This window comes from Sitophilus oryzae, unplaced genomic scaffold, assembly GCF_002938485.1.
Source record: "Sitophilus oryzae breed Bouriz unplaced genomic scaffold, Soryzae_2.0 scaffold_1802_pilon_pilon, whole genome shotgun sequence".
Classification (NCBI taxonomy): Eukaryota; Metazoa; Arthropoda; class Insecta; order Coleoptera; family Curculionidae; genus Sitophilus; species Sitophilus oryzae.
Genome location: NW_022146505.1, coordinates 539,826 through 684,004, shown reverse-complemented (window position 1 = coordinate 684,004; position 144,179 = coordinate 539,826). Strand labels below are relative to the sequence as shown.

General features: G+C 33.0%; 1 protein-coding gene across 1 annotated transcript; it reads left to right on the top strand.

Annotated features, from left to right (window-relative positions):
- The first annotated feature begins 77,133 nt into the window (after positions 1–77,133).
- Positions 77,134–143,671, top strand: LOC115883054 (cGMP-dependent protein kinase 1-like). The gene is made up of 3 exons (XM_030901329.1): positions 77,134–77,394; positions 125,441–125,941; positions 143,497–143,671. Exons 2-3 carry the CDS (start codon positions 125,499–125,501, stop codon positions 143,669–143,671), a joined length of 618 nt encoding a protein of 205 aa, XP_030757189.1. The 5' UTR covers positions 77,134–77,394; positions 125,441–125,498.
- Positions 143,672–144,179: the final 508 nt, after the last annotated feature.

Sequence of the window (144,179 nt, the reverse complement as noted above, 5' to 3'; positions counted from 1 at the left end):
GCACCTTACAAGAATATGGCAGAGCAGAATAATAACAACCCACACAAAAAAGAATTTGCTGCATACAAGTTTGATACAAGTGTCTTCTCAATATTTCTTTATGGAGTGGAGTCCTGGACCATCAAATCATCGGACAGGCGCATGATAAACAATTTTGAAATGTGGTGCTACAGACATATGCTGAGACTACCTTGGACAGCTAGAAGAACGAATCTGTCAATAATAAATGAGCCTAACATAAACACCCGACTCTCGGCTATCTGTCTGAAATGCATCCTTGAGTACTTTGGACACGTTGCTCGAAGACCTGCCGACAACATGGAAAAAATTATTATAACTGGTGATGTCCAAGGAAAAAGATGTAGAGATCGGTTCCCAACAAGTTGGATCGACCAAGTCAGACAAACAACGAGTCTACCCCTTATCAAACAAAAAGTATTCTCAAAAAATTCACGACCCTCAGCTATGAGGAACGATTGAAGAGAGAGAGCCTATTTTAGTGGAACTGATGGTATATTCACTGATATACTTGAGTGGTAGATATCTGTAGAAACACTTTAGAGGTTTAGTTGTTTATCGGGACTTACATCCATCTATAACTTCTGAAATAAACTGGCTCATGAAAGTCTAGAGAAACTGCTATTGCGTTAATGATAGTGGAAGTAATAAGTAACGAAGGACCTTTTGTGGGAATAGTTGGCACATATAAGCTGGGGCTTCTGTCATCTTGAAATTTCATGCCCAGTGATACAAAGGATGGAGAGGATATTGCGGTCATGAGGTGGCCAATAGGTCAGTCTCTCAGAGAAGATCTAAGCAGGTCAAAGTTCAGGCAGACTGTACTTTGATCAGCGATAGAGTATAACATGATTGCTGTAATGGAAATTGGAATTTCAGTTTAAAATTTAAAAGAAAAATGTTCCTTTCTGTCAATTTTTAACAATTTTTCTATCTGTTATAAATGGAATTGTTTCTTCTTCATAACACTTTAGTCTAAACGACCGAATGTTACAACTATATGGCTCTGGTTGATTTGTTTCTTAATTAATGGTTGAGTGTTGAGACTCGGTAAAAGATTTATTGACTTCTTCTAAATACTTCGATGCATTTATGAGTATTTTGGTTCTGGTAACCTTATCTTCCAATCACCAGATGTTATTCGCGCGACAAATCAATATCATTAATATTATTTCAATTACTATTGCAATATTATGGTTGAAACCGGTGTAGTCTAAATTTAAAACCGCATCGTGACCCCAATCCGAAAATTCTAAGCCTTCCTTACCATACTAATTTACAGCGAGAGCCAAAAAAATGAGCAGCCGCGACCGACTCTCGACTGCCGCCGCTGGAAACAAACAAGTCCGAGATAAACGACCCTAATATTTTTATCTGCCATTTTACAATGAACTTTATATAAATAAATCGCATGCGTTCCGGAGGTGTTTTGGTCTAATAGTTGCTAAGTCGAAAGTTTGAACGTTCAAGGTCGCGCCACCGCGGCATATTTCCGCGAATAAATTTAAATATATTTGTTGTCCGTTTGTAATTTTAACGGCAAATAACCGCGGGTCTTTTGTGTTTGGCTATGCTTTAATAGAAATATGATGTTGTCGTGATTTTCGATCAGACGCTGGGATGGTTCTGTTGGATCTAATTTATTGAATTGTTTTTTTGACCTGGGTAAATTTATCCGGTATTATTTTAAAAATTAATCAAAAATCAAATTTAATCAAAACTTCGTTTTTTGCAATAAATTCAAATCACTCTGTGGAAAAAATGGGACGAGCATTTTGGATAAAAAACTGTAATCTTAGATGCATTCCAACATATCCTTTTTTGAATTATCCTATTATCTCTATTCTTTCATGAGCTACACATTTTTAAATAAAGTACTGATATTTTTACCATTTTGAATTTATTGAAAATGGATCTCTCAATGCCTACCGTTATATTGAGGATGTCCTCCAAAAAGTTTAGTTCCATTTACTCCTTTCATTGGAAATCATATTATACTGATGCATGATAATGCCAGGTTTCACGTTGCGCGAGGTAACGAGTTAGGAGTACGAGTAGTTAACGAGTACCTGGATGAGGTTGGACTAATGAGGTCCAATCGAACATTTGTGCGATGAACTTAAAAGAGCTGTTCGTTGTCGTCCTATTCTACCACAAACTTTACAAGAGCTATGGCTAGCGTTAACGGAGATTCATCCGTTAATGCTAGCCTTAGCTCTTGTAAAGGGTTTTCTTGATCTATAGCTTGATATTCATCAATCTATAGAAGAACACTCTGTATAGCTATTACAGATCGCTGTTGTACAAAGATGTAAATGAAGAAAGTTTTTCCTCTAATTCTTTTAGACTTTTTTATCTATTCTTTTAAACTTTTTTTATCCATTCTAAAATTACTAAAAGTAGAATCTTTCGGCATTTGGCAAATGCAAATAAATCTGATAAAAAAAATCAATATTTCTCTATCCAAGCTTTTTCTCTATATTTAGGCTACAATTATTTTGTTACATTGAGAACTGAGCGAATTCTAAAACTACAAATATGTAACTGGTATATTTTTCATCAAATGGTATATTTAACACCACCATAATAAGAATACTAATATTGATCTAAATGCTTCTGTAAATTTTACAGTTGACACTATTGAGATTTATTATTATTAACGATAGGTTTTTCAATTATTTCATATGTGATTATTTATTTTTTCAATTGCTATAAAGTAGAAAAAGCTTTGTAGTATATAAAGAAGGTCAGTTTTAGTCTTATTAATGATTTTTTTGGGGGTATAAATTTCTCTTATAACTTCAAGCGGCATAGATCTATTATGAAACCATTATGTATTGAACTTATTTGAAGACATGGATGGTTCCTTGTACACCTACTGGCACTACAACCATGCAGGCTAAGTATATTGCATCTAATTTCTTCATATTTTTGGCGGAATAGTCATTAAATTGTTCAATAACCGAAATTTTCGGTATAAAAATGCTCGTGATCATACATACATGTTCGTACGACGACGTGTGTATCTCTACTCCATGAAATCAACAGAAGAATTAAGTTAGCATAGAGTACTTATGGAAGAAACTCAATCATATTCAAATCTAGAGTCCCACTTTATCTACAGAAACAAAACATTCGACCAATGTGTACTACCAGTCATGACCTATGCATGCGAAACCTGGACACTTAAAACAAACATTGCAAGAAAACTGCAGGTTGCACAATGCTTAATGGAACGAAATATGCTGGGAATAACGAAGAGACACCGTAAAAGAATATAGTGGATACGACAAAAGACCCATGAAATAGATGTCATCCACAGAATCAAATCCCTCAAGTGGTAATTAGCAGGACACCTAGCAAAAAGGAAGGACAACAGATGGGCCACAAAAAGTACAACATGGTACTCACGAGGAATTAAAATACCTAGAATAAGACCAAACCTGAGATGGGAAATTAGCAGGGATAACTTGGGCCTGCATAGCTAAAAATAGACAACAATGGGCACAACCAAGAACGGTAAACTAAAAGGATTGCTCATCCTCATAAGACGTACGTTCGCCTCTTCCCGCGCTTCAGCTGACAGTTGTGACGTCATTGTAGTTCTTGTCAAAGCCTTGTCACGGCCTTGTCATGATAGGGTGTATTATTAGTTGCCTATGGTACACTTATAAAAATATCAGCTGAGAAATTTTGAGTTAATTATTTTGTCAATTTTAAATGTGAAAAAGGTCCTTTAAAGTTTTTAGAGCTATAGAGTGTATAAATATGTTCATTGTGTGTTGTGGATTGTGACAAAGTGCTTACTAAGTGCCCACGATTTTGTTTATTAATTATTTTAAAGCAAAATATGGAAGTACTCTAAAAAGAATGCTTGCAAAAGGTGATGCTGGGAACTGCTGTTCTTAAAAATGCATTATCCGAGTATTTAATACGATTTATACAGTTAATTTTCTATACTGTATACATACATATAAGGTGTTTAAATAATTAAACTAAATAATGAACGTTTTGCATCCGGCAACTAATAATGCACGTGTGTGTATTATTGGTTGCCGGACAAGGACTAATAACCATGACAAGGACTACAATTACGTCACAAAGCGAGTAGTTTTCGCATGCACCTGGCGGACACTTTTGGCTGAATGAGCAGTCCTATTAGGTTAACTGTTCTTGGGGCCCAACTACAGAGAGAATATCTAAATATGTAAGAGGGAGTACACTACACCATAATAACGGTATCTCTCTACCTATATAAATTTAAATACATTTTTTACATGTCCAATTAGAAAAGCTTTATGACGAAAAACTAATATTTATTAAAATTCAAAATTAATAGGATTTCCAAATACATACATAACTCATTATTCAATCTAATTTTGTCATCTAATTGTTGGTTGGTAATATATGCAAACAACCAACCGTCTCTATAAATGTCGTTTTATTATAAAGTTTTTCAATTAATATTTAAAAATAGAAACAAACCGCTTTTAACTTTATTTAACGAACTATATTTAAACCTACTTAGTTTTTTATGGTAACCACTACCATTAAACTCTAACCAAGGTTATTCAAACTATTACTTTTTTCAGCTATTTGTAATTCCATTATTAATCAGTTAAATACCTTTTATATTTAACAGTATTTTTTTTGGATATATAGTATCATAAATTAGTTAACTAATGTAATGTAATTATTACTATTTATTTTTTGTCGCTGTGTTTGTTATTTTAGCATGTTCGGGAAAACACAAAACTAGGATAATAATTTTGTTGTTTTCCTCTATAATTTAGGGATAATTCAGAAAAATCCGTAATGCAGAAAATTACTACTGAAACCAATATTAGCCCATAATTAAATATCTATGGATTACTAATCTAAATGTAATCCGATTTAATCTGTCAAACCTATATTAAACAAAATTGATTACTTGCGATTTAAAACTATAGCTCCCATTTTGTTTTATAGAGATATTTTGGACAAGCTGAATTTACATAGTAGTATCTTTAATATTTTTCATAACATTTTAATGAAATTTTTATTTTTTGCTGATTTTTTAATCTTTGATTCAACCAACTTTCAATATCCATGTCTTCATCCTAATCCTGCACTTTCTTCAAAGAACATGTCTTAATCAGGTTTAACCAGTTTTAGCCATTTTCGTTTACACTTGTTTTGTTGTTGCTATAGGATACTTGAGTAAACATTTCTTCAATCCCTAGAGCTGTCCAATATTTGACTAGCTATATTTAAAAATACTCTGCCAATTCTGCCAATTTTCGCAATTTTTAGTTAAGATATTAATAAAAGCAAAAAAATGGTAGATACAGTCATTCATCTAAATAAATAATCGGTATTCATTAAGAAGAAGAGATTCTCCTTACTGACGATACGAAAAATATTTTGTACTAACTGTATCTACAGAGCAGTGTCCTTAATCTTCATCTTAATATTTCAAATAGAATTTTTGGCTCTTCATTGCGGATTTAACTCAAATCTTCTTCATCTTCAAGGAACGTCATTTTAGTTTTACACCTTTGTGTTTCATTCGCTGCTTTTACATATAACAACTCGATAGGATAAATTACAGAAATATTCATAATTCATGGCTTTAGGATTACAAATCTTTAAACTTTTAGTGGTCCATCTGGTGTCTGTCCTTCTTGCCGGTTGTCCTGTCCATTGCCACTTGAGTGATTTGATTCTGTGGATGACATCTATTACCTGGGTTTTCGTCGTATCCATTCTATTTTTTTACGATCTCTCTTGGTTATTTCCAGTATATTTAGTTCCACTGAGCGTTGAACGACCTGCAGTTTCCTTATAATGCCCGTTTTAAGTGTCCAGGTCATGACTGGTAGTACACCATCAGTTTATAATGGCATCAAAATTTGAATAAATCAAAAACTTATATAATTTGTCAAACATACAAAACATATTAGAGGTTCTAGTTTTTGTCACAAGATACAGAGATGTTAAATTTTTCACTTTGTTAGCGTTACGTGTAAAAAATCTAAAACAAATATATTTTAGATGAATTTCCTTTGTGAATATAATTGTAACTTTCCCCGAAAAACACCGTCATCTATTATTCGGTTACATCACAGGGTTCGATTTCACGATTTATCTGATATACTGCTAATTAAATATTAGCATTGCAAATATTGTAACAATGCTAGTTTGGAGTGGGTAGCACCCACCGTTTTATGTATGATTAAGCTGTTGAGAGATATACTGTTTTGTATGTGGTAAACATTATTGTACAGAAATCATGATTGGTTTATAGGAATTTTGTTACAAATAACTAGAGGGTAGTCTGGATTTTATACAATGCATTTTTAACAATTATTGCAAATATTTGCAATATTTTTTATTCTCTCGAATGGTTTAAGTCGTATCTGAGCAACAGAAGTCAACTTGTGAGGGTGGATACTCCGTTGTCTTCTAGCAAGCCAATAGAATAGGGAGTACCACAGGGCTCAGTTCTAGGCCCTATTTTGTTTCTTCTTTTTATTAACGACATTGCTAATATAAACATCAGTGGTAAAATATGTCTTTTTGCGGACGACACTAGCTTCACTTGGAGCAACAAGGACGTCACAGCACTTCATAGGATTATATCAAATGACTTAATCACTATTAAGTCTTCGTGCGACTCAAACCTCCAAGTCTCAACATTTCTAAAACTAAAGCTTTGTCGTATAAAAACTCGCTGCAGCCTTTTGTACTTAACAACACCACACACGTCGTAAAATCTGTAAAATTTTTAGGGCTTGTTGTAGACAATTCTCTAAAATGGGACGCTTTGTCGAAAAAATTGAGCTCTGCCTATTTTGCATTAAGATCTGTTTCTAAGGAGCTTAACTTGTCAGTGGCTAGAACTGTTTTGAGTCGCACCTCAGGTATGCCCTTCCACTCTGGGGTACGTGTTGTGCGACTCAATTTGACCGTATTTTCAAGCTCCAGAAGAGAGCTGTTCGATATTCACTGGGACTAAACAGCAGAACTCATTGCCAGTACTTTTTTAAAAAAATAAAAATATTAACCCTTTCTTCTTTATTTATATTTCAATCCGTTTGCCTAATACGTAAGCATGTATCAGCTTCTCAAGAAAGGCAATCTCACACTTATCCACTCAGGAACGCGGAGCAAGATCTTTATCTGCCTACCCCACGCTACCCACGCTCAGAGTTAGTTAGGTTAATTTGGTTAGGTTGTATAATATTGAACTTTTACAATATCATACAACTCAAAAAAAATGCACGATCACCTGCCATTTGAAATCAAATCCATAACATTATTTTCTTCATTTCGCAAAGCATTGAAATCTTATTTAATAGACAAGGTTTTCTAACTAACTATTTACTAGATAAGACTGACTGTAATTTGAATGTAATTTGTATACTTGTTTTGTATTTTCTTTTGTTTGTTTACTTGTTTTGTTAATTTGCTGCTTTGTTTGTATTTTATATACTTTACCTTTGTCTAGAAATTGTAAAATTTTTTGATAATAAAGGCATTTATTTATATCTTTTGGTCATGTTAGCCACTAAATCATACGGTGATGGTTGATTTACACGAGTTTGGCTATACCCGATTTTTTGTGTCTCTAAATTCTTCTGGCATTTTATAAGTATAATGACCATGGGTCTTTTTGTTCCTCCAATATACAAAGAGCTACCCCAGGAAATACAGATTGTGTTTGAATGAAATATTTCTTGAAAATAGTTTGCAAATGGAGGGGAAAAAGAGGTTTATTTTTGTAAACACCACTACGTTGAATCCAAACGGAAAACAGCTTCTCAGTGTTTTTTACTAGTAAAACAAATTTGGCTAAATGAAAAGAATGCTTAACGTTTCAGGAGGTATCTCCTCCAGTCGTCAGAAGTAAAAAATTGAAAAGAAAAAAGAAAAAACTATTTAAAAGATCTAAATACTACCCAAGAAGACTATTTCAGTTTTTAGTAGATACGTTTATTATAAACTTTTGACGTTCTGTTAAATTGACTTTACATGAAGTCAGTGTAACTATGGACTTCAAAAACCAAACTAGGAAGATTCAAACTATTTGACTGCCGATTTGAAAATGATATTATAACCTATTGATATTGTAATCTTATTCGATCTTCCTGATCTTCTGTGATCCACATTTTATTTGTACTAGAGAATTCTCTCTCATGTTGTGTTGTATTATTAATCAAATTGTTCTTGTATCTGTTCTAAAGAACATCAGGGTTTACAGAATATATATTTTATAAATTTTGTTCATTGAAGAAAGTTATTCATATTCAAATCAAAAATACCACTTTATCTAAAGAAGAAAACATTCAACCAATGTATACTACCAGTCCTGAGCTATGCATACGCAACCTGGACACTTAAAATGGACTTTATAAGGAAACTGCAGATCGCACAACGCTCAATGGAACGAAATATGCTAGGAATAACCAAAAAAAGATTGTAAAAGAATAGAGTGGATACCAGGTAAGACAACAGATGGACCACAAAAATTACAGCATAGTACCTACGAGGAATGAAGAGATCTAGAGGAAGATCAAACATGAGATGGGATCATGATAATAGGAAATTAGCAGGGATAACTTGGGCCCGCATAGCCAACAATAGACAACAATGGACCCAACTACAAAGAGAGTATCTAAATATGTGAGGGAGGCTATACCATAGTTGGAAATGGTTGAATAAGCTGAAAATGAAGATGATGATGTTGAAACTTTGGCAAGACCTTTCTTGATATTGGTCCTTTCTTCACCTGGTCTGTTGTATATCAGTGACTTGTTACAAACAAAGATATAGAAGTGGCCTAGTTAAAGATATAAACTAAAAAACTAAACCGTTGCTAATCTCCAGAATCATCCACTGCTTCCAATATTTTTTTTTAATTTTATTTTATTACTGAAGTTAATTTTGTTAAAATCAATCCATCCTATAACTAACACATCTAAATATTATTACGTGTTAGTAATCCAATAACATAACTCTGCTGTAAACCAATTTTCATCAAATTTGAAAAACAAAATTGTTTGTTCCCACCTAGATAAATTGATTACATCTAATCGCGGTAGTACATCGATTAGATTTACCAGAAAACAAAATATACACTCTAGTGTCGATAAACACAAAGTTTTAGTATGAAGCCGATAAATAATGGCAGCTAAATACATAATTGATAGTTATAAGCTGTTGTATTTACCCTATTACAGAATTATTTATTAATTGATTTATGTAAAGTAGATCGTTTATTTTGCATTGCGGCTTAGTTTAACGAGAGACGAAATTGCTAAACTATGCAGAACAGGAACTTATTATTTAAACAAACTTGTTTGGTAGGATATCAGTTGCTGTTTTGATGAATATAATTTTAATATGGAATCTGTTTTTGCAGAGTGAATAATACATCGATTCATTAATTTCACGTTGTGTAAGTTAGTAAGGTTTGTGTGTTTTAAATAAAAAATTCTAATATACCTACACAAATTGTACTTATAAATAAATTTACTGCAGAAAGCACTGAATTAAATACCTACGAAGGACAATTTTTGCATGTAGGTATATACAGAAAATAGACTCAGTAACACCTACATGTATTCATGCATATTTTGCTAATAATGTAAATTTTAAATGAATATGTTGTATTTATTCAAAAGCCATTTTTTATTACCACAACTATGAAAATATACATAGTTCTATTTGTTTTAAATAACTCTGTATTGCAATTCTCTAGAATAATCATTACCATCTCATACTTCCGTTCCACATATAGTTTATATTATTTATGTATAGCAACTGACGCTAAAATTAGAAATAATGCACTTTGTTTAAACTTGTTGAACATAAACATAGGATAATAATAAGTTGAATAGCACGCACAAAATAGTCGATTTTACATTTCTGATTTTATAATATTTACTATTTTTCAACCAACTATTATGTTAGAATAATTTTATATATAGTCAAGTTTAAGATTTTTTTTTGTTAGAGAAGAGGGAAAGCGATTTACCGCCGAAGTATGGGGTTCGCATAATACCCACTAAACCCCTCTCCTATGCTAGGTGTATGTCGATCGATGTGAGGCATATGGATGCATCCACTCCTACCTTTACTCGTCACTCCGTCGACACTGAATCGCTCTAGTTCTTAAACTTACCTTAATCTTGATTATCACAGAATCGATTATCACAGACCCCCATGCAGGACAATTTACATAGATCTATTACGTCTTGCGGCCACTACCTCGTCCACTTCAATAAGAATGTCGAGACACAGCTGGTCAACAGCCTTCCAGCAATGTTCATCACGCAGCATAACCGTGATGAGGCTTCCCTCAGTCAGAGGTCCTGTGATGGCTTCCGTCTCAGTTATCAGTGCCGCATGTCGGTGGCATTCCAATACGTACCCGGCATCCTCTACATGGCCACAAGCTCCGCAGTGGACAGAGGCACCTTTTCCGATGCGATGCCTGTAGGCAGCAAACGTACCATGTCCACTCAGAAACTGCACCAAGCGGTAGGTCAGTCTCCGATGGTCTCTCCCTAGCCATGGTTTCAGGTCTGGTATCCAGCGCCGAGTCCAGCCGCCCCGATCGCTGCTTTGCCATCTTCTATTCTACAGCTCCAGGAATTTTTCTATTTTGTCTTGATAGCACCTTTTTATAGCCCGTAAGATTCACTCCTGTATCTAGCTTGTAGGTCTAGAAGCATTATCCCAGCGCGCACTATGTAGTGCTTCTGTGGACACTGTCCTGTTTGCCCTGCTTACAGCACTGTCCTCTGTGCCCGGTTTAGAGCGTCAACATTATTTGTCAGCTTTAGAGCTGTTCCGGCCCATACGGGTGCAGCCTCTTGCATAACAGCCTCCACTGTAGAGCATCCCTTGCGAAACCCGTACTGTTCTGAGTTCAGTTCTTCATTATTGGCTGTCATATTTTTCTCCAGTCTGGTATGGATTAAACGCTCAAGTAATTTGCCCATCGCGCTGATTAAACAGATTGGTCGTAGACCTCCAAGCTCTCCTGGATCTTTTCCCAGCTTGGGAATCAAAACGACTCGTGACCTTTTTCACTGATCAGGAGAACGTCCCTCGCGCAGTAACTTTGTCATGGCCTCTGCCAGCTCTTCGGGATCTGCCAAAATTTTTACCGCCTTTGCAGGAATGTTGTCAAGTCCTGGAGTCTTGTGGGTTTTCAGGGTGGCTGCCGCGATTTTTATCTCCATTCGGTCGATGAGGGGGATAGTATTATTAATGACCCCCATTCCCATTTAAGAATGTAAGGGTGACATCTACCTATAAGATTATATTTTTGGATTAAACCTTTTAAATGCTTTGTAGTTTTAATAAACATAATTATATAAGATTTTAAATAATAATCAATCCATCTCATATATTTAAGCCTAGGACAGCACTCAACCAATTTTGTTTTGTTTCAGATTTCAGCTTCCTCCAACTTATCAACCACTAGCCGCCACACGTAAAATTTATCACTCCAACGATAACTACGTCGATAGCATCTCAAGTAGTGCTAATCGTTTTTCGTGTTACAACGACGAATTTATCGGGAACAATAATAGGACACATCAGTTGTTTACAAACTACCGCATCGATCACAGTGTTGTTGTGGGTGTCCTAGTATCAATACGCCAATCAAAGGTGTTTCTGTTTGTGTGTCCGATATTAGATCAGTTCGTGCAGCGTCGCGCGTGAACGACTTGAAAACAAACAAACTAGTGGCGGGCTCGCGTCCAACAAAGTACACACTTGGTGCACCGGCTAGGTACGTGGTGGTGTTAGTGTCGTAATCGGCGGTCTAGCTTTCGATCTAGCCGGCGAAGAAGCCTTGTATATGCGCGTGTGTTTCGGTACCCTCTGCTTCTCGTCGCGTCTGAACACGGCGGTCGACGAGGAAGCTCCCCAGGTGGTGGCCGCGTACACGGGCAACGGGCTCATTGTGAACGGCACCGGTACCATGGCGGAGGGATTTAACAGTTTCGATCACCAGGAGCTCGTCAGGTACGCTATTCTTCTTAGGTTAAGTATAGGAAAGATACCGATTATTAATTTAATCGATGGCACATTTACAATGCCTCCTATGTGACACCGATTGCTCGTTTCTACCAGTTAGGAATTGCACTGCAGCAAAATGCAATCCAATCCCTCTTCGGGCAAAGCTGGGTACATATTCGTACAGTGCAAAAGTTGTTTCTGTTTCTGTTTGTCATTCTAGAAATTTTTCTAAATGTAGGCAAGCAAAAAAACTTCTTGAGGAAGTGTACCATTTTCATTTATTGATAAAATATTGTAAAATATAGCAGGATTTGAAAAGTATTCGGCAATTGGAAATCGTAAACAGACGAGTTTTAGCTTACAGCGTGTTGTGATTGCTTCGATTAGGTATGTTTTGGTTCGGTTTGGTTTGTTGGTTCATTTTTGCACATTTTTCGTCCTGCCCAATGAGGGATTGGAGTGCACTTTGATGCAGTGCAATTCCTAACTGGTAGAAACGAACAATCGGTGTCACATAGGAGGTATTGTAAATGTGCTAACCGATGTAGTGACTTGGTCCATGGGACCCAACCCACCAAGTATGGTTTAATTTTTCTTAACCCTTCAATACTCAAACGGGGTATTTTAATACCCCACACAAAATTTTACATAGATATCTTGATGAGGCAATGTCAAAATTCCATACCACCCTGTGTATTTTTTAACAGTAGTGTGTAGGTGTGTGTGCTAGAAGATAATCGCAATCACGTCACCAGCGTTTAAGAAATACTTTATAGAACATATTATTTGGATGTTCAGGAACCATCAAAATTTACCAAATTAGGTGCTCTTGAATTTTACATGTGCAAAAAATGTCCAAAAATTGCAAAGAATGGTGTCGTCATCATCATTTTCATTCTGTTCAGCTTATTCAACCATTTCCAATTATGATGTAGCCTTCCTCACCATATTTAGATACTCCCTTTGTAGTTGGGCCCAGTTTGTCTATTATTGTTGGCTATGCGGGCCCAAGTTATCCCTTCTAATTTCCTAATACCATTGTCCCATCTCTGGTTCAGTCTTCTTCTGGTACCATGCTGTAATTTTCGTGGTCCATCTGTTGTCCGTTCTTCTTGCCAGGTGTCCTGCCCATTGCCATTTGAGGGATTTGACTCTGTGGATGAAGTATATTTACCTGGATCTTTTGTCGTAACCACTCTATTCTTTTACTGTCTTTCTTGGTATATATGTTGGAGGCAGATGCCGAAAATTAGACATATGGCGATTATAATTAAATATACCTACCTATATCCACAAGTTACGCGGAAGAGTTTAAATTGCATTGGTTTCAACTTCTATGCGGAGGGTGTTAATCTTTTGTTGTTATATTATACCAAAAAAAAGATTATCCCCCTGGCAAGTTTAGTATAGACAAATCGCCATATGTCTAATTATTTTGGACATTGGCCGAAATTCGGCATCTGCCTCCAACATATATACAGCAATAATAATATACAGCCCGGGCATATAAAGTCATTTTTACGCCGAATAGAACATGCTAGTTTTTTTTTCAAACGCTACAAATAAGTCTTTAAAGAATTTCAAACGTTTCAAATAATATAAAAAAAATTAAAAGTCATACCTTGTATGATATTATATATCGAGAAACTATGGTTACGCTCGTTGAATTTGACACTTAATGTCAGTTTAACAATATATTTTCGTATTTTTATGCTTAGCCATAAAAGTGCCTCACTTTTATGCCTAGACTTTAAAATGACTTTTTTATATTGTCAATCACGTCGCAAATATTAATATTTTTGTCACGTTTTGAAAAAAAAAATATGTTTCTTTTATCGAGATCTACCAGCCCTGAAAATATTTGCACTTATTTAAGACTCACCCTTTATATTAGATTTATTTGAAAGGTTTAAAAAAAATTTAAAAAACAATCAGCACTATAACTAATACGGTAAGATTTGGTATGTTTTGACAAAAAAAATCTTTAATGCGAATACGGCTCATTGTTAACGGCTACCATAGGATTTCTTTTTTAGTAAATTATAGATGGAAGGGTACGTAAATAGTAATTTTCATACTTTTTTTAATTCTTTTCTATAAAAATGAGATGTAAGTAAATAAAAATCAACGTCAAAAGAAATGCAAGACTGAAACGGTCTTGCATGCTTGGTTTTGGTATTGCTCTAACTGGTAGGTCTGGATCTTCCTTTTCATGCAGGACCAAGACCAAGACCAACACCAGTACCAGTCTTGCTAATCACTACAATATTTTTGTATTAAAAATGTAAAAGTTGGGGTGCTTACCATCTAAGGGGTGAGACAAGGTGATTAAAAAATACCTAAATTGTTTACCTTTCAAACGCCCGTATATATTTGAGATCTGTGGATAATAGTATCCACTCCAGGGTAAAAACATGATAAACGCCAATTTCTTAATTTTAGGGTTTTATAGTAGGTCTAACTGGTGGCCTACAAAATACATAAACTCTGCAGGGCAATAAGCTGTTAAATCCTATGATATAGGTATGCTTTGTAAAAATATACATACAGGGAAAAAACCTGATAACCACCAGCCGTCCAGAAAAATAACTTGCTAAGTCCATTTAATTGCGTCATTTTTTTCAAGTTGAGTCCTCTATCCTGTGTATTATACCTGTGTGTTAATATAACTGTAAGTTGCCAAAAGTACCCTTGAAGATCTACACTGCCTCATATCTGAGTGTAGGCGTTTACATTTTCATTAATTTTTTTCTGATTTTCAAAGTTTAGTATTTATTTCATTTCCTGTTACTGTAATTAGTAAATCTACAAAACATATATAATTTTTACAGGTATAGTAGTTGTCACATTAGTAAAATTAGTAAAATGGCACTTATCATGGTTTTCCCCTGGACCCTTCATATAAGTACCTACTGTATAGTGTATACTAAACTTAAATTATCTTTTAGAATTGATTATATTTATTTCTAAAAATTTTTAGATATCGGTAATTATTCGTATCAGAAATGTTAATCACGTTGTCGCCGCCATGTGGGACCTATAGCATTATTATCGTTTTTATTGTCTACATTAAAATATATCAACTACGTGATTTACCTGTCAACCACTTGTAGCCGCCGCAAAGGAAAATTAAATGTTGCAAAATAACACATTTATTTGTTAACTGGATATTACGAGCCCTAACAACTATATGTTGGGACAAGGTCTTTTTTTGCAATAAAAATAGTAATTTGTTAAAACGACTCAATTTATTTTGTTTATTATTCTAAATTCAAACATTACAATATGATCTAGACAATTATTTTACTATATTTTTATAACTTTGCCAACAAATCACTTTAGATAATAGCTTATTTTGCCAAAATCAAGCCAAATTTGTTGACAACTATAAATTGGGACAGCACAACAAGAAATTTGTTTAATACGGAGTTACATCACCTTTCGCCTTAACAACTGCCTGAACTCTTAATGGCATTGTATTTACCAAAGATTGGCACATTTGAGGAGAAAAATTATCCCAAATTTTCTGCAGTTTTGTCCGCAAATCAAAAATTGTTCGTTGAGGGTGGTTTCTTAAATATTGCTTCATTTTTTGCCACACAGTTTCTATAACATTGAGGTCCGGACTACTTGCAGGATGGGATAGAACTTTTATATTATTATTACCGAACCAATTTTTAGTTGATTTTGCTGAATGGCACGATGCTCCATCTTGTTGGAAAATATAGTCTTCGTTTGGAAACAACTCTTGAGCACTAGACAAAAGTGAGGTCTCAAGTATATGTTGATATTTTTGGGCGTTAACAGTGCCATCTATAAAATTTAATTTGCCCAAACCTCTTGCTGACATGCAACCCCAAACCATAATCCCCTTAGGAAATTTAACAACCCTCTTTAAGCAATCTTTATGAAAGGCTTGTGCTTTATTTCGTATAATTCGTTTTCGATGATCTCCAACGCAAACATCAAATTTAGACTCATCGCTAAATATGACCTTATTCCAATCATTTTGTGTCCACGATAATTTAGATTTTGCCCAATTGTAGCGATTTTTCTTTTGAATTCCTGTCAGTAGCGGTTTTTCTTTGGCCTAAATAAGAATTTGTATCAATAATCTTCAGGTAATTGATTATTCACACAAAATAAAGAGTTTACCTTGTAAAACCCCAGACCGCATTTATGGATATATTTTCGGCAACATTCTCTCGATATATTTAAACCAGTTACAGTATTCCATTTACTTCGCGAAGAGTACTTCTTCTCGCAGACTAACAAATTTTTACTAAATTTCGTAAATCTCTCTGAGATACAATTTTTGGCCTTCCCGAACTTTTACCTCTAACGTCTACATTAGCAGATTCGTCGTTTTTTTTTATTATATTAAAGACCGTGGTTTTTGGAATACTTAAATCATCAGAAATTTTTCGAATTGTTTTTCCCGTACTGTATTGACGAATGATAATTTCGCGTAGTTTTTGATTTGTAGCTTTCCACGGACCATTACTTTGAATTAAATTAACAAAATTGAAAACTTACATCAATTATCTAATTTAAGTGCCAGACCAATTTTTCAATAACAATTTACTACCTATGACCCCTGATATTTACTACACTAAAAAAAGTAACAAGTTAATTTAATTTAGTCATGTTTTATAAGTTACAATGAAAACTAGCGCTATTTCCAAAATTAAAATTACTTACAGTAAATTTCACTACTCAAAGTATCGAGTCACTTAAAAGCTGTCAATGCTGAAGTAAACAGTTTGCGACATTTGTGACGTTTATAGCAAAGATGATGTTTATAGCTATGATGATATTAATTATTTAAAAATACTTGTCCCAACATTTAGTTGTCAGCAAATTTGTCCTTTTATGAACAAAATCCGCTACTGTAAATATGGATTGATTTACAAATTCATAAAAATATTGTCAAGTTGTTTAGGATATATGACTATGTTTATATTTAAAAAATTAAACATATATTTTTCAGTTATTTTGAAAAATAAGGGCAATAATTCCAAAATATGACCTTGTCCCAACATATAGTTGTTAGGGCTCGTAAAATACAAAATTGTAAAAATAAACTAAGCTAATTCTCGAATACATTCAAATTAAGTTTGCTTATTTAAAATAATTATCATAATTAATTATTTCATTTGGGTATAAATTGAGAAACGATTAATTGTGTTAAGAGAGCTCGAATGATCTGATATTTTTAAGTTGTAAGATTATAAATATAACTTTGTTATAAATATGTAACCTAGAGATCCGGAGCAATTACATCAATTATCTAATTTAAGTGCCAGACCAATTTTTCAATAACAATTTACTACCTATGACCCCTGATATTTACTACACTAAAAAAAGTAACAAGTTAATTTAATTTAGTCATGTTTTATAAGTTACAATGAAAACTAGCGCTATTTCCATTTATTTTATTTGACAATAAATAATGTTTATTGTCTAACTTAAACATGAAAAGCTATTGTTAATTTTGAACTTGAGATCTATTGCATGTGTTTTAATTTAACAGACTTTTAAAAACAAGGGTAACAGTAGTTCAAAGTTAATGTTTTATGATGAAATATAGGATTAGTATACCAATGTTCACAAATTCACAAAAAATATTTTTGTTTTTATAGTTTTGAAGATTCGCAAAAAATAACAAATTTTGACATTTTTACTATATGCTTTCATTTTCAAAATAAAAATATACCATAATATTTTGTTAAAGGTGTGGTAGTAAATAAAATAGTATACAAACTCGGTGGAAAGTTTACATTACTGTCTCGTAATTGTTGTTTTAATCTCTAGATAGTAATGAAATATTTTCTACTCAGTATGAAATATACTATTTGCTATTATAATTTTATTCAAATAATATATCTAATATCGTTTTAACACAAATTAGTTTAAAGTATGTATATTTTATATACTTTTTTCCATAGCAACTGTTAAAATTGCCTTATATATATCAAAAATAGTAGATAAAATAGTACTTTAACCGCAAGGGTAGATTAAATGATACTGTTACGGATTCCGTGGGTCCACTATTTAAACTCACGATAAAATACTTAACGAATTTATTTGTCTCACTCTGTACACACAACTTATACCTATTTACAACACAATTTATGCAACTACTATTACTCTAACGGTATTTCGCAGTATTATCAAACTTCAGACTTCAGACTATCTTCAGACTGGTCCAACTGTCAAAGAGCGGGCCTTATATACCTCCTGGCGATTGTTTCTGGAATTTTCTAAAGAATTCTGTAATTTTCTTTTACTTTCTGGCGAATTCGCCAGGTTCCTCAATGCATGTTGCGATTATGTAGCAGTAATGCAGTTATGCAACCAGTAATACACCTTGACAATACTTTAACAGCGAGGATAGGTTAAAAAATTTATTTCTTCTCGCACGTTTTTTAATTGCTTCCATTTTTGAAAATTTTTGTATTCCTTTTCATAAGTTATTCGGGATTTAAATGGAAGTAGTTTGGATATGACGTTTGTCGCCTCAGCCTGAATATCTGTTGGTTATTTACTTATTTTGTTTTGAGCCATGGCTCCAATTCAATCAGCAATCGACACGAAAGAGAATTAAAAAATATTGACTCAAAACTGACAACTAAAGAGACAGCTTTATTTATTTGTCAAATTACAGAGAAACCAACGCCAACCCAGCACAGTATTTTTTCTACTCGTAATAAATTCCTTGAAATGATAATTTCTGAATATTTTTTAAAACGTAACTCGCTATGGAAAAAAATATTGTTTTATACACGACGATAAAATTGCATTTTCGTCTCCCGAAAAATCGAAATCTTTTCGGTCTCAAGCGTTTTCTGTTTGGTAATAAAATGGTATTGGTAATAAAATGGTATTTTATCGTCTTGTATAAAAAATAATTATTTTTGTATATTAAAAGAAATGTCATTGGCAATGTAATGGTAATGACTAATGATTATTGTTTTATTTAATTGTAATGCCGTTATATTTTGTAGTCATTTTTACAGGTTAGTCATAAACCAATTTTTCATTCTGTCTACTATTTGAAAATATGTCTGTATTAATGGGAACGTACAAATTGTTATTTGTGCCAAAAACCATTCACCCTTTTAGAAAAATCGATTGTGCTGTTCTAAATATAACATTTTGTTTTACTTACTATAATAACAGTATCATAAATTTTTAATCGTGTTTATAAATAGGAGAATATATTAACCTACCTACTAAGTTAATTAAAATATAAATTATTATATTTAATTTTATTCTGTTACTAGTCAGGAATAATTATTATATTATTAGATAAAACTGTATCATTAGATTTTATCTGTTCATTTATTTATATCTTTTCTTTTAAATTATGTTCCACCTTATCTTTTTACTTTAAAACAAAACTACCAATACCAGAACAAATCAAATCTGCCATGGAAATAGTTCACCTTGGTTTTTAATTTTAGAAATCGCTTGTAATGACAGAACACACATTAAGAAAACTATTTAAGAAAAACATAGATCATTGTGTTTTGCAATCGAGTTTTATGAATATCGTTATTTGAGTTTTACAAAATCTAGTTGTCACAGTATACAGGTTGGTAGATGTCGATATAAGAAACATATTTTCCCTAATACCGTTTTTCAAATAAGTCCAAAATAACCGAGTTATTCAAGTTTGAAAATTAAAAAAAATAATTTTGTTTAAATTTTGAAAACCACTGGATCTTTTCTGCGTTTTCTTTCTTGTAAATTTAATCTACTACCTATGTTGCCATGTTATCAAGAAATTATGTTTTTTAACTGAAAACTAAAAAAAAAATCCAAAAAGTTCCAAATTTTAAAAAAAAAATTTCGCGAAAAAACCTCATAATCGTGTTCTGGGCTCTATACTACACAGAAAAATATTTGCACTTATTTAAGACTCACCCTCTATATTAAGTAGTCTTTAGTTGAAGTGAAGTGATATTTTAGGATTTATCATGTTAACTATTATATATAGTCGAACAAAAAAACAATATTATAATATGTATAGCTTTTCTGAAATCAGTTGGAATAAATTGGGACTTAATATCGGCACTGTCTTTGTCGCCATCAGCTGGACAAAGGTCTTAAGACTCTCACTACTTCCAATTGACTTCGGAAATACTATAACATTCTAATTCTTTATTTGATGCCTTTTACGCAGCATAAATCACATTTCTTATATGGATTGTAGATATTAAAAATGATAGATATTAAAAATGACATTAAAAGAGATAATCTATTTAAGCAGTCCACTTCCACTTACTAAGAGGAATGACGAATGGAGTTTTCGTCAACAGCATCACTAGTATTTGTGTTTTGGTTGTATGGTTAACATCTTGACAAGCATCTAAATCAGCATGTTGTTCAACATGCTTCGTAGGGAATTGCTTGCTTAACACAGCGTTGCTTTTTAATTGACTATACAGGGCATACTATATAATATACAGGGTAATTCTTAAGTAAGCGCAAATATTTTCAGGGCTAATTGATTTTGAAAAAAGAAACATATTTTCTCTTTGCCGTTTTTCAAATAACTTTAAAATAACCGAGTTATTTAACTTTGAAAATTAAAAAAAAATTATTGCTTAAATTTTGAGAATCACTGGACCTTTTCTGGGTTTTCTTTCTTATAAATTTAATCAACTATCTACGTTGTCATATTATCAAGAAATTATGTTTTTAACTAAAAACTAAAACAGCCTTCGAAAGATTTCTAAAAAAAATTCAAATTTTCAAAGTATTTTTAGACATCATACACGTGTTTCTGTGGTCGAAATATACAATCCCTAAAAATATTTGCACTTATTTAAGACTCATCCTATATGGATGTAGAGTGTGAAATGTATGGGATGTGGTAATCACCGCGATCTTACAGCTCTGTTATCTGTCCCCCTTTCTTGAGTTTTAACGAGTTATAATTCATCACACACTCTAAGGGCTTTGACAAAAGCCACTATCCGAACTGGTTTTACAGAGGTTAGTTTCTCCATTTCCGATATTAGTCGTACCAAATATCATGACACAAATGGTTGTCGTCTCGGCACACTCAACGATGAGATGTTTTGGTGTTTCCCCATTTTCCCCAAACAATCTGCATTCGTCGTTGTTTCTTAGCTTCAATCTATTGAGGAGAAAGTGTCCTGTCAAAAACCCCGTGATAATCCGATGATTGCCTTTACTTGTATCAAGGAAAATATAGTAGTATAGGACTATTTAGATACAGGGGTTTCATTGTTACTCAGATAATTTTGTTGTTTTGTAATTATATAATTCAAAACCATATTATTTGCATACATTTATTTTTTATAACATTTTATTACCAGTTTCAATGCCTTAATATTTTTTTCTTTTCTCCTCTTACAGGCAACTGATCGAGAAAGATGAGATCATCAGAGACCTGCGAGCGATCCTGGCCAATCGCGACCGCGAAATTGCCGAACTACGGTCCCAATTGGACAAGTTTCAGTCCGTGTTGGCCGTGGCTCATCCTGCCAGTCCCAAAGGATTGGGCAGCCAACTCAGAACAAGAAAACAAAGAGCCGGTATCTCGGCCGAACCGCAGAACGAAAAATCCATTTTGGAATTGAGCAGTACGACGTTTCCTACGATCTACAAGGACGAAAGGTAAGAATGATTATTTTATATAATTAGTTTAGTCTTTAGTACCAATTGAAGGGTTGGCTTCAATAGCCAGGGTTCTCCATTTTAACAAATTGTGCTAGCCAAACTACCAAACCAGACAACTCTAGGAACTATCCGGTTCTTGATGCAAACCGAAAGCAAAGTAGCTTTAATAACGTTGTCTTATGCCGGGTCCAGACTAAGCAGACAAAACAGTGACAAGGCAGAAATATTCATGTTTTACGACAAAGTTGGTACAGTTGGGGGTTGGAACCTTTAGTTAGAACCTTACCATTTTAGCATCATCAACAGATGATCAAGACTAATCTAAAATGTACAATCACAAAATTGAGTGTTTATAAACCTAGTCGCTCAGTGGGTACCGAGTGGGCGTGGCAAGATCTAGCCAACCGAGTCAGAGCCCACCGAGCGTAACAGTTAAATTTCTTTTGCGTCTAGCCCCAACAAGGCAACTATTAAGCTGTGGTTAGCGTGGTTATTTGGAGGGTGTTAATTCATTGGTTAGTTGGTTATTTGGTGGGGTTGGTTGGTTTTTACTAATTTATATTTGTTTTTTAGATATTCATTGATTTTCTTTATTTGTTTGTAATAAATTATATAGTGCGCCACAGCTGTTCTGCATCCGCTTTTGTCAAAAACTCTAACGTGATTAGTCAAGCTTAATAGTTGCCTTGCTGGGGTTAGACACAAGTTAAATTTCCGCCACTAGAGTAGTAGGAACAAAGACCTTGAAGGAATTGGACCGTTGTCTCTGTTCATACTATCTTTACATTTATTAATTTTGCTTTCATATGCATCTAATTGCCTGTAATTTGAGACTTGTTTAATTAACTCTGGACCCGGCATTATACAGGGTGAGTTTTCTACGATGTTCTCTATAGGTTTCTCGGAAACCACTGGAGATAGAGAGTCGGTTAAATGGGGAAAGAACTGCAGTTTTGTAGGGTCATAAATATGCGCTTTTCAGATTTTTGAAAAAGTTCATGGCTTACTAGATATTTTGAAAAAAAAAATTTTGGCTATTTTAAAAATTGTTTCTAATTCGATTATAATCTATTTTAGACAAAAAGATTTCAGATAAAAGTTGTAGATTATGACATCCTTAGTAAGATTGTGTCCCCCGTTTTTTTCTAAATCCTGTCATTTTTGACATATTATGACACAAACATATATTTTTTATAATTAAGGCCATGACTTCATAAAAAGCGCTATTTTTTAAGCTTTTCAACGATATATGCTATAAAATTTTTTTCGAGTTATAGTCAATTCTTGTCATTTTTAAACAATTTCACTTAGTTAGCCATGGAAACAAGTTCAATCGTCGTTGCTCTCAGAAATGTAAAACTGTCACATCCAAACTTTGTTAATTAAAATAAACAAAAATTGTTGTAAATATGAATTTTTCAAATGAAGAAAAGCGTGTAGGATTATTGGTTCAACTTTTCTTGGCCATACATTTTCGAGGATACGTTGACCGATAAACGTTACTTAAATTTTTTAGAGAATTTTCTGTTCTTTTTTTCGTCTTTTTCGTATTTAATTAATCGTAATTTCCATTTAAAGACTCTCAATCTCCGGTGGTGTTTGAGATACCCATAAAGAACATCGTAGAAAACTCACCCTATATGTATCTACTGTTATATGGAGACATCTGATTATTGCAGCGTACGGTGGGCCTTCTATTATCTAGAATTTTTATTTACTGCTGAATTGTTTATACGTTTAAAATACATTAATAGATTCGGAAATCTATTGAAGTCATCAACCGAAATGCACAGTGAAACTGGTTTAAAATATCTAGTGATAATATTAATATGTTTAGCGGAATTTTTATCGAAAATGTTATGAATTTTGATACCAATTAAATACCTATTTTGCTATATTGTGATTATAGTGTGTATATTTTCTTTTAAATAATAGTTTACTAAAAAGCGAAATGTAAATATATCACTAGAATATAATTCTTTGTATTATACTACTATTTTTTCATAATCTGTAAACAAAACAAATTCTCTTGCATGTCATATAGATACGATTTTTCTGTATATCATTTCCAGAAATTTAATTTTTTATATTCTTGTATTGATTAATTTCTAAATCAAGTTGATTTAAATCATTGCACCCTGATGAGAATAAGCTACCACGAGGCCTACCATGTGTCATGTCGAAATCCATTTAAAAATCATGAAAAAATGGTTGTCCCAAGCATCAATCAATCAGTAACTACTTAAATTTTCTTTTTCCACCTTTTCAAGATGTTTATCATAGCAGTTGATAATATGCTAATGGAAGTTTTTATCAATTAAAATAAGTTTACCATTTTTAAACTGATTGATTACAAACATTTCTACAATTCCATTTTGCCGATACGGAAGAGTTGCCAAAAATGCTCTCCCGTGCCAAAACATTAATCCTATGATACTTAATGTCAGATTTTCGAAATTTTCCCTTGTAAACAATACTAGTACAAAATAAGTATTTGTTACGATGGAATTATTATCAATAAATGTGTTACTTATCAAATGTTTATAATAAATAACTATATCGTAACTTCGGATAAGAATTGTTTTTATATAAAACAGATTAGAACAATCTCAATGTAGTACCATATTAAAAGGTCAAGTGGATAGCCGTTAATCGCCATATAAAAACAGAACTACCCACTGGATGAAAGTAAACTCTTATTGTAACATTATGGTGATTTTATGAGTAGCAGAAAAATATTAATTGAATTAAACGTGGTATTAAAAGAATTTTATATTAAAATAATGTTATTGAGGACTTGAAGCTAGAGAAAAATTAAGTTTAGGACACATTATATAGTAAAATATGATTGATATAGAAAACTATGCAGCATAAAAAATTATTAAAATTATTAATAACTAGATAAACATATTTTTGTGGACATATAATATGTAGAACAAATAGTAAGATAGAAAAGTTTTTGTGCAATCCATAGAGAAACATTACTATATCAATTTTCCATTGTTATTTTCTATTCCTATGCCCTGCACTAATTTGTGCATGTCCTTAGATTTAAGCATAATTCCCCCGGTTCTACAGCTTTTCTTTTTGATATAGTACGTGCCCTGTTATTTCAGACTCTTTATCACAGAGTCTCTAGCAAATATTTCCTTGATACAAGCTAAGCTTGTCCACGTAGCACTTGGTAACCATATAATGTCCTGGCAGGAGACCTGTTATAATCCTTTCTTTTTTTTCTTGCTGACTAATATTGTGGTTTTACAAATAGGTCCTTAGATAAAGGTCTTGCTATGCCTGGGCATCTGTCTGCTTCTCCAGTGGATGATCTGCTTTTGGGTTATTCCGAGTAGCAATGCCCAAGCAGCATTTGGACGTCGGGACAACGTTGTGTCACGCGACCAAACGTCGGGGCGCAACGTCGGCACAACCTCGTGCCAACCCTAGACTGCACTAGTTTGGAGAATAATTTTTGGGTCGAAACGACGTTGGATACCGACGTTGGCTAGAAGCCTAATTTAGTACAAACTGCAATGTTGTTTAAAATCCTAATTCACAGAAATACAAAACTAATATGGCGTCTAAGTCGCGTTTTATCCTAAATTGGGATAATTATAGTAAAAATATTATTTTTATGATTTAGTTAGAGACATATGTCAGATGGCAGTGAAGGAAAACAAAACAAAAGTATTTAAGTGTGGAGGATGTTTGAAGATCATAATTATTGAAACGCTTTAACCGACTCTGTAACTCGTTACCCAAGGCAAAAGATTTAAGCGCAAACAACTTTATTTTCTTTCCGCGTGTTTTTAGGGTCAAATATTTCAAGTTAATGTATTCAAAAAGCAGGAATTGCTATTTTAGGAAACGAAACATTTTCTATTTAACAACATGGCGGCTTTCACTTTGTTGTTTTTGAGATTAAGATGATATAGTTCGAGTAGTCGCATACTGGACTAATAAAGTCGCAGTTCGGCCTTAACAGGTAGTATACTAGTCGCAAGATTGCCTAATTTAGTCATCCTAGAGTATAGCTTGTGCCGCCCTCTATAATATAAATAAACGAGGGACTGGATAAACTATCGTTATATATGTCGATGTATATTTAAACTTACTTTTATATGTACCTTTCTTATGTCCCATTTTAATTAAGTTTTTTATAAAAACAAAACAGCACTGAACTGTCTGACTGAACAGAACAATGAAGTGAAAATTTAAAATTTAAGGTTATGGTTCAACAACAAGTTTGCAAAAGGTAGTGACTCGACGTCCTACCAACGTAAGAATAAGGAAATCTAAACAACGTGGAATTAGTAAAACAGACGACGTTTGCATAACGTTGGAATAAGTCCTGAAACTGACGTCAGAAAACTCTATATTGTCCAACGATCTACAAACCACGTTGTCCGAATCACCTAAAGATCACTTAAGCAAAAAAGGTATTAATACAACGTTTATTCGACGTCGTGAAGAAGCTTCTACTTTGCTGTAGTACTAGTCATACGTCGGCACAACGTTATAAAAACGTTTAAATTTATTTTAATACCCAAGGTAGGGAGCTAACTATTTTTTGTAACTAATCCAACGTTGTGTTTAGTAAACATGTGGTCGCAAGTCGTGAAAATGCTACTTGGGTGTTTTTAGATGACGCACGTAATCCCATACTGCAAAAACTGACCTTTATCGATTTAGCTGCTTTTAGGTTGCTTGGTTATCTCGTGAAAATAGCAACTGAGGTATAGGTATATTAAATCAAAATTTCAAGTAATTTCTTTTTATTCTATTTCGACTTGACTGCTGAAGATGGTGGGTCTATTAGTGCAGAATATGGCTTGGAACTCAACAAGGGGAAAACTAGGACGATGATTGTTGACCGCCTCCGCAATAACCGTAGCTGGATACGAGGTTGTGAGCCAGTTCAACTATTTAGGCTCCATGATAGCAAACTCTGGAGGATGCGAGGCTGAAATCAGGCGCAGAGTGGCAATGGCGAGGAATGCAACAACAAAGCTGACTAAGATATGGAAGACTTCAGCAATCACACGAAGAACTAAACTGCGCATTGCGAACTCCCTCATATTCCCCATAGCTATGTATGGCTCCGAAACATGGACACTAAAGGAAAGTGATAAGCAAAGAATAAATGCCTTGGAGATGTGGGTATATCGACGGCTGTTGCGAATACCATGGACGGCTCATCGAACAAACATTTCCATTATAGAGGAACTAAAAATTGAGACACGGCTGGTTACCAGATTAAATCAGTCAATTCTCCGATATTTTGGCCATATTGCCAGGAATGGCACCTCAATTGAGAGACTGATGGTGGAGGGGAAGGTAGAGGGAAGACGATCACGTGGAAGGTCACCTAAGAGGTGGGTAGACCAAGTCAAAACCCTAGTGGGCCACAGCCTCCCCGCAGCTTCACATACGTCCGAGGAAGTGAGGAGAATCAATACATGATGTCTCCATACTGTCACGTAGAGTGAAGGACTGAAGAGAGAACTGAAGATGATTACAAGAGTATATCATATATGAGTTATTTAAAATAGTTTTTTTTTCAAAATATTAATCAATATATCAATTTAGCTTATTTATCTATTCTGGATAAATTAACAATACACATTTGTCTATACAAATTAACTATATCTATAAATATCATTGCCATAAATAAAATATGAGCTATTTTTGCAAGGTATATGACAGACACTCGTAAAAATATGCACTTAAACCAAACGATAAAATTGTTTTTCGTTATCAAAGTGTCCCGTTGTTACAACTTTGAACGACCACTTTACTGCATGTTGTTCTTAATAAATTTAACTCTACGCATTCAAATAACAAGGCGGTTTTATGCCTTGGTTTGTTTATCATAAGTGGAATTTATGATATGGAGAGAATAACTTTATGAGGTAGAAAGGACACAAATAAGACACCAAAACAAGATTCCTCTGTAATTACTCTGCAGTATATGTCATTGTGATGTCTTGTCTAAAATACTGTCTTGGACATTGCTCATCCAAGTACCATACGTAACCTATATTTTCTCTCGGTTTAACTGGGTTTAACTGACCTTTTACACGTTGCATTAAAATGTATAAAGTGTAATAAAAAAGTTTTATGATAACCAGATTTTTAATGGTAACACGGTAAATATTTTGAAGCAAATTAAATATTATTTAATTGTTAACGTCCAGAGTCATCTTGATTATAAAATATATTCGTCACACAGTTTCAACATAAAAAAATATTATATGAATTAATTTCATGCTGTAAAGAAATGAAAATGAATTAAGTTAAATTAATGCGACACATAATTTTTGAAGGGTTTTTGAAACTAGGTACTTGTATTAGAATAGTGTGATGTGTTGGTTTTTATTATTTTTGTTTAAATAGAAATGAAGTTAGTGTTTTTTATTAACTTTTTGGTTTTGATGACTGACCAAACAATCTGTAACGATAATAGATAAATGAAACAAGTTTAGATTGGAAAGTGCTCATAAGGACAATGTAAACACTATTTGGCGCTATTCTGGCAATGGTCGCGACTCAAAGCTTTTGAAAATTTCGGAGCGGTTCGGCTTTTTCCGGAATTATATCGCCAAAAATATTATTTATTCATATTTATTATTTTTTCTTAATTTTATAAATAAAATACAGTGTGTTGCATACAAGAAACTTTATTTTATATAAGGACATATGTATGAAATACCTATGAAACATTGGAAACCGACGTTATGCCACGATCCACGATGGTTTTTGCAGTTCACAGCACAGCTTTTTAGGTTTTGAATGCCACTTTTTCATAATTATCACGGGTTTGAGTAAATAAAACTTAAATTAAATTGACAAGATAGCAATAATTAATTTGAAAATGGACGCTTTAAACACTTTTCGGTATTTTTTCAATGAGAGCGGTTCATAGATAAGATACTATATAATATAAAATAGATAGGAAACTCAATACATTTTGTTCGGACCGAGCGGTGGCGCCATCTCGTGGGTCTAGTAACGAAATAAAACATAAATTTAAAACGGATGGTTTCTATTTTTCCAGATTTTTCCATTTATTCAAGTAAATTGATTCAAGAAAGCACCAATTTACTCGAGTAAATGGATTTAAGTTAAAATAACAAAGGGGATATATCAAAAACACAAAAAAACTTTAAGAAACCATCTTTATTGAACTGAATATAATAACACAAACAATACAAAACAATATAATAATAAAATCTATCTAGATCTATATATAGCAATTAGGGCAACCTATTTTATATTAATTAACAATCTTAAAGGAAGGGAAACTATCTTGGTTGCGATTTGGGCATTTGGGCATCTTTTTGGTAATTCTTACAGCCAATAACACAACACTTAAAAACCATTGTCAACAGTTAAAAAATATGAAAAAATACAAGAACAGAGCCGTATAAAAATCAAAAACAAATTTAAAACACGATTTACGGATAAAGGACAAAATAAAATATAAATTGACAACTGTTGACAGGTTAAATTTTACATTTGACGGTAAAAGCCAAGTAAAAACAGGTAAAAATTTAAATTTTGTAATTTTTTTTCCTAATTCCCCCCCCTCGTGCGTCTAGTACTGGACTATCGGCTACATTCTGTCACTTTCATAAGAGTTTCCTAGGCATGGAGCGGTTTAGATTTTGAAAGATTTAATAATTTTTGAAAATTCTGACTTTGACAAGAGATATGGACAAGAGAAAATTATTTCTTTTTTTGTTTGGCGGTTGTTCTTAGCAACCACTATAGCAGCGCCAGATCGCGTACAACGGTCGCGACCCAAAACAATTTCGCGATCTAAAGTTTTGACGGGCATTCCAATCTACTATGGTAACGATTGAGACAAATCAATTTGACAGTTGTCATTTGTGGTCTATATTTTGTTTACATTTCGATTCAGGTATTTCAGTACCTTTATATGCTTTTATCCCATTATTTTCACTGATTTGCAGGTGGGCCTCAATTATTACAAATAAGCTATAAGCGTGTGTGACGCGAGCTGTCAATTGAGAAAGATGGCGGAGTTCGATCAAACTAAATCTAAATTATTTAAAAAATAATTGCCTGTATAATATTTTTCGTGAATTTTTTCGATATTATTTTTTCGTTGTTCTGCTATTCGGGCCCGAGACAAAACCCACAAATCAGAAATCACTAAAATGATCCAGCCGTTCTTACTTATAAAAGATTTATATATCATTTAAATTTATATGCGACATATGGGAATATGTGATACTTAAAAAAATATATCTCTTTCTGGTTCAATTACATGTAAAGAAAAAAATCTTTTGATATTTCTTCGTATTAATAATGTTTAGTCAAAAATTTATCTTTTGGTGGGGTTACTCAGATAAAAATACTGCCGTTGACATAAGTATCTACCATATTTCTTTTGGGTACATAATGTATTAAACATTTACTGTTTAGATATATTTCGTAATGAATTTATTTACATTACTCTGATGAAACAATTTATTATGACATGTTTTCATGTTAAATTCGTTTGTTAGACTTGAATTTTTTTTTCTCTAAAAGTGATTGTCCTCGAAACGTTCTATCCTTTTTTAATATTTCTAAAATTGCTATTAATTTTGACATTTCAAATTAATTGAATTTTAAATATAGATATTTAATGCTTTAATATATCTAAAAATTGAATCAAAAGAAAACACATCCTTGACCTAGGGCTATCTGTTGTATCAAATTTGTAGAGATGTTGAATAATACATTGCCAGTTATTGGACACATATAAATAGAGTCCTTGTACCAAGCAAAACTTTTTTTCTATATTTAGATCGCTTCGATTGCTATTTTTTTGTGGTTACTCGGTACTTGTACATGTATTTGTCAAGGCTTGTAGCCTCAGTCGACTTATTTTGACCTAGGTCTGCAACTAAATGCGGTTGACACTTTTTTTGCGTAACCAACTTTATTATACAATTTAAGTGAAATAATACCCGTATATAAAAATGCTTTGTTTGCAAATTACGAACAAGTACATCATTGAAAGGTAAAATCGTTTTGTCAAAGGTAAAAAAAGGTTTTGTCAGGAAAACTGCACTTGAGTGCAATACACACTTGGCCAAAAATTATTGCATATAACGATATTTTTATTTTATTTTGGACCTAATATGATTCTTTTTATATTTTTGGACATATTGTTTTACTACACGACTAACTAATATAAAATTAAAAATCTAAGTGCAACTAGGCTGTTATTATAATTTTATTTCATAATGAGTGAAAATCAACAAAAACAAATTTGATTTTAAACAGAAAATGTTGAAAACAATTTTAATTATTTCTTATAACTAATAGTCTGTATTGCCTCCTCGGGCCTCAATGCAAGCTGTGAGACGACGTGGCATGCTCTCAATTAAATTGTCCAGAAGATGTTGAGGAATGGCTTCCCATGTTTCGCGCGCAGCAATTTTCAATTCATTTAAGGTACGGGGGGATCATTCCTTTTGGCAATATGACGTTTTAGCATGTTCCAAGCATGTTCGATCACATCCATATCTGGAGACATCGGTGGCCACCACAGTTTTCTTATACCCTCTTCCTTACAAAATTCGCGAACCGGTAAAGTACGATGGGGAGGAGCATTATCGTCCATGTAAACAAATTCATCCCCCACTGTCCCTCGAAATGGACGCACAATAGGCTCTAAAACGTCTCTAAGATATGAGGCACCTGTCATTGTGCCATCAATAAAAACAAGAAGAGTTCGAGCTCCGTGTATTATACCTGCCCATACCATAATGCTTCCCCCTTGAAACGGGACACGGGGTTGAGCTGCATTCAAGCGTGCTCGTCTTCCAGATGATCTCCAGACCAAAATTCGTCGCGAGTCTAGGCCTATTTTTGTTTCATCACTAAACATGACGAAAATAAATCCAATTAAGTCTATTTATCTCCTCAGCCCATTGTAGTCGCGTAATTTTGTGCTGTAAATTAAGCTTCGGAACACGTAGAGGCCTTCTTAAATGTAAGCCTCTGTCATGGAGTCTTCTTGCTATGGTCTTTCTTGAAACATTTACTCCTTCAAGGCGAGCTAATATATTTTTAATAGCAGTACTAGAAAGCAGGGGATTGCGTCGTGCAATTAGGGATATTTGACGATCTTGCACAGCAGTAGTAACTCTCTTTCTACCTTTTCCAGGCCGGTCTGTAACCTCGTTTGTCTCCCAGATTTTTTTTAATATTCGCTAAACATCGCTTTGGTTCACTCCTACAATTTCAGCTATTGCAACTTGCCGGTAGCCCTGTTGAGACAGTGTTACTATTCTGACTCTAATAAACTGTGAAATAATGTTCTTCTGAAACCCAAGAGACCACAAATCGAAATGTGGAAGAATTTGTAATAATATTGGATCTGAACGATAAACATTGTTCCAACCGTATCCATTTTAACAAAAAAAAATGTTTATTACAGATTATCAAACTATGTATAAAAAAAGATTCTTTAAATTCCTTTGAGTATGTTTTTAAACGATATAGGATGCAATAATATGCAATAACTTTTTTTTATTAATATGCAATAACCTATGCAATAATTTTGGCCATATGTTTAGATGTCATTGTTTTTAGAATTAACTCACTGTACGTACTATAAGCCAGTTAAAAATATACTTTATTTGTATAGGAACGAGTAACATTAGCGATAAACGCTATATGTTTTCATTAAGAAGTGAAGATAAAGTCTCTGGATAAGGATTCCGTATCGTTTTAAGAACGTTCATTAAGGTCAGACATAACGATTTCCGAGCGAACATCTTAATTAGTTGTTGCCGATTGGGTGTAGAGGCGTGGCCAATTAATGATAGGAATCAGACTTTGATAAATTAGTAATTTTGGCCAGCTTTAAGGTCGCTACTTATTTATAAATCATTTTTTTATCGTAGAATGGGTATTTTTAATAATAATACCATTGGTTTGATTAAATATTCTTTTTGCCGCATGGAAAAAATACCAATATAGCTCAAAAAATTTTTCTTTGTGTAATGACAGATCCAAAATTCTTATGGAAACCTTAGAATATATTTTATTTATTTGAAGTCTTGATTTATTCCAATGCGACCTTTAAATATACAGGGCGGTCCGAACTGCATTCCGGAAACTTCGGCAGCATATACTGCAGATAAAAATAATTAAAAAAGTTCGTATAAATCTATGTCCTAAAATGCTTAGTTTCGGAGATACAGGGTGTAGACATTTCATTTTTTTTTATCGATTTTATCCAAATAATTTCGGAAGTAACGTCAATATTTGGTAAAAATTGGTGTCTGGGAGTTTTTTGACATGAGAAATTTGATTTTGATATCAATATGATTCTTATTTGTAGGGGACGCCACCTACATGTGTTTTAACTGTTTTGAAGAGTCATAACTTTTCGTCCGTACCTGTATAAAACTACAGAATAAAAAAATATACATTTCCGTGATTTTCTACGTAAAAAATGTCTCTTGGTAAAAATAGCTAAGAGCAACTGTTTTCAAGAAGGATGGAAATAGTCAATACATGTTATTATTCCCAAAAAATAAACACGTTGAGTAGATATTTATTTGACTGAAATTTTTATTTTTTAAATTAATCTTAAATTTTTCTGCGAAAAAATGATGATAAAACAGTTTCTGTTGAACTTTTGGCACAAAAATATTTGTGTGTGTGAGGTTCAAGTTAACGTCTCCTTTCTGCTGCAATGGCTAAACTGGACGGGACCTACTTGTTTACGCGGAATCCGAACCGCGGTCCTCGGCCATATCATGGTCAATGGCCTACCGACTTAGGTAGTGTCTAAATTAACTCTTACTCACGAGATATCCGATCTCATCCGGCCTTGAACCGGCGTGAATGAGCAGTGTGTATCAATAGATTTTACACTTTTCCCTTTTGGACAACAGCACGATGCAAAGTTTCGAACCGGTCACCCGTCCATCCACTAGCATCGCCTTATGTCGCTTAACTTTGGTGTTCTAATGGGAACCGGTGTTTCGACGTAACTGGGCCGTTGCCACAAAAATATTTCAAATTTATGATTTCAGTCTAATAACTATTTAGTCAACATGTTTAATTTATGTCAATGATGACGGAAATATTGATAATTTCGATTCGAAATATCTGGAGATCTATTACTGGTAGTGATTTTTACCAAAGGACCTTTCTTACGTAAAAAACCTTGTAAATATATATTTTTTTACTCAATAGTTTTATACAGGTACGAACGAAAAGTTATTATTCTTCAAACCAGTTAAAAATATGTAGGTGGCGCCTTCTACAAGTAGGAGTCATATGGACATCAAAATGAAATTTCTCATGTCAAAAAACTCCCAGACGCCAATTTTCATCCAAATATTAACGTTACTTCATAAATTATTTGGAAAAATTTGAAATAAAAATGAAACTTCTACACCCTGTACACATCTCCGAAACTAAGCATTTTAGGACATACATTTATACGAACTTTTTTACTTATTTTTATCTACAGAATATGCTGCCGAAGTTTCCGGAATACAGTTCGGACCACCCTGTATATAGTGTTCTTTTTTGAGTTCTAGATTATACTCTTCAACGGTATACAGTTCAAAATATTTATTAACCATTGATTAACCTTCCATATAACTTTCTTCAACAGCTTCTAGCTACACAGTTGCCAGATTATCGAACTGTTCTAATGTTGCTTCTTTACCATTTTTCATTGACAAAATCTTGACATGGCTTTGTTCCCCAATCTCATCAGTTCTAATCTAAATGCCTATTGAGCGGATGTTTGCAATATTTTTTTATTATAAACTGTTTCGCTGGTGAACATTAACTACTAACTGTTTTATGGTCATTTTTGTAAATCCTTTACAGCACCATGGATACGTTTTGAACCTACGAAAAGCAATTGAGCATTGTTTGGCCATTTCATGTGGCTTTTTGCTGCTCTTGTTAGCCTCCTGCTCCAGTAACATAACAATATGAACTTTATATACCTACGTATAGTAATCACTGTTGTCAGTAATCACTGTTGCATGCGAAACCAGGACACTTAAAATTGACATCATATTATAACTGCAGGTTGCACAATGCTCAATGGAACGAAATATGCTTGAATAACAAAGAAAGACCGTAAAAGAATATAGTGGATACGACAAAAGACCCAGGTAATAGGTAAGTAGTAGTCATCCAGAGAGTCAAATCCGAGGGGTGTCTCACTCGGGTAAAAAATGTACACGTACTGCCAAAATATCCTTCCACTGCTAAGCGACTGCCAATGACTATGAAGAAGACTGCCTATGACTGCCATGTAATTATTATAGGCGACTGCCATAAGTCTGCCAATGACTGCCAGCGACTGCCAAGAAAATGTACAGGTAATTCCAATAGTGAGACACCCCTCGGTCAAATCCCTCAAACGGCAATGGGCAGGACACCTGGCAAGAAGAACAGATGGACCATAAAAGTTACAGTACGGTACCTACGAAGAATTAAGAGACCTATAAGAAACCCGAACCTGAGATGGGACCATGATATTAAGAAATTAGCAGGGATAACTTGGGCCCGCATAGCCAACAATAGGCTTACAACTACAAAGAGATTATGTGAGGGGGCTACAATGGTAGAATAAAAATGATGATAAATCCAATGTTGCAAACATTTTGTTTTTTCCAACGCGTTATGACATTTTTTCTATTGAATATCCTTGCAAAGCAATTGATATTTACAGTTGTAAAGTATAAATGTTATATTTTTATCCTTTCGTACTCTATTTATAACTATTTATCAACGATTGTCTGAGCATTCCAATTAGCAGGCGTCTAACTAAAGAATTTTTATCAATATTTGAAATAACGATGAATGTTTAAATACCTTTTTAATACTTTTTTGATAAAGTTATATCTCTATCAGCTGAAGTGTTAAAAAAGGAACAGGTTTGCGATAGCGTCAAATAGAAGCAGCAAGTCGTTGAACTTCATCCAAACAGCGGTATTTTGTCGTTAAAACTGAAATGATTAAATAAAGAATATCTGACGGGATATATTACTAGTTTGAGGTCATTTGAGTCAACAGACATTACATAAAAAGATTTAGAATATTTGGAATTAGTAGTTTATTCTTACCTACATGGTTTTTAATGATGATATATAAATACATGTTAATCATTTAATGCCCAAAAATATAGTATGTCTTTATTTTGAAGAAATATTGGATGCAGAATAAATGTTCATAGAGAAATACAAGAAATGTTTATTCTTCCCTAAACGACACTAAACCACATAGAGGTATTTTCAAGTAAAGTAAAGCATTGGAGAAACCTAGACCACTAAATCTTTGAGTATATAGACTGTCAATCTGAAGTTCTGGGTAATAGATAATGATAGGCCATTGCCAGAGAGCTACATGGAGGGTTCAATCTCCGAGTTGCTAGACTTTGTGGAAAGGAGAGGGCTGGACAATGTAACCTAGGAATCAGAAGATGAAGACGACCACAATAGATCTGGAAAGGTCGCAGTGGATCAGGCCTATAGGGTGCCTATAGCCACCTCGAAGAATCTATCTATATTTCCAGTCTAAAGTTCAAAATATAAAATTTGGTACTTCTTTATAGAGTTATTTACATTTTGTGATTTTCCCTTAATGTCCACTACTTATTTAACGATTTTACTATTAAATTACTAAACCATGTTCAAGTTTACGGAATATTGTATTATTTGCACGAGTAGAAATAAACAATCGGCGATTACTTATAGATATCTAAGGCGTTACTTTGTACAAGTGCCTATTCAATTCAGCCCAGTCAGTCATGTCTCGCCATTTTTCATTCGTGTCAAATTACAAATTCTAACGCTATTATTATCGAGCCTCTTACATAACTTGATATATACGGCGTTCTGTGTGTAATTGTTTCAACACATTCTCTTTTACTTAAAGCGGCAATAGGAATGTAAATTATGTTCTCATTCTATTTATAAATATTAAATTATTGGACTTGTTCGATACGTTCATCCTTCCCTCATTATTTTATAATCGATTTCATTAACTGACATGGAATAGCATTAAGCATTAAGTTTACAGCCTCGTGATGGGTTCATTGTAATTTTAATTTGTTTGAACTATCGTCACTAAAACAAATGTTAATGAATTAAAATATATGTTGTTAAAAACTACTTTTCAATAACAAGGGGCCGTCCTCTGTCGGGAACACTGCGATCTGTAAAGCATGTTGTGTTTGTTCCCTTTCTATATCTGCACTCATTCTCCTGTCGCTATACACCCTGCACCAACTTATGCAGGTTCTTGATAGGATGGGAGCATAATTCCTCCAGTTCTAGCCTAGCTTTCCCGAATAAAAAGTGTCGCTTGCGATCCAGAGCCTCGCAGAGACATTATTATTTGCTCCGCTGTTTCAGGATCTTTATAGCAGAGTCTGCAGTAAAGACTTACTTGATAGAGCTTGTTCAGGTAACACTTGACAGCCATGTGTCCTGTCAAGAGGCCTGTTGTAATCCGCACTTTATTATATATATCATGCTAAACATTAGCAGTTCTTTTGTGATTTTAGAGCTAGGTCCTTGGATAAAGGCATTGCTGTGCCTGTGCCCCGCCTGTTTCTCCAGTGGACCGTCTACTTTTCTCTGATCCAGAGTTTTAGTGCACTACGGCCCATACCTTTGGGTATTCCCAGTACTGGCTCTGGACCAAGATAGGATGCCGATGATCCTTGCCTATATGATCATAATTTTTTATATTATACTAGCGTGTACCCGCGACTTCGTTTGCGTCGAATTAATCATTTGTAATGGTGATGATAAAGCAAAGAAATAATTTTCCGAAATAATAGTTAATTAGCATACAAACGAAAGAAAATAGTTAATTAACATACAAACTGGATAAAATTTTCCCACATTTACATATGTCAGCATAAGAAAAAACAATATGGCGATATTATTATATAACTTGGTAATATTTGAGGGGTAGATTTATCTCGTTGGAATTTTACTTTCGGAAAATCCGTTTGCCAAAAATAAGCTTTTTACGTCAAGCATTTGAAGCAGAATCGTGATTAATCAATTACCCAACTTTTCGGAACACCTTGTATGATTTTTTAAAAAATTTCAAAATATGTAAAAAAAAAACAAAATAAATTATGCGTATCCAAGCATTTTCTCGAAAGACTAACGGTTTTTAAATAACAAATATTGTAATATTTTAGGGGCGTTTTTAGGGGCGTTTTAGGGGCCTCTTGGAATTTGAGATTCGAGAAACCCCTCCTTATCGAACCTCTACACCCCGCAGTCAATCCGTTTGCCAAAAATCAGCTTTAAACGTCAAGCAGTTTTTCAATCGTGATTACTCAATGGTCATATTTTATGAAACACCCTGTATAAATTTTTAAAAAATCTTAAAATATGTAGAACAACAAAATAAAATACGTAAACAACAAAATAAATACGTGTATAAGAGTTTTTTTCCGAAAAACTCACCGGTTTTTAAATAAAAAATATTCTAATATTTGAGGGGTTGTTTCACCCCCTTAGAATTCGTGTTTCGAAAAATCCCTTCTTATCGAACCTCTTCACCCTAAAGTCAATCCGTTTTCGAAAAATCAGCTTTTTACATCAAGCACTATACGCAGGATCGTGATTAATCAATGACCAGATTTTTCGAGACACCTTGTATACATTTTTAAAAAATCTTAAAATATGTAAAACAACAAAATAAAATATACGTGTTTAAGAGTTTTTCCGAAAAACTCACCGGTTTTTAAATAAAAAATATTCTAATATTTGAGGGGTGGTTTCACTCCCTTGGAACTGGACTTTCGAAAAATCCCTTCTTATCGAACCTACACCCTAGAATCAACCTGTATGCCAAAATTGAGCTTCTTACGTTGAACCACAGAAACCTTTTATTATTTTGTTTTTATTTTATAAATTGTAGGGGTGAAAGGGTTCTTAATTCTTTTAATTTTTAATGAGATAAAAAACGTGAAAAAATGCAAGACCTCAAAACTTGTTGTCTTGAAGTCTTGGTCTTGCGTAAGCTTTATACTGGGCGGTCTTGGTCTTGTTCCTGCAGTCTTTTTGGTCTCCTTCATCACTAAAAAAATCAAATTTAAACAAAAAATAACTTTTTTATTTATTGTATAATGTTTTAATTTTAGATACTAATAGAAGAATAATTTTAGACTTTCCTATACCTTATTTTTTTGTAGATGGATGTAGTTCAACATTTCTATTACTAATTATAACATCTACTATTTGTTAAAGTACCTACAAGAGTTATTCACAGACCCATGTACCGCATGAAATAAATATGATTTTTTCCCAGTTGTTAAAAAAACCTAGACGTTTTATTTAAACTTCAAACTATAAGGTATTTAAAGTAAATTGTATTATTTAATTATTATTATGATATGCAGAAAAATAGGTGCGTTCAAACAATCCGTAAACTGTATAAAAATTACTTTTACGTTACGTTTGTATTCTCGTGGGTATTAGCAAGTATTAGGTACAAACTCTGATTGAGATGTTTGCTTAAGCTGTTATTATTGATAAAGGTATTTAACAACTCGCTATAATTCAAGGTTACGCGTTGCGCGAAAATGTTTCTTGACAAAATGATGAAGGCGCTTAAATTTAAAATTTTTAAATTAAAAATAATCATTATTAACAGAATTAATGATGCTTAAGATGTAAATATTTTTTTGGTCGTCATATTTGTTAAACTGTATAAAAAATAATTTAGTATGCTCATTAAGAGTTTAATTTTTTTTAATTATATATTTTTTTTTATAAATCGACAAGACTATTTTTACAAAATATAAAAACATATACATGATACATGGATCAATTCATCAGGTCAATTTTTCGAGTCAAATTATTTTTTAAAAATGTTCTTGATTAATTCGTTCTTTGTTTTTTTTTTTGCTTTTTAACGAATTTGTCCGTTGGGCAAATTTATTTTATCACAAAAATGCCGCTGACAAAGTCTCCTATAGATCAACCCAGAAGTCTATTTTGAAGAAATACATCTTTATATTATCGAAATATAAAGAGTTATAAATAAATCAACTAAAATCCAGTTTATTTTTTAGTTCTTTCTTTCACAAAAGGTTTTTAACAATAATAATACATAATATATAATCAAAATATGAATGCATGTTTTTATTCGAAAATTAAGAATGTATTCTTCTTAAATAAAAGACCACATTGCATTTATTTTTATCTTTTTCTAATTACACAGTATTTTCTTTCATTGTCTGGTTAATCATCGTAATAAATCTGCTAACCGGACAATAAGACCGTGATTCTTTTTTCGAAGACTCTTCGGCAGATTTAAGATCGTTCCTCAGCCTTGTCAAGCAGCGAAACATTAACTTTAATGGGAACGTAAAAATTACAAAACTACAGGGTTCGTAAATTACGGTGGTAATTACCCGATTTTTATTACTTTATTCATAGCAATTTTGACGGCTTGTTTGAGTCCTGTTTTGACAGTAATACTCCAATTTTTTATCACATAAAACTTGTGTTTCGATCATGGACATTTTTTTATTAATACGCTAAATTCCAAGAGTAATAAAACTTGATAATCAAAAAGCAAGTTTAATCAAATCTATAGATTTCTTTAAACTTAACAGTAACGTGAATTAACACCAGGAGGCTCCGTTAAAATGGTAGTATCATTATTTTAGCAGATTAATAAAAATGGTTTGAATGTGTAAATTTATAAATTAAAAGTTTTATTATATTTTAAGAATGATAAATTCTATCAGAAAATTATGTTTCATTTGCAGTGATGTATTTTTCAGCTTGTGTCTTTGTCTGAAATGGGTGATTATTATTATATAGTATGATCCTGGATTGTTCTTACAAGAGGAAAAACTTTTTTATTATTGGCATTATGAGAAAATGCACTCTTCATAAAAATTTTTGCTTGTTCTAAAATGGTTAATCCCGTTTATACTTTTCCAAATTTCCATACCGTTTTAGAAAAAAATTAAGAAAAACATGAAAATATGGTTGAATTTTTTCCAAGTCCTCAAAATCTAAAGGTATTTCTATGGTAATCTCAATTCTATTTCATTCTTTGATAGATGGTTATTATTAATTTTGGTTAATTTCATCTTCTTTGGTGTTGTTAAAGTATTATAGCCTAGTTTCCGATAAATATCATCATCCTTTCCGTAGCATTGATCTAAATAAATTTTGTGCTTCTTTAATATTTTAAAACAACAAAAAATATTGCGTTAATTAAAATTCTATAAATAACAATCTATCAAAGAATGAAAATGAAGATATATTACCATAGAAACGCGTTTTGATTTTTAGGGCTTAGGACTTTAAACTCGTGTTTATTTTACACAGTTTGCTTTTAAACGCTGTTGAATCCGAGTCAAAATTTTAGTTATTTGTGTTAATTAATACATAATTAGTAATTAGTGATATTTATAAATAGTAATGGATGAGCGAAAACAGAAAAAAATGGTCCAAGGCCATGAGAAGAGATGAAAAGAAAAACGTTAAATTATCCTCTATTTTTACGATTTGTTGTTGTGAAGATCATTTTGATGTAAGTTCATATATTTATGTATATTGTCTTACATAGGTATATGAAATTTGAATGTACAGGGTTATTCATTATATTTTGACACCCACATACAGCCTTAACTGCAAGTTTTAGAAGAAAACATTAAATAAAAAAGTTGCATGGTTTGTCATATACTCTCTTTTAAAATTAATTCTAGTTATACAGGGTGTCTCAAAAAAGGTGATGCAGAAAATTGTAGGTATTTTTCGCTTTTCAACTGTCAATATTTCGTAAACATTTGAAGATAGGATATTATAGGTATAGGATATTATACATGAAATATATCTAGAATATCTAGAAATTTCCGAAGAATCCAAAAATATATAGGGTGTTTCAATTAAAAAAGTAACCTAATTTTGGCGTTTGCTTAATGAACACCTTGTATAATATTTTCATTACTGATAAACAATTTATTTCCTATAATTTCGTAAAAAAATAATCTTTAAAAATAACAAGGGTAAGGGGGTGTTAATGTATAAAAAAAACTTTCTTTTTCACGCTATGCTCTGGAGTTATTTTTCCACGTACTAAACAAATATTTTTGTCTCTTTTCAATTCTACATAACCTATAGCATTATCTCCATATGTCTCCCTACTTGATCTGAAAAATAAGTTTATAACATTAATTTATAAGTATATAAAAGTTCGTAACAGTAGGTACCTACTTATACTTAAATATGCCTCAGTACTACAAAGAATAAATGTTACATACCTCTCTGTTTTTTTCCTCGTAATTCAGCACCAATAAATTGAGAATTTGTATTTATTAAAGCAGCCAACATAAAAGCATCGGCTTTTGGCTTATTATCTGATTGTGCTTTTACAAACCCGGAATCTGCCATTACTTAAAAAATTCTCAGAACATACAAATAATAACTGCACAAAAAAGCATAAAAAGCTCCTTCAATCAACGCTAAAAGCAACAAAAATGTCTTAGTACGCCACCTAAATACGTACATAAACGGAACACGTCTGGCTGCTGCTGGCCATCGCGCGTCGACAAGAACGGCGGGTGACGTCAGACCAATAGAATATCGTTTCAATTCGCGAGGCGTCGTTTGCGTTATCCACAGTATTTTAATGGCCCGTTTTATAAAATTGTGGTACTGCTTTGAAGAAAAAAGTTTTTTTTTGCATTTACACATATTTATTCTAATAAATTGAACAATTTCTGGCGAAAAATAAAATATATGCATCTTCCTCATTTTGATTAATTTCATTTTTGGTGTTGTTAAAGTATTATATTTTCCGATAACTATCATCATCCGTAGCATTGAACTAAATAAATTTTGTGCTTCTTTAATATTTTAAAACAACAAAAAATATTGCGTTAATTAAAATTCTATAAATAACAATCTATCAAAGAATGAAAATGAAGATATATTACCATAGAAACGCGTTTTGATTTTTAGGGCTTAGGACTTTAAAATATTCAACAATAATTTCATATTTTTCTTATTTTTCTTTAAAACGGTATGGAAATTTGGAAAAAAATAAACGGGATTATCCCTTTTAAAAGTAAAAAAATGATGAAGAATTCATTTTTCTCAAAAAGTCTGTAAAAAAGTGTTTCCTCTTGTAAGGACATTCCGGGGATATACTGTATACAGCGGGCGATCCTACAGCCTCTACCGCATCCCGCATTTCGATCGCTATTTTTCTGTTATGGCTTATCTCTGGGCAAGAATAATCAATCCTTGCCGTTGCAAAATACCAAAACATATATATGATATCTTGGTCCAGAGCCAGTACTGGAAATACCCAAATGTAGCGTAACCTGCAGTGCGGTAAAACTCTAGATCAGGAAAACACAGAATGTCCACTGGAAAAACAGAGGCACAGGCATGGAAGAACTGGAGGAATTATACTCCCATCCTATCAAGGACCTGCACAAGTTGGTTCAGGGTACAGGGATATGCAAGTGGGTGCATAGAAAGAGGACAAACACAGTAGGCCTCTCAGGTCACCTCTCTTGTATTATTGAAAAAAAAATATTTTTCTTATAAATTATTATTTATTTATTATTTATAATTCATTATTCTTCGAATTCCTTCTTCCCATGTTATTAATGGTCTTATTAGAGCTCCCATCTCATGTCGATAAGAGACAAGTTGTCCTGTTTCTTTATTGTATGTGGTTGTGTAGTCTATATGGTTGTGTTGTCTATAGTTAATATTTTTCCTTTCCTTTGAAAAACAGGGTTGCGAAGCAATGATTGAGCATTTACATCTCCACGGTACTATGGTCGGTTTATATCAGTAATATGCAAAAAAAATAGTTTTGACATGCCATACCACTAAAGGAGATACTCAATATACTGCCATTACTCGCTGACGAGTATTTGACACGCATCAGAAGATGGTCACGCAAGGCGTTTTCTTTCATAAGCCTTTCTGTGACTGAAAAGCCCAATACGTGATGTTATCTGTCTACCGCACTCCGGACATTCAAAAATCTCATTGCTTTGTTGCCTCTTAACTTTTTGGTTCTCGCTGTTAACTGAGTTTACAATTCTTCTCCATTGAGTTCTATTGTGAGCTGCTACTTCCCACTCATTCGGCACATTAATCCTAACTAAAGGAGATGAACGTTAACTAAAGGTTTTTCAATATCAAAAAGGAATAATAGATAGAAGAAAATAGAACAATAGATAGAAGGCGATCACTTTGATATTTTGAAGGTTGCCCTATGCCTATAGGAATGTCATCAACCACTCGTGAAGGCCTGCCGTAGTAACACAGTTACAATGGGCTGTGTCAATGGACATGCCCGATGTAGTGCGTGATAAAAAGCTGACAGATTGGCTATAAGAAAACAACCAACTTAAATATTGTTGGACCAGTCCCTTAGATTTCCAACACAGCAATGTCAGATAAAAGTCATAGAAAATTTCAAGATATACTGGAATGCAAACACTGTCCCTATAAGGTATTAATAATGACATTTTTAGCCATCTTCTATTCCAATTTTTTTGTTGGTTTGATGGTTCCTAAGTGCTGCAGATTTTTTGGATTGTTTGTCCCCGATATTATAAATAGCCTCTTTTTCAAAACTCTTCAAAATATCACTGTTACAATTATTATTTTCTCGAGGAATTTCTGTACAAAGAATATAATTTTGTAGTTCCGATAGAAATTATAGGCAGCTGAATATAAATGGAATATTGAGTTGACAGACTGACGACCATCCAGAACGGTGCGAAATGCGTCACATATTGTTTGATCTATGATGGCTACCAGAGGTGAGAGTAGCGTAAGAAAAGAAAAAGGCGTAATGGTAATTACAGATAATAATTAGGTCTATAGAACTAAGATCGAGTTTCATGAGCGTGTTGACAGAAAAATATTGTTTAGTAATTGGTCTAAACTCGTCTGTCGATACTTTATTAACATGTTTTATAGAAAAATTTGCCTCATCATTAATGTACATATTATTCGTTTGTTTTAAAATTGAAAGCAAATTTGTGAAGATGACTTTGGACTTTGTAATAATAGATTGATTGCACCTTCATTGCTCTCAATTTTGATTGGGTAGTATAACTTACAAAGCTGCTAGGAAAAAAGCATAATAAAAAAATCGCTTTGGGCTACACTCAAATCTTAATTGAAAATAAAATTTTAAAAAAGTAACAGGTAAAAATTATTAATCTTAAAGGATAAAATGGTCTTTTCCCTGGAAAAACGATTGACTACCTCTTCGATATCGATATTTATTTCTCTATGTACGCTTAATAGAGCAAGTCCTGTCAATCGCTCCTGACCTGTAGAGTTACGTAGGAAGTCCTTCAATCGTCTTATGCCGCAACCGCACATGCGGCATTTAGCGAACTCCTAGCGCTCGTCAACTACCGAACGCTCGGATCGGACTTCGCCTTTCCATCCACACATGCGGGCTCTGATAGCAACAACATAGAGACAAGCGCTCGTTCTCGTCGCCGATCGAGTCGCCGAACTCCGACTTCCTCATCCACACACATAGGAAATCGGCGAAGCCCCGATCGGAGATCGCCGAATACCGCATGTGCGGTTGCGGCATTAGGGTTGAAAAAGACCTTTCTGGTGTAGCTGTTGACACTGGTAGAGTTGCTAGGATCATTAATAAAATGTATATATTTGGAAATATACACTGGTTACACTCCGATTATCGTTTCGATTGCGTTTTTAGGTCGGTCGACTGCAGGTAGCTGCTTCCATTTTTGCCGCCACAAGTCTAGTTCTGCCGCTAAAGTGTCATAGTCCCAGAACTCTTTGTCTAATAGCAGAACAATAACAAACGTTAATCACGTTAATGACCAGCAAAACACACAACATTCAAAATCTTGTCCTTGTAAAACTTTTGCTGTTTTAAACACTTGAATGTTGAAAGTCGAAAATCGAAAATAACATTTGCTTTCAAAGTGGAAAAGTGAGGTTAGGGTGTATAATGTATATTCATCAACTGGACAAATCCCAAGTCATTTAGGCCTATTAGTCTCACATCGTTCATACTAAAAACGCTGGAGAAAGTAGTTGACAACTATATTGGAGAAAATCATCTAAAGGTTAAACCACTGCATGATAGTCAGCATGCATATAGAACGGGCAGATCCACAGAAACTGCTCTGTACCAATTAACGGAGCTATTTGGATATTGCGGGGGCGTTTGACAATATACCACATTAGGTGGTCAGGCGATCTCTAGAAACAAGAGGGGTGAACTGAACTATTATTCGCTGGTTTTGGGAAATGCTGTCAACACGAACAGCAGAGGCTCAGATGGGCACCAAAACTGTAGCTGTTAAAACAACGCAAGGAACTCCACAAGGTGGAGTAACCTCCCCTTTGCTGTGGAGCTTGGTGGTGGATGAACTACTAGATGAATTAACTCTAGCGGGAATACACTGCATTTGGTATGCAGATGACATAGTCATGATCGCTCGGGGGAAACATGAAGGCACCTTGTGTGATATTATCCAAAGAGGACTCCGTATCACTGAGAGATGGTGTAGGACTGTCGGGCTGAGTATCAACTCAGACAAAACCGCGATAGTGCCATTCACCAGAAGGCGAAGTCTGAAAAACCTGAAAAGAATCCAACTAGATGGAAAGGAAATACTGCCAACACAGGAAGTTAAATACCTGGGAATAACCCTGGACAGTAAACTCTTGTGGAACAGGCATATTAAGAACACTACCAGCAAAGCCATAAAGGCTCTCATGATATGCAGAAGACTGGCCGGAAATAGATGGGGCTGCTCCCCTAACATTTTGCGCTGGATGTATACCATGATAGTAAGACCCATGATTACTTATGGAGCAGTTGCCTGGTACACAAAACTAGAGCAACGGACGGCAAGGCTAAACCTATGCAAAGTCCAGAGACTAGCATGTGTTTGCATCACAGGAGCCATGAGAACCTGTCCAGCAGCAGCAATGGAGGTCATTCTAGATCTAACACCACTGCACATTGTCATTGGTAGATATGCCAATGCGACAATGATTAGAATGGTCACTAACGGAATTAGTACTGGGAGAATTGTCAGATCAGGGGCTTGGAACACCCTCAAAAGGAAATACCACTCCTGCAACTCCCAGTGGACGATATGCCAAGAAAGTACAACTTTGACAAACATGTCAATGTAGTATTGAGCAATAAGAAGGATTGGAAGAGCGAAACGCTTGCCCAGCAGTTAAAAGACCATACCATAACTTGGTATACTGATGCTTCCAAAACCAATACGGGAACAGGGATCGGAGTGTTTGGGCCGAGAGCTAATTACTCCGAACCAATGGGCACTTACCCTAGTATCCTACAGGCCAGGGAAATCTACGCTATCGAGAGATGCGTACAACTTATCTTAGATAGGAACTATCGGAAACAAGAAATAGCCATCTTATCTGATAGTCAAGCAGCGTTAAAGGCGATCAACTCAGTATCAATCAATTCGAAATTGGTCAAAGAATGCATAGAGAAGCTGAATAAATTAGGCAAAGAAAACAAAGTCCTCCTACACTGGGTGCCTGCTCACCAAGGGATAGAAGGCAATGAAAAAGCAAATAATCTAGCTAGGAAAGGTGCGAACATTCCACTAACTGGACCAGAACCGTTCTGCTTTCCAAGTGGTAACCAACTCAAGGCGGAACTCAAGAACTTGGAAGATTCCATCCGCAACCTGGAATGGAAATCTTGCAATGGTCTAAGACACTCGAAGAAGTTTCTGAGGGCTTATGATCAAGAAAAATCACAGATCTTTCTGAGTAAGAACAATCTTCGGATTGTCACGGGGTTTTTAACAGGACACTGTCTCCTCAATGGACACCTCAGTAGATTGAAACTAAGAAGAAACGGCGAATGCAGATTCTGTGGGAAAGATGGGGAAACACCAGTACACCTCATCACTGAGTGCGCCGAGACGACAACCATTCGTGCCATGAATTTTGGTACGACTGATATTGGAGATGGAGAACTACCCTCTATAAAACCGTCCCAGATACTGGCTTTTGTCAAAGCCCTGGGACTGTATGATGAGTTATGATTCAAGAAAGGGGGACACAATGGATCTGTAAGGTCGAAGTGATTAACCCCCCCTCCCACTCATTCTAAATTCTAAATTCTACATATCAAGTACATATAATATCAGAAAAATAATTATCGAATTCAAAAAAAACGCTAAAAAGGTGTAGGGGACTGTTTATTTCCCTATAAAACGTAACTTCTGGCTCTTTCTTATCATTGCGCCTTTTACACTTGAAAGCTGAACAAATTACCATTGTAATAAAGTTTATACAAAGTTCACTACACACAACCAACTATTAAAAATCGCTAAAATTGTCGCTGATGACCAGCTGATGATTCATTCGTTATGTCTAAAAAGTTGGCGTCTAAGGTCACAAATTCTGCTGCAGCCCGTATATGGGCGTTACATGTCCTTGTATTCTTTAGTCATTGATATTCATCCATCTGCTTCTTCTTCTTTTTTGTTTCGTTCTTACTTACTTAATGATCATTACTTTTTAAAAATTTTCGGCCAGAATTTCGGGGGGGGGGGGCTTGAACCCCCAAAACACCCCCCCAGATACGGCCCTGGCCATTACCTATTTTATATTGGGAGTTCTACTAGTTCTATACATGCTTTCTTTTTTTCTGAAGTCAACTTCGATGAATTTTATCGAGCTAAATGATGGTCACTTTTGCTCCAAGTATTCGAAATTTTTGAGGCTAAAGTTAATGTTAGGTACTTATTTAGTCTTATACCCAGCTTTCCAGCTTATTTTGGAAAGTCTACGACTATTTTCTACTCGTGCCAGTAGTTAGAACTTGTGATGAGCAAATTCAAGACCAAGACCACTCATACATTAGGATTGATTGACGTATTCAATTGTTTTGGCCACTTCCTGTTTCACCGGAAATTACTATAACTTTTGGTATTTAATCTAACCTTACATATAAGATATTCAAAATTTGTGAAATTCGAAACTTCAGTTTTTGTTAATAAATTATTATTTACTGACTTTAGTATTTATAAAGATTACACCGCAGAAAATATATGCAATAAGATCGTCGTTCATGATCATTTAGATTATTTTTTATCAGTCTGTTCTGATTTTTATACACCATATAACTAATTGGTATTAAACCAAAAACCAGATATTTACTTCCTTTATAAGTAATCATTTGCATAAATTAAGTTAATCGCAGAGTGTGGCCACGTTGATCAACCATAGCTATAATGTATTCTTGGCAACTTATCATTACATTAAATTATAGTTTCGTATTTTTTTACAGGGATATAATTTAAAGCTCTCAAAAATGTGTACCAAGATTTAAATATTGGCCATATTTTATTTATTTGTCAATATTTACATATGAATACTTTAACTTTTCTAATAAAAATAGGGGCATGTTATACAATTAATTTGACATTGTAAAGAATCTTTGGTTTCTTGGTTTTCCTCACAAGTTTGTTGATATTTTAATGTCGAAAAAAAAATTATTTAGAACTGTTTTCCTGGCCTTCATCTTAATAATTACTTCTTCCGATTTATGCAAAAGATTAAGTGCAGCAATTGATTTTTAATGAACAATTTCATGCAATATAATAAGGTGAGATCCTTGGAACTGAAGAAAACAATGCAACTCCGGTTCAGGATGGTTTAAATAGAATAATGAATGCATTTTTTGCTTTTTTATGCACTACTCTGAAGGTTGAAATTGAAATAGACAACTAAAGGACTATCGGGTTCACAACAACTGCAGTATATTGTTTTTACTGATTTCTTAAGCAATCTTTTACAATTAACAATGATCTGATTACAATTATCTGGTCTGAATTTTGGTTTCTAAATTAAGATAATCAGGTAAATTCGGGAAAGTATCAAAAACGCTGTACAGGAAAACCAATTCAAACATAGACTAAATTATGTAAACAAAGTATTCGAACAAAAAGAAGAAAAACATATCCTAAAAAATGGAAGAACAATACGTAATGTAAAAAATTGTACTAACGGGGGGAGGGGGCTGATATTATAAGTACCCACAAAAAGGCGTGGTCATGCACGCTGTTATCTCAAATGTCATGCCGCAAATTAAGAGAAAAGTATCGGTTTTCCCACTTTCAACCTTGACATCTTTTTTTATGCAAAATATCTTTGGTACGACCACTAAATGCAGCGAACTGCAATGGCTACAGAACCGGATTTGGTGGGCGGTATTATCAAATTAAAATTACTAAAATTCTATAAAGATGAAGTAGTAAGTATATAAGGCTGATTAAAATCAAGTTAAGTCTCTATGAATTACTTTAAATTCTTAGATTAAATCAATTTTAGAAAATTCTAGATTTATATTCATGGATTTTTGCAATTTATTCTATTGGTTTCAATATAATCTAGCCATGTTCTAATTCTATTAAAACAGGCACTTAGAAGGCTTCAGATATTGACTACTTTATTGATTGTTCTTATTTTCAAATAATGTACCTACTACTAGCATAATGTTATTTTGATGGAAATTCATGTGTTGTTGCGTTTCAAATTAACATTTTCCATCGATTTGCCACTCCCCGTTTAACCTGTAATTTTTTCCGAATAAATGTTTGTTTTTTAAGGTCCTCTATTTGTCAATGACTATTACGCAATTATGCAGAAAAAAGTGCGTATACCAATTTGTAATTTGGAATTGAATAGTTTTATATAAATCGTTTTGATAGAGGTAGGTAAGAAAGTTATGTATAAAAGAGAGTCAAAAACCGTTATACCTACCTTGATTTGTTTTGACTCATCATATACAATCTAAATTATAATAAAAATATTTTTAACTGTATTCCATCCAAGAGAAATAATATAAAGAAAGGATTCCTGACGGTTTTGAGTACTTGCAGAAGCAAATTGGCAACATTCTTTAAACCGATAATTCCCGGTCAAAGAAAAAGGCACCTGTGGAATGCCATATGATTATATTTCGGCAGCCACTTTATAAGCGTCTTCGTCAATGCACAATGTCCTGGTCCTGAGCCTGAGATAATAATCCAACCTTTTTTATAAAGTAATCTGCGAGGAACGTTGCGATTTACCGAGTTCTTTTTTTGTTTTAATTAAGCTCTTATTCTTAATCTCTGTAGTTTGTCGAGCTCTCTGACATTTTGCACGAGTTAAGAAATATAAGGGCACCCTTGTCTTCCATGGTGTATATCCCACCATGGCAAGAAAATAAAGTCCTCCTACTCTGGGTACCAGCACACCTAGGGATAGAAGGCAAACGATCTAGCTACAAAAATAGGCGAGCACTCCATTACCTGGATCGTTCTGCTTCTCAAGTGGAATCCAACTTAAGAACCTGGAAGACTCCACAAGTAACCTGGAATGGGAATCCTCCAACGGTCTAGACACTCAGAGATCTTGATTTAAGTAAAAATGTGGAGGACAAGCTTCAGATTGTCATGGGTTTTTTAAAAGGACACTGTCTCCTCAATGAATACCTCAGTTGATTGAAGCTAAGAAACAACGGCGAATGCAGATTCTGTGGGAAAATGGGGAAACGCCAGTACACCTGATCACTGGGCGCGCAGAGACGACAACCATTCGTACCATAAACTTTAGTACAACTGATATCTGAGAAGGAGAACTATCAAATTGTGTCAGATACAGACTTTTGCCAAAGCCCCCGACTGTGTGATGAGTTATAACTCAAGAAATGGGGACACAATAGATATACATTCAACATTCTACTCCCATTGCATACTGGTGTAAAGAAATATCGAAGTAAGTGATATAAATATTAATATAAATAAACTAGTTTTAATAAATGCTTTCTATTAATAATACTTTCCAAATAAAATTTATGTGAGCTGCGTGTACAGGGTGGTTCGAATTCGACGCAAATCATTGGGATTGCGGAAACCGTAAGAGATACAGGATCGGTTAAATGGAGGCAAAGTTGCGCAATTTATTTTTTTTTGCATATAATATTCTGGTGATGGCATTTTCAGTTCGAAACGTCGGCAAATATCAAAGTGACTATACATATATAGTGTTTTAAGAATGATGAAAGGATTTAATTAAATTAAAAAAAAAATCAGATCTTTATTTAAAAAAATTAAGTTGATGATGGTGAGAAAAAGAGAAAAGTGGCCAAAAAAAAAATGAAAATGTGTTTTTCATTTTAAGTTATCTTAATAAATAAAGCCAGGAAACAATAGAAGACAAAATTGAAAATTTTGTCTTCTATTGTTTCTATTTTTTCGAATATATTGGGAAGTATTCGGAATTTTTCAAAATGCAATACGGCATTTTATTGAGCATCAAATTGCGCAACTTTGCCTCCATTTAACCGATCCTGTATATCTCTTACGGTTTCCGAAATCCCAATGATGAGCGTCGAATTCGAGCCATCCTGTACATAAAAACAGCGTTAAACAATTGATTAAACACATTTTATAAATAACTTTAAACAATACATGTTAATTATTTAAGATAGATTGAAAAAATATTGTCATTTGCACATGATTTCGTGTCAATATTGACTCTTTTACTTCATGTTGACGTCTATCTTCGATTCTAGCTCAAGAACTCCAGTTATTTTTGTGTCGGTTTTGTGGTATTTTTAGCACTCAAGAATATTATTTGACTTTGACCCATTTTTTTTGTCTCACTATGCCTATAAGCACTTTTAGATTATATTCTTGTTGAATCCGTGTAAAAAATAAATCAATACTATCGCGCCTAATAAATATAAATTAATTCAACAGGTGGCGGCAATTATTAAAAGCCTTTAATTTTAATAAAACGAGCGATTGTAGAATTAATTAAAAACGGTTTTGTTAGTATATTATTATATAAATTATATATTGTAACCATCATCGTTACCTGTTAACAAGTAATTTCTATAATATATTGGCTAAAGAGTAAATACAAAAGACGTTTTCAAACTTTTTATAGTAGGTATAGAAAAAAACATTCTTTTTTAAACTTTGGTATAGAAAAACTTTCGTTTTTCTTTTTAAATGTTCAGTTGCATTTATTTATATAGTCTGTAGTGTCACATTAGGAACAATTATTATTACAAATAAGATGTAAGCATGCGTGATGTGAGCTGTGAATTGCAGAAAACGACGGACTTTCATACCTAATTTCTATCCAACAAATTAAAGATCGTTAAAATTGGACAAAGATCATTAACTAAAAGTACAATTTAACATAACTACAGTAGAAAAAAAAACAAATTAGAAAAGATACAAGTATATTTTCGGGATAATATCAAATGAAGACACGAAAAAATATCATAGAAAATTGATATCAATCTCATATAATTGCCTTGTTAGCGAAGTAAAAAAAATTAAACTACTGAAGCCCCATACTCCCACTTCGCTACTTCACTTCGTTCCTGCCTCGCGTCCCTTCGTCCAAAAATCATATATTTACTATGGGAAAATGTCGATTTTATGCGACTGTGTGTTCCTTCCTCCTTCGTCAAAACGCTACTTCGTCCGTTTACTTCCTCGAAACGCTCCTTCCACGTATTGTCGGTTTTTGGACGAAGTAGCAAAGGAATTATTACGAACACAAAAAAATATTAAAATATATAAAATATATAAATCGATCATTCGTAGTTCATTTCTTGATTTGGCAGTAGGTCTGTACAGGGTGTCCCATTTTCGTGTGTTTTGCAGGGTTTCTCGTTTATGAGTCGAAATACAAAGATGCGGTTTTCACATTACGCTGTTACTTTTTTATGAAACTAAAGATGCTACATACAGATATGTCCTAGCTCCCTTACTTCCTAAAATACAGGGCGAATCTGAAATTATTGCATTTTTCGATCCCCTTTGTATCATAACTTATCGAAAAGGTGAAAACGGTCTCCCGTACAGTTTTTCACGTAGAATGCAGTGACGTAACTATTTCTTCGTTGGAATCTGTCTTTTTTAAATTGACTAAAACTTATATGTTTTTTTAAATACGATATTTTGTATATTATTTTATTTTCCTTGTTAGGAGCTTTCTAAAATACTTATTTTCATAAACGGGGTAAAAATGCATTATTTAACTTTATTACATAATCGGCCGGTTTAAATTAGGTAATCAAAACAATCAACTAATTTATTCGACGTAAAATGTTGGTTATTGGCATGTTATTTAAAAGCAGCACAAGTTCAGTTTCCGTGTAGTTTATCAAAATATCGCGATGCAAAGCAAAATTATCTGGTAAAATTAAGTTAAATAAAATAAGAGCCGTTTAGCAGTTTAGCAGTACCTAAATAAATAAATATAGAATACCTATATTATAATTTTCGAAAGCTCATAACAAGGCAAATAAAATAAAAAATAATATATAGAGTGTCCTGTTTAAAAAAAAGAACATAAGTTTGAGTCATTTTTCGAAATAGACAGCTCCCAACGAAGAATTGCTTTCGTCACTGCCATTCTACCTGAAAAACGAGACACGGGCGGTGGGTAAGTACTCAATAGGTAGAACAAAACAAAAAATCAGGGTATCCGGTATAAACCTGTACATTTAGATGAACAGTCTAATTTTATAAAAGGTATTTCCAACGACCGCATAGTAAATACCCGATATAATACCAGTAATGTCAGGAATATGAGTATATCTACAATATTTCTTATATATATTGTAGATATTATATATTGGTATATTTCTATTCCCGGTATTATACCGGGTATTTACAATGCGGTCGTCGGAAACTCCTTTTATTAAAATTAGGATGTTCATCTAAATCATAAGATAATCGAGATACAAAGGTTATCGAAAAATGCAAAAATTTCTACTAATTAAAAAATAAAAAGTAAAAGAAAGAAATAAGAAATAACTTTGAACTAAGAAGGGTAGGATAAATACATATTTATCCTAGCCTTCTTAGTTCAAAGTTATTTCTTATTTCTTATGTAGCATATTTAGTTTCATAATAAGTAGAACAATGATGTCAAAACAGCATCTTTATATCTCTACTCATAAACCAGAAACCCCATAAAACACACACAAATGGGGACATCCTGTACATCTAGCAATCGCAAGTCGATATAAAAATAATTCACACACAGTAGTCTAAAAAATGGAAGAAAAAAACAATATTATCTTCATATTTGTGAAAAAATGCATGTCCATATTTATGTAATCGTAGCGACAAAAATAAAAAAATAGAAATAATGTGCATGATGCCTTTACAAAAATATCTGAAGAAATGGGGATTGACATCATTAACGTTTAATCAGTATGTCATATTTCATGGTTTCGATATAAATTACATAATAAACTTTACTCTATTGTTGAGTCGCCTTGTATATTCATACTGATATACCTTGTACACGATACTGAAATATTCGGATTTATTAAAAAAAATATATATTATTATAATTCAATTTTTATTTTTGACACGACAAAGAATTGCAGTTTTATAAAATAAAAATTATGCGCCTTTAAGATTTTTTAAAAATTTTAGAGGTTACTAGATATTTCGTATTAAACATGGAGCTGCTATATTAAAAATATTTTGTGGTGTGTTGTTGCATAACTGACTAATTTCCAAGCATCGAATGGACGAAGGAAGGAAGCGAAGGGACGAAGGAACGCGAGGAAGTAACGCGAGGAAGTAAGGCGAGGAAGGAGCGAAGTGTGAGTATGGGGCCTTAATGACAAATTATTCGTAATGCACATAATTATTAGCCGACCATACCAATCTAGTAGTATAGTAGTATACCCAGGTATGGTAGGCTATTAAGATCGACAAAATTTTTTTTTTTAATTTCACTCAAAATGAGTTATTTGGGTCATAAATGACCTAAATACAAAATATTTTTATGGTGTCTGTCTGTCCGCCTGTCCGTCTGTCTGTAACAAGATAACTCAAAAACCGCTAAACCAAAAAAAATTGTGGCACCCGAGAATTTGGCTATTAGTTTTTGGTGGTGGTGGGGGTTGGTAAGGGAGTAAAGGAGTAAAATTACAGTAACTAGCGAAACTCGGTTTTCAATAATATTTGCAACAAAATTTGTAATAACATCAAAATCAGTCAAATCGCAGAAAAAGTCATCGCAGTTTTTGAGATAAAAAAATATTAAATATTGTTTAAAAAATTATAACTCAGAAACAAAACAACTAGCAAACCGTGGTGTCACCTTTATGTACGGAAATATATTTTAAACAAAAAAAAAATATAAAAAATCTCAAAAAGAATATATAAAACTTATTTAAAAAAAAACAAAAAAAAGAAAATCCGGGTGGAGAACTCCACACTCCCATCGGACGCGACTCCAGGTGGCGGATAGGGGAAATAACCGCGCACCAAAATTGGAAAAATTCCTTTGCTTTGAAACTAAAAGAACTGCCTACCAACTTTTTATTAACATATTTTAGTATGGGCGGCTATACGTGCCTCCCGGCGCCATTTTTTTAAATATTCTTCATATTTATTTTATGATATCTATCAGATTAATCCAATATTTATTATTGATTCGCTCATTGGATTTAATGATAATATTTTAAGTCTTTTTTTAATTTATTTCAAATAACTTGCAAAAAGCAAAAGACTAGCGATTTATCTGCAAGACCAAGACCGATTTATCTGTTAGACTAAGACTCAGCATGCAAGACTCGTTTTTTATTTATATCTCATTTTTCATAGATAATAATATAAGAAAAATATTTAAATATTTACTAAGAAGACAAAGACTAGACCCTGTAAGACCAAGACCAATAGCAAGAAGGTCTTGCATATTTTAAAATATTATAGGTTTTCCTGTAAAATAAATATTCTTCATATTTATTTTTTGGTTTACTCGATAAATTTAATAAGCACACGAAAAAATTAAATTAAGAATATTTGACTCAATTAAAGTAGATAATTATAATATTAGAAATTCAACTGAAAAAATCTCACAACACAGAAATTAGAGCGATATTATCTTTTTCAACGCATACGCATTTAATAGTAATTAATAGATTAATTATTTATTAAAATTCAATATATATTCAAACAAAAAATCAGCAAATCCTTGGTCCATTTTCACATGACCACGAGTGAAATATAAATTAAATTTTTATGATATTTCGAATTTGTTTCGCTGTGGTATCTTTTTTCATGTCGATTCTCATAAATTCAATTAACGTTGGTGTCAATATTATTGCTATATTATTTTATAAACGGCGATAACCATCGGTAGATTTTCCTAGATAGATTTACAGCTAAATAAAATATGTTCCTTTCGCACAGGCAAATATGTCAAATTTAATTGGATATATTACTTATAAGGAAAATCAGAACATTTTATTAAACTGCTTCTTGTATTTCTTTCATTAAATGAACCTATAAAGTAATAGAGAAGATTTTTTTATTGAATCACCCGCAGTTTAACCACAAAACGTTTGGGGTAAACCGTAGAAAAAAAATGACACCAACCATGCCCAAACTAGGGTAACTTTTATCTCAATAGAGTTGTTAAAATTAGCGATGGGAACTATCGAATGAATTAGACTATCGAATGGTTAATGAATGAATGATTTCAACTATCGAATGGTTTTATTCGAATAAAATCATTCATTCATTTGTATACTAAAGCATATGTGACAACCTCGCCGTGCGACCAAATGGTTATCGTTGAGCCACGACTATCGAATGCTTTTGATAAATGAAATTTAGTATTCGTTTGATTTTTGTATGCGTCAGTGCATTATTAGTTCTTCCAAATTTTTATAACTTCGCCGTATAAATACTGTGCTATTTTTGCGTTTATTAAAATAGTTAAAATACTAAAATAGTAGTTATTTTTTAATTTTATTTATTGACGATTGTGTGCATGTGCAGGTGGTCAACATTTTTCCGAAAATTTGTGTGGTTTTCCGTAGTCCGATCTTTCAATTATTTAATTTTATATGGTATATGGTCTATTTTTTAATGGGAAATTTTGAGAAGTAGCAATTTTTAAGAGAGATGAGATGAACTTCTTACAATTAATTTTAAAAATACATATTTGTATTTTAGATGTTTTAATAATATGAATTAGTTGAACTATAATCATATTTAAGTAATGTGGTTAAGTAAATGGTTATCGAACTCAAACTATGGGGTGAGAAAATTAAAATGAAACTTTTACACGTGCCAATTTAAAAAAAAAAGTTAACAATGTTTGTATTTTGTTTATGCTAATTCTCTTACATGTAGTTTTTTGCGAAGAAATATTTCATTTATTTTTTAAAGTAAATGCCAGTAAAAGTAATATAATTAATTAATATAATTTTTAAATAGAGATATAAAGCACCTAATATAAATAATTTTGATTTCTAATTTTTTATTTATATTTTCGTTCCATTACACTGCATGCTTAGAAAATTAATAAATGTTTATATTTCATGATTTTAAAATTTGTTGTTAATATAACAAATTAGTTCTGTAATTATTATTATTTAACAAACCAACGTTGCCAAAAAATTTAAAGACTATATTATTTTTAAATAGGATCTAATATAAATAATTTTGACATCTAATTTGTTGTTTATATTTTGCTACTACTTAAAAAAATATTGATATTAAATCATTTTAAATTTTGTTGTTAATAGGTATAACAAATTATTACTGTTATTATTATTTATTAAACCAGTCTTTGCTTAAAAACATTAAAAATCACTTTCATGTTCTTACATCCAAAATAACAAGTATTATTGCAGTGTAACAACAGAATATTAATAAAAAAAAATGCAGAATATATAGACATACTATCCCTAACTAACTAAAGCCAAACAATAATATTCTTTGCTAATATCAACTAATGCCAAAATATGGCAACAGCGCCCTTCATAATGTATTTTCTGTGTAAATACTAGCACCTCAATAAAAAAAATAATGTGTCCTTATCTATATCTGACTCCGCAAAAAATCAAAGATGCCGGCTTCTTTCATAGCATTGCCACCGACTGCTGTCGGGTTTCTCGGAAAGAAACCTACGTCGCCGGGCGACAACTAAAATTCAGTTAATATTTTATTATAATCGATCCTGACGAATAAATGAATTTCATAAATGAATGAATTTTATAAATGAATGGTTTTTGCTGCCGAATTACTAGAATACAATATTTCAAGGCAGATGACGGATCTATTCGATAATTTTTATTCGAATAGTTTTCAACGAATGTTTTCTTACTAACTATCGAATGTTTCGATAGTATTCATTCGATAGTTCCCACTACTAGTTAAAATGCTGAGCTACTGAATTAAATTATTCTTTAATTGACAGTGTTTTTTTCTAGAGTACCTATCTTAGTAAGGTAGTATGGAGTTTATGTTGTCATGTTGTCGGTTTCAATACTTTGCTGGTTATTTACAATGTTGCATATTAAATTGTGACAAATTAAGAGTTACTATTTGTTAGCACGTATTGTTTAATCTATATTTTAGTATGTTTTATTGCGTTATGTTATGTCAAGTGAACAAATATTGTTAAACCATGGTGTACCTACTCAACAACACAGCTGTCTCTACATTTCTTGGCGTTTGCATTGCTTTACTTATGTATACTAAGGGCTGGCAAAGGTTAGTCTTGGGTCGAGATTTCCGTATGTAAGACGAGTACAATGCGTTTATAATGTACTGAACAAAGAGAGGACAGTAAACACGTTGCCAAACGTATGAAATAAACCGAGAAACTGTGCACATCGCTAAGAGACGTGGAAGGAGATATAGCAGATTTGTCGCAGTTGACCGGTCGACCCAATCAATAGCTTTGTTCGGGTTCTTGTTATTACCGATTCTGAACCATCCTAGAACTGTGATGCGTATGCGCAGAAGGAAATATGAAGACATTATTTCATTTGCACATGCGCTGCAGAGTTCTAGGATGGTTCAGAATCGGTAATAACAAGAACCCGAAAAAAGCTAATATCTCTGTCAGTACTTAAAGTTCTAGGGAAAGGTGTACGTCAGGCGTTCAGCTTCACGATTTAATTACGTCTCGTGATACTTGATTTGTTTATTTATTAACGAGTCGTTGTAATTTTCCCTATAACTTGAATTTTTTTTAAGTGCAAGCTAGAAACACTGGCATTTTTGGTAAAAATAAGTGGAATTCAGTGGGTATTCGATAGTGGTCGCGCTATTAGAACTCTGAATTCAAAAATCGATATCTCGAAATCTATTAGAAATAATAGATTGCAGTTTTTTCAAGAACTTTGTTAATATTTCTGCTGTATTTTCCTTGTAGACAGTATGTGAAAATCTTTATCAATAAAAAAATTACGCGATTGCTGAAAATTGCTATGCTCTAAAAGTAAATGGATGGATTGTTTACAATTTTCGAATGGAAAAAACAACCTTATCGAATTTTTTTTAAGTAAACATATTGTAAAATATCCGATCTTGAATTTTTCAGGTTTTCTGTTATAAAAAAAATGACACTATCACAAAATAACGATATCCTTATAATTCCATTTCAGATGCTCAGAAACATATCTAATGATTTTATCTAGTTATCTTTTCGAAAAAAAATAGGGGAAAGGCGTATCGGCAACGCCGCAACAGCACACCGTCGCACGTCGCGTCGGTCGGTCGCATTCTCACTCCGACTTAATAAGATCCCTATGCGATTTACTTCCACACATGTAAATGCCGACCCAAAAGTAACAGTTGCCTGCATGGTATTATTAGGTAACTTAATTCTCATATCAAATCGCACAGTAGTCATTTTTTGTCAGCCTTAAGTAATCTTATATAGGGTGTTTCAAAAATGTGCCATCTCGCGTGGGGACATTCCTCACGTAAAAATAAGATTTTCATAGGTCCTATTCTGCTTTGTTTCGTAGCTACAAGGGGGTTAAAGAAAGTCTGCATTTTTTTAAGTTAAAAAAGTTATAAAAGTAAAACAAAAATAAAATTAATAAATTATTTATTTTATCTAATTTATTATTAAATATTATTACTACTAGTTATTATGACTATTGGTTCAACTTTCAGCAAATTCAAATAAAAAATAATGGACCTAATTTTAAGAATTTACCTATTAACTTTAATTTTGAAACTATGCATTTCCATACCCATATTTATAGGAACTTTTTTTTCATATTTTTTGATGGGGAATCAATGAGTATTTATTTAAAACTTTCGCAAGTTTGATATTACAATTTTTAAAGGTTACTATTAGACTTGGATCAAAGGGAAATTAATAAAATTGCGTTTATCTTATCTAGGAGGCCGAAATCGACAAAATATCGAGAGACAACTTTTTAATCAACATTAAAAAGAAAAAGCCAGTGGCGTACATGCTTTTTTAGAAAAATATTCCAGTGATAACCCATATGCACGTCCCTGGTGAATATGTCGACACTTGTCAAGTAACTTTTACCCTCAAAATTTGATTGGAATCGCTAAAAGTACTTGGAAGAAAGAAAATTATAATAAATCGAAAAAAATGGTTCTATCGGACTTTTTTCGACTATATAAATCTTTATTTTTGTAAACTTTAATGCATAAAATATTTTCAATCTAATAAATAATTTAATGATGTAAATAAGATTTCTCACATGGGTGGTCAAATTCTATAGTTTTCATTATATCAAACAGCCTATGAATGTTTTCTTCAGTGCAAAACTCATCAAAATTTAATATAAATAATTTTTCCATTTCAGTACATAAAATGAACAATTTTTTCACGTTTATGATCAAAGGCTTTTAAATGGGTAAATAATTTCGAGTTATCCAGAGATTCGGATTCTTTTGCAAATTTTAGACAAATATCACATTGATGCATTTGAAGACCCTTTTAATTGATGTAGTCAAACATAATTAAAGGCATTTTGAGTTGAAAACATTTCTCAGAGGCTGTTTGATATAATGAAAACTATAGAATTTGACCACCCATGTGAGAAATTTCCTCTTATTTACATCATTAAATGATTTATTAGATTGAAAATATTTGATGTATTAAAGTTTACAAATAAAGATGTATATAGTCGAAAAAAGTCCGATAGAAAAGAAAGGTACTATTTTGTCACATTTTTAATTAAATTTTGTTAAATAAATTAATTTTTTATACTATAAATATCGTTTTTTCCTTATAAATAAACACATTTGTATCCCATTTTTAATAAGATATAAAAATTACCAAAACTTAGAAATAACAATTCAAAAGTTCAACAAAAATCCTACACCCGTTTTTAAAAAGAAACATATAACCACGCACTATGTCATTCAGCATAGATTTCCGGACTAAACGACTGGTGTATTTACACCACTCAATAGGCGTGTGGGGTTTGCCGAGCGGTTTCCGATGCAATCGCTTTCTTTCGCATCTGTTATAGGTAATTTGTGACCTTGTAGCTATGAAACAAAGCAGAATCAGACCTATGTTGATATGAAAAATAAATCTTATTTTTACGTGAAGAATCTCCCCACAAGATATGGCACATGTTTTTTGAAACATCCTGTATAGGAATAGGTACCCATTACAAAAGTAAAGACTAAAAAATAGTAAAAAAGACAGAGATCTGTTGTTTCTATCAACAGTCCCGTACGTTTCGGTCCATATGTTAACTATAATATTATTATTAATAACCAAGTCTGGTCGTTATGAGAGAAAAATATTTGAATTAGGAAATTTTTTATGTTTGAAGATGCGTGTCACCAAAAATGAGAGGTCGAATCGTCATAGATTCGACATCACTGATCCATATATACGTCCAAGAAAAAGACAGAATGGCAATTTCAACTCGGGATGAGGATCAAACCGTTGATAAAATTGGTGAAAACCTATTATGAAAGAAATTCATCCGGAGGAAGAGGCTTACATTTCAAAAAATGTCACTTTTGAGGTCTTTCTGTTAAAATACCTAAAATATGTATATTTTAAGCATTTTAGCAGAGAGCCTATTAGAGATATTAATAAATACTTCATAAATTACAAATGAATAATCTCGTTAGAAATCTGGTTTTTATGTAAGATTACAATAAATGTTATAAAATGTGTAAAATAGATTCCTGAAAAAGTTGTTTTTTGAGATGTAACTTTATTCTTGATGAACGATATTTTACATTGCCTGCCCTATTGTCTACAAATATTTTACTTATACTGACATTCTCTAAAATCAAAAGCAATTAGATAATCTTATTATATTTAACTTATTTATAACTTATACGTTTTAAATGCATATATCTTAAAGGGTTTAAGGGCATTCACACTTGTTTGCACCTCTCCCGAACCTGTTTATATCAGAATTCCACTTTTAACACTCCATAATAATTACTGGGAACGTGATCTGGGTGGAATTTAAGGTGCATTAAAAGTTTTTTTAATCGAATTTTCGAAAAGCATCTTGGAGCAATTTGCAAGTCGTAAATTTCCAATTTTAAGAGTGTCGGAGAAGGTTTTTTATCGGGGCCATTGGCGCGTTTATTTCACTGCAAATTGCAGAACAATATGGTTACCTTTTAAAGCTAAAATTACGCTTTTTTATGTGTATTTTTGGGTTTATTATTGGACGTGCGTTATTTCAAGGTGCATTTTTGATAATTTAGATTTTTTTTTAATTAACGTGGTGTCCGATTATACAGGGTCAGTCTTAAGTAAGGGCAAATATTTTCAGGGCTGGTAAAAGATCTCGACAAAAGGAACACATTTTCTCTTTACTGTTTTTCAAAATCCAAAATAACCGAGATATTTTACTTTGAAAATATAAACAAATATTTTTACCTTAACTTTTGAGAATCACTATATCTTTTCTGGTTTTTTTTTCTTGTGAATTTAATCTATTACCTATCTATGTTACTATATTTTGAAGATATTATGTTTCTCCAAAACATTTTTCAAAAATTTCCAAATTTTCAATTTTTTGGCGAAAAAAAACTGTTGTGTTTCTGGGATCGAAATATACTACTTACCCATAAAAATATTTGCAATTTAAAACTCACATACATATTTCAGTTTTAAGTTTTCTCTATAATGATAATTAATACAAGTTTAAAACACCAATACTTATAAATAATTATTGAATATAGTATATGATTAGTTATGATCATTTCTTGAGATAAGTCTAAGTATTTCATTACTGAAACAGAATAATGGCATTGTCATACCAAATAAGGCATACAGGGTCCGGCAATAGTGCGTCCGGCATCTGTAACTCCTAGAATAAAAAACTTGAGAATTTTGTTTAACTGCAAACCTAAAGTATGCACTAGGATGTATTTCAGAAAAATATTTTAACTTCTATAGGGTGGCTCAAAAAAGTGTGAGTGGATCGGGATGATTTTTTTTAAATAGAACACCCTGTATATTATTGCGTTTTTGGCTTTCTTTCAGATCACTTTACATAATCCTAAGACATAAGTAAATATATTTCGATAATTTCAGAGATATTAATAAATAAATAAAAATTATGTATTTTTCAGCCTTTCTTAAAAAAAATATTAATAATACAAGAACTGTCCTGAAATCGAAACTATATTAGATATTTACATTAGATGGTCTGTACTTACTTTGCTATAAATATGGAAATCGTAAATTATACAGGATGTTCAAAATTCTAAGCCAAACTATCTAAAATATAAAATCATTTTTCTTTCTTTTTTTAAATGGAACACCCTGTATATTATTTTTCCAATAGATGGAGAATTAAAAAATGAAAATTTTTTGTTGCTAGACTATTTCAAAATTTTTAACGGTTTCGCAGATATTCCCGGTTTTGTATTTCATATGGCATTTTCCATAGTAAATTTTTATCAAAGCCACCCAATGATTTTTCTTTCGTATAATGCGCCATATGAAATAATACTGTGTGTATCCAGAAAACTATTAAAAATTTTGAAATACTTTAAATGCTTGTTCCATTTAAAAAAAAAACAAAGAAAAATTATTTTATATTTTTTAAAGTTTGGCGTAAATATTGAACATCCTGTATGATTTACGATTACCATATTTATAGCAAAGTAAGAACAAACCATCTAAAGTAAATACCTAATATAGTTTTGATTTCAGAACAGTTTTTGTATTTTTAATATTTTTTTTAAGAAGGGTTGAATAATAATAATATATATTTTTGATTTATTTTTTAATATCTCTGAAACTATCGAAATAGATTTACTTATATCGTACGATTATATAAAGTGGCCAGAAAAGAAGCCAAAAATGCAATAATATACAGGGTGTTCCATTTAAAAAAATTATCCAGATCCACACACACTTTTTTGAGCCACCCTATAGAAGTTAAAATATTTTCCGGAAATACATCCTGGTACATACTGTAGGTTTGCACTTAAACAAAATTCTCAAGTTTTTTATTCTATGAGCTACAGATGTCCGACGCACTATTGCCGGACCCTGTATATATAAATAATAATTTACAAAAACAGTTTGTTTGAATCCAAACGGACATAAGCTTGTCGTAGTGTGTGAGAAATTTTATTTATCCAACAGTCACTACTTATGCAGACATTACTCATATGTATACATGCATATAAAATAAATAACAACACACGCGTGAGTTTTTGAAGTTATAACTAGTGTGTTATTAATTTCCTATCATATACGCCACGAGACTTTTCTGCCAGTATTTGTGCTGTAGCCGCCTCTGCCTGGTTAATAATTTCTTGCGGAACATCTTGATCCTGAATCATTTTACTTTAAAATCTGACTGGTTGATAATTCACTATTTTATCGTTAAAAATCGCGATTTATTTAAATGACGTCTTAATGTCAGTGCTATTTATTATTTACAAAAAAACAAAACGCACATCTATATTGCATAGTAACATAAACGCATCCTGATAATTTATTAATTCGCAACAATGAAAATAGAACTGGTACATCCTTTTAAATCAATTATTCTGTAGAGATTGGACATGAAACAGTTCTGCTGTTGGATAAAATATTGTATGGCACTCGCGTGTTATAACATATAAGTCACTTGAGAAAACATTTCCCAACGTGACTTATATGTAAGATAACAAACTACCATAAATAACTATTATGGAACCTCCATATTACCCAGGTAATAGATATCATTCACAGTTCACAGAATCAAATCCTTCAGTGGCAATGGGCAGAATTCGTGGCAAGAAGGACAGACAACAGAGGGACCACAAAAATTACAGCATGGTACCCACGAAGTATCAAGAGACCTAGAGGAAGACCAAACTTGAGATGGGACCATGATATTAGGAAATTAGCAGGAATATCTTGGGCCCGTTTAGCCAATAATAGACAACAATGGGCCCAACTGCAAAGAGAGTATCTAAATATGTGAGCGAGGCTACACCATAATTGGAAATGGTTGAATAAGCTGAAAGTGATTATGATGATGATAACCTCTAGTTTATCAGAACGTCTAAGGTTTTCATAGACGTGTGAATGATAAAAAATTAATGTGTTCCCTAAATACTTTTTATTGTGTACCAAGACCAAGACCAAAACCAATGTAGTCTTGATCTTGGTACACAAATCAGGTAAACAAAAGTCAGATATACAAATTGTGTTTTCTCCTAAAGTATTTCTCTAAATAAATAAAAAAAAATACTAAATATTAATCATATTATGCACACGCTTTATTCAGTTGCAAGTCATATACGCGAAAACCCACAACGCATATTTCTTTGCTTTATATTACGATGTTAAGAACCCTCAACGATCGTAATGTATATAATTTCCACCCGTCAGATATTTATCGATTATTAGGCTTTGGTCACATTAAACTGAACCACCTCGTCCGTTATCGACCGATGTCTCGTCCTTTTTGGAAAAGAAGTAACGAGGCCGTAGCTTCGAAAAATTATCGACGGTACTACCAGTTCCATTGAAAGAGGTACGATTTCGTCAGCCAGGGGCGGGAACTCGATCGCAATTTGGCACATTCAGGCGGTTCTTTTCAAAAATAACACGTCAAGCGAATGGCAATTTGTCATTTCTGACGAGAATTTTAATCAACGCATCATTCATTATTGATTTCGCAGGTCAGCTTTCAATGACTTAATAATTCGCACAATCTGGACGCATAAAATTATATTGAATTAAAAGTTTTGCTGACAAACCCAAGTTACTATGCATATTTCATTATAGCACGTCAATTATACTATGCAATCGAAAAACACGGTGTCATAGTTGGCTTGTAGGATGTAGAATCATCATACAGTGTCAGGGCTTTAACAAAAGCCAGTATCTGAGACGGCTCCACAGAGGCCAGCTCTCCATCCTCGACATCAACCGTACCAAAGTTCATGGTACGAATGGTCGTCGTCTCGGCGCACTCAGTGATAAGGTATTCTGGTATTTCCCCATTTTCCCCACAGAATCTCCATTTGCCGTTCTTCAGCCTACGAGGTGTTCGTTGAGGAGACAGTGTCCTGTTAGAAAAAAAATCCGTGACAATCCGAAGATTGATTTTACTTAAATCAAGGAAAACCTTTGATTTTTCTTGGTCGTAAGTTCTGAGGAACTTTTTCGAATGTCTTAGACCGTTGGAGGACACCCATTTTAAGTTGGAGTCTTCCAGATTCTTCAGTTCCGCTTTAGTTGGTTCCCGTTTGGAAAACAGAACGGTTCTGGTCCAGTTAGTGGAATGTTCGCTCGTTTTTTTAGCTAGATCATTTACTTTTTTATTGCCTTCTAACCCTTGGTGAGCAGGCACCCAGAGTAGGAGGACATTATTTTCTTTGCCTAATTTGTTGAGCTTTTCTCATGGCATTCTTTGACCAACTTCGAATTAATGGTTACTGAGTTGATCGCGTTTAGCGCTGCTTGACAATCGGATAGGATGGCAATTTCCAGTTTTCGATAGTCCCTATCTAAGATAAATTGTAGTTGGCTTGGCGGTATCGGATTTATAGTTTTTATTATTTAGAAGATAAATAAAATTCAACACTTAAGCAGTCTAATTCATCATATCAGATTTACCAGGAGTTTAAAAAACTTCGAAGTTCTTCTATTGCTGAACGTATCTCGTTAACATTAACAATCAACATTAACTGTAAAGAGTAGAATTACATGTAATTCTACTCTTTACAGCCATTTTCTCATAATTTCAACTATTTTCTGAGAATTAAAATAACTAAATAATTTCATTAAAGGTTCATTAGAGTTTTGACTGTAAATTAATTAATTTTAAAGTTCATAGAATGAAAATACGGTTGAGGTTAAAAGTAACTAGTAGTAAATAACTAACTAATCGTAAATACGCATTAAAACTTTAACTATTCAAAAGTAATAGACAATTATTGACCGTTACTAACATACCTATAAAACTAATTATTGTAGAGGACATTTTGCTCATATCTTTAATTACAACGATGCTGTAAAATAAAACCTTTAATTACAAAGTAATATACATTAACATGCAAAAAAAACGGAACATTTTTTAGTCAAGTTTAAAGTGTTATATTTTTTACCTTTAGCCCTATTTTCATACTTTTTTAGCTATTTTATTCTATTACCTTTAGTATTTGGCTTATTATATAGGGTTAATTGAAGGGTTGTTTCTTACCTTAGGTTTAAAACACCCTATGCAATAATTTCGTGCATATCTTTGTGTCTCCTGCGCATTTTGTTTTTTGACTCATGTCAACACTTGGTTCATTTTTAAGATTGAAATGAACTTGCCACCAATAATTTGCATTTTTTTACTATTGTCGTAATATTTTAACGACAATGATTAATTAGAACTCTATGTTAAAATTTAAAAAACGTTAAAAAGTAACGATACAGGCTTGCTTTCAGTAAATATTAGTAACACTAACAGAGCTAAGGATATTAAAATAAATAACTGTAACAACTAAGTGTACAAACAGATAGGAACTATCGAAAACAGTCCGATCCTATCCGATAGTCAAGCAGCACTTAACGCGATCAACTCAGTAACCATCAATTCGAAGTTGGTCAAAGAATGCCTAGAGAAGCTCAACCAATTAGGCAAAGAAAATAAAGTCCTCCTACTCTGAGTGCCTGCTCACCAAGGGATAGAAGGCAATGAAAAAGCAAATGATCTAGCTAGGAAAGGAGCGAACACTCCACTAACTGGACCAGAACCGTTCTGTTTTCTAAACGGGAACCAACTGAAAGCGGAACTGAAGAATCTGGAAGACTCCATCCGTAACTTGGAATGGGTGTCCTCCAACGGTCTAAGACACTCGAAAAAGTTCCTCAGAACTTACGACCGAGAAAAATCAAAGGTTTTCCTTGATTTAAGTAAAAACAATCTTCGGATTGTCACGGGGTTTCTAACAGGACACTGTCTCCTCAACGAACACCTCAGTAGGCTGAAGCTGAGAAACAACGGCGAATGCAGATTCTGAGGGGAACCTCCGCGGAGCTGAGTGCCTTTAGCGCCGCTTGGCTGTCTGTGAAGATGGCCACAGAACGATTTGTTCTTTGTTGCCTTATTATTTCTTCTAGACAATAGTGGATTGCCGTTATTTCTGCCTGGAAAATTGTGACATCCTTGGATCCAGCTCCTACGCCTTCTGACGTTTTTGAGCCGTCTGTATACCAGGTTGCCTCAGCTTGAATGGGTACACCTTTACTCCAGTCTTCTCTTCCTGGTATGGTTATATTAAATTTGTTGTTGAAGCTATACCTAGTAGCTGTTGCATCAATTGGTAATCCCAATACTTTGTCTGCTTTTAGCTCTTCGATTAGCTTCTGGTTTGCAGCACTATGCGTTTGGCTTATGTGCTGCTGACCGTGAATTAACCTGTGCATGACAGATCTGGCTTCGCCTTGTATGAAAATATGTAGTGGTGGTGAGTTCAACAAGACTTCCATCGCATTTGTAGGAGTGGTTTTTATGGCCCCAGTTACACACAGGCACGCAAGCCTTTGTGTGGAACTTAACAGCCTTACCGCACCCACTTGCGATGTCTTTGTCCACCACGCCACCGACCCGTAGGTTATCATGGGTCTTACTACCCTTGTGTATAGCCATAGAGTCATTTTAGGGTTAAGTCCCCAGTTTTTTCCACACATCCTTCTGCACCTACCTAAAGAGATGGCAGCCCTCTGTGTTGCTTTCGCTATGTGAGTATTCCATGTAAGCCTTTGATCAAAAAATATCCCAAGATACTTTGTCTCTTTGGCAAATGAAATCTCCGTTTTCCTAGCACGGTGGTTTTAGACCTTTTGGTGCTATCTTTTTTGTAAAATTGACAATTTGTGTTTTCTGAGCATTGACTGTCAGTCTCTCTTGTTTGCACCACTTGTCAACTTTGTTTAGGGCTGTCTACATTCTTTCTGATATCATACCAGCAAACTTGCCCCTGACCACAATTACGATGTCGTCTGCATATCCCTGTATAATAAGTCAAATACTAAAGTTTATAATAAACTGAATTTAAGAATTAAAGTCGATCTATTTATATACAGTTTACTAAAAAAATCAAGGAAATAGGGCTTAAAATTAAAAATATAACATTTTAAACTTGACCAAAAATTTTTCCGTTGCGTTTTTTTTAAATATGATTGTATTTAAAATAAAATTTAATATAGCCAAACAATAATTAAGTGCTTCACAGCATGCGTTCGATACACTCTTGTGTGGTCTGCTTGACTGGAAACTGAAACCATTATTTAAACCCTTTGACACTTTTGACACCTACCCGATATCGGCGCAATTAATAATTTGCATCTTTTTAATTTTTATTTTACGATTGATTAATTAAACGGCCTTTCCAATGGACACTTTAAAATGTATTAAAATTATAATTGAGAGATTTAAATTTTAAGTGGATAATATTTTTTATTGACATTATGATGAAGGAGCCAGATTAGAAAGTATTAGATGTATTTTTCTTGTTTCTGTTTCAGGTAAGAATGCTAATGAACAATCCAGAATACTTTTAATGGTGGTAAGTAGTTTGATAATTTTATAGAATATGCTGCAATGTGAATGAATTATTTTATTAATGGTTTATTATCTATTAAAATTTATTAGTACACTTCACTATGTATTAAGATTATGATACATGGACGTAAATTGGTTCTATTATATAAAATTCAGCGCCGGTGATACACGAGTTTAGGAAATTAAAAGTGGTAAGGATCGCACGATTGCGCAAATACCAAAGAACATTTGATTTAAAGATAAGAAAATCATTATAATGAACTTGACACTGTGCCTGTGTACCAATATCCTCTGGTTGTTTGCTGGCAAGTAAATTTTCATGCATATTTTCATCGATATGTTTGTAGCTTCTGAATAATGGTCTAGGTAAAGCATCTATCTCATTTGCTAGCTCAGAGTTAGAATTATTAGCAGTGCTTTCCATAAAATCAATAAAATGAAAAATATACGAAATAATATACATGTACTGATTTCTCTCGAAAATCGACAACTATGAAACTATAATCTCTTCCCCGTCACAAATGGTATATTGTGAGACAGGAAATTGTGGAGAGAAACAAGCCCTATAACATAGGATACAACATTTTAATGAACAGTGCTTTCCATAAAATGAATAAGTAATTAAGCAACTCGCATTTTCATTGGATAACATTGTCATATTTATCTCAAACCAACAATCAACGAGAATATTCGTATAATTGAACAAAATTACTGTAAATCACTATAAATAATCAACAAAACATGTAAACAAAATCAGACCACGCGAATTGTTGGTTAGGTTTAATTTTTTTTCTTTTCTTGAATTAATATTAAGTGGCGTTAACATTATTAGGCATATGCAAAAAAGTGTGTATTTTGAGTAGTATTCCACTACATATAAAAATTCAAAAAACAAGAGCTTTTGTGCAGGTTAAAAAAAAAGAATCGATACTGGTGCTTCGACTTTTGGCATGTGTACGTGACACTTAAAAGAAGCGAAGATGACCGACCAGCTGATACTGAGTAAGCTGTGACCTTAAGCAGATGACACTAATTGATAAAGCTGCGAAAACACCAAGAAAACAACCAGCCGAAAATAGTTTTTTTGCAATTAAAACTCTTATTTGTGTTCTGTACATGCAGCTTAATGAATTGCGGTCCTATAACATCCATTAAGGCCTCATCCATTATCTCTGATTGATTTATGGGCAGACTTTTTTGATTTTTCATTAAGCCGTTACGATATTTGGTGCCACCAAATAGCTGCGGAATTTATGGTAATGAAAGAAAGCCAGATAGGCCTACAAAGCTTCTTAATTAAAGATATAAAGTGCGAATAAGTTGATAGTAGGTCTTTTTAAACTCTTCTCTCTTCAGTTAATAAATTAAAAAACATTTTGTTGTTTAAAATAGTTTAAAACAAACATATATCCTTTTCGCATTACCATCATTTTTCGTCACATTATCAATCTATCAGGTGTTTATTTATATTATGTACACAAATATTTTTGAAGGGACATAAACAAAGAAACCATAATAAAAATTGACCATACTTAGTAGTTATTTGCTTAAGGTGAAAACTGTTGATATTCTGATTTACATTTTTACTAAATATGCCACGCGGAAAATATTTGTCTGAGGATCTTCGAGAAAAAATAAATAATCAACGCACATCGGAATGGTGTACGGCAAATGGACATAAGCAGAATGTTTAATTTGCAATAAGTCTGTCATTAGCAAAACGATTTCCAATTTCAAAACTCAAAATTCCTTAAAGACTATTAAAAAAAAAGTGGTCGGCCAAGGAAAACAACGAAAAAAATGAAATGACAATTAAAAAAATCGCCTTAACTAATCCGCATAAATCGGCAAATCAAATTTTGAGTGAACTACCTGGTGTCAATATGCAAAAAATAATGACTGAGAAAAGTTCCTGTTTTCAGATGAAAGCAAATTTAATATATTTGGATCCGGTGCAATATCGTGTATACATCGCCCAGAAGGGAAAAGATTTGATCCAAAGTATACCAAGCCCACTGTAAGGCATGGTGGTGGATCTTGCATGGTATTGGGATGCGTCTCGGGGTGGGACATTGAGAGATAAGAGAGATTTGATAAGAATTTTGAAAGAGGCCTGGAATTCCATTGAACCAGATACCATAAGAAAACTATTGGACTCCATGCCAAAGCGATGTCGTGAAGTTATAGCTAATCACGGTTATACCCATTATTAATTTTATTAGGTTAGCAACAACTATGTACTTGTAATTTTTATATTAATTTTTAGTTTCTTTATTTTTATCATACTTTTTTATTTAACTGAATAAAATCTTAAGTTTTCGTGAGACATATCATGACATTTCATTTAAATAAGAACTATTTAAGTATCTTTAATTGTAACAATGCATAAAATGGCCTCCGTTCCTGCTTTAACAAAAAAGACACAATTTTGAAAAATTTCTCTACTTTTGTCCGATTGTACATTTAGTTATGTTTTGACTTTGAAGCTATAATATTATTAAAAAAATTTTCAAAACATTTAAATAAGTGACTGACCGTTTGAAATGACACTCTCTGTTAGATGTTAATTCAATAGGACCGAAACAAAAAGAATCGTGTTTCTACGAAGCTCAAGGTTAAAGAAAGGACATCTTTTAATTATTTACTACCAGGAATGAGATCTGTTCCTGATGCGGAACGCTGGTTCGAGCGACACAATAGCTGGCAGCTTTTAATAATTCATGAGTTTTACGTAACATTTCAATGGTTGAAATACGTTTCTTTTTGTTATTAACAGGCTTGTTTGTCTCAGATTAATTCACATATTTCAAGTTTTATAGCTAATTAAATTAATCACGTCGCGTCGCGTAAAAGATGTTTTAAAGTAAACAAAATTGAATATTGTGATAACTGAACTACTAGATCCTTTTCCTCAGTTTTTGGTAACATTTTTAAAGGAAGAGTCAAAATTTCCGTATATTTATTACCAGGTCAGGATAAATAACAGTTAGGGAATCATTTTTAATCCTGCAAATATTCAAAGTGGCTAGCGTATCTGCATGGAAATGTCACCACGCACTCATGGAGGCTTCTTCTGGTGATAACATTACGATGAGCTAGGTCAAAGAATATTCGCAATGTAATCGCAATCAAAAAACCATGCCAGTGACGTATTGGCTAAAAGGAAAACTGGTATAAATATTTTTAGACCGGCCATCTCCAGCTTATTTTCAGATAAAATCAAATGCATCACCGTATCGTCCTGCCGAACTCCACAGTTTCCTAAAATATCTCCAGGAGCTACCAATGCGATTCTGTAAAAAAGTACAAGTAAATGAATGATCTACTATTATTTAGTTTCATATAGGCAAAAATAAAAGAAAATATACTTAAATTAGCAGTAATACAATAAAATGCATGTTTAAACTCTAGGGCCCATGTTGTACTAACCATATCAGCTGGTATGGTTAGTAAAACTAATTTCCTATTATAAAGCTTCATTCAGAACCTTCCAATTAGGGGAATAAATTAGTGGTTTTAATTACACTTTATACTTTTTAATTTACGATCATTCACAATGTCTAAAAAACACAATTAAAATTAATAAAATATCCTAGCAACAGCTTGCGGTAGTCTGTTGTATCCATAGAGAAGGCATAATATTAAGCTTATAAAAGTATAAACTTTTGAATTCTAACCAAAATTTTTCTTGACGGGTGATAATCAAAGGCCAAAATGACATTCCTCGCAAATTTGGAAGTATAATTAGTGGAAAAGTCAAGAGTTTGTTAACTTTTTCCAATAATTGAAAATTTCTACCCTAATTATGACGCTCTGAATGCTTACATTAAAATTAGGTGAACAAACTTCTACGGTTAATTGAAACTAGTAATTTATTCTACTGATTTCGAGGTTCTGAATGAAGGTTAAAGCTTCATTCAGAACCGAATTAGAAAAATAAACAGTGAAGAAAATTAGACAAAACCCTTTTAGGTTCCTCTAATCATTAACTAGTAACATTTGCAGTGTGATACAGTTCTGTTCAGGGCTAGTGGCCAACAGAACCATATCATCTCCATATTTTAAGCTGTTTATTACCCCTCCATTCACAATAATTTCCTCCCGCAACCTATCCAATGCACTTCTGAAAATACCTACTCTATGAGTAAACATTGAACATGTTAGGGGATAGGAATTCTGTCTAACTATACAGGGTGTTTCCTACGATGTTCTCTATGGGTATCTCTGGGATGTTCTATATGGGAAACTACTGGAGATAAAGAGTCGGTTAAATGGCGAAAGAATTGCAGTTTTGTGGGGTCATAAATATGCGCCTTTCAGATTTTTGAAAAAGTTCTTGTCTATTTCGAAAAAAACAAATTTCGGCTATTTTAAAAATTGTCCCTAATTCCATTATAAGCTATTTTAGACAAAAAGTTTTCAGATAAAAGTTGTAGATAATCACACCTTTAATGAGATTGTGTCATCCGTTTTATTTTAAAGCCAGTCATTTTTGACATATGACACAAACATTTGTTTTTTTAAATGGAAACCATAGTTCGCCATGACTTTATAAAAAGCGCCATTTTTTAAGCTTTTCAGCGATATAAGCTATATTATCTTTTCTTCGAAAAATTATCGAGTTATAGCAAATTCTTATCATTTTTAAATAATTTCACTTAGTTAGCCATGGAAACAAGTTTAATCGTCTTTGCTCTCATAAATGTGAAGCTGCCACATCCAAACTTTGTAAATTAAAATAAACCAAAATTGTAAATATGAATTTTCCAAATGATGAAAAGCGTGTAAGATTATTGGTTCAACTTTTCTTGACCATACATTTTGACCAAAGTTAAATTTAATTATAGCCAATTCTTATCTTTCTTGTCTAATTTTACTTAGATTGCATGGCATTCTTATTCTGTTATGATCTATAACTTATAAAAAGTCAGAATATATTAGTAAACGGTTCTTTAGAATTTACATTACACAAACTATAACTTATATAAAAAATAATATCACTGCAGTCACTGCATACACTTTAAGTTATTTTAGAAAATGTTCAAAAAATCCGCCATTGTTTTGAGAGTTACATCTTTTTAAAACTGAATTATTACCTATTCTCACAGAAGGATCGGTCGACTTAATTAAACTTCTCTCCTACCGCCACTTCGAGTGCCTCTCTTAATTCATAAGTTCTTTTATAAACCTTATTGTTAACCATACCGCATAAAAAATCTAAAATGGATAGGTCAGGTGATCGAGGAGGCCCAGGCAATTAGTCCACCTCTTCCTATCCCTGAGTTTATATTATTATGATATAAATAATTTTTAACATTTCTTTTTCATTATGGGGGGGGGGTCATAATAATGTCATAATGAAAGTCATGTTGGAAACACTCTATTGATGCGCGAGTATTTACACACTTTTCTTTTCTTCATTTGGAAAATTCATATTTACAATTTTGGTTTATTTTAATTTACAAAGTTTGGATGTGGCAGCTTCACATTTATGAGAGCAAAGACGATTAAACTTGTTTCCATGGCTGACTAAGTGAAATTATTTAAAAATGATAAGAATTTGCTATAACTCGATAATTTTTCGAAGAAAAGATATTATAGCTTATATCGCTGAAAAGCTTAAAAAATGGCGCTTTTTATAGTCATGGCCAACTATGGTTTCCATTTAAAAAAAACATATGTTTGTGCCATATGTCAAAAATGACAGGCTTTAAAATAAAACGGAGGACACACTCTCATTAAAGATGTGATTATCTACAACTTTTATCTGAAAACTTTTTGTCTAAAATAGCTTATAATGGAATTAGGGACAATTTTTAAAATAGCCGAAATTTGTTTTTTTCGAAATATCTGGTAAGCCATGAACTTTTTCAAAAATCTGAAAGGCGCATATTTATGACCCCACAAAACTGCAATTCTTTCCCCATTTAACCGACTCTCTATTTCAAGTAGTTTCTGAGATACCCATAGAGAACATCGCAGGAAACTCATCCTGTATACTTGTAATCGTATAACATTTGTAATACGGTTAATGTAACCTCATACCGGGTCCAGACCAAGGCGACAAAAAATAAAAACGATTTTGAAAACAAGACAAACTTGCAACAAAAAATGGATAATTCTGACAAGAGAAACTTGAGACAAATTGTCCACACCGCAAGGACAAAAGCACAACAAAGTCGAAAGTTTAGTTGTTGCGAATGAGTTTTATTAACCATGTGTGATTTCACTGGTCTCCTACTGTTGGCAGCACACGCCATCCACACTGCGCCGACAACTTGTCGTAAAATATACGAACAAAACATAGACACTTTAATCTTTACTGACTCGAGACGGAACATTGAAAAGTCTCAGAATTTTGAAACAAAACAAAAATGAGATATAATTGTCGCAATTTTGTCGTAAAACATGAATGTTTCTGTCTTGTTGTTTTGGACCCGGCATTACAGACAGGTAGCAGGTGGTGAAAATTGTTTTTCGCCATCAATGACTGTTGTTCTTTCCAAGATAGTTAACTCTGCCGCTCAGACTCAAAGCTGTGTGCCCGCGTCTGTATCGTCCTGCTGCACGCTGGCCTGCCGCCTGCTGCCATCACTCAGCCAGTTCGTCGACGTTCGCGTCTCGAATCGCAGGAAGCTCGACCAGCAGCTTCTTGCCGCGGAAGCGTGATCTTTTTCGGCGCAGGAATACCGGTAGCATCCATCGGCAGACATTAAACGGTGTTGTTTTGTTCAGTACAAGAAGATAGTGATTTTAGCAGGAGCAGGATCGTAGAAGTGTTGTTGAATGTTGAAAGTAGACGGTTTTCTGGTAGATACCATTCTTTACTGTTCAGTTAATACACATTTTTATTTTAGTTAATATAAACAGAAGAATAGACATTTCTTCTAGCCTCAAAATTTTTACTCTAAATTATTAGTAAAGTAAAAAAATCAAATAATATGTTTATCTACGTTTTTTAATAAAATGAATTCTGATTCCAATGACGTCCTTTTTGATACGATATCTTTTACTCCTTTTAAGAGTAGTAAAATGTTATTTTTCCCTTAGAAGGGTCGTTAGAGGGATGAACTAGAAAACATACTGTTTAAAACTTTAAAATATAAATTTTAATATTCACTTAGCATAAAGGGTTGTTGATGGTTGAAATTATCATTTTGTAATCGTTGTTGAAAGTGTTTTAAGTATCGTAAGGTACTGTTTGGTTTATTAGGAATAATTGAAAATGAATTTTCAAATTTTCAAATAAACAACAGAGACACAAATATTGCAAAATGTATAAGAATGTTATAGAAATCCCTTAAATTGGCAATAATACATTATTTAAATACATATTTAAACTACAGTGTGTCCCCAGATTGTATTTACAAGAGAAAAACCTTTTTTATTATTGACCTTTGAGAGAAACTGATGATTTTCTAGGAAAAATTCAACAATATTTTATGTTTCTTTCTAATTTTCTCTAAAACGGTGCGGAAATTTGTAAAAGTACCTATGGGTACTTTTACAAACTAACCGTTTATGAACGGGATTAATCAATTAACAAGCAAAGATTTTTATAAAGTATGCATATTTCTCAACATGCCAATAATAAAAAAAGTTTTTTCTCTTGTAAAGACAATCGAGGAACTGTATAGCACGCATGTTCTAACACTAACCAACTAATTTTCTATTACAACACCAAAGATTTACTCTAGATTTTCACATATATTTTTATGGACAGCGTTTCTACCAGGCTTTTCTTAAGCTACAATATTTTCTAAAGCATGTACAGACATACATATACACAAAAGTTTGGGCGCTATGAAAATACTAAACAGGCTGTGTGTGCTGCCTTCTTAGCCATTTTTTAAAATATGTTTATGTATTTTTCATCTTGAAACCAATCTCTATACCAACTCTGTCTATGAACAGTGAAGAAAATAAAAAAAATCTTTGAATCCCCCGTTGCAAGTTTTTGATTTTTGCTCGGTATTTTAATCATTCTTTTTTATTATCAGTAGACATTGAAGCGTGTTCGGTATTTGTTTTGTCAATCCGAAGTAGACGATAGTGAGTCTTGTATGATAAATGATAACATTAAAATATTTTCTTTTTTAGGACGTAATTATAAGCTCAATTATTTATGCATATTTGATGAACATTCCTCCACTAATTATTGTCGTATTCAATATATACAAGGTTGTCGTATCTTAATTTCGAAAAAGAAAATGTGTTTTTGAAGTTCGTATAAATTTATTTTCTTGTTTTTGTTTTTATACAGTTTCTGATAAAAATTATCATTTACAAATTTAAAGGAAAAATTTAGGAGAAATAATTAAACTAACAATAAACTGATTTAATCAAAAAATATTATAAAATAATGTTTTAGTGTTTAGTTTTAACGGAAAAGACATCATTAATGAAGGATTTTTTAACAAACTTATAATTTATTAAAAATAACTGTAAAGATACTCCACAGTTTAACATATATTGCCTAGAGGTTGTCTTGGTTAGTTGTTAGTTGTTAGCATCTTGGTTAGTTGTTAGCATCATGAACATGTTAAAGATATTATTGTCATTAACATAATATATCTACTTATTGAACTAGGGAAATTGTTCTGTATCATAACAGTAATTTAATAAGTACAGGGTGGCCCATCGAAAACGTTCCGCAAGGCATAACGGCCAGGGTAATTTTTTTTTCAGAAAATTCAAAAACACGTCAATTTTGTTTGTGAGGGGGACAACTTTTGCCCCCAAAATTATTGCAAAATCTTCAACTCTCTAAGCGGGGGTGTCATCCCCGGATTTTTTTCTAATGGGTAGGGGGGTCAAGGGGTACCGCAATAAAAAGGGCTTTCTATTCTCTATACTTTCCTGCTTCGTTTTTGAAGATCGGTCGAGTCGTTGGGAAAATATGAAGGATTGAAATTTGAAAAGTGTTTTAAACATTTATCAGAGTAAATGATAAGGATAAATTCCTTCGAGCAATTTGCTGTTTTTTCTTATTATTTCTAGATGTTTGCAATCGGGTTGCGCAGATATTCAATGAACGCCATCCAGACAAACACCTTTATGGCAAAATTCTTCGCCAGTTAGTAGCAAAATTTCGCGAAACTGGTTCCGTTATGAATAAAAAGAGGCAGAGGGAAAATCCTGTAGTAAATGAAGCTATGGAGGTATTCGTATTGGGCCAAGTTGCCATGGACAGTATTCTGAGTGCAAGAAAATTAGCCGGCGGAAATCGTACAAGTTTCCAAAGGATATTAAAAAAACACAAGTTCCACTCGTATAAAATTCAGTTGGTACAAGAACTCAACGAAGACGATTTTGATCGTTGCTTGCAAAATTGCTTGATTTTCAAAAACGAAGTGGGGAAATATAGAGGATTGAAAGCTCTTTTCATTGCGGCACCACATGACCCCCCTTTCCATTTGAATAAAGTTGGGGGATGACACCCCCACTTAGAGGATTGAATGTTTTGCAATCGTTTTTGGGGCAAAAGTTACCCCCCTCACAAACAAAATTGACGTGTTTTTGAATTTTTTTGAATCTGTATACAAATTAGGTGTAATAGCAGATCAAAATACTATTAATAGTAATTATTAATATTATATATTAATACTAAAATATCTGCATCATAAATATCTGCTTTACTCTTTTATTATTTGCAAAGTTCATTATATTTATCACCTTTTATAAGTATCAATAACAATTATCAGTAAGTAGTTAACTCTAATATCAAGAATAAACCTACTACACATCAGTTTAAACATTGCAATTAATATTGATTTTATTAGTTAATATTAAATGCAGTTCAAATGCCCAATGAGTAATTACATCAATGTAGATCTTATCATACGTTATATACTTTGATCTTACAATCGCCTGATTAATTGGTATCGCAGTGTAAACATTTAATTTACTTGAAAAAAATCTAATTAAATACATTTTACAACAATTATCAACTCAAGTTTTAATTATTTTTCTTTTTTATAAAGTAATTCTACAATGGTTTCTATAAACATCGAACCGGGATACCATAAACATTTTATTGATAACTTAGCAATAAAATCCGTACAGCTGTTCAAACATTTATTTCTCTCAAAAACCGCAAAATTAATAAACACAGCAGCTTTTATGTTCAAGCTATAATATTTCTTTTCTTTTAACTATTGTCTGTATTAGTAGGGGAACTGAAGCAGAATAACATAGAAGGAGAAACCTTGCACCCTTTAGTACCTCCACCCTTTAGTACCTCCACATTACCCCCAGCCAATCAGAAAAGTGACATAGTTGCAAAAAAACCGTCTCCTGGACATTCTCGAGTATGGTTACTTTTTTATTTTGAAGGACAACACTCAAGTATTACGAAAAAAAAAACATAGTTTGCTTATTTCCACAAGCCGAAGTAAAGTAAGCTAAAATCATCACTATACTGTGTTGCTGACAACTATGTATTCGCCATGAGTTTTGGTCGCGTCCAAATATAGACAAAATATAGACGTCTTTTAACTAGATATTTATGCTGAACACATATACCTGAGATACGAGGCCTTAGGCCTTAAGCTGAATATCATAACATAACATAACATAACAATGCTATAAAAATTGGAGAAGAACGATTGGAATATGTAGCGGAATTCAATTACCTCGGTAGTTTGATTTCGGAGGTCAATATCGACTTTGAAATTTGACATAGAATTAGCAGCACCTCAAGAGTGTTCTGGAAATTAAACGACAGGGTTTTCTACAATCATGACTTGAGCACAAAGACAAAACTTGCAATGTACCGAGCATTAATAATCCCCTCCATGTTATACGGAAGCCAAACCTGGGTGCCGTACCGCCGACACATGAACGCATTAAACAAGTTGCAGCTGAGAAACCTTAAACAACTGTTAAGAATCAAATGGTACCACCATCTCTCAAACATATCAGCCCATGAAAAGGATAGCTGCGAGAGTGCTGAAGTCATGATTACTAAACAAGCTTAAGATGGACTGGTCACGTATGCAGGATGCAAGAAAACCGCCTACCGAAATATCTTCTTTAAGGTGAGCTTGTAGATGGTAAAAGGAACCCGGATGGACAACTCAAAAGGTACAAGGATATTTTCCATGAAAACTTAAAAGAGTTAAACATGCAGAATCAGTGGGAGAAAGCAGAGCACAATGGAACGCAATGGTAAAGAATTGTACACTCAATTAACAACGAAAACCAAAAAGTAAAATGCAACAAAGTATTGATATTTTTGAAAGTCCGGAGTGCGGAAGAAAGATAACATTACGTATCGGGCTTTTCAGTCACAGAAAAGTTTATGAAAGAAAACGCAGTACGTAATAATCTTCTGATGCGTGTCAAATACTCGTCAGCGAGTAACAGCAATGAATGAGTCTTTTGAATAGAAGCTTCTTGACTTAACATCGCTTTTGAATATCTGGCGCCTTGAAATATTTTTTCTATTTTCATTATCTAGCCCTTCTTACAAATATATATTTGTGACCGATGTTTTTTTTAGCAAAGGAGTATAATAATAATAATAGCTCCCGTATATAGCGTTTAACGCCTTGGGAGTAGCAAGGTACAGCTTGCTATACTAGAGCCGTTCGGTATACAAGGAAGGTAATGTGGCTAGCACTACGCTTCAACCGCCTATTATTACCTCAGGATTGTGGATCCCAAGTACTCATTTAAGGCTGAGTCGACCTAGGTACCCAAACTATTTTTATTTTAATAAAAATAGTCGGCTGATCAAATGCCGGGTGTGGGAATCGAACCCACACCTTGAGATTGGTAGACGAGAGCCTGTACCTCTACGCCACCGGGCACCAAAAAAATAATTGTAGATCACGCAAAGTAAAGGAGTAAACATCATAAATATGACCTTTTTTTCTTTTTAGCATCTAATGTTTACGATAAAATAGGTTTCCACGACACTCGAGTAAATCCTCATATAGTATCTTGTGCTCCCCTACTATAATGGTAATAAGTATATAACAAATTAAAATTATATAATCGACGTATAATACCTACACGATAGTCGTGTTTTAGCGCTGCAGTCATAAATTTATAAATTATTAAATAATTGCAAAATTCAACGCTTCGAGCGTAAACAGCAATTATCCTTTCATTGTGGCTATAAACTAGAGGACTTGCCGATAATTTCTTAGGAATTTTTATTATTTGTAATAACAATAGTATCTAATTATATATGTCAATAACTTAGAATGAAGGTTTATGAATTGCTAAGCCTTGAAGATTTTTTGGGTAACCCCGGAAAGTTACCTATCTGATATTGTGACCAACGCTTTTATTTTAAAATTTTTCTGACAGCACTAAATGTTAATATTTTCATCATCGCTATAAATTAATCTTAAAATACTAAAACCAAGGAATTCAAAAATACTATGATCATCGTCAAATATAACAATGAAAGCAGCTAATGCAATATATGAAAATGATATCTATTAAAATTGGCTCTCAATCAAAAAATACAATAGATATTTTTTAGTTTCATACTTTACCATTTACTGTTTATATCTAAAAGAAAGAAAGTAGGTATGATGACTATTGTCTTTATAACATGTGATACATTCTTCTTAACAAGACTAAACAGATTATTCAGTACGAAATTTCACACCATTTAAAACAGCCTAATTAATAAGTATATTTAACTATTTCTAACTAAATATCCGTTTGATTAACACCCATTAATTTACAATATACAGGGTGGCGCACCTCATTCGCCTCGGTTGATTATACGAAAACGAAAAAAAAAAGTGTCACAATATGGCCAAATCTATTGTTTTGTGTCACTTGATGTTTAAAGTCATAGACTAATAGTTAAAATCAAGAAAAATATACGCTTTAAAAGTAAAGTTCAAATAACTTAAAAACAATTTATTTTAGGTATAGGAACATGTACAGTCAAAAAGTAACGAATTGAAAGGCCTTTTCATTAGTGAAATAAAAAAAGTGAGTTTCCATTTGAAAACTGATTTACGATAATTTCTTAATTCTTCATGTTAATCAATTTCATTCTTGAAATAGATAGCAACATGTCTTCTCTTTATGTCACAATGGCTAATCACTAAATTTGACGTTTAGGCTATACACATATTTTTTCTTAGGTAGTTTTTTCAGTCCAAAAATTTTAAATATTTTTTTTTCTCAAAAACGGTTTATGTTAGGTATAGCATGTTTAATATCAAAATTCATAAAATTTTGCAAAGAATTTAAGTATGCAATAAAAAATGGGGGCACCCATTTAAAACAAGAAAGTTGCTGTCAACTTCCGGTATTTCCGGAAGTGCCTCCATATTGAAAATATTTTTAATCGATAGATCTCGTTGTGAAACAATGATGTGCAAAAAATCTCCGATCTAGATATTGTGGTTCTCTAGAAACTTCTAATGCACGCTCAGCTTGGGACACCCTGTATAAGTTCCCGAAAAAAAGCCGTCCATACAAACAAGGGATTTAAAAAAAAATGTTTTTGCCGCGGTCTTTACATCCCATTAATATCTGTGCGTTAGTGGACTACCGCGGGGAAATATCGGATATGTGGCAGTCCCATATTGCGTGGCATAGATTATTGTGAGCTCTAACCTGATGAAAAATCAGATATACGCGTTTGTGAATACCAAAATATCTGTACTCTGAATGACTGGGTCGGCGGATATGGAGTGTCATATCTGGACTGCTGGATCGATCGCTTTAAAACCCCTTCCGTGTATATATAACTTTTTACAAGAAACCGATGGGAAAAGAACGACAAAATTATTAGTTTTACTGGTTTTTGAAGTGTAAAATATCACAAATTAAAAAATAATAAGATAGAGAGAAATATAAATATGAAAAATACGGTAATCTAACCTGTGGCAACCCAAATTTATTTTGATATTCGCCAAGCTGCGGCTGTCGGAAAACGCTAAGTAGGATCGCGAAGCTTATTTCAAAAGATCTATTTTTAATCTAAGGTAAATAATTGGTTTAATAGGTATTTGCAACGTCTGAAATATTTCAATATTTCAATTGAAACTCTGTTTTGAAAAATAATGCGAAAATATTTAATCGGTGATTAATCCTTATATATCTTTATATCCAAAAGCCAAATATTGAGCGTCATGTTATAGATTTATTGAGGTTTTCATTTATCTGACTTTTTATTCCTGTTTAAATTCCCTGACAGATTACACAATTATTATTTGGTTAGTAATTTTATATAATAAAGTATAGAAACCATTTTTATGTAAAATTGGACGCTTTACAACTTATTTGATTTTTTTTTCTAGTCCACGGTAAGGACTACCCTACTTCTCTGAAATTTGGAAAAAATGATTTTATTTATTTAGTTTACCCCTTCTTAGGGGTGAATTTAAAAAAATCTTTACCAAACCGTTTTTACCAAAACTTCTTATTTGAAGGCCTATTTTCTTAGACTAATAGCTTATTTGAAATAATTGATGTCCAATTCAAGTTAGTGACAGACTAGACATTCAAGAATAAAAATTCAACAGAATATAGTGAGGAACTAGCATATCAAAAAGATATAGAAAGATATTGAAATATCGCACCCCTGTTTCAATAGTGCCATATCCCTAAAAAATTATAAATTGGGTTTTTTTGCCCAGTGTATAGAATACCTATACGTCTACAATGTGTAAAAGTGCCATATCAATAGTGCTACTAAATTCCGCGTGAGGCGCCAGGAGTCACTTTGACCGTTGGCTCATTCGTAACTATAAGGATCAGCAACAGCGTCGTAAGCCAGTATGTCATCTTATTTCGAGGAGTAAGGTTGCACAAATCAGTGTTATAGAGCCATAACACAACTTCTGACAATTTATGCTAAATTGGCAAGTGACTTTTATTGATAGGGGCTTAAACTGTTTTATGATATGTTCTTGACGCAAAAATACAAATAAAAAGTTCTCAATACTGCCTTATAATATGATGTGGTTGTACTTAAAGCCGGCGTGGGCAGTTTTTGTCAGTTTTGCACTTTCCAAGACCGCCATATCCCGTGATATGGCACTTTTGCTGATTTTTTTGTATCGATATTGTTGGCCCTACAAGCATTGCGGTTATCTTATATTGTGATAAGACTTTATTCCAGAATTTATTATACTCTAAAACGTGGTTAAATATGTACTATTTACTATTGACCAAATTGACCGTTAAATTGTAGGCTCATAATATTATTATTATTAGTGCTCTTTCAAATGAGTTCTTAGGTTGTTTTATTCCAGATATTGTGCAAAATGAACTCTGGAGTGCGCTAGTATTGCGCCTCGCTTTGAATCGGTATGAAGTAATAGATACACCTCCGTCTCCACCACATTTAACAGGCGTTTCTCCTGATCTTTCTGAACCTAAATGCCGGTCAGATGGACCGGGTTACATAGAGTGTCTGGAAAGTGTTTTTACACCTCATGGTAAGCTCATTTGTAGTAAGGATTTCCACGAATGGAAAGTCATTACCTCAGAGCGCAAACATCGCGCGAATATATTGAAGGTGGTAGAAGCCTCGCTGACCTTCACCGAGACTATAAAAAACAGCAGATGAGAAAGGAGAGTCGCATGCAAATCTTGTAATGTTCTCAAAAATTTTTAATGAAGAATTCAACATTTCATTTTTCTCTCCCAAAAAAGATTTATGCAACTTATGCGAGTCTTTTAAGAATACTCCTGATGACCCTACGCTGACAGAAAAATATGATGATCACCAATATGAGAAAGTAATCAGCAGGATAAATAAAGACTTGGGCAAAGGTAATGCACGTGAAAACACATCTTTCATTGTCGCCTGCTTCGACTTACAAGCTGTGATGCCATTCCCTCGTGGCAACACCTCATTGTTTTATTACAAGTCTAAGGTTAACTGCTATAATTTTACCATAACCAACATTTTAAATGGTGAGACGAAATGTTATTTTTGGCATCAGGGAGAAGGAAACAGGGGAGCTAATGAAATAGCGTCCTGTATCTTCCAATATTTGGAAGACCTGACCATAAAAATGAATGATGAAAATTTAGAAGTTGTGTTTTAGTGACAATTGTTGTGGACAGAACAACAATAAATTTGTCATGGCGATGTTCTTGTATGCTGTTCATCACTTAAAAATAAAAAGTATAAGCCACAAATTTCAAATCTGCGGTCATACGCAGAATGAAGGCGACGCTGCTCATTCAGTGATCGAAAAAGCTGTGAAGCAAGCTCTGAAGAGAGGGCCAATATTTTTACCTCAACAATATGTAACAATTATACGAGGCGCTAAAAAGACAGGGTTACCCTATGAAGCGAAAGAACTGTGCTATAGTGATTTTTATGACATAAAGAACCTTCAGACACAGCTGGGCAACAACTTTGATAGAGGGATAAACGGGGAAAAAGTTTTATGTTCAAATATAAAAGTCGTGAAATATGAAAAGGATAAACCTTTTTCTCTCCAAGTGAAAACCTCCTATGAAAGCGAAGATTATCTGGAGATAGTAACAAGAAAGAGAACAAGGAAAAATCAGATGGTTCTGGTTCCGGCCTATACAACTAGGCCAAGGATTGATGCAAAGAAAAAAAGAGACTTACTAGAGTTATTTGATGCTAGCGCGATTCCTAAGTCGTACTTACCTGTTTATCAGGTCTTATTGGATTTTGACAATAGCCTTTAATTAAAAAAATCGTTTAATATTTCAAATTTCGTTTTTATGCTGTTTTCTATCACATGAAAACAAAATGTTATATTTTTTGTTACATTTATGTTACATTTACATTTTGTAATGTTGTTCTAAGTCATACTTACCTGTTTATCAGGCCATTTGCATATTGGATTTTAAGAATAGCCTTTCATTTTGTTTCATTTTTCAAATTTAATATTCGTTTTTATGTTGTTTTCCCTTACATGAAAACAAGATGTTATATTTTTTTGTTACATTTATGTTACACTTACATTTTGTAATGTTGTTCTAAGTCATACTTACCTGTTTATCAGGCCATATTCCATATTGGATTTTAAGAATAGCCTTAAATTTCGTTTATTTTTTTCGTTTTTATGTTGTTTTCTCTTACATGATAACAAAATGTTATATTTTTTGTTACATTTACCTTTTATAATGTTGTTCTCTTCATACATAAACCCAAATTTAATTTTCAAGTCTAATGCAGTTTTATTTAACCATAGTTCATAACCTGAAATTGAATAAAAATAAAATTTACATCAACAGTAATGCCATATCACTTAATTTTTTCCTGTTTTTGGATATCTCTATAAATTTTACATTAAATTATACATCATTAATCAGTAGAGACATCTTCAATCTATACGTATACCAAATTTGGTAGCCTCCAGTAGTGATATTGCTCCGCAAGAACATATTACAATCACAATTTTTTTTGTTTCGCGTCTCCTGTAAAATAGGCAATTATAGGGTTATGGCACTATTGAAACGGGGGTGCGATATATAGGAAATAATTGAACAAAATGTAAATAAAAATATAGAAACTGTTCTGTACCAGTTAACTGAGCTAATACAGGTAAGCCTGGATAGCAAAAAAACAACACTATGTGCCTTCTTGGACATTGCAGGGGCGTTTGACACAAGGTGGTCAAGCGATCTTTTGAAACATGAGGGGTGAACAGTACGATAATTCGCTGGTTTTGGGAAATGCTCTCAACACGAACAGCAGAGGCTGAGATAGGTACCATAACTGTAGTTGTTAAAACAACGAAAGGAACTCTACAAGGTGGAGTTACCTCCCCCTACTGTGGAGCTTGGGAGTGAATGAACTACTGGAAGAATTAACTCTAGCGGGAAAAGACTGCATAGGGTATGCAGATGACACAGTCATCATTGCAGGAGGGAAACATGAAGGCACCCTGTGTAATATTATCCAAAGAGGACTCCGCATCGCTGAGAGATGGTACAGGACTGTCGGGCTGAGTATTAACTCAGATAAAACCGCGGTAGTGCCATTCACCAGAAAGCGAAGTTTGAAAAACTTGAAAAGAATCCATCTAGATGAAAAGGAAATACTGCCATCACAGGAAGTGAAATATCTGGGAATAACCCTGGATAGTAAACTTCTCTGGAACAGGCATATTAAGAACATTACCAGCAAAGCCACAAAGGCTCTCATGATATGCAGAAGACTGGCGGGAAATAGGTGGGGCTGCGCCCCTAACATTTTGCGCTGGATGTATACCATGATAGTAAGACCCATGATTACTTATGGAGCAGTTGCTTGGTATACAAAACTAGAGCAACGTACAGCAAGGCAAACCCTGTGCAAAGTACAGAGACTGGCATGTATCTGCATCACAGGTGCCATGAGAACATGTCCAACAGCAGCAATGGAGGTCATTCTAGACCTAACACCACTGCATATTGTCGTCGGTAGTTATGCCAATGCGACAATGATTAGAATGGTCATTGACGGAAACAGTACTGGGAGAATTTTCAGGTCAGGGGCTTGGAACACCCTCAAAAAGAAAATTCCACTTCTCCAACTCCCAGTGGATGACATACCAAGAATTTACAACTTTGAGAAACACCTCACTGTAGTATTGAGTAATAAAAAGGATTGGAAGAAAGAAACGCTTACTCAGCATATAAAAGACCATACCATCACGTGGTATACTGATGCTTCCAAAACCAAAGCAGGGACAGGGATAGGAGTATTTGGGCCGAAAACTGAATACTCCGAACCAATGGGCACCTACCCCAGTATCCTTCAGGCAGAAATTTGCGCTATCGAAAGATGCGTACAATTTATCTTAGATAGGAACTATCGAAAACAGGAAATTGCCATCCTATCTGATAGTCAAGCAGCACTTAACGCGATCAACTCAGTAACCATCAATTCGAAGTTGGTCAAAGAATGCCTAGAGAAGCTCAACAAATTAGGCAAAGAAAATAAAGTCCTCCTACTCTCTGGATGCCTCACCAAGGGATAGAAGGCAATGAAAAAACAAATGATCTGGCTAGAAAACGAGCGAACACTCCACTAACTGAACCAGAACCGTTCTGTTTTCCAAACGGGAACCATCTAAAAGCGGAACTGAAGAATCTGGAAGACTCCATCCGTAACTTGGAATGGGTGTCCTCCAACGGTCTAAGACACTCGAAAAAGTTTATCAGAACTTACGACCGAGAAAAATCAAAGGTTTTCCTTGATTTAAGTAAAAACAATCTTCGGATTGTCACGGGGTTTCTAACAGGACACTGTCTCCTCAACGAACACTTCAGTAGGCTGAAGCTGAGAAACAACGGCGAATGCAGATTTTGTGGGAAAAATGGGGAAACACCAGAACACCTTATCACTGAGTGCGCCGAGACGACGACCATTCGTGCCATGAACTTTGGTACGTCTGATGTCGAGGATGGAGAGCTGGCCTCTGTGGAGCCGTCTCAGATACTGACTTTTGTTAAAGCCCTGAGACTGTATGATGAGTTATAACTCGGTGTAGCTCAAGAAAGGGGAACAAATAATAGATCTATAAGGTCGCGGTGATTAACTTCCCTGCTAAACATTCTACATTCTAGTTTCTACAAATAAAAATATATAGTGAACAAATTTCAGTTTCTTTTTTCACTAATAAAAATTTACTAAAAACAAAAACATTTGTTTTCTTTGTATGTTCAAATATCTTAAACACGCTGTATGCGTTTCTATTAATGTCTATAAAATATGTTTTTTTAAGCTGCGTTTGGCAAAATAAAATTATTATATATTATACTTCAATACTCATAAATATTCAATTGTCATATGCTATTTTACTTCAAACTGAATTTTTCTGTGCCAAAATATTAAAATAATAAGCATTACTCATAGCTACGAAGTAAGTTTACCTGCACGTAAGATGTGTTAAAATTATATTTATCGGTTTACATGATATGTTTTACTATGTCATTCTTTCGAATGCCAAAGTAAAGCTAAAATATGTTGCAATGTTTTTTTTTTGAATTCACTAAATTAAAATTAGAAGTCGTTATTTTTAAAATTTTACGAGTTGAAAATTAATATGATTATAAAGATGTCAAATTATTTAGATCAAGGTCAAATAATACAGGGTGGTCCGAACTGTATTCCGGAAACTTGGGCAGCATATTCTGCGCATAAAAGTAAGTAAAAAAGTTCGTATAAATGTATATCCGAAAATGTTTAATTTCGGAGATACAGGGTGAAGAAGTTTCATTTTTATTTCGATTTTTTCCAAATAATTTATGAAGGAGCGTCAATATTTTGATGAAAATTGGCGTCTGGGAGTTCTTTGACATGATAAATTTGATTTTGATGTCAATATGACTCCTATTTGTAGGGAGCGCCACCTACATGTGTTTTAAAAAGTAATAACTTTTCGTTCGTACCTGTATAAAACTGGCTCTTGGTGAAAAGCGCTACGAGCAACCATTCTCAAGATATTTAGAATGGAATTCATGTCAATACATGTCATTATTGACAAAAAATAAACATGAATTTGGGAACTTTTTATTTTTTTAAATTAATCATATTTTTTTCGAAAAAATGATGATAAAACAGTTTCTGTTGATCTTTTGGCACAAAAACATTTCAAATTTATGATTTCAGTCTAATAACTATTTAGTCAACATATTTAATTTATGTCAATGGTGACAGGTGTTGATAATTTCGATTTCAAATATCTCGAGCACCATTACTCGTAGCGATTTTCCCCAAGAGACCTTTTTTATGTAAAAAACGTCGTAAATGTATATTTTTTACTCAGCAGCTTTATACAGGTATGGATGAAAAGTTATTACTCTTCAAACAAGTTAAAAAATATGTAGGTGGCGCCCTCTACAAGTAGGAGTCGGATAGACATCAAAATCAAATTTCTCATGTCAAAAAACTCCTAGACACCAATTTTCATCAAAATATTGACGTTTCTACAGAAATTATTTGGAAAAAATCGAATGAAACTTCTACACCCTGTGTCTCAAAAACTAAGCATTTTAGGACATACATTTATACGAACTTTTTTACTTATTTTTATCTGCAGAATATACTGCCGGAATACAGTTCGGACCATCCTGTATATTCTTAACAACGCATCTAATTTACGTTTCAACCTGAACTGTATAACTGTATTGACGATTTTAAGTAACATTTCAACTCAATATAATATAAAGATTTTAAGCAATTACGGAAATTAATCATGCAGCTTAAAATTATAAAATTTATTTTTATCGAAAGGTTCGCAACAAAAATCGGTTCACTGAGATTAATTATTATTAATATCGGATTTTTATCATAATCGTTGCAATTAAAGTATAAAAAAGAATAAAATATAATGCCCGCATCTCATAAAAGAGTCGTGCGATATTTGCCTTTATCGGGTTAGTCTGGTAATGAATGTTTATTAATATGTATAATAAATCCCATAGATTTGTAATTTGAGCTCTAATTTTTTTCTGTAAACTAAATTGTGCAACTGTATTATATCATATCCTTATCGTTGTATAAATATTGATTACAAAATTATTAATATGTAGATATTATTACTACTACTGCCCTTACTCGCTAACGAGTACCTATTTGACCCGCATCAGAAAATGGTTACGCAATGCGTTTTCTTTCATGAGCTTTTCTGTTGCTGAAAAGCCCGATACGTGATGTTATCTCTCTTCCGCACTCCGGACATACAAAAATCTCATTGCTTTGTTGCCTCTTTACTTTTTGGTTGTCGCTGTTAACTGAGTTTTCTATTCTCCATTGCGTTCTATTGTGCGCTGCTTCTTCCCACTGATTCTGCATGTTTATCCCCTTTTTTTTTCGTGGAAAATATCCTTGTACGTTTTGAGTTGTCCACCCGGTTTCTCCTTACCGTATACAAGCTTACCGTAAAGAAGCTAGTACCGTAGGCTTACCGTAAGCTTACCGTAGGCAGTTTTCTTGCATCCTGTATACACGTGACCAGCCCATCTTAAGCGGGATTTTGTAATCATGACTTCAGCGCTCTCGTAGCTTGCTTTTTGAAGAACATATATGTTTGAGACATGGTAGAATCATTTGATTCTTAAGAGGATTCTCTGGGGTGTCTCTGTTGCAACTTGTTTAATGCTTTTATGTATCGGCGGTATGGCATCCAGGTTTCGCTTCCATATAATATGGTGGGGATTATTATTGCTCGGTTAAGGTTGGTACTAAACTGGAAAAGTAGATATATAAGTTTTTCAACATAATAATTACTAAAAAAATCGTGTTTTCGTTTCTTCTTTGTTTATTGAGTGACAACAATTTGATAAGAATCAAAAGTTGCTATCTTTTCACGGATGTATATAAGCGATACGTTCTGTAATATTTATTTATTTTTAAATTTTGTATTGTCTACGAATCCGCGTTATCGTGTTGTTTAATTTTTAAATTGTTAATTAAATTTAATTGCTTTTGACGATGTATTACAAGAAATAAGCGGATTATTTGATAATTCTTTGGATTCTGAAACTTTTCCAAATTAGAAAAGATGTCAGAAAAATTATATTGCTACGCAGAGATTTTTTGTTTATTTATTTATATGAATATGCAATAAAAGGGCAGTGATATTGTTAATTTATTATATTGTACCTATTAGTTATTTAGTGGAAATGGAAATAATGTTTTTTAGATTGCAAGATATTTGAAGATAATCTATACTAATATATAAAATCCTTAAGTGACTGACATACTGATTAATCACGATCCCGCTCAAACCACTCAACGTAAGAAGTTCAATTTTGGCATACAGGTTGATTCTAGGGTGTAGAGGTTCGATAAGAAGGGATTCTTCGAAATTCCAGTTCCAAGAGGGCGAAACCACCCCTCAAATATTACAATATTTTTTATTTAAAAAACGGCAAGGTTTCCGAAAAAACGCTTAAATACGTATATTTTATTTTGTTTTTTACATATTTTAAGATTTTTTAAAAATGTATACAGGGTGTTTTGAAAAATCTGGTCATTGATTAATCACGATCCTGTTTAAAGCGCTTGACGTAAAAAGCTGATTTTTGGAAAACAGATTGACTTTAGGGTGTAGAGGTTCGATAAGAATGGATTTTTTGAAACTCGAATTCTAAGGGGGTGAAACTATTCCTCAAATATTAAAATAGTTTTTATTTAAAAACCGGTGAGTTTTTCGGAAAAACTCTTAAACACATATATTTTATTTTGTTGTTTTACATATTTTAAGATTTTTTATAAATTTATACAGGGTTTTTCATAAAATATGACCATTGAGTAATCACGATTCTGCTTAAACTGCTTGACGTTTAAAGCTGATTTTTGGTAAACGAATTAACTGTGGGGTGTAGAGGTTCGATAAGGAGAAGTTTCTCGAATCTCAAATTCCAAGACGGTGAAAACGCCCCTCAAATATTACAATATTTGTTATTTAAAAAAAAAGGTTAGTCTTTCGGGAAAACGCTTGGACAAGCATAATTTATTTTGTTTTGTTACATATTTTGAAATTTTTTAAAAAATTATACAGGGTGTTCCAAAAAGTTGGCTAATTTCTTAACCACGATTCTGCTTAAACTGCTTGACGTAAAAAGCTTATTTTTGGCAAACGGATTTTTCGAAAGTCAAATTCCAACGAGATGAAACTACCACTCAAATATTACCAAGTTATATAATAATATCGCCATATTGTTTTTTCTCATGCTGATATAAATGTGAGAAAATTTTATCCAGTTTGTATGTTAATGGAAATTCTTGCTTTGCTTTATCATCACCATTACTAATGATTAATTCGACACCAACGAAGTCGCTGGTACACGCTAGTAAAGAAATAAATATTATAATTATTATGCAGGGTGAGTCTTAAATGCAAATATTTTTAGAGATGGTAGATCTCGATAAAAGAAACATATTTTCTCTTTACCGTTTTTCAAATAAGTTCAAAATAACCAATATATTTTACTTTGAAAATTAAAAAAAGTGATTTTTTTGCTTTATTTTGAGAACCACTGTGTCTTTTTGGAGGTTTCTTTCTTGTAAATTTAATCTACTACCTATGTTGCCATATTATCAAGAAATTATTTTTTTTAACTAAAAACTAAAAAAATTGTTTTTCTAAAAATTACAAAATTTCCATTTTTTGCGAAAAATACCTCATAGACGTGTTTCTGGGGTCGAAATATACCACCCCTAAAAATATTTGCACTTATTTAAGACTTACTCTAAATATCTAGTATGTGCATAAAGGTAAGTTTATAGGCATTCACAAAGCGTCGGCCATTGTTCCGTCAGTCTAATCATATTTAAGTATGAGCTGTCATTTTTGAAATAAAGCAATAAAAATGCATAAAATCAACGACGGACGGTGCATTACGGATGCACGTAAACCAATGCACAAAATATCGATACAGTAATCTAGATATCGATGATAGAGTAATAATCATTTCTAAGATGTTAAGAATTAAAAAATATTATTATAAATAATGCCACTAAATTGATTCACAATATTATATTTTTTTTATAAAAAGATCAGAAAGAAAGAAATGCTTAACTGAATATTAAGAGTTATATTATTGCAAGGGACCAATAATATTTGTTGCGATTATTTAAAATTTGTGTCAACAAAAACTTTTTGTCTAGACTTAAATAGTTATTATCATGCCATTTTTATGTAATTAAGCAAATATAGATTACAAATAATACCGTATGGAAAAATTATAAATAATTTATTTTCAAACATTTGAATTAAGCCTCCTATCGATAACTCACTTTATCATCTTTCTAGCTTTTTAAATGTTATAAAAGTATTTAAACTACTTTTTTATGTTCATCTAATTGCTTTATAATCTTAAATGATTTATTATTTTGTTATTTAGTTTGCTGTTAGCCATATACTAAAACATTTTAAAAAACTAGTAAAATAAATTCAAAATTTGTTTTTAATCGGTACTACCCTCACCGGCACGACAAACGGACACCTTAAAATTTTGATGTATTTTAAAGTTTAATATATTTTGTTCTAGTGGGCAGATTTTGATAATTTTTTAAGCAATTTGTAGCTAAATCATTTGACTTTTTAGTATCTCTTTTTGAGCACTTAAAACCCAAAAATCTCGTAAAAATTAAGAGTTCAAGACTGTTCAACTATAGATCTTAATTTGTAGCTCATGTGATTTTCTACCAATTGATAGTTTTTATTTTTATGATTTTAGTCATAGATTTTGTTAATTTTTTTCCGAAAAAAATAGGTGACCATTTTATTTTTTTCATAACTCCGCGAGTTTTTGAGCTACGAACTTGAAAATACCTTTAAAAAAAAGACATTTAAAAGGTCTTTTCAAGCACTTTAAAAACGGTCATATTTATTTTCTTCGAAAAATGTGTTCTTTGGCCATTATTTTACGGTAAAATGTTGCAGTTTAGTTTTCGAAAAATAAAAAATCACGTTTACAAAATGATAACTCGGCTATTATTACACCTACGGTAATCAACAAAAAATGGATCGTTTAGCTATTCCAAAAGCTTCATTTTTGCTTTATATGAGCTTTGCGATAAAACGCAAGATTTTCGAGTTATTTATAAAAAATTGCAGAAAAATATGCAGTTTTTAGATGAAAAATCAACATTTTCAATCCCAAATAACTCGGAAAATATTGATTCTCTGAAAAAATGTTACAGCTTTACATTGTTATACATTTTTTGCTTGGAATTCATCCCTTTATTGATTTTATTGTAATTAAAATGGGTGATTTATTTTCATCCCCGAGAAGGGGTGGTACTCACCCCCAGGGTGAAAACACACATCGCTACTATTTAACTTTTGTTTCTTACATATATCTCTATTTACTGTTAAAATTTCACGTCAATCGGTGCAGGTGTTGAGAATTCGGACCCTAAAACCCTCGCTTACTGGCCTAATTGAGATAAATAAAAAAAACAAACTATCGAGAAAAGATACACCTAGATGATAAAATTATTTTTAAATTCCTTGCTTGTTAACGTACTCCACAGGGTGTTTCAAACTTTCACCAAAATATCCACATTTGATTTTCCCCAGTATAATCGACAGATGTCAACCTTCATTTTTAATTTTATTTAGAAAGAGATACTAAAAAGTCTCAACACTATTATAACAATTTAGCTACAAATTGCTTAAGAAATCATCAAAATCGGTCCTCTAGAACACAATATATAAAACTTTAAAATAAATGAAATGTTAAAGTGTCCGTTTTTCGTAGAGGTAAGTGTATAATTTTGAAGAATTTAAAACAGAATTAGTATTTACTTTGAAAATATTCTGTGATACATTTTTATTAGAATTCGTTCGTATATGATCCGCCATTTATAATATTTCTTGTTTTCCATGAAATTAGTTGTTGAAATGTCGTTGTTAAGCTGAATATCGATAAAACTAAAATAATGTGCAGTCCCCCGGAAGATTACAACAATGCTATAAAGATCGGAGAGGAACTATTGGGATATGTAGCGGAATTCAATTACTTCGGCATCGGCAGTTTGCTTTTGGAAAAGGCCAATATCGACTCTGAAATTCAACACAGGATTAGGCCTCAATAGCATTCTGCAACTTAAAAGACAGGGTTTTCTACAATCATTACTTGAGCACAAAAACGAAACTTGCAGTGTACCGAGCAATAATAATTCCCACCATGTTTTATGGAAGGGAAATCTGGGTGTCGTACCGGCGACACATGAACGCATTAAACAAGTTGCAACAGAGACATCTTAGACAACTCTTGAGAATCAAATGGTTCCATCAAGTCCCAAGCGTATAGGTCCTTGAAAAAACTAATTGCGAGAGTATTGAAGTCATTATTACAAAGTCCCGCTTAAGATTGGCTGGTTACGTATGCAGAATGCAAGAAAACCGCATACCAAAATCTCTGCTTTACGGTGAGCTTGTGGACGGTAAGAGGAGGCCGGGTGGACAACTCAAACGGTACAAGGATATTTTCCACGGAAACTTAAAGTGGAGTAACAAGCAGAATGGGTGGGAAGAAGCAGCTCAATGATAGAACGGAATGGAGAAGAATTGTAAAGTCAGTTAACAGCGACAACCAAAAAGTAAAGAGGCAACAAAACAATGAGATTTTTGAGTGTCCGGAGTGCGGTAGGCAGATAACATCACGTATCGGGATTGTCAGTCACAAAAAATCTCATGAAAGAAAACGCCTTGCGTGACCATCTTCTGAGCGTCAAATACTCGTCAGCGAGTAATGGCAGTATATGCTGTGAACTGTCACTGAATAATGAGTCCTCAAGCACCACCCCAATGAAGGCAATAGCAATCTATCTTGAGTCTCTTATGTAGGTCCCATATACATACTATGCTTGCTAGATAATATTAAATTATTTTATAATTGCATAATTAACAAATAATTAAAACCAAAATGCGCAGCGTAGTTTTTTGCATTTCAATTAGTAATAAATATTTATAATGCCACGGTCTATAATTCACTTAGGAGATGTATATATAAAATTTAAACATTTACTTGGAACATCCCGACAATAAAACAACTTTTATTTTGTTACTATGCAATTTCCCGTGGCTATTTTTAAACTGCGGTTGATTGCGGCAAGTCGTTGCAACCGACAAACGCAGTTTAATCTATGACAATTTGGACAGGGGAAGAAAATGTTTCTGAATAGCGAGCAGTGCATTTATCACCTTTTTCTGAAAACTGCGTTCCATAGAAAACGGTTAAATTATGAAACGCATAAATCAAGTTTATTACATGAGACTGGACTGGTTAATATAAATGTCATAGCGCTGGATGCGAACTAAATTTATTTGTAATTAATGTGGTAATAAGTTGGTGTTGTTTAATTGAATTTGCGAATATTCATATATTATAAGAGAGGTGATTTATATGAAATGTTAACGAAGTGGAAAGCTAAACCATTGTAAGAAAAATAACTCAATCTAGCTGTACTAGAATAAAATACAATGTAATTATAGACGATATCAGAGAAATAGATATGTTAAAAGAAATATAAGACAATAGAAATATAATAGTAAACTTTTGTGAGATTATACGATATAGTTTTTCAGATTAGTTCCGATTTTTTGTCGTGTGTTCCATACTGGATGGTTAGGTTAGGTTGGGTTGTTGGAGGCCGTGGGCCCATTGCGATACCCCTGTATTATTGTACCAAACCTTCCTCTCATTCTTTCTTTGCATTAAAGCACTTCCAGCTCTTTACAAGTTTCCCGATGATGTTGGCTTCTTCTGCTTCCGCTAGTCCCTTCACAAAACCTTGCCCTACAGTTTTAAAGCGTCGATATTCCAATGCCGGACAGTGGCACAGCAGATACTCTATGGTTTCTTCTTCCTCTCCGCATTCTCTGCAGTAGTCGTCGTTGGAAATCTTCCATCTCACGAGGTTTACCCCCGTGAGGCAGTTTCCAGTGATGACACCTACAATTATGCGTATACTAGGTTCTTTTTGTGCTCTAGTAGTTGTTTTTTGTCTATTTGCTATCTACCACTGGCCACAGTCTTCGAGCTGTAGCGCAGTCCTCATGGTGTTGCCACGTCTCTTGCTGCTTGGTCTTGATGGTAGTTCCTATAGCTTGTGTTGATCGTCACAAGTGGTGGGTCATCTGCCACGGCCTCTCCCTTGGCCCCTCTTTGGCGAGTTTGTCTGTTTCTTGGTTACCCACCACATTGCTGTAGCCTGGCACCCAGCACAAAGTAACCCCGCCTTGACGCAGCCAGCACAGTGCTTCTCGGCAGTCCATCACAGTTTTCGATTTCACTGATTGCATGGTGATGCTTCTTAAAACGTCCAAGCTGTCAGAGTATATCACGATCTAGTATAGCTAAACTGGATACAGTGCATCGTTATTAAATTGATCTATATCAATATTGGTACTAGTAGATGAATGCATATACAGGGTGTTTCAAAACAAATGCGAAAAACTTTAGGGGGTGATTCCTTGTTCAAAATAAAGGGTAGTTTGCTTTATAAACGTTGGGTCAAAAGTCAACCATTAGGGAGATATCGCGGTACAAAGATGGCGGAAAAATAATGTTTTTATTTTTTATCTTGAAAACGAAAAGAGATAGACTAATGAAATTTTATGGAAGCATTACTGTTATGAAAACACACTTTCAGGTAATTTTTTTACTTTTTTTAAAATGAGTGGAAGGGGTTGAAATAAACTACCCCTATCATTCTTGTTAACGAAATTTAAAGAAAAATCTTATCAAACACATGCAAATGCTTTAATTTGGATAGTTTAGTTTGTTTAGAAACTTTTTACCTCTTGTGTGTTTTTTTGATAAAACTCACCGATTGGAAATTAAAAAATAAAATGTAAAGCATTACATGTCAGGACAAAAAACATTTTTAGATTAAGAATCTAGTGATAATAACGATAATAATAATCATCTAGATAATAACGTATTGCAGTAGAGTAATGTCAAATAAAATAATATTAGGAACATCCTGACATGTAATGCTTTACATTTTATTTTTTAATTTCAAATCGGTGAGTTTTATCAAAAAAACACAAGAGATAAAAAAGTTTCTAAATAAACTAAACTATCCAAATTAATTTTTTTGCATGTATTTGATAAGATTTTTCTTTAAATTTCGTTAACAAGAATGATAGGGGTAGTTTATTTCAACCCCTTCCACTCATTTTAAAAAAGTGAAAAAATTACCAGAAAGTGTGTTTTCATAACAGTAATGCTTCCATAAAGTTTTATTAGTCTATCTCTTTTCGTTTTCAAGATAAAAAATAAAAACATTATTTTTCCGCCATCTTTGTACCGCAATATCTTCCTAATGGTTGACTTTTGACCCAACGTTTATGAAGCAAACTACCCTTTATTTTGAACAAGGAATCACCCCCTGAAGTTTTTCGCATTTGTTTTGAAACACCCTGTATATTGTTAGTTGATGTACAACTCTGCCTCGCTAAAAAAATAGTTATTTATTATACAGGGTGGTCCGAAATGTATTCCGGAAACTACGGCAGGATATTCTGCAGATAAAAATAAGTAAAAAAGTTCCTATAAATGTATGTCATAAAATGCATAGTTTCGGAGATACAGGGTGTAGAAATTTCATTTTTATTGCGATTTTTTTCAAATAATTTCTGAGGTAACGTCAATGTTTGGATGAAAATTGGTATCTGGGAGTTTTTTTGACATAAGAAATTTGATTTTGATGTCAATATGACTCCTACTTGTAGAGGGCGCCACCTACATATTATTTAACTGGTTTGAAGAGTAATAACTTTTCGTCCGTACCTGTAGGTATAAAACCACTACGTAAAAAAATATACATTCACGGTTTTTTTACGTGAAAAAGGTCTCTTGGTAAAAAACGCTACGAGTATATCATCACTGACATAAATTAAACATGTTAACTTGATAGTTATTAGACTGAAATCATAAATTTGAAATGTTTTTGTGCCAAAAGTTCAACAGAAACTGTTTTGTCGACATTTTTTCGCAGAAAAATTTATGAATAATTAAATAAAAATAAAAATTTCCCACATTTACTATTTCAGTCAAATAAATATCTAGTCAATGTGTTGAACGGGCCACTGCCGGCTGAGATCACACCTACAGAGGATGGGACTGGTGGAAGACGCCGAATGCCGACTCTGTATGGAAGATGACGAAACAATGAAGCACGTTATGTGTACCTGCCCCGCTGGGGGCAGGACCAGGTTTGAGGTGTTTGGCAAACCCACGCTAGACCTATCAGACCTAGAAGACATATCACCCTCGGACATAACGGCCTATGTTAAAAGGCTGGGTCTTGAAGGCGAACTTTAATGCTCTTTTTCTATTAAAGAGCTTGTAGAAACTGAGCCACAATAGGCCCTCGCGGCCTCAGTGGAGGGTCGCACCTGGGACTCACTCTTAGTAAAATACAATACAACGTGTTGAGTATTTCCATTTTAAATATCTTGAGAACGGTTGCTCGAAGCAATTTTTACCATAAAGTGTCACGGAAATGTATATTTTTTGACTTAGTAGTTTTATACAGGTACGGACGAAAAATTGTTCTTTAAAACAGTTAAAACACATGTAGGTGGCGCCCCCTACAAATAGGAGGCATATTTACATCAAAATCCCAAATTTCTCATGTCAAAAAACTCCCAGACATCAATTTTCATCCAAATATTGACGTTACTTCAGAAATTATTTGGAAAAAATCGAAATAAAAATGAAATTTCTACACCCTGTATCTCCGAAACTAAGCATTTTAGGGCATACATTTATACGAACTTTTTTACTTATTTTTATCTGCAGAATATGCTGCCGAAGTTTCCGGAATACAGTTCGGACTACCCTGTATAAGTATGTATTTTTTTATGAAATTGTTGGATAAAAAATGAAAATTGCTCACTTTTATAAATACAAAACTACCTAATGTCTGGAGACACAAAGTCTCCACAATGTACTATCATGAGTTGCGGTTTTTTCCTTCCTGGAAATATATTTTTTTAATAGGTAGTATCGCCAACTGGTGCGTTTGTCGATAAACAACTTGATTGGTATGATGTTTTATGGCGGCAATTATGGTTGTTGCGTTGCGAATATTTCCCGAGGAATTATGTTGTGTTACTTTGATCTGGTCATTAAATCGGATTTTGTCATTAATATAACTGGCTAATGGGCAAAATCAATGCTGCGCGATATATGCGGTTTCTGGGAATTCAATTTATGAAGTTAAATGTCAATCTTTTATTTTAATTTATCCTTGAAAATAGAATTATAATATGATATAATGTTCCTATTTTGCTTGACATCTGTTTCATTAAATAGAAAAGTGTATAAGCAGATTTTCTTTAATAATATTTTATTAAAATTGTTTTAGAAAGTGTCATCCTTTTAACTTGTAGAATGTAGAATGAGTGAGAGGGGGGGGGGTTAACCACTACGACCTTAAAGATCTATTGTGCCCCCCTTCCTTAAGTCATTACACAGTCTATAACCCATCACACCCCTGTTGTAGAGGGGACAGGGTATTTCTTATCCTCCTCTGACAACAGATGTTCTTCCTCCGAGGGTACACACCCTTCCACGTTTGTAGTTTGGCCCTCCATGCCCTTCACAGTCGAGGAGCTTGCCTCCGGCTGAGGTACCCGTGAGGTGTAGGCTGGAGGATCTGTCTCCATTTTCTCCACCTCTTTAACTTGGTCCCTCCTTAGACCTGATACCGGTGTTGTCCCGTATCTCTAATAGAGGATATGTCCCTCTTTCTCTATTGCCTTGGATTTGAGGTCAATTCCTATTGTGAGGACCATCCTCCATTCTTTTAACTTACATTTTATTGAATTTATTTCTGTTCTATTACCATGAATTCATGGGACTAACAATATTTTTAAATAAGTAACACCAAGTTAAGGCCAACTTGACCATGTACGACACGTGTCACTGTGACAGTTAGTTAAATTTGACGTAAGAAACGTCAAAATGTGCCCACGTGAGCGACGGTGCACACGGTCCCACCCTGCAAAGTTGGATACGACGTTTCGTTTTCATGTTCATCAGGATCGGACTAAGGATTTGATATTGAAAAAAATGTGGGTCGATTTCGGCATAATTGGGGACGGGCTACAGGATGACATCCTCGACGTTTTGAACCGATGCCTCTAATTGAACGAAATCATCAGGATTTTTCTTAATTATAGGTCGATTGGAATCAAACTCGACACGTGTATAGAGGTACCCGAATACACGTGTCCTCAGATAGACAGACCATTTTAATACAAATTTTGTTAAAGCGAATTAAATTATTTATTAATTTTTAATTTATAATTTTTTCAACATTTCAAACTACACTTTTTCAAACATGTCCTTCAAATCCTTCACTTAATGGCTGTAAAGCGGCCCATACATTATCAAACAAATTGCGCAACACAGGCTGTTGCGCAACGAGTTGCCAATGTATGGTAACGTTTGATGCGTTGTGCAATTGTTTGATAAGTTTCAAGAATGTTTGAATTCTTTGTGCAACAGACGTTTGCGCAGCGCGTTGTGTAGTGTATGTGTGTGTTGCGCCTCGTTGTGCAATATTTTAGTTCTTTTATCCAAATTCTTTGTTTTCTTTTTCGTGTTTTGGTATCATTGACATCATCTAGGATATATACGATAATAATTGATGCAATGGCAATTGAGGACATGATTATTTCTCAAACAAAGCACAACTTTTAATAAAAAGTTTGATCAAAATTTTACTAAGTGCATGGGTAAGGCAGTTGTACAACGGAACGTTGCGCATCGCTTTGTTGCTCAACTTGTTTGATAGTGTATGGACCGCTGAATCAGTTGTGCAACGCAACGTTGCGCAACGCAGGCTGTTGCGCAACGAGTTGCCAATGTATGGTAGTGTTTGATGCGTTGCGCAATTGTTTGATGAGTTTCAAGAATGTTTGAATTCTTTTGTGCAACAGGCGTTTGCGCAGCGCGTTGTGTAGTGTATGTGTGTGTTGCGCCTCGTTGTGCAATATTTTAGTTCTTTTAGTTCTTTCATCCAAATTCTTTGTTTTCTTTTTTGTTTTTTGGTATCATTGACATCATCTAGGGTATATACAATAATAATTGACGCAATGGCAATTGAGGACATGATTGTTTCTCAAACAAAGCACAACTTTTAATAAAAAGTTTGATCAAAATTTTACTAAGTGCATGGGTAGGCAGTTGTGCAACGGAACGTTGCGCATCGCTTTGTTGCGCAACTTGTTTGATAGTGTATAGACCGCTGAATCAGTTGTGCAACGCAACGTTGCGCCTCGCAGGCTGTTGCGCAACGAGTTGCCAATGTATGGTAGTGTTTGATGCGTTGCGCAATTGTTTGATGAGTTTCAAGAATGTTTGAATTCTTTTGTGCAACAGGCATGTTTGCGCAATGCGTTGTGTAGTGTATGTATATGTTCGTTGTGCAATATTTTAGTTCTTTCATCCAAATTCTTTGTTTTCTTTTTCGTTTTTTAGTATCATCGACATCATCTAGGATATATACGATAATAATTGATGCAATGGCAATTGAGGACATGATTGTTTCTCAAACAAAACATAATTTTTAATAAAAAGTTTGATCAACATTTTACTAAGTGCATGGGTGAGACAGTTGTGCAACGGAACGTTGCGCAACTTGTTTGATAGTGTATGGACCGCTGAATCAGTTGTGCAACGCAACGTTGCGCATCGCTTCGTTGCGCAATTCGTTTGATAATGTATGGGCCGCTTTATAGTAAGAAGTTTCACTTCAAATATACGCACATAGTGGACACACAATTTTTTTGTGTTTTCTTTTAATAAAAAAAATACTATTATTTTCTATTTAAATTAATGATAATGCTACTAAGAAATACAGTTTTTCCAGATACTTTTTTAACGATTTTTCCTATTATTTTATGAACCTATTTTATAGAAGCAGCAGCCTTGAAAAACTAATTACTAGTTATCTTATTCAGATGTTCTATGCAAAAAGGATAATTTAAATAAATAGGTTAGATTATTGAATAAAACATACCACGGTGAGGTTAATTATGATTTCATTCATACAACAATAAAAACATATGTTTCTAATTTATTTATAATTAAATATTATTCTTTATACCTAACCTAACAAATAAATAATATATTTTTCGAAACATGTAAACAAGTTTAAATAAAATATATCTAGCTCAATAGAATTCTAACATACTCTACATTTGAAGTAGTATTTGTAACTTCTATAATTTATAGAACTTCATTGAATTGATAGGCTATTTAAGTTCATTTACATATATATTACTTTGAGTAAACGTATAAAAACTGAAATTAAATTATTTATTTAAATTTGAACGTATTAATTAAAATTTTAAATTAGACAATTATTATATTGCTAAAAGTGTTTTATCTAGGTAATGATAGGTGTAATTACAGACGAATACTAGCTAGACAACTATCTAATGACGTCAAATATTATGAAACCAATTGTAAAAATATTTAAATTTTAGGCCAACATACCGAAATATTGTATGTATGGTAGGTAATTTACGTAAATTTGCTAAATTAAGCAAAGATATAAAACTTGTTAATAGTCAAATTAAAGTGTGAAAAAAATTTGTTTGCAAAAAACATGAGCTAATAAACGGCTCAGTAAAAACCTTCTGTGTGTATATCATATGCATACACAATACCATGGTCTATATGTACAATGAAAATCAAAAAAAGCAACAACGAAAAAAAATTTTTACAAATTTTTCAAGTAAGAATTGACACGAAGTAATGTCAAAGAAGACTCTGATATGACTAATTTTGATTTCGTCATCATCATCATGTTAAGCTTATTCAACCATTTCCAATTATGGTGTAGCCTCCCTCACATATTTAGATACTATTTTTGTAGTTGAACCCGTTGTTGTCTATTGTTGGCTATGCGGGCCCATAAAGTTATCCCTGCTAATTTCCTAATATCATGGTCCCATCTGAAGTTTGGTCGTCTTCTAGGTCTCTTGATACCTCGTGGGTACCATGCTCTAATCTTTGTGGTCCATCTATTCTCTGTCTTTCTTGCCAGGTGTCCTGCCTATTCCTACTTGAGAGATTTGATTCTGTCTTTTACGGTCTCTCTTGGTTATTCCCAGCATATTTCCTTCTATTGAGTGTTGTGCGATCTGTAGTTTCCTTATAATTTCCGTTTTAAGTGTGCAAGTTTTGCATGCATCCACATTTTGCACGTTGGTCGAATGTTTTCTTCTTTAGATAAAGTGGCTTTCTAGATTTGAATATAATTTAATAAATGCTGATTTAGTCTGTAATAAATAACTATACTCTGTTTATTTCTCAGGTAAGATTTCGACAGACGATGACGGAAAAAAAGCAGATGACGTTCATACCAATCCATTTATTTCACTAAAAAAAGTTTCTAATATTTTTTAAGTTAACTATGGATGGGTTTATTTATAAATCCGTCACGGTGTCGTCTCTTGTTGTTTTTAGCCAGTTTTATTGGTTTATTTCAAAAATGACAGATGGTATTTCACAATACTATTGGTTTGACGGAATGACGAACGACAAACGGATGCCAATGCGTATGAACTCGACTTAAGATTTTTTAGAGTTGTCAAACTCTTGCCAAATAATAGGTTATAATTTTGTGTCAAATTATGACAAATAGAAATGATAAATATTTTGCATTTTGGACTGTTATCACGTGTGTTTCGTTTTTTTTTCAAATTACGTGGTTGAAAACCTGAGGGCAAATTAAGTGTTGATCCAGACCATAGTTTACAGTTAATATTCACTGCCCAGAGATTGTCAGAGAAACAATTTGCCAGAGAGTTGTATTAGCCACAAATAAAGTTTGTATAACATCTCGTATATGGTACCAAAACTGGAGTATCTGTAAAATAGCATCACACGATAGATAAATAATACATTTTAGTACTGCAGAAAAATCATGTCAAAAGGTACTGTTTTTTTTTAATAAAATAACTCGATTAGATTTTTTCCATTTTTTACATTTTTTTTCACAACATTTTGAAGTAATCACTTGTCACTCAAATTTTAAATATATATCTGAGGCCCGATTCTGTAAACATTTCTCCTGTCTAGTGACTCATCATTCATATACAAATAGCATAGGCTAGACAAGAAATTTCTTGCTACGGAGCTTACAGAATCCCACTGCTGCTATTTGTTCCAATTATACCAACTTATTTCTTTGTAAAATAAAATAAACTACTTTGAAATTATTATGACAGAGACATCTATCACTGTCAAGGATTTTGTCGTTGGACAGACATTATATATTTGTGTTGTTTTTATTGAATGAGAATGAATCCGTGTATGGAGAAGATAGCTTTCCACATAGTACTACCCAAAATAATTTTTTTTTTCTAAAAATTAGGATCTTAAAATTGCTATATTATATCAAAAATATGTGGTCTTTTAGCTTACTATACACTATGTAGTTTGTCAGCAGTAAGTTTGAATTCCAAGTCCAGGAATATTTTTTAAAGTTTATTAAAGTAGGTAATTAATATTATTTAATATTCATGTATTTTAATAATTTTGGTTGCAATTATGATTTTTTTTGTTTTTATTAGCTCTCTTCAAACATAGAATTTGTATATTTCATGCGGTTTTATCAGTTTTAATAATAAATTTTAGCCGACTATACCAACAGGTATGGTAGGCTATTAAGATCGGCAAAAAAAAGTTTTTTAATTTCACTCAAAATAAGTTATTTGGGTCATAAATGACCTAAATACATAATATTTTCATGGTGGCTGTCTGTCTGTCTGTCTGTCTGTCCGTCTGTCCGTCTGTCTGTAACACGATAACTCAAAAACCGCTAAACCGATTTTAACCAAATTTGGCACAAAAATACTGTGGCTCCCGAGAATTAAGTGCGTATGGGAGGGGGTTAAAAATTTTAAAAAATCGTAACTCCAAAATTACAGTAGCTGGTGAAAAGCGGTTTTCATTTTAAGATTAGGAATAATATTTGCAACAAAATTTTTAATAACATCAAAATCAGTCAAAGTCGCAGTTTTTGAGATAAAAAAAATTGGAAAAATTCCTTTACTTTGAAACTAAAAGAATTATCTACCAACTTTTTATTAACATATTTTAGTATGGTTTGGTTTGGTTGCGATTTGCGGTTTGGCTATACGTGCCTCCCGACGCCAATTTTTTTTTTCAATTTTTCCAAATCTCCAAGGTGTTTTTTTAGCTTTAAATATAGAAATTTCTTTTAAATTCTTTTTACATATATTTTACTTCTTATCTTCTTGTAGATCCTTGCTAAATATGCCCATAATATTATTAAATTATTTTTATTTATTTATTTAATCATTGCAATTATATTTTTTACTGATTTGGTACACTAATTTTAAATTAATTAATGTTAAATTAAGCTACGATTTTTTCATTATTATTTTTTTTTATTAATATTATTTTTACATGCGTCATAAATTTTCCATAATATATTAAACCGTGACATTCAAATTATATCAACAGTTAGTTAATATACAATTTAACTCTAATTTGCATCATCTGGTTAAAACTAACATGTTCTTCCAAACTGGCAATTATTACTAATACCTTTTATACAAAATTAATTTATCTTGCTCTGCTAACTGCCATGACTCAAAGTTTCCAATATTTTTGTAAATAGAATGTTTCACCTCTTGTGTAGATTTACACAAACCTTAAAAATGCATTTTTAGAAAAATAGTAATTAGAAAATAATTACATTTAATATTTTATGCGTATATTGGGCATAAATCACACTATACGTCTAACCAGTAAAAAGACGTAGGAAGAAACATCTTTTGAAGTAAAATATTTATACTTCTAGATACACAGATATCTATTTTTTATGCTACCTACAATTCATTTTTACTATGTCATGTTAAATTGTTTTTTTTTAACAAACAGGAAACAAAAATATCAAGTTACGATACCAATAATGGTACATGGTAACGCCATTTTCTTAAGCTGTGAGTTTAATCAAATATATTTGAGCTGTAGCGTGTTATACTGCCATTTCAATAAAGTTCATCTCGATAATTGTATCGCATTGACCATTAAGGATGCATTCGACACCACACTTGTTCTTATTATCACCCAGATCCACCGATATATACACGATTTAAGCCTTGTGAAATTACATATATGGTCACGAAAGAATACTTTTTGTATTTAGTACTCTCTTTATTTTGATAACTTTACAATACTCGTATATTGGGACTATAGAACTGTTGTAGCTCCATCTTGAGCTAATCAGTATATACTATTATTATTTTTTTTCAGAATGATTTTTTTAAGAATTACATCGAAGAATCTTGACTACAACTGTAGTGATTCATACCAGGCACCCTCTTCTGGCTGTCTGTGGTTATGTATCGCGTCTTAGCTTAACCGCCTGGACCAAGAGGAGACAACTGCACCAAAAACCTGAATCCTATGATGGCAGGACCAGGTTAAAAGGATGCGTGGCCCATACTGGTCTCAACCTTGGAGCACTAGGGGGCAACCCATTGTATCCTCGTCTCCCTACATGCTCTACATGCGGGGCTCTGTAGAAGTGGACCGACTAACCTTTGCAGTGTCATTCATCTCAAAACCAAGGAGGTAATAGAGCAAGAGGGATATATCTATCATTTATTCGGGGCAATACCGGTGTCAGGTTTAAGGAGAGACAAAGTTAAGGAGAGGAAAGAGGCGGAGAAAATGGAGACAGCTCCTCCAGCATTCATCTTACGAGTACCTCAGCTGGAGACAAGCTCCTCGACTGTGTGTCGGAGGGTTAAATTTCTACCGTGGAAGGGTGTATACCCTCGTAGGAGGAAGATGCCCATTCCTCGGAAACAATTATTTGAACGTCTATTCTCAGAAGAGGATGGGAAATACTCTGCTCCGCCTGCAACAGGAATATCCCCATGTATGATGAGTTATAGACTGTATGATGAGCTATAACTCAAGAAAGGGGGACACAATAGAGCTTTAAGGTCGCGGTGATTACTTATTATTCGAGATATCATCTAAAAAATAAAATGGGTAATTAGAAGCGATAGATGACGCTATTAAGAAAGTGTATCGGAAACAAAATACATTATATGCGAAAGATAAACCTTCAAAATAAATTAAATATGGAATTAGTTTTATAAAATTATACACTTATATCCTCTGACACAGTGGCAAAGTACTTAATAACTTCTTAACATTATCTGGATGTTCACACTACCAAATGTCTAACGTAACTAATTAACAAATTTATGACATCCCCCATGTCATAAATATACTGTAATAATGTATATTATGCATATTTAATATCTGGTAATTAAATGTGAAATAAAAATTCATAAATATTATGAAACTAGCAAGTCTCGTTAGCAATTTATGACTTGTTTAAACACGCGTTAGTATAGCGATATCGTAAATTTCGTAAGTTTATTATGTTTAAATAATAAACCTAAGAAAATGGCAAGGAATGTTTGATATTAAATAAATACCATTATATCTAACTGATTATATTACCCTATATTTAATTAAGAAAACATATGCATGGATATAAAGATATTGCAACTGTAACAGAATCCATAAAATTTATTAAACAACATATCTTATGTTAAATTATTTATTTTCTTTGAATTTTTGCGTTTTTGCAAAAACAACTAGAAGGAAATTCGTCTATTTTTAGACATATTTACGGTTGGAAAAACAGTAGATGAAAATAGAGGCGTGCAAGTTGGAAAACATATCAAGAGTCTTTCGTACATATGTGATTAAATATAACGGATGTATATGCTGAAGGATTTAAGTGCGTACAAGATAGATATTTTTTATTCTGATTGCTCGTTGATTATACTAAAAATTTTAAATACTATAAATTTTGTTTGCGTAAAGTTCAAAATAGAATTCGATTGAAAACTTGGTTCAACAAACAGAATCGCAAGACGATTTAAAATTATATCACTAATAGTTATTGTTGAAAAGTGATAAACGAATTTTATTATTTTTTTATATCTTCTTTTTACTAAACGAAATATATAAACAAAAATATGCTGGGAATAACCAAGAAAAATTTGAGATTCAAGAAACCCCTCCTTATTGAACCTCTACACCCCACAGTCAATCTGTTTGCCAAAAATCAGCTTTAAACGTCAAGCAGTTTAAGCAGAATCGTGATTACTCAATGGTCATATCTTATGAAACACCCTATATAATTTTATAAAAATCTTAAAATATGTAAAACAACAAAATAAAATATACGTGTTTAAGAGTTTTTCCGAAAAACTCACCGGTATTTAAATAAAAAATATTTTAATATTTTAGGGATAGTTTCACCCCCTTAGAATTCAAGTTTCGAAAAATCCCTTCTTATCGAATCTCTAGACCCTAAAGTCAATCTGTTTTCCAAAAATCAGCTTTTTACGTCAAGCGCTTTAAGCAGGATCGTGATTAATCAATGACCAGATTTTTCGAAACACCCTGTATACATTTTTAAAAAATCTTAAAATATGTAAAAAAACAAAATAAAATATACGTGTTTAAGCGTTTTTTCGGAAACTTAACCGTTTTTTAAATAAAAAATATTGTAATATTTGAGAGGTGATTTCACCCTCTTGGAACTGGAATTTCGAAAAATCTCTTCTTATCGAACCTCTACACCCTAGAATCAACCTGTATGCAAAAATCGAGCTTCTTACGTTTAGTGGTTTGAGCAGGATCGTGATTAATCAGTATGTCAGTCACTTAAGGATTTTATATATTAGTATAGTTTCTTATTAATATTCAAATTTAAATGGTTTATTACTTTTTACTTCTAACAACGGAAATAAAAGTTTTCTTGCATCTTCAACATTTGAATAAAAGAAAATAAACATAAGTATGTTTTCTTATTTCCTTATAAGACTTATACAATGTACTTCTACGGACTGTAAATACGCAACAAAGCAGGAAAATATTCTTTAGCAGATTTAATCGCACGATTTTTATGAAGGCATCACACGGCATATCGTGTAGCCCATTACCCATGCATACGTCGAACTGACGACCAATAAAATCAAAGAAATGACAGGTTTGTCGATGAATTATTTATCTGGTATTCGTGCGGATCTTTTGTGTTCGATGCGGTTGGCGAGACTGACTTAATACTGGGCGATTAACATATGATTTACATGCGATTAGAGAGTAACAAATTAAAAGACGTTATTGTTCTATTGAGAGATCTTTGAGCCTAATCGACTTAAGTAAGTTGATTTGAATATGATATCTTGTTTCGGAGGATTGTTGAATTGTGGGCGTTGAAGTTCTTAGAAAATTCACCTAAACTCCAATTTACAAAAAAAAATATTAATCAATTTCAATTCTTTCAAAACGTTCCTATACTGCAGAAAAATGCTTTTTTGTTTTTCCTTTGTTAGTTGTTAAATATATATTATCATCATCATCATTTTCAGTTTATTCAACCATTTTCAATTATGCTGTAGCCTCTCTCACATATTTATATATTCTCTCTGTAGTTTGTATCTATTGTTGGCTATGCGGGCCCAAGTTCCTGCTAATTTCCTAATAACATTGTCCCATCTCAGGTTCGGTCTTCTTCTGGGTTGCCTAATGTACCATGCTGTAATTTTTGTGGTCCATCTGTTGTCCGTTCTTCTTGCCAGGTGTCCTGCCCATTGGCATTTGAGGAATTTGACTCTGTGGATGACATCTATTACTTGGGTCTTTTTTCGTATCTACTCTATTCTTGTACGGCCTCTCTTGGTTATTCCTAGCACATTTTGTTCTATTGAGCGTTGTGCGACTTGCAGTTTCCTTATGATGTCCGTTTTAAGCGTCCAGGTTTCGTATGCATAGATCATAACTAGTAGTGCACATTGATCGAACGTTTTATTTTTTAGATAGAGTGGCATTTTAGATTTAAATATGATTGCGTTTCTTCCATAAGTACTCTATGCCAACTTAATTCTTCTGTTGATTTCTAATAGTAGAGATCCCGAGCTGTGTATTAGTTGTCCCAAATATATATATTATTCTACTATTTCCATTGTTGTGTTATTTATTAGAATGTATTTTCTTTCCGCTGGTTAACAAACCAGTACATACATTACCATACATTAATACATTAACCAACAACAGTACATACATTACTTTAGTTTATGCTAAATTTATTTTGAGACCTACTTTTTTGATGGTATTTAGTTCATTAATTTGAGCTTGTAGTTCTTCAGGGGTATTGGCAATTAGGACTATGTTATCAGCGAATCTTAGATTGTTAAGGTATTCTCCATCTATTTTTAATCCTTTGTTGATCAAGTCCATTTGACGGAAGATTTCTTCTAGTGTTGCTGTAAACAGCTTTGGGGATATCGCGTCTCCTTGTCTTACTTTTTTGTTTTATATATCAACCCCAAAATATCTATTATATCCCTTTATTAATATAAAGGGCGAATCTTAAATAAGTGCAAATATTTTAAGGGTAGTATATTTTGACCGCAGAAACACGATTATGAGGGTTTTTTTCGCGAAAAAAAAATTGAAAATGTGAAATTTTTTTTGGTTTTTAGTTCAAAAATATAATTTCTTGATAATATGACAAAATAGGAAATAAATTAAATTTACAAGAAAGCAAATCCAGAAAAGATCCAATGGCAATTTAAGCAAAAATATTTTTTTTTTTTTGGAAAATTTCACAACAAAGTAAAATATCTGCGTTATTTTGGACTTATTTGAAAAACGGCAAAGAGAAAATATGTTTCTTTTATCGAGATCTACCAGCTCTAAAATATTTGCACTTATTTAAGACTCACCCTGTATACATATCACTTATATCAGATAACGTGTTATCTGTGATATAAGTGACCATTAACAAATTTCAATTAATGCTTATAAATTCAATTGTAGCAAAATTAGCGGCATATGTATTGAGTTAATTCACAATAATGGCAACTCAAAACGGATGTGATAATTGTGTACAGAAACCATCAACCGTATTAATTTAAATGCCGCTTGCCTGAGTTATTCTGTGTACGAATTATATTAAACAATTCCTTTGTTTTGACAAGGATTTGTAAAAATGGGTATATAAAGAGCAGGAACAATGACTAAATAATAAATACATTACGTAAGAAAATATACTCTTGGAAATTTTAAGTTCTTGAACCTTAAATTAATTTTCTTGGGACATTTAGGTTCCGAAAACACTTAGATTAGTTTTCATCTTGTTTAAAAAACTTTATTTTGTCTATAGACAAACGTTATACGTTTCTGCACACAATATTTATTTGTTTTTTATAATAATTTTCAATATTTATTTATTTATACGTTTCTGCACACATCAGTGTTATATATCATAAAAGAATTTACAAAAATTTTTATTCAAAAACCGACAATCTATCACAGCACAATGACATGATTTTCACTAAAGTTTTTCGAACAATGTAAATTTGTGCAAGAAAACGAGAAATACAACACATTTTGTTTTAAATATCATTTTTAAACAGCATATTTCCTCGTAATGTTGGTAAATTTTACACTTACCAACATTACTTGCCCGTGGCTGTATCGTACTCCTACAGGATGATAATAAGCAAATTAATTTAAAAAGAAAATATACTGTTATAAGATTAGAAAATAAATTAATTATCTTAGAAGTTAATATTCTTTAAGTCAATAAGGGCAACAACGGCCCAGCTACGTCGAAACACCGGTTCCCATTAGAACCCCGAAGTTAAGCGACGTAATGCGATACTAGTGGATGGACGGGTTACCGGTTCGAAACTCTGTATCGTGCTGTTGTCCAATAAAGGCAAAAGTGTAAAATCTATTGACACACACTGTTCATTAACGCCGGTTCGAGGCCGGATCGGATATACAGGGTGGTCCGAATTGTATTACGGAAACTTCGGCGGCATATTCTGGAGATAAAAATAAGTAAAAAGGTTCGTAAAAATATATGTTCTAAAATGCTTAGTTTCAGAGATACAGTGTGTAGAAGTTTCATTTTTATTTCGATTTTTTCTAAATAATTTCTGAAGTAACGTCATAATTTGGATGAAAATTGGTATCTGGGAGTTTTTTGACATCAGAAATTTGATTTTCAAGTCAATATGACTCCTACTAGTAGAGGGCGCCACCTACATGTGTTTTAACTGTTTTGAAGCATAATAACTTTTTGTCCGTACCTGTATAAAACTACCGAGTAAAAAAATATACTCTGTGACTTTCTACGTAAAAAATATCTCTTTATAAAAATCGCTACGAGCAACCGTTCTTAAGATATTTAGAATGGAAATAGTCAATACATGCCATTATTGACGAAGAATAAACACGTTGAGTAGATAGTTATTTCACTGAAATAATAAATTTGGGAAATTTTTATTTTTTTTAAATTAATCATAAATTTATCTGCAAAAAATGATGATAAAACAGTTTCTGTTGAATTTTTGGTACAAAACATTTCAAATTCATGATTTCAGTCTAATAACTATTTAGCCAACATGTTTAATTTATGTCAATGATGACAGGTATTGATAATTTCGATTCCAAATATCTCGAAACCCATTACTCGTAGCGATTTTTACCAAGAGACCTTTTTTCAAGAAACCTTTTTCACGTATAAAAAACCTCGTAAATGTATATTTTTTTACTGAGTAGTTCTATACAGGTACGGAAGAAAAGTTATTACTCTTCAAACCAGTTAAAAAATATGTAGATGGCGCCCTCGACTACTAGGAGTCATATTGACATCAAAATCAAATTTCTCATGTCAAAAAACTCCCAGACACCAATTTTAATCCAAATATTGACGTTACTTCAGGAATTATTTGGAAAAAATCGAAATAAAAATGAAACTTCTACACCCTGTATCTCCGAAACTAATCATTTTAGGACATAATTTTTACTTTTTTTTTATCTGTAAAATAGGCTGCCGAAGTTTCCGGAATACAGTTCGGACCACCCTGTATATCTCGTGAGTAAGAGTTGATTTAGACACTTGCCAAGTCGGTAGGCCATTGACCATGATATGGTCGAGGACAGCGGTTCGGATTCCGCGTAAAAAAAGTAGGCCCCGTCCAGATTAGCCCTGGCAGCAAAAAGAAGACGTTAACTGAAATCTTTACTTTACTTTTTTAAGTCAATAATTGTTATAAGTTATTTTTCAGCATAAATAGAAATAAATCTGATGTATTAATCTATACATTAGGCTGCAAATTGATCTAATATAAACAAATTAGATACCATAATTCCTATTTCACAGCCAATAAAGACCGTGGACGGCAGAAATGCAACAATCGGCTCATGTGATTTATTTAACGCTCAATAAACGTCACCAGTAAATTGTTTAAGACTGAGGTCGATAATGGATCGCGTATCACGTTCGCATTTAACAGCTCATTAGCTCGAATCCATCGAGCTACCGGTTAATGTTCCATACAAATTGACCATGTTTACAACGACGAACCATATTCGTACACCGAAAAAAAAACTGGAGCTCATTATGTGTTAACCGCTAATTGGATAACCTCGGATATACGGTTACAATAAAATTAAAACAAAAAAAGTAGGAAGAAAACAGTAAGTAAATAAAACTCTAAGAAATTATAAATTCATAGAAATATGGTTTGAAAACGTGAACTAAAAAGTAAAAAGCTTACATTATTTTGGCACTCTGGCTAACAGTTTGATTTTTCCAAACCACTATCTTAAACCTTTCATTAAAATCCGAATTGTGGCCGGCCGTAGCTCCAGCGTTAGTGTGTCGATCTGCGGAGTCGAAGGTACTGGGTTCGATCCCCAGCCAGTACGGTCGCTTTATTTATTTAAATAAAGATATTTATTTATCTAAATAGAGCGACCAACGAGCCGCCACCTCAAGGAAGGCAATGGCAAACCACCTTGAGTATATTTGCCTTGTACAGCCTCTCAAATAGTGCCGTTCGGATTCGGCAATAAACTGTAGGTCCCGTGTACTGGTGAAACACTGATGACACACATCACAAGTACCTGCGAGAGGTAGCCGACGCTCTATATAGAGTATGGCACTGTAAGAAGAAGAAGAAAAACGGAATACACCTGTAGATTGGGGTGTGGAGGCTTGTGTAACAGCATTATAGAATAGCCCCCATAGATAATTGCCAGAAGATGTGTCATGTATAACATCAAATTATATCTAAATTTGAATTAAAATAATCGTAATATTGTACTGCTAACAGGAACAAATGTGTAGGCATTTTTTTATAAGAATTAGATTAGTAGAAGGAAGATTAAAATTGATTTCCAAATTTTTGAAACGGACAACATACATACGTATGTTGCAAGTTACGAATAAAGTTAACATGGAGTACTTATGGAAGAAACCCAGTCATACTCAAATCTGGAATGCCACTTTATCTAAAAAAGAAAACATTCGACCAATGTGTACTACCAGTCATGACCTCTGCATGCGAAACCTGAACATTTAAAACGGACAACATAAGGAAACTGCAGGTCGCACAACGCTCAATGAAACTAAATATGCTGAAAATAACCTAGAGAGACCGTAAAAGAATGGAGTGAATACGACAAAAGACCCAGGTAATAGATGTCATCCATAGTTATCCCTGCTAATTTGCCCGGCTTGGGCCCGCATAGTCAACAATATACAACAATGGGTTCAAATACAAAGAGAGTATCTAAATATATGATGAAAGCTACACCATAATTGAAAATGGTTAAATAAGCTGAAAATGATGATCCTGATCCGACTATGAGGAATAGATTTTTGGAATGAATAGAATCAGTGAAAAGACTTTTCTTCTATTATTTTTCTCAATAAAAAGGCAATAAATTTGGGCTTCCCGTCTTCAACTTATTGAAGTATCTCTACTGGGTGCAAAAGATCTAAGTATTCTGATTTAGTGAGATTCAGTTATTAACATAATTTCTGATTTTGACTTCTGATAACCGGTTGGATATATTCCTCCTAAAACGTTAAGTATTTTTCTTGTTTAGGCAATATGTTCATTTCTATTCTCTTCATATTGCCACAGAGTATAAAGCTTCTCCAAAAAGTTTCTATATCGTGCTCCATGCATAGCCTAAGTCGCAGGGCCAACGGTGCTACTGTTTTGTGACAAAAGTTGCAAATTGGTTGAACTTGCAACTATTTTACAACTTCGGTAACATATAGAAGTGTAAAGCCATACACGAAGCGATTCGAATGGAACTAGTTTGCAATCAGTCAAAAATCTGTTGTTCGCGACCATTTTCCGCGATGGCAGTTCCGTTGCAATTTTAAAGTTGCCCGTATTCAAGTGATTTCCACGTGGTTATTTTATATATTTCAAAATGGAAGTGAACATACAATGTGTCGGAGAGGTTGAGAAATACGATGAACTCTATAATTATTTTCTTTCTGTGGTACTCCAAAAACTACGTGATAGAGAAAGCATCTATGAGTCCTGCGTTGTCTGCGGTATTTATGATAATGAATGAGGATGATGATAATTAATCATCATCTGATTCTCAATATTCGGAATTTGACATTGCATTTTTTAATTGATCTGCTACACCAACTGATTGAAACTGATTTAGAATGAGTTGCATGCGTGTGCGTCCAGCAGTTTTATTTTAGTTGGAAACTGATTGTAGGGGGAGTAAACTAATTTGCAACTTTTTTCTCAAAGTAACAAGCCTAAAATTACAAGTTTCAAACTTTAAATTTTAACATTAAAAAAAATTTAGTAAATACAGAAAAAAAGTAAATACCTTCCAATTGGATCCAATATAGAAAATCTTATTTTCGACAATAATATGGAATTTAATGCATGTGAAGATTACAGGTACCTGGATTCGATATTTACAGGAGATGGAACGGACAATAGAGAAATTAACAACAGAGTAATACAGGCACGAAAAGTTATCAGATGCATAAATGGCATTCTATGGAGCACTGAAATTACAAAGAACAAGAAATATAATATATATACAAGACACTAGTTAAAAGTATATTACTCTATGGATGTGAAACATGGGCGACTCACTGAAAGGAATAAAAGGAAATTAGAGACAACAGAAATGGACGCGATTAGAAGAGCAATGAGAATTTCACGGAAAGATAAAACCAGAAATGAAGACATTAGACGACAGATGGGAATAGATGGAACAATAGTGAATGATATAGGACAAAAACAATTAATGCACAATGAAGGAATTCCAAAATAAGTATTTTATTGGATACCATCTGGTAAACAAAAGAGAGGACGTCCCAAGAAAACATGGATGGAAGGAATAAGAAAATCGATGAGCGAGAAAAATCTGGCCGAAGATCAATGGGAAAATCGCACAGGGTGGAAGTTAGGCATCGGAAAACGTCGTAGGACGCTCTGACCCGAATATATATATAAAAAAACATTTTTACAGGTTTGTACTGGATAAACGTCCCTCAAACCTTGCCGGACACAAACTGATAAAAATCGCCATTCAAAAATGACGTCTCATATAAAAAACATGTTTTACGTAGTTTCCGAAAAAGATAAACGCTATTATCAGCGACATATACCGTTGTAATGACTATGGCGGCCGTAAGGGAGCGCCTCCGCGACATTTTTATGACGCCATACTGTCCGCATTAATTGCCGATATTTATGAGCGCAAACGTTGTCGGTAATTGGCCAAAATCGAAGCGGCTTCTCCTTTTTTTCTTCGCTTGTTTCTTTCGCTTATGCTCGGGGATATTTTCAAGTCGAGCAGCTCGCGGTGGGTGTGGCCGGCATTGAGCAACGCCGCGTTTTAATGGCTTTATTATGCGTTATAGTGCAGCTCTGTTTGGACTGGAAAATTGGAAAAATAAACCTGCAGTGATTTTTTTTGCTGAGAAAAAATTTAGCTCGCGTATTACGAGTAGGGAATGCGGATCAAACACTTGAGGTGGAGTTCTTGTTTTTAAAGAGATATGCTCTGTATAAACGACTACACTTATACGCTCATAGGGAATATTAGCCTCTGGTATATACAGGGTGCTACAAATTCGAAGTACGAGCATTGGTATCTCGGAAACCGTAATAGATACGAAGATTGTTAAATTGGGGCTAACCTGCCGCCTTGGAATGTTCACCAAGATGCCATCAAAAAAGTTTTAAAAATTTCAAGGATTGCTGAGTTTTTTGGAACGGATTTTTTTCCTATCATTACTTTTTAGAAAATCAACAAACTAATTGCACATTCTCATAGCCACTTTATCAGAGCTATTTGATAGTATTTTTATATTTTTAAATTAGCTGGTAATTTGTGAGATACAGAAGCCGACTTAATTTTTTTAAATACGGACCTGTATTTTTTATTTCAGTTTTTGAAAGAAATCGATCTCCTGAGTACAATGATATGCTACACTCTGTACTTTTTTTTGCTTTGGGTACCTTAACAAGAACAAAACTATGTATTTAATTATTATTTAAAGTCCGACCCTGATTTTTTAAATTTTTTAATCTGATTATATTCATCACAACAATATTTATAAGATAAGAATCCAAGTTGTAGTAAAGTGAGTTAATTTTTAAGCTAGGCCATTTCGGGTTTGCTACACCCATATTCAAGAGATGTAAGTACCATGAGGTGTTATTTTAATACTACGATTATTTTAATGACATTTCTTAATAGACACCGTAAAAATACAATCTATTTTTAACCATTTCTACATGATTTTTAAACGTTCCATTATTTTCAATTACGTTTTATGGTCTAAATCCTTATGACGGTCATGTGGGCGAAGCAATTAGAAAACGCTGTAACTATCGTATCAGCCACGAGCATCGCTGGAGAAGCTTTCAATTATTAGAATACAATTAACGAATTTAATTTTACCAAACAGTTTGACATGTGGTTCTTGTCTATTTTTAGACCATTATTAAATCATCGCTGGGTTTTTATTTGAGTTAAATTTAACTTTAAATGCGTTCGTCGATTATTAACACAATCAAATTGTTTAAGATATTATGTTAGGTTAGGTTAGGTTAGAGTGTTTGCTGGTACCGTAAAATGGGGGGAATAGAAACATAGTGGTGAAAAGAAACAACATTTCTGAAAAAAATCAAATCACGATTAAAAATATTCAAAGTAAAAAGAGTCGACATATCTAATTTTTCTATCATTGGTAATACACAATAAAATGTAAAAACTATATTTTTATCTGTGGCAGCATTGTTTCTGTCAATCAGCTGATCAATAAATGTGAGATCGATTTATCACCTATTTTGTATGGCGCGAAAACTTAATAAATAAAATATTTATTTTTAAAGTAATACATAAGCTGGTACATGTAAGTTGTTATATTATATGTATTGTTAATTATTGTTAAACCTACTTAAATATGTAATAATTTACTGTTTCTAATCACCTTGTTGGAAATAGAATAGATAAAAACCTTAACATCAATGTGTGTTTCTATTCTCCCGAATAGCAGGTGAATAGAAACACAAATGTTATTTTTATTTAATATTTATATGCATATTTTTCAAAAATCAAATTATATGTATACGCAGAGAACAAACAAAGACCCGTGTTTTAAAATATTCGGGAAAATAATACCACATTTTTATCAACCGGTATATCGCTAATAGCCTACGAAACTGTTTCTATTCACCAGGACATTATACCATAGCCACTGTCTCCCAACAACACCGTATTAGTCGTCCGCCGCATAATTTCAAGAACAGAAGAATTTTTCCAAATTCGACTGTCATGCACAGAGCCGGGCCACCGTGCATCGATATTCATGAAAACATAATTTTGATCACATATGTCTTGAACATTAATACTAGCATAATTCTTGCGGTTTACATATTCATCTCCAAATAGACGCGGCTTTTTAATTTTATCATGCGTACAGTCGATAGCTCCTATTGCAGTCGGATTTTTTTTTTGTTGACCATTTCACTTTGGCTTCCATAACTTCATTTTTGATCGACGGGAACTTAATCCAGTCAGCCGCCTTGTCCACAATGAGACGGAGAGTGGTATCGACAATCCTGGAGACTGTAGACTGTGTACATCCCAGTTCCTCACTTATACCGCTCTGGAAACCCGGATCTGCCATGTACCGTAAAACACTTTCATTTTCTGTACTGGCAAAAGCGCCCCTCACCTGGTTTCCAGATTCTCGCCAATGAAGTAGTCGGCTAACCACTGCACGTTTATTTCGTCGAACCGAAAGAGGGTTTTTCAAGTAAAAGGTAGAAGTAAAAGGTTTTTACTACAATTCGTATTTATAATCTCTACATTTTCCTTGCAAGGAAATGCTTTGGATAAATAAAGTAAAAGGTACAGAGATACAATTATAACTTTAGGAATACTGGTAAATTTCACTCTGCATCCATACTTTAGAATAGGAAGTCGTCGTTTCAGTTGCCCAAATATATGCTCAATCACAACTCGCTCTGATTTAAGCTGATATAAGATAGATTCGCTCTGATATTCCTAGAGGGGGTTGGGATAGGGAGTCATGAGACATGACATTATACCATATCCACTGCCCCCTAGTAGTATAGTGTTTCTTGTCCTGTTCATGACTTCACATACTGCCGAATTCTTCCATATACGAGAATCATAAACTGATCCAGGCGAACTTGCATCTATACTAGTATATAACACAATTCTGGTCGCATGTGGCCTGCACATTAACACTGCTAAAACCTTTTAGATTTATCGTCTCCAAATTCGGCTGGCTTTTCAATATGAATGTGCATGCTGTTAATAACCCCAAGAATTTTTTTAATTCTTGGGGTTATTAACAGCATGGGGTTTAATTCTAATTCTAAAAAATTCTAATAACCCAATGGCTGTTGGGAAATGGAACCTGGTCAACCACTTTTCTTTGGCCTGCATGATTTGATTTTCTGTGTTTGGGAACCGAATCCATTCGTCAGCCTGTTGTACAAGCTGCTCAAGCACCTCATGAAATATTCTAGACACTGTGGGCTGCGTACATCCCAATTCTTCAGCAATTCCGCTCTGAAATCCAATAACGCAGAAATACTTTCATTTTCTGCACAGGTGATAGAGGGCTGCTCCACGTGTTTCAAGATTCGCATCAAGAAAGTGGTCCGCCAACCACACCACATTCTCCTCAAATCTAACTAACGTTTTGAAATCTGATTCACGTGGCGTATGTCTTGGTTTGTAGTATTTTCTTGTATGTAAATGCACCATATTATCCATAACAAACACAACACTGAAACCACACAACCAAAGATTACTAGGTAGATGTTACCTACAAATAGACATTTTTTACATTCCGAGCTGTTTGATAGTTGGCCAACTACTGAAAAGAGTGAGAAAAGTTGTTGTGAACCTAGATTCCTTTTTTTAGAAGTAAAACCTTTATTTTTTAAGCAAATGCTTCTTTTCATAAATACGAAAAACAAAAGACCTTTTACTTTAAAGCAAATCCATGGAAGACTTACCTTTTCCTTCACTTTTCTTTATGCATATACCTTGAAGGAATTGCTTCATTTTTTGAAAGCAGAAGGTACGGCTTCGTTTTTAAAAATACCGCCTAATGCTTCGATTTCTACAAGTAAAAGTAAATGCTCTTCTTTATGAATACGGCCTATTGTCAAACTTCAATACACAATAATTTTAACAGTTTATGATTAATAATTCGAAGAGTTCCAATTTATTTTATGAGTTTCGGGAAAATTTGTACAATTTGTTTTTCTAGTTTCTTAGTCCTAAGCATGTTTGGGTACATTGAAACAAAAAATTATTGCATTTTTTCTAAATTTTCATCGATGTTTCATTAAGTTTCGAGTAAATAACGACTAAAAATCTAGAAAAATGGTATGTAGTACACTATTCGATATTTATGTCTTTCTAGCTGACTGCGCAAACGTTGTTTTGCCATATAACTATTTTTTTCATGGGACTAGTCATTTTTATTTACTGGGCTGAAAAAATTATTGAATTACTAATATCGCTATTAAAAAATAGGAGTTGATGGTAGGATGGTGAAAATTTAGGGTTGTGTGTATTTTTAATGTCACATCATAAAAAAATTAAAATTAAAATATATAACAACCTATTAATAGATAACAACCTATTCTCAGTCCTGCTGAATCTTCATTCAAAACCTCGCAATTAGTGGAATAAATTAGTGGTTTCAATTACACTTTATACTCTTTAGTTTACGATCATTCACACTTTTTAAAAAAACATAATTAAAGTTAATAGAATATCCTAGCCACAGTTTGCTTTAGTCAATTGTATCCAAAGAGATAGCTTAATATTTAGCTTATAAAACAATCAACTTTTGATTTCTATCCACAATTTCTCTTGACGGAAGATAATCAAAGGCCAAAATGACATTTCTCGCAAATTTTTAAGTATAATTAGTTGAAAAGTTAAAAGTTAAAAAAGTAAACTTTTTCTACTAATTGAAAATATCGACCACTAAAGTTGACGTTCTAAATGCTCACATTGAAATTAAAGGAACAAACTTCTACGCTAATTGAAACCACTAATGTATTTCACTAATTGCCAGGTTCTGAATGAAGCTTAGGCAACTAAAACTGTGACACGAGAATTTTATATATTAGATGTATCTTTTTTGTATATAAATCATGTTATTAGGAAGAATATTTGAAGATATCAGAAAAAGTTCAATCCTATAGCTTTCTTCAAAGTAAAAATAATAAACTTAACACTACCATTTAGTTCACGGTTGTATTTTCAATTTTATTATTATGCTTGATATTAGTCTTTATAAAATATTCCACGATCGTTAATGGGAAAATAATGCTTGAAATGCCAAACATAAAATCGAAGGATAAAGCCTTCGTACTTCGCTATTCAATATTATTTATACTGCTTCATGTCTAAGATATATTAATTTAGCAAGTACTCAATATTAACCTAAATAGATATCGCACATTTATTTTTATTGGATTACTTTGTAAGATCTATCTATAGTATATTTCTGTTGCAATTAAATGTTTTTATATTACGCCATTAAATTAAAATATAAAACTAATTTATATCTAATATAACAGTTGCTGCCAATATATACCTATACTCTCCAAAATATAAGGGCATATACTTTGTTTTGAATTTTAACATTACTAAAATAGAGCAAAAATACTAAAATTCTAAGTATTTCACACAAAATATCCATAATCTCTTCGTCTATGACTTTCTAGTTTTTAACGCTAATTTTATTGACATTATGCTGATGGGTGATGTTACCAGATTTTCAAACCTACCCACTGTAATATAAGAAAATAATAAGACAATTAAAAATTAAGGGTATCAACAATTATCGTTATCAAAAATTTAGTCATTTAACAAAAAATCGAGATAAAAGTTTAGTATGTGGTGTATCAGTGATTAAGTAACAATGAACTGAAAAACGTCTACTTTTAACATTAGCTTATGTTTATTTATTTAATTCTAGTTCTAAATTAACTCAAAAGTGTGCTTGTGTCGAACCATGAACATTGTTTACAACTAAAATGAGCTGCTACGGTTTTGTAACTAAATTAGTGCATCGATCAAAGAAAATGTCACCCCGCGAAGTGGAAATCATCCAAAACTATAAACTACTACTTGAAGAAAAGTGCAAAGAACTCTCTAAAAAAGATAGTATCATCGAACAACTTGAAAGAAAACTCGAAGATAAAGAACTTTTAATTAAATACCTTCAAAATGAAATAGATAAATTTAGGCAGGTCGTTAGACCAATCACTCAGAAAATCATAACTAAGCAATTATCGCTGGGTGATGATATTTGGCCTAACAATAACAACAGTACCGGAAGTGAGAAGAATGAACTTCACATAGAAGTACCTCCAGTGCAAACTCAAGAAGCCAGAATTAAGAGGGAAGGTATCAGTGCTGAGCCAGTGAATATCAGCAAGAGTGATCTGCAAATAAAGAAAATACCCAAAACAATACGGTGAGTCTGAAAATTATGTTATGTTACCATTGCAATTATTTTTATGCTTTACTATAAACTGACTAGCGTTATTCTGTACTTAAACTGCCGTTAAACGGTAGCTTACTAAAATGCCGTTAATAGGTATGACGTCGTTAATGTCCATTGGCGTAACAACAGGGGTGCCCGGGGGTGCCGGGCCCTTTCAGGTACTGCTGGACACCCCCCAGAGAAATCCTGAATTATGACTCTTGGCTACGTGTTAATTTTTATTTGCTCGTGATGCAGTAAAATGACGTTTTCTAGTTTTGTTTAGTTAATATTATTTTGTTTAGTTAGGTTAGGTTAGGTTAAAATGTGTTAATTTTTATTTTTTTTTTAGAAAATTTGTAGGTATTTAAGTAATCTACGGGAACACGGTTTGATAACCAAGTCTATGAAATTTATTGATAGATAGTTTTATTCAAAAAATGTGTTTTTTAAAATTATATTTCATTTTTAAAAAAACAAAAGCCCTAGGCCCCCCTTGGGCTCAATCCCAGGCCCCCCGCCCACCCCAGGATAAATTGCTAGTTACGCTAATGTTGATGTGACGCACTTGAAGGCTTTATGAAATATAGGAATTTTATAAGGACTAACCAACGCTATCCACCCCACCAAATAACCAACTTAACCAACGCAACTAACCTCGACACTGATAAAAAAATATAAAAAACAAATATAAATTAGTAAAAACCAACCAACCCCACCAAATAACCAACTAACCAATGAATTAACACCCTCCAAATAACTACGATAACCAACCCGCTAAATAACTAAACCAATCCAATCAAAAAGAGTGAAACCAATGCAATAAGATCACGCTATAAGCAAAAAAAAATATAAAAAAGTCTTGATCGGCGTGAGATTTGAACCACGGACCATTCGTTCACGAAGCGATAGCCTCAGCCACGGAGCCACAGGTGCTCTTGCAAAATGCTTATAGCTAGGCATTGCTTTCCGCCGACATGAACGACGTCACAATATCTATTAACGGCATTTTAGTAGGCTACCGTTTAACGGCTGTTTAAGTACATCGTATTTTTTTTAAATTTGAAATTTATTATACACGATATTATACACGATATTATACACGATACATAGTAATTTAACAAAATGCGCTTTTAGGTGCTTTAAGTTCAATGATTATCAATTTTATCTCTACATATGTTTCGGTTTTTAGTCTTTTTCAAGAGATTCTTAAAACTATAATATTCTTATTAAACTTGAAACATCTAAAAGCATTGTTTTTATTAAAATACAAATATTTCAACGATATTTCATGTAAGGAACCAATCACAGATTCATTCGTTCACTATTTATTATTAATTATTTTGTGATTTTTATTTTTTATTCTTCCTTACTCGTATTTTTATTTACAAAAGAAAAAGGCAAAATGTATGAACTTAATTTATTTCACAATGTGATATAATAAGTTGATATACTGCAATTCTATATGTTGTAAATTTATTAATAACTGATAATAATCAATAGATCTTTTTAAAATTTTGGAATATTTTCATAATATATACGCTTGTAAAAACAAATTATTTTTAATTCTTTAAATACTGTGTTATTTTATTGCTGTTCTTAACATTTTGCTGTTCTTATTTTTTGGGATTTTTTGATCTTTATTTAATATTTATTAATTATTTATATACATATACAGGGTATCAACACACAAAAAAAGTGGGTTTTCCATTGAAAAAAATGATTTATAATAATTTTTAATCGCCCAATTCAATAACAGCTACCACCATTATTATAGGACACTGGAAAAATTTAATTTTTTAAGTAGATAGCCACATGTCTTCTCTTTATGTCACAGTGACTGCGTTAATCAATAAATTTGACGTTTAGGCTATACAATTTTTTTCGACAGGCAGTTTTATTCCTCCAAAAATTTTAAATTTTTTTTTCTCACAAACGGTTAGTTAGGTATAGAATATTAATATCAAAATTCATAAATTTTACATAGAATTTAAGTATGTAATAAAAAATGGGGGCACCAATTTAAAATAAGAAAGTTACTGTGAACTTCCGGTGTTTCCGGAAGTGCCGCCATATTGATAATATTTTTAATCGATAGATCTCGTTGTGAAACAATGATGTGCAAAAAATCTCCGATCTAGGTATTATAGTTCTCTAGAAACTTCTAACGCACGCTCAGCTTAGGACACCCTGTATACCAATTTGTTGGTTGAAATTTTTTTGTAAGTATTAGGTGCTACTAAAATAATTTTTCCAGTTTATTATTTTAATCTGTGTTAAGCTTTTGACTTTTTAGTTTTTTATTAGTAATTGATAATGTAATTGTTATTTTTATAAATATGAATGAAATCACTTAATATTTTCATAATGCTAATAGATAAAATTATTATGATTAGATATATTAATTTCTACAAAATTTATGATGAAAATAATAAAAATTATTTCTTGAAAATATACTAATAATACAGAAATTTAAAGAAAAGTTTAAAAAATAAAATGTAGAGACAATTAAAATACATAAAAATGATTATATTTTTGAGGTGGCTTTCGGCCTGTTCCACTGCAACATTTTCTGATCTATGTTGTGATCCTCTTCTGAGCTCTAGGCTGCATTTTCCTGTCATATTCTTTTCGAAAAGTCTAATATCTTGGATACCTCCATATAGCTCATTGTCAATGCCTTATCATTTCCTAATAGAAAAATTCACACATCTACCAGGTTCCGTGTACCAGTGGTACAAAAAGTGTTCTGTTGTTTCCTCTTCAGATCGACAAAATCGTCACATGGATTCGTCCGTCAATCTCATCGGATTTAGATGCCTCTTAAGCCTTTGACAGTCCTCCTGTTTTTACTTATCAAATTTGTTGTAAATTTCGGCAAAAAATGCATATAAATTAATATAAATAGTCTTATAAAAGTATGTACTTTTTAGCAAAAGTGCATATTTATATTTCTTAAAAAGGAATACCAATATTTGCTTGAAAATATTTAAATAGTTTTACTATAATAGAAATGCATGTAATTGTTTAAAAACAGCACAAAAGTTGACAAAAGCTTTAGCGATAAGACCAAATAATTCTTCATTATATTTCTGGTATTTTTATATTGTACAGGCTGGGTCAAATTCGATGCTTTTAAATGAAAACACCCCTTTCTATAGCAGATAGACGAAAAGTAATATCAGTGTCTGGAGCTCAATTTTCATCAAAAACATGATGGTGAAAACCGCACATCAATATCTGTTACCGTTTCGGAGTTAGGGGGTGTTTTTCAAAAATGTGCATATTTAACAAATCGCTGTAACTTTTTTGCTATGGAAAATTTTGTATTTCTATGAAAACATTTCCAAAGCACCTTTCTACGTAGAATTTAATGGTATAAGTATAATTTTTTTAAAATTAATAATTTAAGTTATCAACAAAAAAATTGATTTTTTATTTGGGACACCCTCTATATTTTTAATTAACCGAAAAGAATTTAAAATTACCTTTCAAAAAATATAGCACACTTGATATTTTGTTATATTCCCCTTCGAAATACAGAGTTTTTAAAAGTTCGCCACTTTTAACTAGGCTTTGGACCCCTTATTGATGATATGCCCTTAATGGAACTCGAAAACATATTTTTCCAGCAAGACGAGGCACCGCCTCAGAACACTGAAGTTATGAGCAAATTTTGCAGCCAATTTCAAGAATAATTGAAGAGCTAACCAAGATCCCAGTTGTTAGCCGTCGAGATATAAGTAATCCTATGGATATATTTGCGGAAGAATAAAGGTTCCATATTCTTCCGTATAATCTAGACAAGAATTAGAAATACTTAGCAGTTATGAGAGGGTATCTTTCACCCCCACTGAGTTAATGAATTCCGCGAGAAATGTTCAAAAACTGCCCCGTCTGTCCATAACAGAAGACGCTCGATATGTCGAACACCGGCAGCAAAATCTCATGTCTTGGTTTGCTATTTATTTTTATTGTTATCAGATATAGTTCAAATGTGTTGATGTTGGTTAAATATATTTTAAATTGTTATAAAATTCTGCATCTCTCATAGCAAATATTACTTTCGTTTTAATTGATGCTCACTGCTAGAATTTTTTTGCATTGCAGCCGGTGCCATTCAAAGCATCTACTTATTTAAAGCTGGCGAATTTTTGTATACTCTATATCTCCAAGAGGAATCGAGCAAAATATCAAGTGTGTTATATTTTTGGAAAGGTAATTTTAAATTATTTTCAATAAATTAAAGATATACAGGGTATTTCATATAAAAAATCAAAATTTCTGTTGATAATTCTTAAATTATTAATTTTAATAAAATTATACTTAAATCATTAAATTCTACGTAAAAAGGTGCTTTGGAAATGTTTTCATAAAAATACAACATTTTCCATAGCAAAAAAGTACAGCGATTTGTTAAAAATGCATATTTTTGAAAAACACCCCGTAACTCCGAAACGGTACCAGATATCGATATGCGGTTTTCACCATCATGTTTTTTTACAAAAATTGAGCTCCAGACACCGATATTAGTTTTTGTCTATCTCCTATAGAAAAGGGTGTTTCCATTTAAAAGCGTCGAATTTGACCCACCCTGTACAAAGTCGAAACAATGTCAATTAACATGCAGACAGTATGTTTTGATAAATTGATATCTATGAATAATTATATACTTTGATTGAAGTTAGAAACTACAAAAATCAGTTTATATTTTTATGTTTATATATATATTATATCTATTATCTTCATTTAAAACAGCGTTGCTTTAAGTATAATAAGTCCTCTAATTTAATTTACGTAACTCAGATATTTGCAAATTATTTTTTAAACATTCGAAATAAAGAAACCGTGTGTTAATTTATTATGTTATGTGATAAAAAATTCCTTATCTTTATTAATTTAAATCATTTCATCGGTGTGTGCTAATGTCTATCTTTCTGTTTTTGCATTAATCACTGGTATTTTTCCATGCAAAATCCATTTAATATATTTATTGATGTAATTGTTTTTATCTCGCGAGATATACGATTACATATTGTGTGCTATTAAAATATTTTTAAGTGTAGAGTTGTTTTATTTATGAGGTGAAATGGTCTCGACAGTGTTAAATATCATAAAGCTTATTAAAAAATTTATCATCATTAGCAGCTTATTCAACCACTTCAAATTATGGTGTAGCCTCCCTCACATATTTAGATACTCTCTTTATAGTTGGACCCATTGGTTGTCTATTGTTGGCTATGCGGTCCCAAGTTATCCCTGCTAATTTCCAAATATCATGGTCCCAACTCAGATTTGGTCCTTCTTCTAGGTCTCTTAATTCCTCGTGGGTTCCATGCTGTAATTTTTATGGTCCATCTGTTGTCCATCCTTCTTGCCAAGTGTCCTGCCCATTGCCACTTGAGGGATTTGACTCAGTGGATGACATCTATTACCTGGGTCTTTTGTCGTACTCACTCTATTCTTTTACGGTCTCTCTTGGTTATCCCCAGCATATTTCGTTCCATTGCGCGTTGTGCGACCTGCAGTTTCCTTATAATGTCCAATTTAACTTTTCAGGTTTGCTATGCATAGGTAATGATTGGTAGTACACATTGGTCGAATGTTTTCTTCTTTAGATAAAGTGGCATTCTAGATTGAGTACGATTTCACTACGCCATGCGCCAGTGAAAGTTCAACAATTAATTTTGAAACAAACTTCTTTAAAATGCATCCATTGGAGCTTCCCAAGTAGCATCTATCTGACTTCGAACTAAATCTGACCTGAAGCGACGTCAGACTTTGTGCAAATTTAGGTCGGGCACTGGTGATACGACCGGTGACGTCGCTTTCCTATTAAAAGCGACGTCGTTGGTCCGCGTCGGTAAATCCAACGATCTGTCGACGTACAAAGTAACAACGTACCATTTTTATTAATTTCCCAACGTCGTTCCCACGTTGGCTTGCACGACATACATATACTTGAACTAGCCCGACGTCTACCCGGCCTAATGAACATCATGAACATAACCTAATAAAAAGTTTTTGTAAACAAACTTAATTTTTTTATTATGCCTAAAAAAACACTAAAAAGGCCTTTAGACATTCATCTACATTTTACAGAAAGAGGTCGAGGCTTTTGCAAAATAGTAATAGTAGTAGTGATGTCTTGCCTCCACCCATGAATGCTTTTTATCCGGAAGAGATGCTGCATTACACTGGTGCATCTTAATTTCATTTTTTAGCTTAGGAAACCAGCAGACCCCATCCTCCGCCCACATGTGAGGTACTGGTTCCAATTCTTTTAAATTTGGATATATAGTATCTTAAAAAAGTGGCTGCCCATTTTTTTTAAGGAGAAAACAAAAACTAAGATATAGTTGCACAAATCCACAAATCACTGATACGCAAAGTGAGGTTACGTGGCGTACGTTGGAATTATATACGTCATAATAATAAAGTCAACGATTGCCGGTCGTCCGGTTTGATGACTTCGGTCGTGTGACGACTAATGTTGGAGACCCGGTCGGAATTGGTATATTGGTAGTTCATATTTAGTCGGACACAGAAATCCGCCATTCTTAATAAGTATCCGATTGTCAGCCATTTTAAAATCGTTTTTTGTTTTTAAAATTTATATTCACATTCCGATTTCTAATAGAATAATATTGATAAGGTTGAGTTTGGGGGGAACCACAGTACAGTTTTATGATTAAACCAGCTAGAAAATAAAAAAAAAATAATTTGCGAGTTACTTTTTTATAAATATTTTTATTTCATAAATCTACCTAATTTTGAAGGCGCTCGTTGTTTTCCAGAGTATTTTAATCAGATATATCAAAAAAGTGACTTCCGTTGACAAAACTGATGTCTGGATTAATGATTCAGAATTATTATAATATGAAATTAGGTAGGCACTTATAGTTCTATTCGAGGAGTGATTATGAATCCATTTGTAATTAGGTAGTTTGGTTAGGTTTTTAGGGTAGCGAATATGAAACCAAACGTAACGTAAGTGCTTAGCGACGAATTTTAAGTAACTGAAATCCAACGTAATATGACGTTGGTAATTGGTAGAATTACATTCCCTATTAGGTCAGATACGGACGTCGAGGCGACCCGAATCTATCTGTATTCCCCATTTAGGTGCAAAAAAGGGTCGTCAGGCGGTCGAACCGACGTTGGTACCCGACGTCGGGTTTATTGAACGCGACGTATACCCGACGTTAGATAACGTCCAAATGCTACTTGGGTTACTATAGTGAATGCTTACTAGCATTCAAATTCGCTTTGCATTTTGACTGTCTTAACTGTATTGCATTGTAACTTGCATTTTAACTGTCTGCCCGTAACTTACTAATCCGGAAATTACGATCAGAGCTGGTAGTAGATAGGTAGATGGATAGAGTAGCCGACTGAAAATTTGACATAAGACATTCAAGACAATAAAATTCGGATTTACATTTTAAAAAATCTAGAGAATCACGAAAAAAGTTGAAACCAGAGCAAGCAAAACCTATTCGTGCACCTTCGTGTCGATTGATAGTCAGTTACCCGGTGGCGGCTAGATGTTTGATGGTTTCTGAAGTTAAGTATAAAGACAAATATATTAATTTTAGTGCCTCTATTTTGTTATAGTTTTCTTGTAATTTTAAAATGAGTGGATTACCTTAAATATGAAGGTTCAGTGTTCTTAAAATTGTATTTGTTCTAACATCCACCAACGCGCTCCCTCTTCCTCTTGTACAGAATGTTTTTAATTGACAGCTTCTAGTAAATATTAATACTAGCGACTGCTAGAATGTAGAATAAGTAGAGGGGGGAGGGGTAATAACCGCGAAGGTCTATTTTGTCCTCCTTTCTTGAGTTATAACTCATCATACTGTCTATAACTCATCATAATGGGGATTTGGATTTTTCTGTTTTAGGGGGGCGGTCAGGGTAATTTTTATCCTCCTCTGATAACAGCTGTTCATCCTCCGAGGATATCTACCTCCTATAGAGGACTGTCTTTATCTATTGCCTCCTTGGATTTGAGGTCAATTCCTATTATGAAGACATAATAACTATGACCCTCCTCTCTTGAGTTGATAACTCGATGCCTCTACATTTGAGTTCTATCAAAGCTGGTGATATACCACATGGGTTAGTCGGTCCAACTCTTCAGAGCCCCGCATGTAGAAGCAAGGGAGACGAGAATACAATGAGTTGCTTCCTGGTGCTCCAAGGTTGAGACCAGTTAAGGCTAGCCTTCTATCTAGCCACGCATCCCTTTGACCTGGTCCCGCCATCGTAGGATTTAGATTTTTGGCGAGGTTGTCTCTTCTTGGTCCTGGCGGTTAAGCCATGACACCCACACCCTCTGCCCGTGGTACATGCGACTACAGACCCTACAGGGTGCCTGGTATGATGGACAGGGTAGTCCCATCCAGCATCGTTATACGTCTTGGTGCAATTCGCTGGCCACGACACTACTGCCAGGGATAAGACAGCGAGGTGCTCCTTAGACCCAATCAAAGTGCCAGAAGGAATTCCACCTAGCACCTGACTAGGACCTTCCCCACCAACGACAAGGTCTCGCATCTCTAAGAGGAAGTAGCGACTGCTAACAATTACTAGTAAAAATCGACAAATTTCTTTTAAATATCCCATTTACTGGCCCAATACGTTTTCCTAATTATTGTCAATATTTACTGGATCGCCGACTTTCACTGTGACATATACACGATAAAGAAATAACAAATATTGTCTTTTGAATTTGAAGATTATTTACAAATTTACATTAATTTTCTTTTAACCCATTTGCTTATTACCAATTACCAATGACATACATTTAGCCAACTGGTAAATTATCACGAAAAAAAAGTAATTGTATAAGTAGTTCTGATTTTTTATGGCTAAGCGGAATTTAATTATTTATATAATATAGTTTTCTTATCAATCATCAATAAATCGATTCAATTTATTGGCAATTGCAACTGTTTTGCTATTTTTCTAAATAATTGTTGTAATAATTGGTATATAAATGAAATAAATGGTGCTTTTGATTAATTGAACTAGATAAAGAAAAATCTTTATTGTATGCCACAATAGATCTTTGCATGTGGTAGAGTATAATTCACTATTATTACTAAAATAATTTAGAATTTATTTCAGAAACATCTATTAAATTAATATTATTCAACAAAAAATTAGTGTGATCTACAGAGCCTCTGTCTTTTTTTCTAAATCTATAAACTAAATACACACTTATCTAAATTTAATAATAAATCTCTTGCGTCACAGTAAGCAACTAAGTACTCTAGATCATCTTATTGTCTTATGGTTATCAAGTTATCATTAGATGTTGATCTTTATATATTGATAGAGAGCTCTATTGATAACTCAATGATAGCTCTATTGTGCCTTGTACTTTATTTTCTTGAGTTGTAACTTTTCAACTTTTCACAGAGGATCAGCATTTTGACAAAAGCTAGTATCTGAGACTGTTTTACAGAGGTTAGGTCTCCATCTCCGATATCAGTCATATCAAAGTTTATAGCACGAATGGTTGTCGTCTCGGCGCATTGCACATTTGCCGTTGTTTCTTAGCTTCAGACTACTAGCTGAGATATTCATTCAGAAGGCAGTGTACTGTTAAAAATCCTATGATAATCTTGAGAATGTTCTTACTTAATTAAGAAAAATATTTGATTTTTCTCGGTCGTAAATCCAGAGAAATTTCTACGAGTATCTTAAACCGTTGGAGGATTTCCATTCCAGATTATGATAGAGACTTCCTGGGTGTTGAGTTCTGCTTTAACTTGATTTCCATTTAGAAAGCAGAACGGTTCTGGTCCGGTTAGTGAAGTGTTCGCTCCTTTTTTTAGTTAGATTGTTTGCTTTTTCACTACTTTATTTTTTACTTATTTTCTTTACCTAGTTTGTTCAGCTTCTTTAGATATTCTTTGACCAACTTCGAATTGATGATTACTGACTTGATCGCTCTTAAGTCTGCTTGACTATCAGATAAGATAAAAAATGACAGGAAAGGTAGATAATGTGACATTTTCAAATTTTTAAAAAGTCCACAATGTTCATATTACATTACAAATTGTTCTTATTTTTTACTTTTTCTAACAAAAACATTATTTTATGTTGCTTTTTACTCTGTTGAAGAATGATTTATCCGGTCCTTTGTAATTATTTCGTCATTTTGCAAAACAACAAGAAAAACAACTCGATGCTGAAAGTAAGTGGCCGGTACTCAACGTGCGATAAGTGGCAGGGTTCACGTGATGCAATCTGATCGGGTACCATGTACGACTCGTCCAATTAAAACAAACATCGCCCACATGCTGAAAACCGGGTACCACGCTCAAGTTGGTTGGTTAATTTATAGCAGGGCTTCGAGTTGCATATCGAAACAATATTGCGCATAATAAGCATATTTTTAAATGTATTTTATTTAAATCACGTGGCTATATCAAATCAAACTTTATTTTCTATAATGAGTGGTTTTCAAAAGTGGTTCATCCTTATAAAATTCTTATTTTTTCAGATAAAAAAACGAAATTTGGTATATTAGTATATGACATAAATTAGAATTGATTGACGTATTCAATAATAATAATTGTTTTTGTTCGCTTTCAGTTTCACTGGAAATGACTCGGTATTTTTTACTTCATTTGATAGAAAACTGCATTCTGAATAGAATGACAACTTTTGACATTTTCGCTTAAAAAGTAGTATACCAAACGCCACGAATGTTTGGGAGTGAGTTATCGCTTGATGAAGTTAGAATCGACACGCGCGCTATCATTTTTACATTAAAAACGTAAATTTTTACCGCAGACGTAGGTTTTTAAAGGCCCGGTCTAATCACCTGCCTGCGCTCCTCCTACTTATTCTAAAATGTTAGCGTGATTGACAAAGACAATACTATATCGCGTTCCTTTGATTGATTCGTTTTTGTGCGTCAGTCCATTGGTGTGCTTGCAGTGCGACCAATGGGGCATTCCATTTTATATTTATTACAAAAAAATATATGTTTTGACAAGACTTTGACAGTTAAAACAACAAATTACAACAGATTATATATTGATTATTATATGACTTGAAACACTACGGCACTGGAATTAAGTTTATGTGACCTTGAACAGATTAGTTCACATGGTAGCGACCGATGAATCACTCCCAAACATTCGTGGTGTTTACTATAGCTACATATTTAAAATTTCAATCTTGAGTGTCACGGTCATAAATGTAACGACAATTTGACTCGAAATACCAAATAAGTGGTACCAAATTATTCTTAAAAATACTTTTTCCAATGTGTAAATGTCGCACCCACTTAGTGTAATTGTCCGTTTCATGAAATGGATATCCACTTCGCGAACTGAAACCAACCAGTTCGTGAACCTAACCTAACCTAACCTAACCAGTTCGCGAAGTTCATGAAACGGACAATTATACTAAGTGGATGCGGCATAAATAAAATTTGGGTATATACCCAGGAGGTGTAGGGTCTACACCCATTGAGGAAATATTGTAGATATATTCCTGGTATATACTGGTGTATCCTAGATTCCTAGTATTATACCGGGTATTTCCTATGCGGTCGTCGGGGAATATCATTATAAAATCAGGGTATTCACCTAAAATATACGTTGTGCTGTCGTGTTTATGATAGAATGTATTGGCTATTGTGCTCTATTTTGTGCATTCATTTACTAACTGGTGGTTTTCTGACTATTTATTCTTAGATGTTTCTTTAATGTTCAATTTAACAAAAAACTGTTAATAATTTTTTTTAATAAAACCCTAAATTATCGAAGTAAGTATACTTGGGTATATGTATACCGGGTATAATGTATTTACCCAAATCCAATATACCCTGTAATAGACAATGGATAGACAAAATTAATTTTCAAGTAAAGAAGCACTGAAAAATGTATCTCTTAATTTAAAAATTGATTTTTTAACTAAGTAATAATTTTAATTTTTAAGTGTTAGTATTTCAGTCTAATACTTATCGTTTCAATAAAGTATCAACTTATACACAGATATATTAAAAAGATATTTAAATTCTTAGCAATTAATGTATTTTGCATTAAGTACATATGGAAAATTTTCATTTCAATATAGATCATCATATCGTCGTATGTTAATAACCAGATCACATAGTTTTGAAATGTACTAAATTATTGTTAACAAGATGTGTGTAAACAAACAATTTGCAAATTCATTGTTTCAATATCAGGTTCGTGCCTACATGAAATATTATTTAATTTAGAATATTAAGTGAGCCTTAAACAATTATTTAACAATATATTAGGATAGGTTGTATAAAGTTAATAACATTTGTAATGTAAATAAAAATCAGTTGTTTGGGAAAATTTTTTTGATACAGATATGTGCAGGAATATATAAGTGTAAAAAATAATATTAATATTGGGTAATTGGTAAATATAAAATTAATTTGAGTGTGAGAAGCAGACGATGAAAATTTGGAAATTTTAATTTGTATTTAAAATTATAAACTCACCGGCAAAAAAACCGGTCACTAAAAACTAGTCTCAATTTCAAACTTGAATTTCTCGCGAACCACTCATTAGATTTTGATGATTTTGTTTTTAAATTGTAAATTAATTCTTTCTTAACGGATGCTACTTCAGAAATTTTTATTCCGAATTTATTTTGAGCATATACAGGGCACAACTTTAAGACAGAGTTTTTTGCCCGAACTTTGTAACACCCTGTAGGGTGCAGCAGCTGTAGTAGCTATTACTAAATTAAATTACATTGTAGCCTCATCTTTTGTGACCATTTTGCTTTTTAAATCATGACATTATTTAAAACGAACATCTCGGACAAATGATTCGCAGGCAGAAAGTTTTATGTGTAAATAATCAAGGAAGAAAGAAGAAATTTCATATAGGCGAAAACGGATTTATGAAAATTTGCAATATGACAACAACGGTTGTCAAATTAAAAAATGCCATTATCTGTGACGGATGTTGCTCGTGGCTTTAATTGAGGATGGCCGAAATCAACGTTATGTGTCCGATACCCTGGGTATACCTCGAACAACAGTCCAGGATTCCTGGAATCGATATATGGAAACAAGAAATTTCACCAGCAAGTGTGTTCCGGAAAAAAACGGAAGACAAATGCAATTGACAATCACTTAATTGTCCAGAATACTTTACAAAGTCGTAGAGTTACAGCGTTTCAGAATGAACATCTGCTACAAGCCGTACATAGAACTCAAGTCAGTGAGAGAACAATCCGAAGAAGGCTAAAAGAAAGCAGCTTGTCTGCAAGGAGGCCTCCCGTAGGACCCCGGCTAATTCCAAGACATCGTCGAGCACGTCTTAAGTTTGCGCGTTTACATGTGAATTGGGATATTGAGCAATGGACTAAAGGCCTTTTCACGGAGGAATCGTGGTTTTGCCTGCGAAGAATTTTTCCGAGACGTTCGTTTTAAAGCAGCGCATCTCCAATACAAACAGAGATAATGTCGTGATTAAAAAAAAACAAAATACTCACAAAAGATGAGGCTACAATGTGATTTGATTTAGCAATAGCTACTACAGCTGCTGCACCCTATAGGGTGTTACAATATTCGGGCAAAAACTTCGTCTTATTGTTGTGCTCTGTATATGCTCAAAATAAATTCGGAATAAAAATTTCTGACGTACAATCCGTTAAAAAGGAATTAATTTAGAAAAAATTAAATCACTGTAAATTAATTTTTTAATTAATTTACAATTTAAAAAAATCTAATGAGTGGTTCACGAGAAATCCAACTTTGAAATTGGGACTAGTTTTAGTGGCTGTTTTTTTTGCCTGTGTGTGTATTTTATATGCAGATTATTTTTAATTTGTAATACGATAAAATCGAAAAAAATAGCGTCAAATATGGCTGGGGAATGACATCGATGATAATTTTGGCGAAGTCAATCTCTAGACTTCATTTACTAAAAATTGACATAAAACGTATCAAAAATTAACACTATTTATAGAAAGATTAAGAAATGATAGAACATTTGAATTTTTTTTTCTCGAATTTTAAACTAAACCATTTAAAAATCATTTTTACTTAATATAAAAGTAAAATACAATGTTCTTAAGACTAACTAAGATAGTAAGCGTCATTAAAAAATAAAGAAGAGTACGGGCCAAGTAAATGACATCTAGGGCTTGACTTCGCTAAAATTATCATCAATTGTCATTCCCGAGCTGTCTTTGACGCCGTTTTTTTTTCTCGATCATATGGTACCAGTAGGTATTTTAAAGACTAAAACTTGAAAAGAATTAGAACTGTATTTTATCTATTAAATTGAGTTTTTTTTATTGGCTGGGCAAAATACAAAAATTCGTTATTCAGTAAGCTACTTTAAATATGAGAATGATAATTATTTTATAATTTACATTTAATTAAAATAAGTTTTTAAATATTTAGTACTTAATATTCATTGATATTAACTTTGAAGTGGGTGGCAAATACATCTAAATATTTCATTTCCTTAAATATTTATAATTATTGATAATCGGAGACAATCAAAATAACTAAGTAGAATGTATTTTTTTTTCTAACATAAAAAATATATTTCCAACTTAGGAATTTTTTTAGAACACTTAAATGTCTTCTATCGGAATAATCAGAACCTAGAGACATAATATTAGGTGTAAAGAAAAAGTAGCAAAGAGAAAATATGTTTCTTTTATCGAGATCTACCAGCCCTGAAAATATTTGCACTGATTTAATTTAATTTAGTTATTTTTTATACAAGACGATAAAATGGTATTTTGTAAAGTTTTTAACCTATCCTCGCTGTTAAAGTATCATTTAATCTACCCTTGCGGTTAAAGTACTATTTTATCTACTATTTTTGATAGATATAAGGCTTTAAGATATAAGGCAATTTTAACAGTTGCTATGGAAAAAATAATATAAATTTATGCAAAACATCGAATGAATATATAAAAAAAGTAGTTTAAAACATATATAAGCTATAAAGTAGTTTAAAACAATTTCGAAGCGCTTTTTAATAATAAAAATAAGAAATATGGAATATGTTTACATGGTACCTAAAATATAATGAGATTGAGAAATATCAGTATTGCGATGGTATTAAAATAAGAAATATCAAACGTAAAAAAAAGTACACGGCCATAAATTAGAAATCGATTTGTTATTCCACCTCGACATGCCATTATGAGACGCTAAACCTCAATTAAAATTCGGTTTACGATTTTAAAATTCGTCGCGTGTCAAAAGGGAATTTATTCGAAGATCATGGCGAACGATTGCGTCATCGGTGCACGAAACGCAGGCAGACAAGCTTAAATCCTTCACATAATGGATAATATGTATCTAGATAAACAAATACTTGTAAAAACTGAGAAATGGTTATAAACTGTTAAGGATTTCTTAGTAACAAATCTATAATATCAAATGAAATAAAAGAATAAAGTTTACATCTCTATATATCTTTTCTATTTATATATACCTCTCTTTACACTCAAAAGGGCGATATATCTGTAAAGTTTACAGACCTATCGGGGCTATTGAAGTGCAGACTGTAGATGAAGAATTGAGACGTTAATATGAAGCTTACACACACACACACACAATCTATGTTACCTATGTAGATTATTACTGCTTGATCTTTTGCTTAATAATTTTTTGTTGCGCTATTTCCCTCATCTCATTGGGCGTTTCTTGAAGAATTATGCAGCACACTCATACAGAATATGCTCCGTTATGGCCGCTGCATTTAAGCAAAAGAGGCATCTGTTGGCCCTCACCTATCAATTAGTATAATACCTAATACCAAATAAAGATAACTGGAAAAACACCCCAAACAGAAGCAAGTCAAAAAACCTCACCACGATTTTTTTTTAATTGTAAATTAATTCCTTTTTAAACGATGCTACGTCAGAATTTTTTATTCCGAATTTATTTTGAGCATATACAGGGCACAACAATAAGACGAAGTTTTTTGCCCGAATTTTGTAATACCCTGTAGGGTGCAGCAGCGGTAGTAGCTATTGCTAAATTAAATCACATTGTAGCCTCATCTTTTGTGAGCATTTTATTTTTTTAGTCACCACATTATCTCTTTTTGTATTGGAGATATGCTGTTTTAAAACGAACGTCTCGGAAAAATGCTTTACAGGCAGAAAGTTTTATGTGTAAATAATCAAGGCGACATAGGCGAAAATGGATTTATGAGTATTTGCAATATGACAACAACGGTTGTCAAATTAAAAAATGCAATTATCTGTAACGGATGTTGCTCGTATTGTGGCTTTAATTGAGGATGGCCGAAGTCAAAGTTATTTCTCCGATACCCTGGATATTTCGGACAACAGTCCAGGATGCCTGGAATATATGGAAACGAGAAATTTCACCAGGCGAGTGGACACTACATATTAGTCCCTTAAAACTTATTTATCTGTTTTTTTTTATTTTCATGTTTTAGTTAGTTTTCAGATTAAACTTACCTACGTTCTGATGTTTGATTTGTTTTTAAAGCTTTTTCGAGGCGTTTGTTATAAAGCAGCTTATCTCCAATACAAACAGAGATAAAGTCGTGATTAAAAAAATAAAATGCTCACAAAAGATGAGGCTACAATGTGATTTGATTTAGCAATAGCTATTGCAGCTGCTGCACCCTACAGGGTGTTACAAATTTCGTGCAAAAACTTCGCCTTATTGTTGTGCCCTGTATATGCTCAAAATAAATTCGGAATAGAAGTTGCTGACGTAGCATCCGTTAAGAAGGTATTAAAATTTGCAATTTAAAAAAAATCATCAAAATCTAATGAGTGGTTTGCGGGAAATCCAACTTTAAAATTAGGCCTAGTTTCTAGTGGCCGGTTTTTTTTGCCGGTGAGTGTATTAGTATAATACTAGTTATAATAATAACTAATAACAGATACCTTTCGTCGTTTCTATTAAAACTAAGAAGTCTCTTGGGTTTTGCGTCGGAGGTTTCTTAACTTGTTTCAGTTTGAGGTTTTATTTCCAGTCTCTTGGGTTTTGCGTCGGAGGTTTCTTAACTTGTTTCAGTTTGAGGTTTTATTTCCAGTTATCTATTTATATTTCGACCACAAAAAACGATAATGAGTTTTTTTCGCGAAATTGTTTTTGAAGATTTGGAATTTTATGATTTTTTTTTATTTTCCAGTTAAAAAACATATATTCTTGATAATATGGCAACAGAGGTAGTAGATTAAATTTACAAGAAAGGAAACCCAAAAAAGATCCAATAGTTCTCAAAATTTAAGCAAAAAATCATTTTTTTTGGAAACTTTCAAATTAAAATGTCTCGGTTATTTTGGACTTTGAAAGACGGTAAAGAGAAAATATGTTTATTTTATCTATTTTTAAGATATATCAGCCCTGAAAATATTTGCACTTATTTAAAACTCACCCTGTATAATTTAATTAATGTATCCCCGACGCAAGATACAGTCTTGAGTTACTACAATAATCAGAGACATTCAATTATTATGCGTATTTAAGGAACTCAGTGTTTTTGCTATAAATTAATGTGTTTTATCTTTACTTTCAGTTCTCGAGATCTTATCAAGGCAGCAATTTTGGACAACGATTTTATGAAAAACTTGGAACTCACCCAAATACGAGAAATTGTGGACTGCATGTACCCAGAAGAGTACAAGCAAGGCAGTCTTATCATTAGAGAGGGCGATGTTGGTAGTACCGTTTACGTCTTGGAAGGTAGGTGACTATTATTTAATTAGTTTAAATATTTACTTCAAATATTCCTTCAAAGGGACTATATTAAATCAATGAAAAAAGCAGTACTTCCTATGAAGTTCGCAGTAATTGTTTTTTTTATTACTAGGTTATCGAAAAATATTTTAGGTGTAGTTAATTCAACCTCTTAAGTACCCAACAATGTCAAATGCAATTTGAATATACTTTTATATTCATTTCTTAATACACTCAGATGCAAAAAAACGCAACGGAGAAAATTTTTGTCAAATTTAAACTGGTATTTTTTGTTATTTTTAGCCCTATTTTCATGAATTTTTTAGCAAGCTGTATATAATTATATCAATTTTAATTTGTAAACTCAGTTTTTTTTATAAACTTTAGTATTTGGCATATTATACAGGGTTAATCAAGGGGTTGTTTTTTTACCCCAACTTTGACACTATATTTTATATTCATATTTATGACAATTTAACAGTATTTTGTTTGCTAGTACGGAATAAAAATTTAATAAATTTA

What these genes read in the sequence shown, in the direction of transcription:
- LOC115883054 (XM_030901329.1), top strand. Translation starts at nt 125,499, where the DNA reads ATGAGCTGCTACGGTTTTGTAACTAAATTAGTGCATCGATCAAAGAAA. An exon ending in AAAATACCCAAAACAATACG is followed by an intron (nt 125,942 to 143,496) that starts GTGAGTCTGAAA and finishes CTTTACTTTCAG; the next exon opens with TTCTCGAGATCTTATCAAGG.